Raw genomic sequence first — 128,965 nt, 5'->3', positions numbered from 1 at the left:
GCAGTTGTTCTCAGACTAGGATGGCAGAGCTTGGTGGGAGAGTGGATGTTGGAGGGATCTGAGGTAAAAATTACAAGTCAAGAAACAAAGAAGCCTGAGGAAACTCACTCCTTGAGTTAAAAAACTTCATCAAGATATTCCTCCAGGCAGGTAAAATTTTATCCTCTTATTTAAATGAGTTAAGAGTTCAGAGGGGCAGAGTGGACTACCTAAAGGAACAGTGCAGTTTTATTTTTCCATTTTTCTTCTGGGGACGACACTCAGGAGACTATAGAGAAAGTGGAGGACCACAAGCCTTCCTCGACATTTTAAAGCCAAATGAACTGCATGCAAAATACTGTTCAAAGACAGAAGCTCACATAATCGCGTGCTGATCCCCTTCTCTCAGTTACTACTGAGAGTAGCTGGATGTCGCACTGTCCCACAGGCTCCGCTGGACTATTGTAACTTTTCTAACTAGCCTCTCAATTCCAGACTCCCTATCCCCACGACCCCATCTTCTCCATTAACGCCAGATCGTCCTTGTAAAATTCCTTTACACCTGCTCAGAAATGTCTAATGGCTCCCCAGTGCCTACCGATTAAAGTGCAAATTGTAAATCTGGAATTCAAGGCCTTCCAAAATCTTGTCCAGCTTCATAAGACTGTATGAAAGCTGCTCCAGCTAAAATTAGAGCTTATTCACTGCCTCCAAGACATTTTCCTTTCCAGTTGGTCAGGTCTGACTCCTCCTCCAAGGTCCATTTCAGGTCTATGAAGCTTTCTTGGACCAGCCCAGTCCTGAGTAACCCCATCCTTCTTGGAGCTTTAACACAACTGCCTGCATGATACGTACCCATCCACTGATAGGTACACACTTATTTTGAGTTTGAGTCTTGTCTTCCAAGATTGAGTCCTTGCATCACCAACTCAACGGACATGAGTTTGAGCAAACTATGGAAGATAGTGAAGGGCAGGGAAGACTGGCGTGCTTAGAGTCCAAGGGATTGCAAAGAGTTGGACATGACTTAATGACTGATCAACAATAATTTGTCTTCCAACTTCTCTGTAAGCCTTCAAAAGTGGGAACTGTGCATGCTTAGGATACAGCATGGCATCCATTTAGCACTCAGTGCCATTGGTACCATTTGAGGACCAAGGCAGCACCAGGGCGAACATCCCCAGAACTCTGTGTAGTTCTTTAGCGAGGACAATTCTGTACCAGTAGCCTCAGGGGAATGTCTCTGTGAAGGTCCAGACCACAGATATGGACACTTACCACCCCTTCTTTCTCTACGGGAGACCAAGACAGGAGCACCCAGAGTGTAGAAGTTTGGCTGAGGCAGGAGGGAGGTGACCAGGGTCCCTGCACGTGAAGTCTCTCTCTCACTGGGGTGATCACCCTTGATATTAGGCTGAATCACTTTCAGGATTTTGTCATGAAAACTGGTGGCAGCCCCATGATTCTCTCCTTAAAGTTTGGCCCTCTGGAGAGATGGACGCAATTGCTTCAATGAACCAGAGCCTTGAAGTGTTTATTATGTGGGAACAAGGTGAGAAATAAAACACAGAGCCTACCATTTAGGAGAAAAAAATATTCCACCAAAAAAGAAAGCTAACACTTTAAAGGTCGAGCTTCTAGTCCCAATAGTGAATTCCAGAGAAATTCGGAAAACAAAAAAAAAAAAGGGAAAAGACAGATCTTTTCTGCACCTCTCAATATTGTGCCCTCCTCTTCTCACTCCTCCTCTGTTCTTACACCTTGAAGGGGACGCAGGGGTGGGGAGGGGTGAGGTGGTCAGGAAAGCCCTGGGACTCTGCTTCCCTCTTCAGACTCTGCTTTCATTTTCATTTATTTTTTAGATTTTGCCTGCACTGGGTCTTCGCTGCAGTGCACGGGCTTCTCTAGTTACTGCGCAGTTGCCCTGCAGTTTTGTGGCATTTTAGTTCCCCAACTGGGGTCTAAAACTCTGTCCCCTGCTTTGGAAGGTGGATTCTTAATCTCTGGACCCCCAGGGAAGTCCCAGAGCAGTTCTTCTTCTAGACTACAGGGATGTCAGAATATACTAACTCCTGTACCCCCAGGACTTGCTTTCTTAGTTCCCGAAACCTGATGTCTATGTTATAATACAGCACCTGGGGTGCTTCAGTGTATAGGACTCTGTGCTCTCACTTCTCAGGGCCTGAGTTTGATCCCCATTTGGGGAACTGAGATCCCACAGGCTATGTGGCTTGGCCAAAGAATAATAATAATGCAGCATGTTTGAGCTTACAGTATACCATAAGCTAAGTCGCTCGCTCAGTCGTGTCCGACTCTTTGTGACCCCGTGGACTATAGCCCACCAGGCGTCTCCGTCCGTGGGATTCTCCAGGCAAGAATACTGGAATGGGTTGCCATTTCCTTCTCCAGGGATCTTCCTGACCCAGGGATCAAACCCAGGTCTCCCACATTGCAGGCAGATGCTTTAACCTCTGAGCCACCAGGGAAGCCCCATAGTATACCATACTTACTGATATTTCAACCAGTACGTGATGAAATCAGGACTAAAGCCAGATCTTGGCCTCTGGCTTCTTTCCATTGCACCCAGATAGTCCTGTCTCAGCCCAACCTTCCATAGTCCTTTACACCTATACAGACCTCCTTCTCCTCCTCACTTTTATTTTAGGAGCTTCCCTGCTAGTCACATGTTATTTCTTGGAGATACCTTGGTTGGAAATTCCAATGATAAATCCATGGGGAGTTCTGGGCCATCGCTAAGCCAGTGGCTTAGACAGAGACATAGAAGCCTGAGTTCCTTTGAGAGAATTCCCGAGAGAGAGCTGAACAGTGCAATCCCCAAGGGCCACGATCAACTTACATAAATCATCCGTACCCAAAGCTGTAGGTTTCTCTGATTCCATTTTGCACGTGGGAAATGGGCTCAGAAATGGTAAATAACTTACTCAAGGCAATAAAGGTAACCCTGTCTCAGATGGGACTCAAACTCAGGCTTGCTAACTTCAGACCCAATGCTTTTTTTTTCCCCTTTGCGTATATTGCTACCTTGGAAGTTCCTCTGGAGAAATATATTCACCCTGGAAACTGTGAGCTCATCCTCAGCACATCCGTAACTCACTCAGCCACATGATCCTTCTTCTCATCCTCTCCTCCCCACCCTCATCCGTGCCTCCTGGGCCACTCTTTGCTAAAGACATCTTTTTTCCTGTCCCTTCTTTCCAGGAGTCCATCTTTCACAAATCTCTTTTCTCCTTAAAAATTTTTTTTTTTAATGTGGACCATTTTTAAAGTCTTTTTTTTTTAATTTGTTACAATATTGCTTCTGTTTTTCGTTTTGTTTTTTTCGGCCTCAAGGCATGTGGGATCTTAGCTACCTAACCTGCATCCCTTGCATCAGAAGGCAAAGTCTTAACCACTGGATCACCAGAGAAGTCCCCATCTTTCACAAATATTTCTGCAGAGTTTGCTACTGCAGAGGCCCCTCCCAGGAGAAGGTGGAGACCCTCACCGAATGCTTCTTCTTGTCCACTTCTGATTTCTAATGCAGTTGAGCCCTTCTGTCTGGCTGGTAGAAAGAATCGTATGAGCCCAGTTCAAGCTCCAAGCCTTAGATCCACCGTCTGTGGTCCTAAATCATTCTGCACACTGGAATAGGAAACAGATGAATATTTACCATCCCTGTAGAAGAATTATGCAAGACTGCATCACTGAGTCAAGGGAACCTGAAGAAGAGGACACAGACATGTGGTAAAGGGTCAGAGCAAAGCTCATTGGCTGGGAAAGATTCCAGGCAGCTCACACACTGAGTGCTTGTGACTTCATCTTGAGTCGTGAACGCAGCCCTCAAAAGCAAGGTGTGACCCAGACCAGAGCTACACGCTTTGAGGCTTGTTTGGCATCGATGGCTGGGCCTGGCTCCCCTTTCTGGCGCTGTGATTGCCTCCAAATGATTACAGGCGCTCCTCCAGCAGTCTGCGCCCCGGGGAAGAGGATTCCCCAGCAAGTCAACAGACAATTATCCAAGTTGAAAAACTGACTTTGACTCATGGGGTTTTCACCTGAGGGATGCCAGTTATTTCCCTCCACTTGGGTCTGCGTGGTTGCTGGGAAACTGAAGAGGAGAGAAAGGGTGAACGGTAGTCTTGGTTGCTGGTCAGCTGATGCGGAAACAGAAGCTAAATCAGCGCCTGCTGAAGCTCCACCCCGTCTCTCTGATGCCAAACACAGTGGAAAGACACTGTTTCACCTTCTCTGTGAAGATGGTCTCTCCTGTCTGTGACCTCCTATTTGCTGACAGACAACAGCCAGGCTTTGCACTGAACATGAGGGAGACAGCCCACAGCTCAGAGTACACGTGTGGTGTCTAGAGAGCACATGGCTAGCCGTGGCTCCAGACACACGCAGGCTCACTCAGTCGTGTCCAACTCTTTGCGACCCCACGGACTGTAGCCCACCAGGGTTCTCTGTCCATGGGATTTTCCAGGCAAGAATATTGGAGTGGGTTGCCATTTCCTCCTCCAGGGGATCTTTCCCACCCAGAAATTGAACCTGTATCTCCTCCATCGGCAGGCAGATTCTTTACCACTAGAGCCATCTGGGAAGTCCCCACGTGCCTCTGAACAAGCTCTCAATCCCCCTTTCCTCCCCTTGGGACACATCCCACAGACTTGGTCCCCATGTGCACAAACACACGGGTGAATGAACAATCCTTGAGGGGCTACACAAATGTCAGCTTGCTCTCATGCCTGAGCTCTCTGGCACGACCTCCTGCAGCACTGAGGGTGTTCTCAGCATTTGCTGAATAAGTAGTAGGTCTCCAGGCCTCTGAGCAAAGTTGGATTTCCTGCTCTTATTCTTTTATCTTGGAAAGATAAACTCTTCCATGTGCATCTCCCACTCCGGACCTCACACTTCTCCCCAACAGGGCTTGTCGGGGACCATGTCTGTCTTATGGTCTGTCATCTGGACTGCTTCTGAAGCATCCCGCCTAGAAGTCATTCAGTAAACACTATAATCACAGAAAATATTCTTACTTCCTGTTCATGGAGGCTGCTGTCATTCAGTTGCTAAGTAGTCTTCAAACTGTAACACGCCAGGCTTCACAGTCCTTCTCTATCTCCCTGAGTCTGCTCAAACTCACGTCCATTGAGTCAATGATGCCATCCAACCATCTCATCCTCTGTCTCCCTTTTCTCTTCTGGCCCTCAGTCTTTCCCAGCATCAGGGTCTTTTCCAGTGAGTCAGTTCTTTGCATCAGGTGGCCAAAGTTTTGGAGCTTCAGCTTCAGCATCAGCCCTTCCAATGAATATTCAGGGTTGATTTCCTTTAGGATTGACTGGTTTGATCACCTTGCTGTCCAAGGGACTCTCAGCACCAAGAAGACCAAGAGTCTTCTCCAGCACCACAATTTGAAAGCATCAGTTCTTCAGTGCTCAGCCTTCTTTATGGCCCAACACACATCTGTACATAACTACCAGAAAAAACATAGCTTTGACTATACAGACCTTTGTGCCTCCTCCAAAGTCCATTTGTGTAAGGAAGACTGGTTCCAAATAGGAATAGGAGTATCTCAAGGCTGTATATTGTCACCCTGCTTATTTAACTTATATGCAGAGTACATCATGAGAAACGCTGGGCTGGAAGAAACACAAGCTGGAATCAAGATTGCTGGGAGAAATATCAATAACCTCACATATGCAGATGACACCACCCTTATGGCAGAAAGTGAAGAGGAACTCAAAAGTTTCTTGATGAAAGTGAAAGAAGAGAGTGGAAAAGCTGGCTTAAAGCTCAACATTCAGAAAATGAAGATCATGGCATCCAGTCCCATCACTTCATGGGAGATAGATGGGGAAACAGTGGAAACAGTGTCAGACTTTATTTTTGGGGGCTCCAAAATCACTGCAGATGGTGACTGCAGCCATGAAATTAAAAGACACTTACTCCTTGGAAGAAAAGTTATGACCAACCTAGACAGCATAGTCAAAAGCAGAGACATTACTTTGCCAACAAAGGTCCATCTAGTCAAGGCTATGGTTTTTCCAGTGGTCATGTGTGGATGTGAGAGTTGGACTGTGAAGAAAGCTGAGCGCTGAAGAATTAATGCTTTTGAACTATGGTGTTGGAAAAGACTCTTGAGAGTCCCTTGGACTGCAAGGAGATCCAACCAGTCCATTCTGAAGGCGATCAACCCTGGGATTTCTTTGGAAGGAGTGATGCTAAAGCTGAAGCTCCAGTACTTTGGACACCTCATGCGAAGAGCTGACTCATTGGAAAAGACCCTGATGCTGGGAGGGATTGGGGGCAGGAGGAGAAGGGGATGACAGAGGATGAGATGGCTGGATGGCATCACTGACTCGATGGACGTGAATCTGAGTGAACTCTGGGAGTTGGTGATGGACAGGGAGGCCTGGCATGCTGTGATTCATGGGGTCGCAAAGAGTCGGACACGACTGAGCAACTGAACTGAACTGACCTGAACTTCCCTCCTCTCATGAAGCAAAAACGGGAGTGTGGATGTTCCTCCTCTTGCCTCAAGTACCACTGAATCTGCTCCTCTGCTGGGGATGCTGCGGGCTGCCCAGGCAAGTGCTCAGCTTGGCCGTGTTAACCTACCTTATGGCTTTGCTGGGGAAGAACAATGATGCCAAAGCCTGGGACATGTGCAGAGTGCCACCAAACAGCTCAAGTGCTCAAGCCCCAGACAGACTTTCTGAAAACCTTCTTTGTGTAAGTTCACAGGTCCCGGCTACGAACCCTGAAGCGAGAACCCCAGCCATGCTGCTTGGCGTTCAATCACAGCCACATCTCAGAGGCCCGGCTCGGGTTCCAGACAGCGATGCTGGCCTCTGATGGGAGGCAGGCGAGCTGTGGGTTTCACGTTTCTCAGCTGTGTTATCTAAGGACCGGCTGCTCAGGGTTTGATCAGGGCTGGCTTGGGAGAGAGGCAGACGCCGCCTTTTCCCCAGAACAGACTGCTCTTTGAGCTCTGCCGCCGCCCAGACTGGGGATGGAAGAAAGAAAACACAAATCCCCACTGTATGTGGCTCTCCGGAATTTAGCTTGGCCCTGGAGAGGGAGAGCTAAGAGCAACACCGCTCCCCTCTCCGCGCCCTCTGCAGGCAGCAAACTCCGTTAGCTGAGACTTGTTGGGACTGGGAAGGGTTAGGGTGGGGTGGAGAACCACGTCTGACCCTCAGTAGTTGCAGAGGCTCCCATCTCCTTCCAGAGACTGATTTAAAGTCCATTTTCAAGGACTGACTGACACAGAACATTGTCCTCTGGCCAAGCTCTGGAGAAAGGAGACCAGCCCAGTTTAGGAACCTGGAACAAGACAGCGAGACAAGTCTGGGGGTGTGGTTTGGGTTCTGTTTTCCTGGCCTCTCATGTTCTCCCCACATTCATCCCTCAGATGAAGGTGATGGAGGGCCGTCAGGGAGGGTGTTCAGTGTAAGGACCCGTCTTTGGAGAAAGTGACAGCCTTTAGAGCTGATGAAAAACTCTTCTGCCTTGACAAAGATTCTGTTCTTTATCCAGGCATCTTACTCTCCAGGGCTTCCCTTGTGGCTCTGTGGTAAAGAATCTGCCTGCCAAGGCAGGAGACACAGGTTCAATCTCTGGGTTGGAAAGATCCCCTGGAGAAGGAAATGGCAACCTGCTTCAGTATTCTTGCCTGGGAAATCCCATGGACAGAGGAGCCTGGCAGGCTACAGCCCATGGAGTTGCAAAGGGTTGGATACAACTGATCGACTGAGCACACCAGCAGGGAATATATAAGGAAAGAAGAGTTTTATAAGGTTATTTCTAGGGGGATAGAGTTCGTTGTTTTGACATGAAGCAAGAGAGAGAACAGAGCTCTTTGCCCAAGGGAGTAGAGCTATTTTCTGCAGAAGCTTATCAGGTGCTAGCTGGGGCTGGGGAGTGACAGGAGAGGCAGGGCTGTGGTGAGGAATCGCTCGAAATAAAAGAACCCTGAACAGACCAGTTCAACCTTGACTTACCACTGAGCTTGGTGCCCAAGGAAATCTTTTAACAGTCTGTAAGACAGCGCTATTACAGCACCCAGGTTCTGGATCCCTCTAATATTAAGTTTTTATTGGAGTATAGTTGATTAACAATGTTGTGTTAGATTCTGCTGTACTGTAAAGCTATACGTATACATATATCCACTCTTAAAAAAATTTTTTTTCCGATATAGGTCATTTAATATTTAATTATCACTTTACACATGTCAAGATGAGGTGGTCAGTTAAGAGACTCTGGAGCAGTCAACATGGCAGTATCAAAATTGTGCTCATTTAAAATTAGCATGAACATTGCTAGATACTAAGGTGCTCAGTGGATATGAGACAACTGGGAGCTGAAAGGAGAGGAAAATGTCACAAAGCCAATGCAAGGCTCAACATTGTGGTCTAATTTGGAGTTACTGGGATGCAAAAACTGCAGGCTAACCATGTCCAAATGGAGTGGCTGATTGAGGGGAGACCAGGAAAAATGCACACAGGATCACTCTGCTCTTTCTTACAATCACATGTGAATCCAGAATTATCTAAAATGTTTAGAGAGATAATTCAAAATATTTTTAAAAGTGGATAGATAGGTAAGTAGGTAGGTAGGTAGACAGAGGTAAGCTGAGAGTATCAAGCATATTATTTTATAATAAATATTTGTCCAAAATAAAACTATACTTATTTCAGACAAATACTTAGCTTGTCAACTTGAAATGCCTCTGTAACTCAAATTCCAGTGTTAATTGGCTCTGTTTCTCAACCTTATATTCTTCACCACTGACTGGTCAGTTTCTGTGTCAATATAACACACAGTTAATTTTTTTAAAAAATGAGTGGCTGCTTTAATAAAGAGGCCACGCAGCCCAGGAAGCAAAGACATGCCAAGATGTGCAAACAGAGGCACTGACAGCCGCCCTTGAGGTCACTTGCCCAGAGGGCTGTAAGGGACCATCTTACTCCACACAGCACACACCACTTCAGACATGAGTTTTATCGTCTGGTAGCTCCAAAACAAAGGGGCGTCAAGTCCTAAATGAGGGATTGTCTCTAGACTATGACGTGGGTAAACCGCATAGTTACCTTGGGAGGTGAGTAATTCTCCAGGTGAGTAATTCTCCAGCAGTCCAGGCAGGGTTCACACCAGTCTTTTATAGGGCTAACTAGGCCACCAGCCAGTGCAGGAGGGGGAGACTCCACAGCTCAGAACCATGAAACCATGTTTTCATAGAGAGACTTAAAAAAAAAAAAATCTCTTAGAGGAAAACATAGGCAGAACACTCGATGACATAAATCAAAGCAAGATCCTCTATGACCCACCTCCTAGAGTAACGGAAATAAAAACAAAAGTAAACAAGCGGGACCTAATTAAACTTAAAAGCTTTTTCACAGTAAACGAAACTATAAGCAAGGTGAAAAGACAACCCTTAGAATGGGAGAAAATAATAACAAATGAAACAACCGACAAAGGATTAATTTCCAAAATATGCAAGCAGCTCAGACTACTCAACACCAGAAAAACAAACAACCCAACCAAAAAGTGGAGAAAAGGCCTAAATAGACATTTCTACAAAGAAGACATATAGATGGCTAACAAACACATGGAAAGATGCTCAACATTGCTCATTATTAGAGAAATGCAAATCAAAACTACAATGAGATATCACCTCACACCAGTCAGAATGGCCCTCATCAAAAAGTCTACAAACAATAAATGCTGGAGAGGGTGTGGAGAAAAGGGAATGCTCTTGCACTGTTGGTGGGAATGTAAATTCATAAAACCACGCTGGAAGATGGTATAGAGATTCCTCAAAAAACTAGGAATAAAACCATCATATGACCTAGCAATCCCACTCCTAGGCATATACCCTGAGGAAACCAAAATTGAGAAAGACACATGTATCCCATTGTTCACTGCAGCACTATTTACAATAGCTAGAACATGGAAGCAACCTAGATGCCCACTGACAGATGAATGGATAAAGACACTGTGGTACATATACACAATGGAATATTCCTCATCCATAGAAAGAAACGCATTTGAGTCAGTTCTAATGAGGTGGATGAACCTACAACCTATTGTACAGAGTGAAGTAAGTCAGAAAGAGAAAGATAAATATCATGTTCTAATGTATATATATGGAATCTAGAAAAATGGTACTGAAGGACTTATTTACAGGGCAGCAATGGAGAAACAGACATAGAGATTTATGGACTTAGGTGAGATGTATGGAAACTTATATTACCATATGTAAAACAGCCAACGGGAATTTGCTGTATGGCTCAGGAAACTCAAACAGGGGCTCTGTATCAACCTAGAGGGGTGGGGTGGGGAGGAAGACAGGCTGCTGCTCCAATGCATGAAAGTGAAAAGTGAAAGGGAAGTTGCTCAGTCGTGTCTGACTCTTCGCGACCCCACAGACTGCAGCCGACCAGGCTCCTCTGTCCATGGGATTTTCCAGGCAGGAGTACTGGAGTGGGGTGCCATCACCTTCTCCGAGGAAGACAGGAGGGAGGTTCAAAAGGGAGGGGATATATGTGTACCTATGGCTGATACATGTTGAGGTTTGACAGAAAACAACAAAATCTATATAAATAATTTTTTTTAAAAAGAGGTTAAAAACCCCCACCAGTTTCCCAAACACTTTCTTTGCTGTGTCTCTCCCTTTGCTTGGCAGCCAAGCCCTCCCTGTAGCTCCATCTCCTCACCTGCCTTCCGTTCTGCTTGTCTGCCTAGTCTGATCCTCTGGGGGCTCTGCACCCTTATCCTTGGGAAGCTGGACATGGGTGAGGGTGGGGCGGCATGAAGGGGAGAGGGAAGCTGACTGACTTGCTGTCATCTGAGGCATTTTCCTATTGGCTGTCGACTCAGCTCAACAGCCTTCACCAAGACCTACTTCTGGGCACTTGCCTGGTGGTCCAATGACTAAGATTTCTCCTTCCAATGCAGGGTGTGTAAGTTTGATCCCTGGTCTGGGAGCTAAGACCCCACACACCTTGCAGACAAAAACCAAAATTTAAAACAGCAGCAATACTGCCACAAATTCAGTGAAGACTTTTAAAATGGTCCACATCAAGAAAAGAAAAATCTTTAAAAGAAAAAAAAAAAAAAAGACCTACCCCTAACAATTCTATCGCTCACCCCCCTCCCTCCTTCTTGTTTTCCCAAGTAGTCTCACACTTCTTAGGCTCCCTGTCACATCCATGCCCCTTCTCACTCTCGGTGGAGGGCTTTGATTTTATTTCCTATATGAGAATTAGGCAGCCACAACCTAACAGTCCACCCACTTCTCTGCTCTGATTGCCTCCATCAGCACCAGCTCCTACCCTCCAGCAGTGCCTTCCTCCACAAACACCCTCTCGACCTCCATCCCTCTATCTTCAACACCATCCTCCAGCTTGTTCCTTTCAGCTTCTACACGTGGGCACATCGTCCCCAACCTGAAACCATCACACTCCATTCCTTGATTTTCTCATCTCTAAAGCTGCTTCACAGCTTCCTCGTTGTCTCACTCCTGAGCTGAATATGGGTCGACTCCTGTCTCCACTTCATTGGGATGGCTTTATTTATTTAATTTGGTTGTGCTAGGTCTTAGTCACAGCATGCGGGATCTTTAGTTGTGGCATGTGGGATCTAGTTCCCTGACTAGGGATCGAACCCACGTCCCCTGCATTGGCAGCTCAGAGTCTTAGCCATTGGACCACCGCAGAAGTGCCCTGGAATTGCTTTAAATCCCCCTGCTACTAACTTGCCAAATCCAATATCTCAATTCTAATTCACCTTATTTTTCTGCAGCCTTTGACAATCCTGCCAACCTCTCACTTCTAGAAGTTCTCATTTCCCTAGGTTTCTGGAACACTATTTTCTTGTTATTCAGACCATTCCTTTTCTACCAGCTATCTCCTCTAACCATTAAGTTTTCCCCTCTTTGGCCTCCTTCTCTTATTCTCTATGCTTCCCACCTCTGATATCATCTGCATCCATGATTTAGATACAAGACTTCAGTAATTTTCTATATGCTAATAATTCTCCATCCCTATCTTTAATCCTAACTTCTCTTTGAACCTCCATATCCCTTTTCTCAAGTTTACTGGAAAACTGCTATTTTTCATATGTGCTGCTGCTGCTGCTAAGTCGCTTCAGTCGTGTCCGACTCTTCGCGACCCCATGGGCTGCAGCCCACCAGGCTCCTCCGTCCATGGGATTTTCCAGGCAAGAGTACTGGAGTGGGGTGCCATTGCCTTCTCCGTCTCATATGTGCTAAATCTCACTTAATAGTGTCACATATACATGGTGCCCCAAGCCAGAAACTTTGGAGTTAGAGAACTACTCTCCAGACTCCCTGGCAGTCCAGTGGTTAGGACTCTGTGCTTCCACTGCAGGGTGCCTGGGTTTGATCCCTGGTTAGGGAACTAAGATCTCGCATGCAGCTAGACAAACAAAAAAAAGAACTACCCTTAACTCTTTTCTAACACTCACATCTTCTCCATCACAAAGAAACGATGTCCTTTCTACTCCTGAATGGTCCTCAGACCTGCCCCTTCCTCTCCAGTCCTAATGTTTCCCTTGAAACCCGGCCTTGAATTCCTCTCCTGGATCAGGGCTACAGCCATCGATTTCCTTCTGTTCTTGTGTGCAGTGAGTGGTGACAGGACCGTCTGCTATGTTGTAAATATTAAGGGTGAATCTTGGTAGCCAACCTACTGTGGTGTGTGGAGAACAGTGGGAATCATAAAACTGAACCAAAAATAACATAGCCAGAGCTATTTTCTGTTGGGCAAAATCACATAAATTTCATGGATAAAAAGTGATTTATGGAGAGGGAAATGGCAACCCACTCCAGTATTCATGCCAGAAGAACTCCATGGTATGAATGGCTGTAGCTGAGCAGGCTACAGTCCATGAGGTCGCAAAGAGATGGATATGACTTAGCAACTAAACAACTGTATGTATAGCACAGGGAACTATATTCAATATTCTGATAAACCACAAAGAATATTTAAAAAATAATATATGTATGTATGTGAATCACTTTGCTGCATGGTAGAAATTAACACATTATAAATCAACTGTATTTAAATAAATTTTTTAAAGTGATTTATGGAGGAGAGTGAAAAAGTTGGCTTAAAGCTCAACATTCAGAAAACTAAGATCATGGCATCTGGTCCCATCACTTCATGAGAAATAGATGGGAAAACAGTGGAAACAGTTTCAGACTTTATTTTTTTGGGCACCCAAAATCACTGCAGATGGTGATTGTAGCCATGAAATTAAAAGATGCTTACTCCTTGGAAGGAAAAGTTATGACCAACCTAGAGAGCATATTCAAGAGCAGAGACATTACTTTGCCAACAAAGGTCCGTCTAGTTAAGGCTATGGTTTTTCCAGTGGTCATGTATGGATGTGAGAGTTGGACTGTGAAGAAAGCTGAGCGCGGAAGAATTGATGCTTTTGAACTGTGATGTTGGAGAAGACTCTTGAGAGTCCCTTGGACTGCAAGGAGATCCAATCAGTCCATTCTAAAGGAGATCAGTCCTGGGTGTTCATTGGAAGGACTGATGGTGAAGCTGAAACTCCAATACTTTGGCCACCTCATGAGAAGAGTTGACTCATTGGAAAAGACCCTGATGCTGCGAGGGATTGGGGGCAAGAGGAGAAGGGGACAACAGAGGATGAGATGGCTGGATGGCATCACTGACTCGATGGACATGAGTCTGAGTGAACTCCGGGAGTTGGTGATGGACAGGGAGACCTGGCGTGCTGCGATTCATGGGGTCACAAAGAGTCGGACACAACCGAGTGACTGAACTGAATTGAACCCTAAATTAAAAGCTAAAAGAGAAACTTTAAAAGACAAAGCAGATAAGGCTTTTTTTCTGACGATCTAAAGACCATCCTTTGCTTGGTTGCTGTAGATACTGCAGTAAACCCTGATAGATTGTACCTTGCTTGCTTGCTTGTTAAGGTGCTTCAGTTGTGTCCGACTCTGTGTGACCCCATGGACAGCAGCCCACCAGGCTCCTCTGTCCACGGGATTCTCTAGGCAAGAACACTGGACTGTACCTTACCCTCAAAGATTTCCCAAGAAACAAATGTTTCATATATTTATTATTGCATCATACTTACTTCTTACTCCTAATTTTTAAGAAAGTGAGTTTGCTTTTCAAACTCTTTCTTCATGCATGAATTGGTATCACTGGGTTTCTGATTTTGGTTATTGGGTCTTTTTTCCCCCCATTTTTAAGCAAAACCAAATGTTTCCAATTATTGCAAAAGATTTTAAAATATGTAACAGATTTATATTATTGTATCAAATTAAATTCCATACTATGTCTTATGCCCTATGTTCTATGCCTGTCTCCACTTCCCCAAACTTTCTGTTCTCCCTGCCCTTGCTCTGGTTGTTTTCCCATCTGAAATACCCAGTTCTCTCCTCCAAAATCACTGCTGATTCGGCTCACACGTCACCTCATCTGAGCCCCTTTCTCCGCCTCCTGTCCTCTGCACCCACAGCGCTCACCTTCCCAACCTTTGGAGCATACTGTCTTTGTGTTCTTTACAAACCTAAGATCCGGCAGAATTTCTAGGACAAAGCACCTAAAAATGAAATGCTGAATGAAGGAATGAATGGTATTAAATACAACCTGCAATCTGCATGACAATGGTGAGAAATTCATAGGAAGTCAATTGAAGCCAGAAAAAAACAGAACAGTTGATTACAGTTGGACATGGGTTGCTTTTACTTTTTATCTACTATGAATAATGCTGCTTTGAACATTTCTGTACAATTTTTGTGGATGGGCACTTTATCTTGGGTGTATACCTAAGAAGTCAAAGAGCAGGATCACATAACTGTGTTTAACTTTCTTTTATTGAAGACAGTTGATTCACAATGTTAGTATCAGGTGGACGGCACAGACTCAGCTATATATATATATGAATATATATTCTTTTTCAAATTTTCTCATATAGTTTATTACAAGATATTGATTAGAGTTCTCTGTGCTATATAGTAGGTCCTTGTTGGTTATCTATTTTACATATGCTGCTGCTGCTAAGTCGCTTCAGTCGTGTCCGACTCTGTGCGATCCCACAGACAGCAGCCCACCAGGCTCCCCCGTCCCTGGGATTCTCCAGGCAAGAACATTGGAGTGGGTTACCATTTCCTTCTCCAGTGCATGAAAGTGAAAAGTGAAAGTGAAGTAGCTCAGTCATGTCTGACTCTTCGTGACCCCGTGGACTGCAGCCCACCAGGCTCCTCCATCCATGGGATTTTCCAGGCAAGAGTTGGAGTGGGGTGCCATTGCCTTCTCTGACTTTACATACAGTAGTGTGCATATGTTAATCCCAAACTCCTAATTTATCCCTCCTCTCCTGTTTCCTCCTTTGATAGGTGCTTAACTTTTGAGTAACTGTTAGACTGCCTTCCTAAGTGGCAGCACCGTTCTAGAATCCCACCAGCAATGCATGAAACCTGCATTTTCTCCACACCCTTGCCAGCACCTATCTCGCTGTTTGATTAACTGGAGTATTATTTACAATGTTGTGTTAGTTTCTGCTGTACAGCACAGTTAATCAGCTGTATGTACACATATACCCACAAAGATTCTTTTCCCATAAAGGCCATCACAGAGAACTGAGTAGAGTTCCCTGTGTTATACAGTAGGTCCTCATTAGTTATTTACCTTACTATCTTTGTTTATTATAGCCATCCTCTGGGTGTGGTATCTCCTTTTTGACTCTACTTCTCAGTAACCAGTGTCAAGCATCTTTCCATGTGCTTATTGGCCATCTGTTTATTTTCTTGGAGAAATGCCATTTCAGACCCTTTGGCCACTTTTTGTCTTTTTACTGATAGGTTGTACTAGATTTCCTCTTTCTTAATACTCATGATCACCCAGCTAAAGCAGGTAGCTTCACCTCGATTCTGTAGATGAAGGGACGAGAGCCTGGAGTTCCAGAGAGAGACATGGCAGAATCCATGACCGTGACTCTCTGTAGCCCGTGCTCTCCCCACCACACTATACTGCTTTTTCGTGGTGATGAGATTTAGAGTGGCAACATTAGTGTGTGGTTAATGTGAAGATGAACGTCACTGGAATTGAGGCTAGGGTGTTAGAAACATTACCGACTGGTTGCTCAAGTCAGTGGTGGCAGGCTTGATTTGCACATAAAATTAAAATGCTGGATCTCGACATGATCTGAGATTCCTTCTTACTCTGAAATTCTGTGATTTAATAAGTCTTTTTGTTTCGCCAGCATCAAAACAGCAACAATCGCGGACGGCCAAGGCCTTGAGTGTCAGGACAAAAGGAGGTACCACTCACTGACCAACATCCCTTGAAAGCCCAGGACTGGTCCTTCTGGGAACCTGTCTCAGTTAGTGAAAGACACTTGATGTGCTACCATCAGCTTTAGAAAAAAAAAATAAAACGCAGCATCTCCTACTGACAGTTTTCCTTAACACAAATAGGAACACCTGAGTCCTTTCGTCTGTCGTGGGTACATTAGAATGATGCTATTCTAAGCCATCGTTGCTGTTCAGCCACTAAGTCGTGTCTGACTCTTTGTGACCCCAGGAACTGTAGCACGTCAGACTTCCCCGTCCTTCACAATCTCCCAGTTTGCTCAAAGTCATGTCCATTGAGTCAGTGATGCCATCCAACCATCCCATCCTCTGCTGCCCCCTTTTTCCCTCCTGCTCTCAATCTTTCCCAACATCAGGTCTTTTCCAATGAGTTGGCTTTTCGTATCAGGTACAGATACCTTTTCATATCAGGTACTGGAGCTCCAGCTTCAGCATCAGTCCTTCCAATGAATATTCTGGGCTGATTTCCTTTAGGATGGACTGGTTTGATCTCTGTGCTGTCCAAGAGTATTTTCCAGCACCACAATTCAAAAGCATCAATTCTTTGGCTCTCAGCCTTCTTTATGGTTTAACGCTCACATCTGTACATGACTACTGGAAAAACCATAGCTAAACCATACTAAGTCAAGACGCACTGAATTCTCAGAGGCTGTCTAAGGTATGTTCACAATTACTTTACCCCAGATGCAGTTATTTGCTGAAAAAATGACAGAGGTGAAAAAAACGGATATGGTTTTAGTGCCATCATCTTGTACTCTCTTTCCTACTACCTCGAAGACAATCTCAAGGGATGCATTTAGGAAACCTTTCATAAATGTATAGCACTGCGGAAACCATGGAAAGGTAAGTAAACAGTGTCATCAACAAGTATAAATGTGGTTTTAACAAGAAATTACAGGAAGCTCAAATAGAACATTTTCCATTATGTTTTATTGAAAAATAGCTAATTTAAAATATATACATTATTAAAAAAAAAAAACAACAACAACAACCAAAAACACATAGTTCTGGTACAATATTGAATTTTTCACTCACTCTTGCCAAAGTGGCATCTTTATGGTCCCAGATTATTTTGCTTAAGAGGAGGGTCTCTGGTGCCCTCTGGTGCCATTTCTTGAGGCTGCTGTCCAGAAAGGAACAAGGGCCCCTCAGCTTAGGGCTGAGAGAATTAAGGCCGGTTCCTGTCTGACTGGCCTGTGTCTTGTGGCCTTTGCCCCCTGCCCAGGAGAAAGGCAATCTTAGCGGGAGTCTTGACCTCCTGGGGGAAGTGTTCCTCCCTTAACACTCAGCCAAGCCAACAGCAAAAATAAACACTTTCCTTTTTGTCACTGTCTTAAAAACACACAAACAAACAAACAAACAAACAAAACCCCTATCACTATAAACTCCCAAATAATGTGGGAAAATCTCTAAGTAATTCAGGTTGTAATCCAGACCAAAAAAAAAAAAATTTAATTAATCAAAAAACCCGAGTATCAGTTAACAGGACAGCAAAACCCATACATCTTAGAATACAAAAAAAAAGTTGATTCTTCCCCTTGTCTTCATAACAACGGACACCACTACTCTGGACAACTCTGTGCCTATGGTTTCTGGGAGTGGATGACCTTCTCCTTGAATTTCAGGAAGCAGACCTAATCCGGACCTGTGCCATTCCTAAAATGTACTATCAGCATAGCCTAAGTTCGTTCTCTAGACCAAACACTTTGGACTTGAGGTTCCTTAGTTCTCCCTGTATCTTGTGTGCCAGTCGATTGCTGTCACGAACCTCACACAGAATGGCAAGATCCTGGTTTGCCTGGGCGTTGAGTGTGGCCTAGAGATTCAGAAAAAAGAAGTGATTATGGCAGATGCCAGAGGAGAGAAACCTGGCATGAAGCCCCAGCTGTGCCAGCTCCCTTCTCTGATACTCTTAGTTCACAGGGTAGATTCAATGCTTAGTCTGGAGACTCGCTGAGAGAAGGACAATGTAGAGTTAGGGCTGAAAAGGCTCTAGACCATCGCTTCCCCACACGACAGGAGAGGAGCCTGAGTCAGAGGACAACCAACAAGTAACAGTGAGTAAAGAGACCAATATAGACATTATTAGTAAATCTGCTAAAGCACGTAAGGCAGCATCTCTTTGTTTCTGTGTGAACCTGCCTGGCAGAGTGACTGCTCAGGGCGTGTGGATGGACAGTTACATCTCTTTAAGATGACACTGGAGGCACCTCAGATTCTATGTGAAGCTGTGTCTCATAGGGAAGAAGTACTTTCTAACCCAGTTACTCACTTTCCCCATTTGTAAAATAGACAGGTTTTTTTTCTTCTTTTGGCCAGGTCATATGGCTTGTGGGATCTTAGTTCCCCGACCAGGGACTGAACCCAGATTCTGGCAGTGAGAACGCCGAGTCCTAACCACAGGAACCCCAGTAACTCCCCACAGACACGGCTCTTTGAACCCACTCCTTGAGTTAGGAGGGATGAATATTTGTGCTGAGCTGAGTTCAGGTGGAAATACTCTGACATCGTCCTCAGTTGCTTCAGTCTGTCCTGTCTTCCTCTGGCATGCACTGTTTACACTGATTTCAGCGAGATCAGGAGGATGGTGATGCAGCCCAGCCTCCCTCAGAGGGGCCCTTGTGCCCTGCCTGCTCACCCACACCTCCTCTCCCTCCTGGTAATTCAGGATCAATTACCTTATAAAGTATCTGCTCCACGTCTTTTAGTTTTTGCCGGAGAATCTTAATGTCTGTCTTAAAGCCTTCTACCTCTAAGACACGCCGGGTCTCCAAGGCCTCATAGCGCTTAGTCATGGCCTGTAGGCGTCTCCCCATCTTGCTGGTGCGGTCCTATACCCGGGGTACAGGAAGGCCTCTGTGAGCAGAAGGGGCACCCCTAGCCAGCTGCCCAGCCCCCTCCCCGACAGGCAGAGAACCCCACACCTTAAAGATCTCTCTCCTTGCTCCTTCCTCCTCACGAATCCGGGCCAGCTCTTCTTCCAGGGAAATGCACTGCTCTTGGTACATGCTGGACAGCCTTCTCTCTTGTATGAGCTTATCCTTTAGGGACTGTGGGTCAGAAGGAGAGAAAAATTCATCTTTGTTCTTTAATTTGGGTAATTCAAATAGCACTGAGGGAAAGAAAGAAAGGATTTCTAGAAGAGCTAAGTCAGTGAAGGAACAAGACATCACAGAGAACACCTGAAAGCCTACTTCTGGAGGATTCTCTAGCTTTTTTCTTGATGTGTACAGAGTAGGAAATTTGTTTTTTTTCCCTTTATTTTTTAGAAAAATTTTAAAACGAAACAAATATTTTTGGCTCTTGGAAGAGTCAGATTTAATAGAGTTTGGAATTGTACCAAATAAGACATTACAACCTATTTGGGGATACACTTAAGTTTTTCTTTAAAAAGAAAGACACATCAACAGCATTTAAAACACATATTCCACTGAGCAACCAGGATGATCTTGAAAAAGCCCAACCTGGATGTCACTTCCTTCACAGAATCCTTCAAAGACACGACAACGCTCGGAGCTGCGCATCCTCGGCAGGAGCGTGATGGCTGCCCTCCCTCCAGCCCGCGTGCCCACCCCTCACTGCCACGTGCTCCCTCACACCTGCTCTCCCCTGCCTGATGCTCTTCCCAGAGGTCTGCCTGGCAAGCTCCATTCTCCAGGTCTCAGCAAAAATGCCAGACTCCAGACAGTGTCCCAGTGCTTCTCAACAAAAGTAGACCTCCAATAGCAACATACAATCTTTACAGAATCCTTCTAACTCCATAACACCACTGTTTTTCCCCTCCCTAAATTTAATGTATTTTGGCTGCACCAACTGGCTTGTGGGATCTCAGCTCCCTGACCAGGGAATGAACCTGGGTCACGTAGTGAGAGCCCCAAATCTTAACCACTAGGCTACCAGGGAACTCCCAGGACCACTTTCCTATAACCCATACTTGGTTATTTGTTAATGTTTCTGGTCTCTCTCACCTGTTAGAATGTAAATGGCATGAAGACAGACCTGTCTGCTGCCGTACACTGAGAGCCCCGCCCACCACAGGACTTCAACAAATATCTGTTGAATGAATCTATCGATCAGTCAACACTTTAATGTTCTAAATCCCCAAACACAGTAACAAAGAGATACTCTTTGAGACCTATTTCTTGAGATCGTTGCTACAACAGCTTCCTGGACTGGATCTTATATGACAATGATTAGGTTCTTTGAAATTCTCCAAGTTCTTTCAATAACTCCAGAATAAAAAAAAAAATTCTGTAAGATAGAGGAAACTACCTTAATATATTCATTTTGGTTGTGATGACTCTCATGAACTAGCCACATTTTCCCCATTTTCTCTTCTTTCTTCTTACACTGCACCCTGTATTCCTTAATCTTTGACATCAAGTGATCCTTTTCAAGCATCCAGGACTTCTCCTTATTTTGGTTTTCAAATCTGAGTTGCAGAAAGTCTTTGGTGCTCTCGTAGAGCAGCTCCTGGGTGTGGTGGAGACTAGGGAAGAAAGTACAGACGTGGACATGAAGATGCTTCCTTGGTACATGTGACAGTCACTTCAAACACAGCCCCTTTAACAACTGTGTAACATGTAGATTCTGTAAATACCACCAGCGTTTTAAAAACACGCTTCATCTGATCGCCGGCAGTCTTACATGTTTTACTGAACGAAGTATAATGCATCTACATTGGTTCATAGACCAGCCTTTATAGGTATTTTTCTGGGTGCTAATTTCAGGTTATATAGAAGGACTACAGAAATACTAACACACAGCCTAGGCATGGACTTTTCCAAGGCACCAGACTTTACAGTAAACTAAGTCATGGGGTTCTGACTGAAGGTTAACGCAAGTTCTAAACCATCAGCACAGCTTTGCTTCTGCCTGGGCTGAGCTCCCCCGTGAGCTGCCGGGCCAAGCTGCCCCACAGCAGATCCTGTCCTTTTTCTGAGATGGCTTCCTTGGTGGAGGCGCCTCGACGGCCTCAGCCCACGTGGCCCCTCCACTCCCTGAAACTCCCTGAGTGCTTTCACTCTATGCCCTGCGCTGTAGTGCGACACTTCTTAGGCATCATTTATTTTTGCCGGATGCCACAAGGACCCTCAAGGACAGTATCAGCTTCTAGACATACACAGGTACTAGATAGAGTCCTGCTGAGATTTGGGAATAGACAAACGACGTTTCTGTCTTCAAAAAAAAAAAAAATTTCTGAAGAGTTAGCAACTCATCAGTTTAACATCAGCAGCTAGAAATATACTGTATCAAATGATCACACAGCTTGCAAAGGGCATTAAATACCATACTGCAGTTTTCCACTGAACACATACGGTGAGATCCACTTAGTTCTTCTCCTGAGTGAGAGAGTAGACAGAGAAGGGGACAATGACTACATAATGTCAGAGGAGAAACCGTCATCTGATGAATATATTCAGGTACGTGTGTGTCTGTATAAACAGGGAGAGATTGAGTCAGTTCCCACAAGGACTGCTCTTGCTTCCAGCAGGTTATTTTATTCTCTCTGGTGTTATGGCTCAGTTACAAACAGGGGAAGCATGCTCTTGCAAATGTAAAAATGGTCTCAAAGTGACACCTAACAGGCAGCCATTAATGGCCTTGGACTTCCTGCCATTCAACACCCTCAGGATGCCGATCTACTGGAAGGAGCCGATCAAGTGCTCAGATCTGCAGAAGACGCTGAACTAGGAAGGTTATTAATAATCTGACATGTAAAATCATACTTTACTCTGACAATTTAAAAATATTGTTCCCTTAAAAAGAATTCAAATCCAATAGAAACTGGAGATGCTATGCTTAAGCACAAAACAGCAAAAATAATGATGTTGGAAGCAGCAGGGCCTGCCAAGGGCCAGGGGCACCTTCTACCTGCACTGGTCAGTGAGTTCAACCTGAGTATCATGTCTAGTTTAGTGACCACGCTTTAGAATGGAGGAAGACACACTAAAAAAAGTTTGTGAAGCAATAAAAAACCCAACAGGATGAAGATTCCAAGGTGAGAAAGAATATATATACATACTCCAGGAGATCTTCCCAACCCAGGGATTGAAATTGAACGCAGGTCTCCCACATTAGAGGCAGATTCTTTACCATCTGAGCCACCAGGGAAGCCCATATATACACATACACGTGTGTGTGTACATATATATACACATTTTTTTTTTTGGCCACACCACATGGCTTATGGAATCCTAGTTCCCCACCCAGGGATTGAAGCTGGGCCCTTGGCAGGGAAAGCTCTGAGTCCTAACCACTGGACCACCAGGGAATTCCTGTGAAAAAATATTTTAAAATGTAGGATATTTAATGCAGGATAGAGAAAGAAAGATAAAGGTCATCAAGTGTTCAAGAATTATTTATTATGCTCCTGTTCTGCACACAGGAAAAGACCCTGGGGAAGAGACATCATTAAAATGGAAGGTAAAAAGGCCCATCACTGAGTCACGCTGGTCATCACGGGCAATGTGGGGAGACGTGTAAGGAAAAGTGCACCCCTCCCTGGGAAGGTCAGAGAAGGGGTGACTGCACAGCGAGGGGCTGCTGCACCCTGAATGCTGCATGAACCACAGCCTCAGGAGTCCGGCTGAAGAACGAGGTGAGTACAGCCAGAGGAGCAGAGACTGAGGGCCGAGGCTCCCAAGGGCCAAGGCAGCAGGGGACACTCACAGGGAGGAAGCCTGCGGGGCACAAGGGGACCGGCGACAGGAAACCCAGCTTGGTGACAGCAATGATTAAACCAGAACACAGCGTGAGCTGGGAATGAGAGCGCTGAGAATGGACAGGAGAGGCTCCCGGATTCACCGACGATGGGGTTTGGAATCAGAAACTGGAGAGTGAGGAGGTGAAAACGACCCTGAGTGTCCGAACTTGAGAAACTACACGGATGTGATGGCACTGGGCTAAATGGGAAAGAATGGAGCAGCAGGTCTGAGATGGGGAGGGGTGCTTGTCGGGAAAGAGAAAGTTGAGTTTCGGTCGTGGTGAGTTTGAGGTTTTCAAACATACTTTATTGAAGATGTCTCTACAGCCCAGCTCTGGTCACTGCAAGTGGACCAACAGCTGAGGGGGGTGAAATGGGGAGAACCAAGAAAGACAGGTGCTGCGGGAACCAAGGGAGATGGATTTCAAAGAGGGAGTGGTCAGAGGCCCAGACACACAGAAAGACATGAATGAACTCAGTGATGACTTTAGACAGGGCATGCTAAACAAAATAGGGAACAAGAGCAGACTGCAGAAAGCGGGGGACAGGCAGGCAGGAATCGGGTAAAAACAGGAGTACACATAGTTTCCATTTTCTGGTGCAGGTATGTAAAGTCAAACAAGAGAAAAGGACTGTTACGCTGACTTAGATAACCCATCAGTGGAGAGAAGGATATTCCAGGATGGTAAGATCAGACTACAACCCTCAGAGGGGTTGAGGGGAGAGTGTAGAGCCCCCAGTCCTGTAGGAAAAGCATCAGATGAGCACACCAGGGAACTGGGAGAGAGGCGGGGGGTGGGGGGAGATGGGGGTCTGCTGAGACAGTTCCTTCAGCGCCGGGACTCTTGCTGCTACTGGACAGGACTGCCAGCTTGTGGAATCTTAGCTCCCTCACCAGGGATCGAACCTGTGACCTTGGCAGTGAGTGTGACAGTCCTGACCCCTGGACCTTCTAAACCACCTGGGAGACACCTGAAACCTGTCCAGAGTGGCTCGTGAGTACCCACCTTCTGGTGAGCTCTGTGATTCTGTCCCGGCTTCTCTGCTGATGAACCTGCACTTCCTCGACGTGGATCCGCCTCTCCTCCATGAGCCCTGCCACCTGCTCCCGTGAGAGCCGGGTCTGCTCCTCCAGCTGCGCCTGCAGCGCCTCCACCTGGACAGGCCGGAGGGGCGAGGCGTCCACTCCCACTCTACTCCTGCTCGCTTCTCGCCTCTAACAGCGAGCCTCTCTCCAAGAAAACAAAAACCCCACAAACAAAAAAAAACAGACGTGCAGCAGCAAAACAAACAGGAGAAAAACCTCGACTGGACTCCTCTTTACAGCTTACACGTGGTCTCAGGCCACACGAGAGCAGACTCTGTCCACACCAAGCAGAGCACCCACGTCACACCAGAAAGGCTGGACAAGCCCGTCTCCCCTCTCCGAGATGCTCACCTTCTCACCATCTCTCTCTCTGGGCTTTTGGGACTGTCTCCCTTTGGGGACTTCCCAGTTGTGTAGAGAAAGACTCGTGTCTTCATTTTTAAATTTAGAAAGTGCAGCAAAACAAGTATAATGTGATTTCCTTGTCTGAGTCAGGCTGTCTTGACCCCACATGGCGACACTGGCCAAAGGTAGAAACTCCGTTTACATCAACATGCCCTCTGATAAGGACAGGAACTTGAGTGCCGTTACACGAAAAATCAGGGTTGTAGGTGACATATGATGACCAGATGGTGAGAGGGTGACTCATTACTTTCTTAGACTTTGGAATACATGCACCAGACAAATGGATGTACCCCCAAGGTCACCGTTTTGGGACAGACAGCTGCAGCTCTGCGTGTCCCAGGCCAGCTGCACAGGGAGTTCTGACTGTGACGACTCTGGTGGGAGGGCTCGGCCTATGCGCTGAATGAACTGCAGGTTCACACCAGCACTTCTAGAATGGTGCAGTACAGAGTAACGGTTGTAAAGACAGAGCTCTGGGAAATCAGGAAGAACCTCAAATTCCCAATCCCAAGATGCCCAGAGGAAACCTGTGTGCCAGGAGGCATGTGGCACATGCTAATGGGGGCACAGGGCCCGCTCCAGGCCCGTGTGCGGAGCGGCCACGGTCGTACCTGGAGGGCGAGGGTCTGGACGTCTCTCTGATGCAGCCCAGGGCTCACCTCCTTTTCTCTCCCTGCTGATTTCCTCCTGCTGCCTTTAGAATCTAAAACAGAAAACAGTCAAGACCTTCACTTAGCTTTTCTTTGGGCTTTTCAAGCAGCAACATTATCTTTGCAGAGAAGTTTGGTTTTCTTCACATGGAAGAGAAGAAAAAGGACAATGTACAATAGCTACAATGCTCAATTGTGCAAATAGGAATGTTTTAACAGAACTCTGTTAGGATGTCACCTGGCTCTTTCTGAAGAATAAACTACTAAATTTCCCTTTGGAGTTGTATCGAATTTCTTTGTAAAACCTTACTGAATGAAAAAGGGTAATGAATTACAAAAACTAAATCTAAACATTTTAGTTATGATGTATAACCCAATTTTCAATGGACAAAATGATTTTAAAAACAAGCGACACTAAAACTGCACTAAACATAACCTGATGATTTAGGTGACTCAAGAAGCTTATTTATTCTTTTTATTGAGGTATGGTAATTTATAATATTTGTTTCATGTGTACAACAGCAATTCAAAAATTTTATAGATTATACTCTGTCAATACTTATTATAAAGTACTGGCTATATTCCCTGTCCTGTACGATGTATCTTTGTAGCTTATTTATTTTATACATAGTAGTTTGTTCCTCTAAATCCTTTACCCTTATTCTGCCCCTTCTCTTCCTTCACCCTGCTGGTAACCACTAGTATGTTCTCTGCATCTGCGAGTCTGTTTTTGTTCTATGCTCACTAGTTTATTTTTTAAATTCCACATATAAGTGATATCATACAATATTTTTCTGACTTATTTCTTAGCATTATGCCCTCTAAATCCATCCATGTTGCTGCAAATGGCAAGACTTCATTTTTTTTTAATGCCTGAGTAGTATTCCATTCATCTTTTTTAACCATTCATCTCTTGATGAATACTTGGGCTGCTTCCATATCTTGACTATTATAAATAATATTGCTGTGAATACTGGGGTGCATGTTATTTCGAGTTAGAATTTTTGTTTCCTTTCTAAGAGCAGACCTCAAAACTGCTTATCTCCACATGCGTAGTGATGCATTAGCTAGACTTATTGTAGTGAATATTTTGTAGTATATACAAATATCAATTTACTATTTTGCACACTTAAAACTAACGTTATAAAAAAACTAACATTATATGTCAATTATATCTCAATTTTTAAAAATTGCAATTTCCATTAATAAAAGAGAAAAGGATAAGGAGACTGAGGGTGAGAGAATAATTAATAGGCTGTGATTCCACATGTTATCCAAATATATTTTATGACATCACCATAAGCATATTAATTAGATATATTTTTATTCTATTTTATTAAAACATCACAGAAAGGTTTACAAAAAAAAAGCTCAGTAAGATCTGAGACCATCAGCAGCATGATTATGAATATTTATTATCACTGTAGAGTAGGAAAAAATGTCTAATTATTTGCACCATGCTTTTTAATTCTGCATTAATAAGGATTTCTAAAAATACAGTTAGTACCTGCTCTGAGAGCTGAAGACTCATTCTTTTCACGTACTTCTACAGGCTGGACAGTCTTCTGGAGAATGCTGACCTGAAGAAGCAAAAAAAAAAAAAAGTACAGAAATAGTCTTCCTATAAATACAGTATTTCATTTTTTAGCTTTAGTTCTATAGATCAAACATCATTCACAAATTAAACTGGTCAAAACTCATACAATCGTATAAGGATGCCATGCATACGGGAGACCAGAGAAGACAAACTGGATAAAACCCACTAATAAACTGAATACACACTGACTAAAACCAGTGCTGGTGATTTAAATGGAAAAATAAAATTTCAGGGTTATTTGGCAATATCTACCAAAAAAAAAAGAGAAAGTGGTCTTTGACAAGGTCCTTTAGGAAAGTGACAAACACTGAAGCATGCATATATAGATATGTATAAAGATGTTCACTGAAGCACTGTCTATAGAGTGAAAAGTAGAAATCTCAATTATACACATGAATATTTCTATATGAGTAGGGAAAAAGCTTTATCTCTAGGGTACAGAATTATGGGACACTGTCACTTTTCTATTAGATTCCTGAAATCTGTGTTTGTTTTTAATGACCACGCATTACTTTTATAATCGGTGTAAACGAAGACCTAAAAAGAACCTAGTATTGAAACTTGCTCCCACACTAAGTCTGTTCCTGCTGCGCTCTCTAATCTCATCCAAGACACCTCCTCCTCTAAGCTTAAGGTTTCCAAATGGCAGAATGGGGTAAACAATGCTACTTTCCAAAGCTTTTGAAGAAAAAGAATAAAATCACAAACCTGTTTGTAATTGCAGAAAATGCTCTGAAAAAAGCAAACTGAGACCATGGTAGCTAATTCTCCTTTGAGCTTCTTATAGCAAGGATCAAAGTTGTCTGATTATGGACCCCAGCCTGCATTTTGTAAAAGCCTTGTCTACCTTGCTATATAGAGGAGGACTTACTTTGTTGGGAGGCTCCTTATAAAAATAGGTCACTTCTCCAGTGTCTGTTCCCACAAGAGCCAAGAGATTCTGAATCTTCTTCTTGTCTTCTAGCTCCCTGCAGTTCTCATAGAGAATAAGCATACATTGTGTCCAGAGTAAGTAAATGTTTGTTTAAAGGATCTTCCTTCTGACGCATTTATTTTTAAAGCAATGATAACCTCAAGTTAAAATTAAATTGGATTACCCTCCTACACTGTTGGTGGGAATGTAAACTGGTGAAGCCACTATGGAGAGCATTATGGAGGTTCCTTAAAGAAACTAAAAATAAAGCTACCATATGACCCTGCAATCCCACTCCTGTGCATATATTCGGAAAAGATGAAAACTATCTAATGCAAAATGATACATGCACCCCAATGTTCACAGAAACACTATTTATAATAGTCAAAACATGGAAGCAACCTAAGTGTTCACCAGCGGGTGAATGGATAAAGAAGATGTACTATACACACAGGGCTTCCCTGATAGCTCAGTTGGTGAAGAATCCACCTGCAATGTAGGAGACCCCAGTTCGATTCTTGGGTTGGGAAGACCTGCTGGAGAAGGAATAGACTACCCACTCCAGTACTCTTGGGTTTCCCTTGTGGCTCAGCTGGCAAAGATTCTGCCTGCAATGCAGGAGATCTGGGTTTGATCCCTGGGTTGGCAAGATCGCCCGGAGAAGGGAATACTCCAGTAATATACTCCAGAATACTCCAGTATTCTGGCCTGGAGAATTCCATGGACTGTAGGCCATGGGGTCACAAAGAGTCAGACCTGACTGAGCGACTTTCACTTCACTTTACTTCACTACACACACACAATGGGATGTTACTGTCATAAAGAAAGAATGAAATAATGCTATTTGTGGCAACATGGATCGACCTAGAGATTATTACACTAAGTAAAGTCACACAAAGACAAATATCATGGTATCACTCGTGTAGAATCTAAAAAAATGTTATAAATAAACTTGTTTACAAAACAGAAACAGACTAATAGATGTAGAAAAAAACTTATGGTTACCAAAGGGGAAGGGGAGGGATAAACTGGGAGTTTGGATTAACATGTACACACCACTAGATATAAAGTAGATGGTCCTATTGTATGTACAGGAAACTCTACTCAATATCCTGTAATAACTTACCTGGGGAAAAAAATCTGAAAAGTAAATATATTTGTATACATATATGTATATTTATAGGTATATACACATACCTATGCATAACTGAATCACTTTGCTGTACGCCTGAAACATTGAAAATCAAAAATGTCAACAGAGAGGAGAGAGCATCAGCAATAGGCTCCAAAAAATTAACTAAACTAAATTAAATTAAATAGGATTTATCTAGACTTCAGCTCTAATTTTAAGAGCATCAGGTATTTAGATTCAGGAATTCAGAGAACCCAGCAGGAAATAACCTCAATCAGTTGGTTGACGAGCGTGAAGGCAGACACCACGGTGTACTGTTCAAATCTGCCTCTTCAGCTACGTGGGAGCTGACAGTTCACAGCTGGATCTCTCTCCAGGCCCGCTCTGAGTCCAGGCAGCCTGTCTCACCAACTGTCTGCTCAAGGAGCAGCCTGTACCCGGGGCCTGGCTACTGAGGGGTGCGAAGCCCAGTCCTCTCACCTCGCTTCAGGATCTGAGGACCATCCTAGAAGGGCACCCGGTGGCAGGGGCTGAGGCCTGCTGTCACTGAATCACCACTTAGCCTCTGCCCACTCAGACTCTCCCGAGTGCCCCCTAGTGGTTTACTCCTGAGCACACTCCCCGCAAACCTCCTGCAAGCAAATCTCCATTGCGGAGTTCATTTTCCAGGAAACTAACCCCAGACAGTTGATACCACAAATGGACCAAGGAAGCAAACTTTAAGAGAGATGTCAGGGACTTCCCTGCTGGTCCAGTGGTTAAGACTTTGCCTTCCAATGCAAGGGGACCAGGTTTGATCCCTGGTCAGGGAGCTAAATCCCACATACTTTGCAGCCAAAACACTAAAACATAAAGCAGAAGAAATATTGTAACATGTTATAAATTCAATAAAGGCTTTATTAAAAGATCTTTAAAAAACACAGTGAGATTTCAGAGCCTGGAAGTGCAGACCTGTTAAAGGGTTCTTAGGAGCAAGACAGGTGAGTGGTCAACAGGGGAGAGCCCAAACAATCAAATAAAAGTAAAGGCAGGAGGAGGGTTGGGCTGCATTCTATACAAACTCACAATCTCTGCCCCATTTCCCACACCCCAGCCAGCTGTCAAGACTACTAAATAAGAAGCTGACTCTCCGAGAGGTAAGACTTGGTGAGGCCTCAGCCAGGGTCCATGGTCACGATCACTCAGCCCTTCCTCCAAGGGCCCGCGGCCATTTATTCCAGTAACTGTGCACCGTGGGGAAGCGCTGCTGGACAATCTGAGCTGACTTTGACACCTAGTGAAATCAAGCATTATCTGGGGCATACAGGGACCAGGTAATAAACAGAATTTTGGTTCCGGTCCAGCTCAAAGTGGGTCCACTGGATCCAAACCCAGTCAGGGGTCATTTCCCCATCTGCAGATGTATAACTGAAATGAACATAATTGGCAATTGGCAAAATCTCCAAATTGTTTTCTTGGTTTCTGTGTTAAAGCAAGTGGAAGCCTCTGAAACTGCCTCTCTGCACCCCAGCTACAATGGTACGGGTGAGGGTCCCATCAAATCCCCATTAATTCACAAGTATGATCCTGCAAAACCAGACAGGCAACAACGCACTGCTACCAAGTAGGTGCAAGTCCGTGACTGTGCCAGCTGCAGTAGCGTTTTTGCTAGAGCAGAGAGCCTGGTCTGAGGTACACAGCATGTGGCTATGGTTAAGCAAATGTGCTCGCTTCCACGAGCAACAGGACCGAGCAGTTCTCGTTCAGGTGACGTGAACAAGAGGATACTTCTACAGGCTTTCTGAGGACCGTTAGCTCTTCTGTTCAATATCAAGTTTGTCCAAAGGGACCTGGATCTGTTCACTACTGAGCTGTCAAGTTCAACCATATGGGACAAACAAGAAGTTCAAGTGAGTTAGAACCCTTAAGTGTACTCCAAAGGGTTGGAGGTAAACCCTACATAGCTGTCAGCGAAGTTTCAGGGGTCTGATCGAGGCATGTCAGGCCACTCCCTTCAAAATGAAGGACAGATTATTGTACCTCATGCCTACCACCACCAAGGACTCATAATGCCAGAGAAATTGCTCAGTGTCTGAAGGCAACATGTCCTTTCTCTGGGACACTGCGCTGACCCATGTAACAGGTGTCATGGAAGGTGACACGGGACATTGCGCTGATGCTTGTAACAGGTGACATGGAAGGTGACACGGGACACTGCGCTGATGCTTGTAACAGGTGACATGGAAGGTGACAAGGAACACTGCACTGATCCGTGGAACAGGTGCCGTGGAAGGTGACACGGGACACTGCACTGATGCTTGTAACAGGTGACATGGAAGGTGACAAGGAACACTGAACTGACCCGTGGAACAGGTGCCGTGGAAGGTGACACGGGACACTGCGCTGACCCATGTAACAGGTGTCATGGAAGGTGACATGGGACACTGCACTGACCCGTGGAGCAGGTGCCATGGGAGGTGACACGGGACACTGCGCTGACCCGTGCAGCAGGTGATGTGGAAGGTGACAAGGAACACTGCACTGACCCGTGGAACAGGTGCCGTGGAAGGTGACACGGGACACTGCGCTGACCTGTGTAACAGGTGCCGTGGAAGGTGACACGGGACACTGCGCTGACCCGTGTAACAGGTGCCGTGGAAGGTGACACGGGACACTGCAATGACCCGTGGAGCAGGTGTTGTGGAAGGTGACCTTTCCTCATGGCCCAGAACTGAAAGGAAGTGCTGCATTAGGTCAAGGCTGAAACTATTAAGGAGATTGACCCAGGAATCAAAAACCTCCCAACAAAGAAACACCCTGGACCTGATGGCTTCCGTGGTGAATTCCACTGAACACTTAAAGCAGGACTAACAGCAATCGTCCTCAAACTTTTCCAAAAACTGAAGAGGAAGCAACAGTAATTTTCACTTTCTATGAGGCCAGCACTCCCGTGACACAAAAGCTGGACAGACACTACACGAAAACCACTACAGACCTTACAGACATCGATACAAAAATCCTCCACAGAACATTAAAAAACCTGCATTCAGCAGCATATTAAAAGGATACACCACAATTAAGCGGAATTTATTCCTGGAATACAAGCAAGGTTCAACATATGAAAGCTGATCAAAGTAATACATCACACTGACATAATGAAGGAGGAAAACACGCGATCATCATCTGATACAGAAAAAGCATCTGACAACATTCAACACCTTTTTTAGATAAAAACACTCAACAAATTAAGAAGAGCAGGAAACAACCTCTGCACAATAAAAGCCACAAATGAAAAACCCACGGCTAAAGTCACACTCAATGGTGAAAACCTGCAAATTCTCTACTAAGATCAAGAACAAGACAAGGCTGCCCATTGTGCAACTTCTAGTTAACTTAGTACTGAAGTCCTAGCCAGACCAAGTAGGCAAGAAAAAGAAAAGACACTCAAGTTGGAAAGCAAGAAATAAAATAATCCTTATTCACAGATGACATGATCTTATACTCCGAAAACCCTGAGGGTGCCACAAAATTTTTTTTTTAATTTGAAAAATTGTTAGAACTAGTAAAGGAGCATAACAGAAATCCAACATGCATTTCTGTACACTGACTGAAAAATCTGAAAAGAAAATTAGGAAAAGAATTTGATGCTCAACAGCATCAAAAAGAAGTTTCAGGAATTAACCAAGGAAAGGAAAGACTTGTATACTGAAAACACTCCTGAAAGAAATTAAAGATGAAATAAACAAATGGAAAGATATCCTGTGTCCATGGATTGGAACACATAATATTAAGATGTCAACATTGCTCAGAGCAATCTACAGATTTCATGCAAGTCCTATAAAAATCCTCTGTGTGGGATGATGAGAACGTTCTGGAGATGGACAGTGGTGTGGCTTGCATGATGACATGCGTGCACGTCACGATACTGAACTATACACTTAAAAATGATTAAAAGAGTAAATTTTAGGTTAAGTGTATTTTACCGGAATTAAAAAGAACTGCACTGTAGTGGGTGTCCCGGCACACTGCTCAGATGCCCGTCACCCAGGGGCTCGGTCCTTCTCCAGCAACTGCCCTGGGCTGAAGGGGGCTGCCTCTCCCAAGTTTATATCCCTCCCTGGTGGGAGCTGCGTCCAATGGCGGATCGCTCCCTGTGGGGCTGACTAAGACCTCTGTCCCTTGGTGGACTCTGGTGGTGGTGGTTTAGTCACTTAGTTGTGTCAACTCTTGCAAACCCATGGACTGTAGCCCACCATGCTCCACTGTTCATGGCATTTCCCAGGCAAGAATACTGGAGTGGGTTGCCGTTTTCTTCTCCAGGGGATCTTCCCAACCCAGGGATCAAAACTGTGTCTCCTGCACTAGGTGGATGCTTTACCACTGAACCACCAGGAAGTCCTTGGTCGACTCCATCGTAATTCAAATTCTCCCTCAACCCAAATCTGCTCAGAGCTGCTCCCCTTAAGAGTCTCCCTACTGACCATTGTGCAGGCAAACCCCTATCTCAGAGCCTGCTCCCTGGGAACGCGGCCAAGAGGAGGACCATGAAGAAATGCATCTCGTTCCCTGCAGTTTAGAAACATGCCCCTGGCGTCTCCTTCCCCCCGTTAGTACCTGATTCTTAGGCGGTCATTTTCTGAGTAGAGGCGTAGGACGTGCTCTCGCTCCTGGAAGAGGCAGACCTGCATGTCACTCAGAGCTTTCTGCAGCTCAGCAATCTCTTCCTCCCGCTGCTGCAAATCCCATTCCAGTTTATGCTGGTGGGGAAAAAAAAGGCAGCTGACAAGACTTGGGGCTTCAGAGGAGCAGCTCTTATTGCATGCAGTGGTGTCAGTTCATGTAGAAATATTACAAAGTGGACAGTTTCAGCAATGCAGGCTCCAAACGACCACAGGCTGCGTACAGATGAGTTTAAACCCACAAGGTGAATGACATCAGAGCTCTCCCATCACCTCCTCTTATAGACGAGAGAACCCAGGACACCACATGATCCACCTGCTCTAGCCACTCATTTTTTTGGCTACAACGTGCAGCTTGCAGGATCTCAGCTTGCTGACCAGGGATCGAACCAGTGCCCCCTGCAGTGGAAGCTCGAAGTTCTAACCAGTGGAACACCAGGGAATTTCCAAGTCACACTCTAACGCTTTTTATGTAATACTCATTATAAAACTCTGGAAAACAAAGATGAAAGGTGTGACTCCTGCTTACAGAGCAGGAGGAACTGTGTGGGGAGACAGACATGCAAATAATTAAAATGAAAGAATGACTGAATGGAGCACACATGGGGGAAGGGTAAGCTGGCACAGGAAGAATCTCTGAGAGCTGCTGGGGGATCAGAGACCACCAGAGAGCTGAAGCTTGAGAGGAAGACAGGGGGAGGAAGGCAGTGCTCTCGGGAAAGAGCTGGAAATGCAAGGACCTCAGTATCACTGATGGCTCAAACAGTAAAGAACCTGCCTGTAATACAGGAGACCCAGGTTTGATCTCTACGTTGGGAAAATCCCCTGGAGAAGGGAACAGCTACCTACTCCATTATTCTTAAAAACAGGCTTCCCTGGTCGTTCATATGGTACAGAATCTGACTCCAATGCGGGAGATCTAGGTTTGATCCCTGGGTCAGGAAGATCCCCTGGAGAAGGGAATGGCAACCCACTCCAGTATTCTTGCCTGGAGAATCCCATGGACAGAGGAGCCTGGTGGGCTACAGTGCATGGAGTCGCAGAGTCAGACACGACTGAGGGACTAACACACAGCATCACTGGAGCGGAAAGTGAGAGGTCGATGGAGCAGTGTGACCCGAGGGGCTGGATCCTAGGAACTGTTCAGGATGAACAGGAGTTTGAGAGTGTGGCATGAGAGTCTGGGATGAAACAGGAGCTTGGACAGTGTGGCAGCAACGATGACGAGGTGGCTGGAAGGGACTGAGCAATGTCTGGGAGGCAGGATTAGTGGGTGTCAGCAAGTGACTGGAGGGAGGCTGGGCAGAACCACAGGCACTGGCACCATCACGAAGAAGAAAGAAGCATTAAGAGACAGGAGTGTTCAGATATGGACACAGCACCATGGAGCTCAGCAGGAGGAGGAGTCAGCCCTAGTTACCTCGGTGTCATTGTCCCACTGAAAGAGGAAACAGACAGAACAGGCTCCATCCTGAAAGCAGGACTCCATCTGGGGCTGGACTGTGGACTTTGAGCTATATGCCCAGTATCTATGGAAACAACATACCAACTGGAAAACCAGACCCCCCAGATGGAAAAGCCCCAGGGCTTTTACAGCTAGTACCTAGACTCTTCGTGGCCTAAAAGAATACTCTAATTATCTGTGTAACCAAATAGAATCATAAATTCTATTATGCTTATTGGGGTATGACCACAGGCCTATTGATAATTGTCCACGGTTAACTACCTAGGCTTAAGGCATATGAATCACAGGTTAACTTTGATTATATCTTTCTTTTCTTTTGTTCAGACTAGCTTCAGAGAATTTGGGGAGGGGCATTTGAGCACAGACACTTAGGGTATATAAGGTTTCCACAAAAACTGGTTGGGGTCCTTGGCTAAGAGGAGACTCTGCCTTGGGCCCGCCGGTGTAATAAACTGCACTCGACTCTCTGCATTGTCCTTCTGAGCGAGTTTGTTTCCCAGAACTCATGGCTACAACACTATAGGCAGGAGGACAGCACGTGGACAAAATGAGATCACTTACGGTAGAATCAAAAGAACTTTGACATTTAAGGCTAAGGAAGGAGAGGCCATTCTTGCCTTCTGAGTGGCCCATACTCATCTGTGGAGTTTCCCTCTAAATAAATCTACCTCTTGAGTCTCATTTTGTCCCTCACTGAATTTGTCTGCAATGAGACACCAAGAACCTGAGTTTTTCTAAGCCCTGAGACCAGAGACCAAAATCCCCTGCAGGTGGGAGAAGTTAGCAGTTAATGTATTGTATGCTAACAGTATGCGGCCCACAAGTACACAGACCCCAGACAGGTTGGAACTAGCAGGGGGATGCTGCTGACTCCTGATGACCTCACTGCCAGCCAATCAGATGAATGTCCATGAGCTGGCCACGCCTTCTCTGAACCATTATGATATAACTTCTCACTACCTTCTCCACACGGACACAGTTTTGAGGGCACTTCCTCTCCCCCACCCCCCCCCCCGCCCCCGCCCACCACCACCTACAAAAAGAAAAGAATTAGGAAAGAACGTTGTTAATGAAGACTGAGAACTGGTAAGAGAGGCGAGCCAGACACTGGGAAAGAAAAATGACTCTGGAATCAAGACGGAAGCAGACCTCTCAGAGGAGGGCAACAGGGAACAAAGTGCAGAGGTCACAGAGAGGTCACTGAGGCAACAGGTTCTGGAGCCATGGGAGGAGCAGCTGAGGACCGGACCCAGCTGCAGTCAAGGAGTCACTGAGCAGGTGACCGAGTCAAACTATTCTGGAAGGCTGGCTGGGAAAGAAAGCCACCCCTGCCCCCAGAGAAGAGTTAGGGAAGCTTGGCTAGAGGGGGGCCTTTCTCTTTCACTGGGAAAGACATGAGTCTACCTGTATACTGAGGAGGAAAAGCCAATGTCAAGAAGAGGTTAAAGACAGAAGACAAAGGGGGAGGTCCCTGGTGGCCCAGTGGTTAGGATTTGGGGCTTTCACAGCCACGGCCTGGGTTTAATTCCTGGTTCCAAAACTGAGATCCTGCAAGCTGCGTGGCATGGCCAAAACATTAACAGAAACTGCTGGATCTGTTCAGCCTCACTGTGCTCCCTGGAGCAGTGAGGAGGAGGGGACGGATATGGGTGCAGGTGACTCAGCATGGTCAGGTGGAAAGTGAGGCTGCCAGAGGAGAGAGGGGCCTGTGGGCCAAAGGGGAGCAGGGAAGGCAGGGCCCGGGCCTGGAGGGGTGGGGGCCGGAACCGGAGTCTACCACCGGGGGGTAAAACTTCCATGTGGTGTCTGAGGACACCATGATTTGTTTCCTGTGAATTTATCCTGCAATGACTTTTCTAGGAAGGCGGTTCTCAACTGGGTGGTGGGGGAGGTGGGGTTTGCCTAAGCCCCCAGGAGAACTCTGGTGATGTCTGGTGGCATTGCTGACTATCACCATTTGGGAATGGGGGTGGGGGCTACTGGTATCCAGCGAGCAGAGGCCAGGGATGCTGGTACACGTCCTTTGTGCACAGGACATTCTATATGACAAGAATTGGCCAGCCCTCACCGTGGATAAGGCCATGGTCGAGAGGCCCTGATCCAGGACAAAGGTGGTGGACAGGGGTAAGCCACAGGGCGAGCTGCTGCCAGCAAGGGGCACAGACCAGCAGGGCCATATGCAGGCAGTGCAGCGACTCCTAGAGTGAGGCCAAGGGGGTGCCGTTTAGAGAGGGACAGGGCGGCCAGAAGCTGACACACAGCACTTAGTAAACTGAGAAGTCAGGGAGTTGTGGAGGTGACACTGGAGCAAAGTCAGGCGTGAGGGGGAGAAAGAACCAGAGGCACAAGAAGGCTGAGAGGAAGAGACAGAGCAGTCTGGGGCATCCTGGTCCAGCGAGGCACTCGGGAGGAGGGCAGCTCGGCAAGGTGGGCGGGACCTACAGGGAACACGGACGCGTGTGCTCGGACGCCAGCTGGCACTCGCGGGTGTTCCCAGCACTGGATGGGCTCGCCCAGACTCCAGGACGGCCACACCGGGTCCTCCTTACCTGCCCCTCGCACGCCTCCCTGTACAGCTCCAGCTTCTTCAACAACTCCTCGCTCTCTGCCTCACACTCAGACATCTTCTTCTGATAATACTCCAGAAGCTCCTGAGAGGGGCAGAGGACAGCCAGGCGATCCTCCACGGAAGGCAGGGGCGTCGACTGTACCGAATCGGAGAAGGACACACCCTTCCACCTGGTGGGGCTGCTGAAGCTGCCAGCAGCCTCATGCTTGTGGACAGCTGCAGGCCTGTGTGAGACGGGGAAGGACACATTCATAAAACTGTCTGAAAGTCTATGAGATGTTACAATTCCTCAAATTAAAAATAAGGCTTGCTGCTGCTGCTAAGTCGCTTCAGTCATGTCCGACTCTGTGCGACCCCATAAACCAGGCTCCCCCGTCCCTGGGATTCTCCAGGCAAGAACACTGGAGTGGGTTGCCATTTCCTTCTCCAATGCATGAAAGTGAAAAGTGAAAGTGAAGTCGCTCAGTCGTGTCCGACTCTTAGCGACCCCGAGGCCTGCAGCCTACCAGGCTCCTCCACCCATGGGATTTTCCAGGCGAGAGTACTGGAGTGGGGTGCCATTATGTGCTCATAATGAAGGTGCTCACAAACCTGAGAGTTTGTTTGATGTTACAGGTTTGTGAATAATCAATCTTATGAACTGCTCTCCAGGTAATAAAGGCTTAAAGCTGGATTCAAAATACAAGTCAGACAATAAAAAGAGTACATTTAAAAGAAAAAAAGGAATATCAACTAAGTAAGGCCAGAGAGTGACAGAAAATTTGATACTATTAAGAATACAGCAACAGGAACACTTATATGCTGTTGGTGGAGTGTAATCTGGTTAAACTACAGAAAGTAAATTGGTTAAATCTAGTAAAATGCAATTCTCTTGTCTACACATACATTACGGGCAGCACTTTTAATAGATGAGCATCACGAAAAAAATACTACTTTATAAATCATTAAAAGCTCTTGACAGAACTACTACTGAGTTTCATGTTTTAAAAAGCTGTTGCCTTCTGACACCTCTGGGAAATAGGTTAATGGATAAACTAACTAAAGGGTGTTTCTGAAGTTCTAAAAACTGGAGTGTGTTGATGACGGGGAGGGCAGTGAAGAGGAGGTGTCAGGCAGGCTGACCGAGAGCCAGAGTCCAGTCTCCTGTTTCTGTCTGTTTCTTGTTTCCCCTGTAATCGAGGCCCACTCAAACTGCCTGGATTCTGGTATTAACACTTACCACGTCCCAGTTTTTAACCTAAATTCCACATAACAAGAATAGAGAAGTGAGGTCTAACATAGTTCAAATCCAGAGTTGGGAAGTTCTCTTCCAAAACCCTTCTAGTTCCTCAGCCAGTGGGCACTGAGGTGCCAGAAGACTAGGTTCTTTATCTCAACAACTCAAAAATAAGCAAATGTCTTACTTTCTGCAGACAGGGGACTGCGACGGGGTAAAGTTCATGCTGTCCTTTCACACCTGTCAAATACACAAAAGATCCAGAACAAGGGATCAGGAACAGAAAAAACAGTACAGGATGTGCAAACCGGTCCACCCAACATGATCAGAATGTGATGGTTTAGAATGCAGTATTACTGGGGCAGTTCCAAATCATGGGATTTTATTCAGGCATTCTTCCTCATCATTGTTTTTAAATACAATCAGACTGACATTTAACATTTCAATGGCAAGCACACAAAAGAAGAGCCCTGGTATGAAAGTTTTCTGCGAAGAATTTACATGCAAAACAAACTGACAATTCTGTGAAATAATAGCAGAGGGAGATACAGAAAACTTTGTAATAACCAAGAGAAATTAAGTGGAAATTCAGGCAGAGGACTCAACATGCTAAATTTAAATACAAAGGCACTGATGTTATCTTTATTTGGCGTGCTGCATCTATTGTTTTATCTTTAAAAAGTTCATGCACAACTTCCATTTCAATTGATAATACCGATCAAACTTAATTGGATAATTACAATATTGGGATGGTTTCTGCCATACATCAACATGAACCAGCCATAGGTATACATGTGTCCCCCTAATCCTGAACCCCCCTCTCACCTCCCTCCCCACCCCGTCCCTCTAGGTTGTCCCAGAGCACCGGTTTTGGGTGCCCTGCTTCACGCACGGAACTCACACAGGTCATCTATTTTACATATGGTAATATATGTGTCTCAGTTATTCTCTCAAATCATCCCCCCCTCGCCTTCTCCCACGGAGCCCAAAAGTATATTCTTTATGTCTGTGTCTCCATTGCTGTCCTCCGTGTAGGACTGTCGGCACCATCTTTCTACACAGATTAATCTCGTCAGGAAGATAAACTCCACTGTCAAAGAGGGAATACCATGTTATGTGAAGGAGAGAGGGGGAAAGGGAAGATGGGGCATGGGAGGGGTTCTTCGTAAACTTGGCTTTGGGGAAAGCTTTCTAGTCAAGCCTGCTGTCACTCCACTGTGACTGTGAGCAGGCGAGAGGTGACGTAACAGTCTATCCCAGTGCTCTTCTGCTTGGTAAATGTCTGCCTACAATCTTCAGTCCCTTGGGAGGAATTCTGTGAAAAGGAGTGAAAGCACGCACCACTTTGGTTAATTCCAGGCGTCATTTTCCTGCTCACAACCCCGTGTTCTCCCCCTCCTCCCCCCACCTCCTTCAGCTTTCCTGCACTTGGCCTCCAGGACACCACGTGCTCCTCATTGCCCTCTCTCCTCACTGGCCACTGACCTTCAGTCCCTTCTAGTTCTCATCTCATCCTTACTGCCTTGGCGACCTCATGAAGCCTTGTGGCTTTAAACAGTAGGAACACACCAGCGGTTCTCAAATGCAGCCTCCATTCCTGAGCGCTCTCAAGACACTCATGCACCTCTGCCTGAGCAGGTCTCTCAAGCTTAACATGCCCCAAACTGAGCCCCCCAACACAGACCTCCCACCACCAAACTTGCCCCCTCAGGAGGTATGATCCACATTCCAAAGAATTCACTCATTTCAATGTACAGCTCAATGAGTTTAGTAGTCACAGACATGTGCAACCATCACCATCAGCAGCTTTAGAACATCTTCAGCACTTCAAGAAGAAACCCAGGTAACCTTCAGCTCTCCCCTACGTTCCACTCCACTGCAGCCCTAAGCAAGCACCAATCTACTTCCTGTCTCCACATAGCTTACTGTTGTGGACTTGCATGTCCGTGGAATCATATGGTATGTAGTCTTTCTGACTAGCTTCTTTTATTTCGCCTAATGTTTTTAAGGCTCCTCTATGTTGCAACACTCCATTCCTGTCTTATGTATCTGGGTGGCATCTGAAATGCCACTGTCCTCAAATCAGTGAAGAGCAAGTGGAGCTTTCTAAGAACTTCTAACAACTTGCAACCTCTCACCTCCCTCTCTTCCTTCCTCCTTTCTGACCTAGTGTACATCTACAAAAAGTTGTCTACACTCATGTCTCATTCAGCTTTATAACCTCGCCTCTGCTACGATATCCGAACTGAAGTGGCCCTTCTTCATCAGCAGACATCCTCATTCATAATAAGTCCAGCCGTTCTTTCGATCCGTCCTTCTCCATTCAGCAAGTGCCTTGACTGCGTGCCTGACGATGTTAACCTCCTTTTTAAAATATTGCTTTGTGGTGGAGAGCACAGGCTCTGAAATCTAGCAGACTTGGGTTTGAGCCAAAGTTCTGTCCCCTATTAGCTGTGTGGCCTTGAGGAAGTTTTTACTTAAACTCTTTAAACTTCAGTTACTCATTAGAAAATTGGGATAATGATAGCATGTATGTCACAGGCTGGTGTAAGGATTAAATGAATAAAAGAGCAGAGCACATGTCCAGCACATTAAAGCACTCAATAAATGCAGACAATTACTGTTTTCACTGAAAATTTTACTGCCTTCGTTCAAAAAGTTTTGTCTTCAACTTTCTTTACTACTTCCTCTCTCTATTTCTTTGGGAACATTATTCCCACTTCTTTTCTGATGATTACCTAACACGACCTGGAAAAGAGTAACTTACAATGACTTCTAGAATGAATAAATGAGATCTTTCAATTTCTTGACTTGAATTTCCAATTATGTAACATTTTCATCTATATATGTCCCACTGGAGCTTGAAATGTTTAACTTAGAAAAAGTCAGAATGAAGCAGCTCACTGCTGGGTCATGAACCCAGAAGTGTGGTCATAACTGACCAATGAAATTCCTTAATATTAAAAAAAAATCATTTAAGCCACATATTTCTTAGCATCTTAAAGCTAATGCTTCCCAAACCAAATACATCATCTTTGTCATCCAAACATGCTCCTTCTAACCTTCCTATTTCAGTTACCAATTCAACATCTTTCAAGCAACCTGGATTTGAAAATTTAATCATTTCATTACTCCTTCCCTTGACCCTCTTCTGATGACATGTGTTACTTAGGGATCCTCCATGTCTTCTTACCTAACCTACTACAATGACTTAACTGTTCTACCCAACCCCCAACCCGACTAAAAAGCCGTTAAGATTCATCGGTGTTTCTCATAGTCTAATGCTCTAAATCAAACTCTGCCTAGCCCTCAAGGCTTTTAAATGTACGGCCCAAACCTACCTCTCCCGCCTTGTTTTCCTCCACTCCCCTAATGTACTCCGGCGTCCATGTCTTTGTTCAGGAGCTTCCCTCCAGCTGGCCCACAGTTCCCTCCACTCATAATCTCACTTAATGAAATCAATCTGCACACGATAAACTCAAGTGCCGCCTCCTCCATCTCTTTCCTGAGTCAATCCATTCCAAAGGAACTAGCTGCAGAGGAAGCGCACTTGTCATTCTCTAGGAGGGGACGCAATAGAGTTCTCTGGGGCTCCCAACTCTCCCACGACCGTGTGTACTACCTGCAGATGGGAGTATCGTCCTGTCTCCTGAAAGAACTTGGCCCTTCCCTTGTTTATAACACAAATTACAGCGTTTCAGCCAGCTTCTACCCATTCCTATGATATCTTTATTTGGGTTTACAATTTCTATTGCTTGTCTACTTACAACTAAAATCTGTTTAGCACTTGGACATCTATTACTTTAACCCCACAACTCTGTGAAGGATCTTATCCCTCAACTTCACAAATGAGGAACGTGAGGCTGAGCCCGGCGGAGACGATGAGGGAACTCCAGGAGCTTACATTCCGTACTCCTTTCTTCACTTCGTCCTGTTTTGACCCCCCGGACACCAAAGCCCCCATCCTCCCGTGCTGTCTAACCTCCCCCTAAAGATGTTAACTGTCCGTTACGGCCCGGGCCTCCCGACGAGCCCTCTCAGGCTCCCACCCCTTCCCTCCGCACTGCTCACACAGTTAGTACCCCCGCCCCGGGCACAGTCCAGTCCCTCTTTTCTTCCCCAGACCCCTTTTCTGACCTCCCACTCCTGGAACCCGGAACTCTACTCACCCTGTCTGGTGCTGCAGACGCCAAGAGCCCAACAGAAAAACACTCAAACCGGGGGGCGGCGCGGCGGGCGGGAGCCCGCCCAATCGCCCACTGGCTTACACAGCCTCTGGATTGCGCACCATTAGGAAAGCTGTTCATACAAAGGCCCGCCCCCTTCCCGCCCTCCCTCTCGCTCCTTGCCTCGCAGAGGTTACTGGGAAATATAGTTTCATCTCTGCACACAGCACTCCTGGTGGAGGAAGTACCGGGGGTGTGATGTTTGGGGTCAGTCGTGCTAGACCTGGCGCAGTTTAGGTCTCCCAGTTTAGGCTTGTTTTCATGAATGCAGTAAATAATCACAGGATTATTATGAGTTGTGATATACGAATTTATCTCTAAGGAGGTGAAGAGTCTAAGATATTATAGTTTCTCCTTCAATGATCTAGTGGCTTAGAGCCAAGACAGCATTTGTTGGATCAGTTTGTACAGTCAGAAGAGGATGTATATGAATGCGCTTTTTATCAGGTAGCAGACACTACCTCCTTTTCCTAAGAGGTGTGAGAAACTTCATTAAATCATATAGTTAGTTCAAAAGCCAATTGTGGTTTCATCTTTGCAGAAGAGCAAGAAGTAGGGGGAAAGGCACTTTAGTCTCAGGGCTACAGCCTTGGGTATGGGCTGGGATGGGGGACCCTTTACTGCAATGCTTGCACCTTGATAAATGACTCCTCCAGCAACAGAATACAAAGAAACTATAAGGGAATAAAAATAACTGTGCATGTGGGGTTGTGGAAAATCATGAACAGTAAGAAACAAAAAGGCCAAAACCCACCTGCTGCTTGCACACAGAACCATTAATGTGGCAGACAGACCACCTAAGCCACCCCTTTGGCCCAGAGGCAAGCCAGGGCACCTGTTACTTGTTTTCACTCCTTCCTGCTACAGAATGAGTCCCAGTAAATCCTTGCCTGAATTTCTTACCTGGCCTCAATTTCTATTGATTAGAGTCCAAGGACCCTGGTTGGTAACACTACTGCTAAGGAAAAGCTGGGATTCTTCACTGGTCTGACACATAAGCATGACTAAAAGGAATGTGCCATTTTCTAAATCTGCTTTTCCACCTCTTTTTTGATTTTCTGATAGTTAGTCAAGATTTTCCCAGACACCTTAGCTCAGTATTTTTATCTCTCTTGGCACCTGGAGCTTCCCAGGTAGCTCAGCTGGTAAAGAATCCACTGGCAATGCAGGAGACCCCCACCCCCACCCCCGCCGCCCAGTTCAATTTCTGGGTGGGGAAGAACTGCTGAAGGGGGAGGCTACCCACTCCAGTATTCTTGGGCTTCTCTTGTGGCTCAGCTGGTAAAGAATTTGCCCGCTAATGTGGGAGACCTGGGTTCAATCCCTGGGTTAGGAAGATCCCCTGGAGAAGGGAATACTCCAGTAATATACTCCAGAATACTCCAGAAAGGAAAGGCTACCCATTCCAGTATTCTAGTCTGGAGAATTCCATGGACTGTAAAGGCCATGGGGTCACAAAGTCAGACACAACTGAGTGACTTTCACTTTGGCACCTGCATTAAAAAAAAAAAATCATGGTGATTTTGTCATACTACTGGCTCTCAGATTTATATCTTCCTATTTATTTCCACTCTGTGTTGCATTATGTTTAGCTTGGACTATTTCCATAGATTTCTAACTGGTATTTTTGCCTAAAGACTCCCCCCAACCCCTTTTACAATCTGTTCTATAAAAGGTGTGGTTTTTTTTTTTTTTCTTTAAGCCTACTCTGGACAGGTCATACTGTTACCTACATGAGTTCCTGGACCCTTTAATCAATAGAAATTGAAAAGGGTCTAGAAGAGAAATTTCAGCAAGGCTTTATTGGGGCTCAGGGAGTGAAAACAAGTAACAGTTTTCCTTGGCTCACTCTCAAAGCCACCCACTCAGCGGGTCCTTTAAATAGGGTGAGGGTAGGGGTGGATGGGCCAGAGGGGTGGCTCAGGTGGTCGCCCAACTCCTTGGTGGTGCTGTATCCAGGGATCACAGCAGTTGGGTTTTGGTCTTTTCGTATCTTATTCATAGTTTGCCCCAACTGCTGCATGCACCAGTTATTTTTAGTCTCTTGTGGTTTCTTCCTGTTCTGTTGCCCAGGAGACTTGTCAGGTGCAAACACTGCAGAAAAGGGACCCAGGGCCCAGGCTGCCTCAGTACTCATGCTCCTAACTTCTGGTGACTCCCCAGAGTAGAGGATGAAACCCAGATAGTAACAGGGCATTTAAACTTTGCCACAATCTGACCCCACCTAACTCTATTACAATAACCATTTTTTCCCTAAATGCAGCATGCACTTTGCAGCTTTGGCTCACTTAAAAAAAAATGTGAATTCACCCTTTCCATGAACCCTCACCCATAAAATTCTTACCGAGGCCAATGCAAATATCATCTCCTTAATTGGAAGTAACTCCTACCCTTTGATATTGAGGTAACAAGTTTTCATTATATATAACACAGCTTCTATTCAGATGTCATCAGTCTTGAGCTCTTCTCTGGTCACCCTATCCCCATTTAACACCCTTTCACACTCTCCCTTCACTACTTTTTAAGGCTTATGGCCACTGAGAATAGTATATTTATTTGCTAGTACTCATGATTTTGTTTCCCTCCGTCAGAATGTAAGTGCTCTGTGAGGGGACATACTTTGCTTTGTTGTTCATTGTCCATAGATTCAGCATTTAGAAGATCGCCCCAAGCAGATTCTCAGTAACTTGCTGAACGCAAGAACCCACGTGTAACATTTCTCTCCCCCGCCCCTGCCCCTGTGCGTGTCCCCTAGTTAAACAGTGCTCTGCTTCTTGCATTCTAGCTCTATCAATGCGTTACCACCAATTCACATGCCCCAGGGTCCTTCTCAATCCACCTCTCTCTCGCAAACTCCTCAACATCAGATTATGCGTAGTGAGGGAGGAGGAGTTAAGGATTATTTCTAGATTTCTGGCTCAGGTCAAATGAGTAGATGAATGAAGTCATCCATGGAAACTGGAAATACTGAAAAAAAAAAAAAAACAAAACAACCCAGTGGGGAACTATGAGTTCATGGTTTACCAGAGTGGAGTTGTCTGGTAGGTAGATAGATATATTGATTTGTGGCCTAGGAGAGGAATCCAGGCTGGAAGTACAGATTTGAGAGTCATAGCTGCTAATTTAGTTCGTGGGGGAAGTTGAGATTGCCCACGAGGAGCATGAGAACAAGCCCTGGGGGAAGTAAGTCTTCCTTCCAATAGATACAAGAACTGCCTTTTCACGGTTTCTTCTTTAGTCCTTCCTGCGTTACTCTCCACAACTTGCAGGAAGTGGAGATGGACTCTGGCAAAGAATGTTTGACAAGCAGGGCCGGAACAGCTGGTGTAGTTGTTACAGAAAACAGAGACAGGCTTACGGCGCATGGCTGCCAGAGAGCGACTGCTGTTGAGAAGCTGTGGGGGTTGTCAATGATTCGAAAAGTCAACAGCCGTTGCTTCTCTGTGGACGAAAATCAATTCCTGGATGGTGGCGAGGGCCGGCCGGTGAGAGATATGCTGGGATGGCTGAACCTGAAACTGTTGCCATGGAGATGGGGCGGATTAAAAGTGACCGAGTGGGATGAGAAAGGGACAGTAACAATGAAAGGACTAAAAAAACCAGACGCTGTTATCTAGAAACAGGTGGACACGGAAGTTGAAACAGGCAGCCGGGCGAAGACAGGCAGCTTGTGTTCCAGTCCGTACGTACACAAAGAAGGGCCCAGCTCAGCTTTCCGGAAGCAGAACCTCTGTCCCCGGCGCATTACGCGTCCTCCGCGCCGGAAGAGCGCCCCGTGAGGCCGGCCGCTCCCCTACCGCCCAGTAGGAGGGGCCGCAGGGCTGTGCCGCCGGGAGTCGTGGACAGCGCGGAACTTCGACACACAGGGAACTCAGGAGCGAGCCGAGCTACCGGGAGAGGGAAGGGGAAGGAAGGTCGCCCAGGAGAGCGTCGTTGCGGAGGAATCCTGTTTTCTGGCGGCGGAGGGATTTGGCCGCACGCTGACTTCCGGCGAGCGTCGACCGGAGAGGGGGGAGAAAATCCTGAAGGAAACAATAACAAACGCCAGAGGAAGCGGGGTCGGTCTGCGAGTGTGGAGCGGGTCTCTTCCTGAGAAGATGAGCTTCGGCCCCTGTCAGGGGACGTGAGCGCGACCGGTGGGGCCGCAGCCCAGCTCTTCTCCGCCCGCCCCGCGGACCCCGGTACCGCCATGGCGGGCGTGGGGCCGGGGGGCTACGCGGCGGAGTTCGTGCCGCCCCCAGAGTGCCCGGTGTTTGAGCCCAGCTGGGAGGAGTTCACAGATCCCCTCAGCTTCATCGGCCGCATCCGGCCCATGGCGGAGAAAACCGGCATCTGCAAAATCCGACCTCCCAAGGTACCGGAGTCCCGACCGCCTCAGCGCGGCCTTCCGGTCCGCTGTGCTTTCACGTTCGCTCGCCCTGGTCTGTCGACACCTGGACGCTGAGTTTATCTGTTTCCGTTTTGGTTTCTTTGGGGTTTTAATGTCGGCTGGTCCGAAGGCGAGAGAGGGATGTCCCCGGGGCCCCTCCGCCCAGAACTTGGGAACTGATACTCTCCTTCCCGTCTTGGGTTGTGGGCAAGGATAACAAAGGCTTTCGGCCTTTCGTTGGCCTGTAAGGTGATGGAAGCGTTGTGACGCGACAGCCCGACCCGCGGGTGTGTGTGTGTGTGTGTGTGTAGTGTACACTCGTTTCTGTACGACAGGAAAAGCTATGGTTCCGACGGCTGCTGCTTTCTCCTAGTCCTGTTGACGCTTAATTGATTAAGTGTTCGCGGGCCTCATCTCAGGCTAAGGTTTCTTTCCTCAGTGGTAATCTGAGTTCTTAGGCCCTTGGGATGGTATCACCAAACAAGAACCCCAGACTGATTACAGCTGGAATGAGAAGTCTTCCCGGGGAAAGAGAAGGCGCAGCGTTTATTGTAAAAATTCGGAGGTTTAGAAAGAATTGATCCATAACGGAGGTGGAAGAAAACGTTGAAATCTTAAAAGATATAAAGAGTCGCAACTATTGGCAGATAGCTGGGTTTGCCCATAGGTTGGTTACGATCCTCAGTCTTTCCGGTGAGGAAAGCTGATACTGTGCCTTGTTTTGTGGGGCTCAGTGCCCCAAGAGGTTGAGGATTTGGTCAAGGTCGGAAGGTTTCTTTTCCCTCTGCCCGTTAGGTCCAGTGCTTTCCAACGGGTGTTTCTAATCCACTTGCCCCAGGGGCACCCGAATGTTCGTTAAAATGCAGATCTCTAGGCCCCATTCCCAGTCTAGAACCAGTTTCTGGATATGGAAGTTCTAGAATTTGCATTTCTAGCAGGTACTCTCAGTGCTTGTGAATGTCTGTGAGCCATGCCCAAGTGCTTCTTAAAGTGATACCTTGCTTTACGTTTTGTCTCCTAGTAATTAAAATTTTGTCCTTTTACATGTTGTATTTTTAAAAGCTTCGGCTTTTACTACCACAGAAGCATGCAGCGCAGTGAATAAAAAGAGGTTACCTGAGAGGGAGGAGAAGGAGCAGCTACCATAGCACTTACAGATTTTTTTAATAGCCTTTGAAGCCCTCCTAAGTAAATAAGGTCTCATTTTACAGATGAGGCGAGTCTGGATAAGTTAAATAACTTATCAGATGTGTGATCTTGGGCAAAGTAAATTTTTCTATCTGGATCACTCAGTTTGATTCTAAAACCCAGACAAGCTACTTCTCTTGTGCTCAGTCAGTTTGGTTAAGATTATTGACCATCACTCAAGCAAAAGATTAACAAGTAACTGCTGTGATGAATGATGGTATGTGTATTGCCATCCTCCCAGAACTTCACTTTTATGAAAAATTTATTTTCACTTAATCCTTTGTTTTTCATGATTACCTCAATGACAAAACCTTAAGCACTGAAGCTTTTCCTGAACCATATTTACTCTGTTGTCTTCATGAATTAGAAATTCTATTCAAGGTTCCTTTTGGTTTAAAAAAAATTCACTACTTTTTGTTACTTAAAAAAAATTGAAATAGTATATCTTTGTGTCACATTATTATTATTGAAAATAAATGTTTAAAAGCAGAATTTAATTTCAGTATTGGTGGATTTCTTTAGTTTCCAAGATAAGATAATTTTTTCTTATTTATATAAGATAATTTTTTAAAAACTTCTTTTCACATTTTAAAGCAGATTTAGTGTTATTTAGACCAAGTCAAACTATGGTCTCTAGAACTCTACTTGAAATGTGCTATCTCATTTTAGTTATACCACGTCTCCAATCTGGAAATTGTCCTTGTTTTGTGGGTTTGCTTACTTTTTTTTAAATTTTCATTTTTTAAAAAAAATTTGGTTGCCCAGAAGCTGGGCTTTGAAGAGAACATTTACGTAACGTAGACTTTTAAAGTGCTGTGTCACATTCCACATGAATGAAAAAACACATTGTCCAATTACATAAGTACTTTTAAAACGTTATTTTTTGGTCTTCAATTTTACTCTTTTCATTTCTTTCAAATTCTGTTTTCTTTTTAATTTGATAAACTTGGATTATTCGATGCTGTATGGAGATGAGCTGATTGCATTCCAGTTGAGTAATTGGGGAAAGCATAATTTTGCAGTATAAATAATGGAAGTGGGAGATTTGAGGAGGAAATAGATAATTTTAGTATTAGAAAGTTCAAGGTAAGTAATTGGAGATAGTAATAAATTATCTAAAAAATGTTCTGTCTCTCACTAGTGAAGACTAGTAAGTTGGTGTGTTGTCATCATGATTTGTGGCAACTCATCCCATGTGTTAAGAGAATTAATTCCTTGCTGTTTAACCAATGTAGTGAAGAACTTTTTCCCCCCGCATTTAGGATTGGCAGCCTCCATTTGCATGTGAAGTCAAAAGCTTCCGTTTTACTCCCAGAGTCCAGCGCTTGAATGAGCTTGAGGTGAGTGTTGTCTTATCACTGTTTTGTCTCCCGATTTCTTCATGTCAGGACTTCAGGTGGAGACCTTTAAGAAACTCATGAACCGAGGCTCAGAGTTAATGTGAATTGTGACTGGAAGGAAGCTTCTGATTTTTAAAAAAGTTGTTTATAGTAGTTACAGTTTTTTCTACTTAACTGGGATTATGGGGAACTATCTGCTTTCTTCGGTGCTTATTATTCTGCTAAATTTTTTTGTTGTTAGTGTTGGAAGATTCTATATCCTATAGTCTTGGGAAATAGTTTTAAAAATTATTCTATTAAAACCTAGTTTCAGAGGGGTTTTTCCCCCCCTCTGACCGAACTTTTCTAGGACTCTTAATCTGATTTATTAAGATCTTGAAATACTACTGATCTGTCTTAACTTTCCAATTTGACATTTGTTTAAATAGTTGTTCCTTCCACCTGCTAGATTGTCAAAGGATGCTTCAATGTGGATAAAAACTGTTCTAGAATACAAAAGAGAGATCTTAAAGATCGTTAAGGCTTAATGTGTTATGCTGTTTGTTTTTTTCTATGATGCTCATAAAACATTGATTTTTTAAAAAATACCTGTTGTTTTCCTGTGAAAGTGAAGTCGCTCAGTCGTGTCGGACTCTGCGACCCCATGGACTGTAGCCTACCAGGCTCCTCCCTCCATGGGATTCTCCAGGCAAGAGTACTGGAGTGGGGTGCCATAAGATACTTGATGAAGAGTCTTAATGTCAGTGAGGTAAAGAGTTGGTGTCCCTTAAGTGTGCATATTATCTACAGATGAAATGTCAGGCATAGAATGCTTAGAAACAGAATAATTTGATTTATTAAATTTTCTGATTAGCTTAAAGTTAACTTTTACAAAAAATTGCTTTGTTTAGATAACCATTCACATAAATTAACTTTTTTGAGTTAGTAGAGTTTGCATTTTTTTTTTTTTTTACCTGTAAGGTTTACCTAAGCAGTGAAAAATCTGAATTTCTTTTGAGAGATGAGTACCTTTGTTAAGTAAAACTCATTTTTTCAACCATAACTTAGTTCCTATTTTTTACTTTTCTATTTTATTAATCTTAGGCGATGACCAGAGTGAGATTGGACTTCTTGGATCAACTAGCAAAATTTTGGGAACTTCAGGGATCTACTCTCAAGATCCCTGTGGTGGAGAGAAAAATCCTGGATCTGTATGCTTTGAGCAAGGTGAGGCTTGTAGTTTGTTAAGATACTAGAACAGAAGCTAGAAAATTTGTGAAATTAGAATTTCAGATATACTTGATGGAGAACATTGCTTTCTAGGTAGGATTTGATTGACCATAGAGGAGGGGCTCCTGCTTATGAAATACGTCTAAATTAGCAAATATCTTGTGATAAGTTTGATTGTCCTGGAGTTTATTGGAATTTCATCTTTAAGGTCCCATGGAAGTCTCTTCCCTCTTAACCTTTGAAAATGCTTATAAATATGAGATTTAAAGCTGAAAGGCAGACATTTTGATTTGTAGTTGTCTTGTTTGTACTTTATAATACTTTTCTTAAATATCATAGTGAGATTGCTGCTTCTCACCACATGAACTTTTTCCTTTAAATTGAGGCTTGAGGTAAAGTGTGATGCACAAGTCCTAAATGTCCAGCTGGGTTGATCTTTTCTAGATGAGTGTATACTCGTGTCAGCACCACCCCGATCAAGACAGCGAGTGTTCACAGCACTTCTGTAGCTCCTTCCTCTCCCTCCCAGTCAGTACTTCTCTCCAAAGGTGACCATTGCTCTGCCCTCTGCCCCTGGGTGAATGTCTCATTAACAAGATTTACTTTCTAGAAGAGGCACAGGCTGAAAACTGCGCAGAAGACTGAGAGTTCTGATAGTTTTAGGTTGTTCGGTATGCCCTTTACTTTGGGGAAAAAAATCATCTTTGGCTTACAGCTGATGAACATCTCTTGAATTTGTGTTTTTAGACATAATTTTAACACACTTTGATTCCCACTGTTTTTTAATGGGAAGCAGGTTTTCAGTCTCCCGAGTCGTTGTCAGTGTGATTGTTTCCTGTTTTGATTAAATCACTTTGTCTTTCTCACTGGTTGTTATTTTTGATTGTAAAAAGTGTTATTTGGAATGACTATAAATCAGTGGAATTTTACATAAACAATTACAGTTTATAATCAGTGCAGCACGGAACATTCTAGTCATTTTTAAGAGAAATTTTTGTTAAAGTAATACATTTTTAAAAAGGCTTAAAGTAAAAACTAACATTCTCACTTCTCCATCTCTCCACTCCTATTAGTGCTCCTTTGAGCTAATCACTTTCAGTTCTTTTAGCTGTTTCTGATCTTGATCTCCATATTTCCAAATAACATGATCATGCTGTTTCTTCATTGTTTTAGTTTTAAATATGCATACTGATTTTTTCTATTAGAGATGGGCAGTGGGTATAAAAATTAAATCCTTATGTACTTCAAGTGCCCTGGTCCTTTATAATGTAGTTAGATAATTTTAAAATTATTGCTGTGACTGCATAAATTTGTCGTTGTGCTTAATAGCATGCTATGATTGTTTGAACCAATTTTTGTTTTCCTTGGAGTTAATGGTCCCCTTGCCTTTTTTTATTTTGTAAGTGTTCTCTTTGAGTATCAAAGATTTGTTTTCAGATCTTTCCAGAAGTATAAAATCTCTTAGTATGGTTTCACCCAGCAGAAAACCTGTCAGTTTTATTTCCTTCTTGGAGTTACTCCTCTGGAGTTCTCTTTCCTACTCCAGTCCAGACTGGTGTTTTTTTTTAAGGTCAGCGGTCAGCTTAGAACTTTCACTATCATCATTCTGGGAATTCCATTTGCCTTTCTCCTTGTTTTAGGTCTTCTTGTTACTGTTTATTCCTGTTTTGGTGAAACATTTCTTCTGCTAGTTTGATGGCAAGAAACTAAATGAAATTAAATTTTTTGCTTGTCTAGAAATGTTCTACTTTTAAACTTCATTGGTAGTTTGGTGGGTTTAGCAGTCTAAATTGTCAATCATTTTACTTCAGAGTTGTATTTTGAAAGCTGTACTCCATAATCTGGCTTCTAGTGTTGTTATTGAGAAGAATGATGCCATGTTAATTCTTGCTCCTTCGTATGTGACTTTTTCTAAGATACAAGGTCTGATCTTTATTCCCAGTACTTTGAGAATTCACAGTGATATGCACTGGTACATGTTAATTTTCATTGCATACATTTATTGCACTTGATAATCTTTCTAATCTGAACTCCCATCCTTGAGTTTTTATAACTTTTATTGTGTTAATTCTTTGATAATTTCTTCCAAGTATCTTGTTTCTCTTTTTGAACTGCTATTAGTTGGTTTGAGACTGTTAGACTGATTGTCTGGTTTACTTACTGTTTCTTTCTTAGGTTCGAGTCCCTTCTTTCAGACTCTCCTGAGAGTAGATCTCTAGTCTTCTGCTGGGATTGAAGAGGGATGGCTGCCTGGCTGTGCTGACTGGGGGAGGCCTGACTGCTTTTATACAGGCTTTCAGTCAACACTGTTCTTTTTAATTTTAAAGATAGTGATGCTTCAATTTCTTAAGCCTTTCCAGGTTCTATGTTGCTGCTCTTTGGCTCTCTTCTGTTGCTTATTGTAGAGACCCTGGGAGCTTGGGTCTTTTTTGTTTGTTGTTTCTGCTTGCTGGAGTGTCACTCAGACATCTCCTTTTCCCTCGGTCTTCTTGCCCTCTTGGGAGCATGCTTTTTTGTCCCTCAGCGTTTTAGTGGAGCTTTGAGAGGGAGCTTTTAAGTTGAATACTGCTGCTGCTTTTTGTCTGTTAAAATTGTCCCCTGCTAACTGGACTTTGTTTTTCATTGGATTGAAATTTTGGCCTTGATTGACATTACTCTTTTGTTAAGTTTTCTTAAAAGTTTGTATTCTTTGTGTTCAATTTAAGTGCTTGCCGTGTATCTCTCTTTAGGGCATGGGGTCATGTGATGTTTTCTAATGACAGTGGTGTGATGCCTTGCATGGCAAATGTTTGGAGTAAATGAAATTATGCATGATAATCTCTGAATCTCTCAACTGCAGAAATGCAAGTATTAAGGTATTAGGCCTGCTTAGATTGTTGGAGTATTGCAAACATGAAGCCAGAGTCGTGGCTTTGATTTCTTTGTGAGTCAGTTCTGTCTTACCCTTGTCAACACCCTGATCATGCTGCTGTCAGAAATCGGCAGACCTGGGTTAGAAGCATGACTGGATCTGTGGAGCTCTATCGTTACTGATGGAAATTTAGCTGGAAGTGCTTAGAATACAGAGCAGATTGTTATGTAATGGTGGTAATTGTGTTGGGTAACACACATTACTGAGAAGGCTTCTCTTTCCTCTCTCTACTGCTTCTCCCCACTTGCTTCAGGCTCACTGGTTTCCTTATTGTTTCTCAGTATGCTCTGCAGGCTTCTCACTTGGGGCTTGACTCCTGCTGTTTCTAGTGCATCAGCTTGAGTCACTGCTTTCCCCTCCTCTGCTCACCTCTTACCTTTATGATGAGGCGTTTGTGACTGTTTAATGCTTCAATTTATCCTCATTCTCCTACTGGGGGCGCTTTTAAACTACTCTCAGGTTTTTTCCACAGGCTTTGTCATTTCAAAATTGACATTTAATCTCCCGCTAGGATATAAGCTCCAGCAGGGCAGAGGTCTTTATTTTATTCACAGCTGTAGCTCCAGCACCTGCAACAGAGCTGACAGTGTAGAGACCCTGGGAGCTGTGAATAAAAGACCTTATCACCCATTTGCTTCCAAACAGCCCTCTATCCATAGCACCCTTGGTGTGTCTTCCTCTACACTACAGAATTTGAGAAATCAAAGTTTTTTCTCTACTTAAATTTTTCCCTGGTTGACTCTTATTTACAGACAGAGCTTCTCTGAGGGTATGACTAAAAAAAAAAGCTAAAGAATTGGAGATGGGTTTTACTCTTGTGCACGTGAACTTCTTCATTACTTCCATACTTTCAGATACTTCACTAGGGAAGCATTTTGCCTGGGCTGTGGTTTCATCTTTGCTATAATAAAGTGCTAAGCATGAAAGCAGAGAATGCATCCTTACTTATAGTCTGTACACCTCTCCTCCACCCCCAATTTGCCACCTCACACAGACATTTGTAATACAGCCAGCACTGATACAGCTCTGACTTTATCTTGGTGCTTTTCATGTTTTATTTCATTTGTCTTCACAGCAGCTTCATAATGAGGTAGAGGTACTGCTATTATTACTATTTTAATAATAGATATCTGAGATGCAAATTATGTAATTTACCCAAGGTCATACAGCTGTTAGCAGAGCTGAGGTGTGAACTCAGGCAATCTGGATCCAGAGTCCATGCTCTTAGTCTTTGGGGGGGAAAAAAAAAAAGGTAAAATGCACGATTGTTTATAAGTGTACAATTTTATGGCATTATGTATTTTCAAAGTGTTGTACAGCCTATTGCTACTATGCATTTCCAGAACTTTCCCCACCCTTTGGCATCTGGTGAAACCTCTTTCTACAAATTTGATTGTGTATGGTTATCTCATTTAAATTGGATCACACAATATTCATCATCTTGTGTTTGTATAATGTTTTCAGAGTTCATCCATGTTGTCACATGTATCAGAGTTTCATTAATTTTTAAGGCTGAATAATATTCCATGCATGTCTTTACCACGTTTTGTTTGTCTGCTCAACTCTTGATGGGTATTTGGGTTGTTTCTACCTACTGTCTGTGTGTGAGTGATGCTCCTGTGAACACTGGTATGCGAGTACTGTTTGGGTGTACCACTAGATGTGTGTAATTGCTGGATCCTATGGTAATTGTTTTTCTCTTTTAGCTTTTTGGTGTAGCAGAATACGATAGTGTACACTCAGAGGAAAATTTTTTCAATTCAGAAAACTTCATCATGGCCTTCTTTATTCTTTCATCAATGAAACTGAAAACTGCTTACATTTTAGAAGTGTGAGAGATGTACAGTATCAGCTTCTGGAAGATGGAGTCCTTGGTACAGGTCTATTCTGTACTGCTCCTGGTTTGATGTGAAAGTCACTCAGTTGTGTCCGACTCTTTGCAACCCTGTGGACTATACAGTCCATGGAATTCTCTAGGCCAGAATATTGGAATGGGTAGCTGTTCCCTTCTCCAGGGGATCTTCCCAATCCAGGGATTGAAGCCAGGTCTCCTGCATTGCAGGCAGATTCCTTACTTGCTGAGCTGCCAGGGAAGCCCTGGTTTGATATGAGCATTCAGCAAAAATTGGCCAGTTTCTCCCATCACTTCCTACCTTAATACCTGTGCTGTGGTAAAGCTACTGCAGTTGAACTTTCTTTATCATTTCTTTATAATCTTTCTTGTAAAACTTCTCTTTTAAAAATGATGGCCTCTTTTTGAAAATATCCTCTGAATCCACTGTTTGCTTGACAGTTTAAAAAAATTCTCTTAAGTTGCTTTATTTTCTAATATCAGTATTTATGTTCATTTTGTATTATGTAACATTCTTATGACTATACTTGGTCTGTTCTTAACTTTTATTTGTACTTTGAATTCCCTATGGATATAGAGTACATACATGTGTTTAGAATTCCCATGGTGCATTATGTGAAATGTATAAATTCATTGCATGTTTTTGAATGCTTGGTTCATTGAAGGTAGGCACAATAATGAATAATAGTGTTTAAAACTTCCCAAAATCTTCGTCTCTCTTTCATATTTTAAATATCAGTGAGTTTCAATTTTGTCACATATTTCTTGAAAGCAAATCGAGGCCCAGAATAATTTTTCCATTTAGCAGACAAGATGTCGTGTCAAAATACATGAATCTTTCTCTTTCCCTAAATAATTTTTACTTTCGTTTCAGATTGTCGCCAGCAAAGGTGGTTTTGAAATGGTCACCAAAGAGAAGAAATGGTCTAAAGTGGGTAGCCGCTTGGGATATCTGCCAGGAAAAGGAACTGGATCCCTTTTGAAGTCACATTACGAAAGAATTCTCTACCCCTATGAGCTTTTCCAGTCAGGGGTCAGCCTTATGGTGAGATGCATCACTTTTCTTAGGCGTGAATAAATCCAATATAGAAACACACTTTAGACTGTTTATTCTAACAGGTTAGCTAGCAGTTGGTTCTGGTTTCTCCAGGTGGCAAAATTTGGGGGAGCAAGTTTAAAAAATCACAACTGTTTTTGATTGTTTATAAGATAAAGGCTAATGGGAGTGAAGAATGTCTTCTTACTTACATAAGATGTTTACACTTATGCAAGACTTAAGCTTTAAAAAAAAATTTCTCCACTTGGGTTCATGTGTTTTTTTTTTAACGGCTTGATTGAGGTAGGATTTACTTACTACAGAATTCACCCATTGTAGGTACACAGTAAGCTGTGATAAATTATAAATTTATGTAGCTGTCATCACCATCCGGTTTTAGGACACTTCCATTAGCCCAGAAGATTTCTTTGTGTTTGTTTATAGTTGGTTCTTGCTTCTACCCTCAAACCTGGACAACTCCTAATCTGCTTTCTGATTCTGTAGTTTTACCTTTTCTAGAAATTTCACATAGATGGAATCTTACAGGGTGATTTTGTGTATGGTTTCTTTCACTGAGCCTAATGATTCTTAAGGTTTATCTGTATTTTAGTATCAGTACTTCATTCATTTTTATGGTTGAATAATATTCTGTTGTATGGTTATACCACATTTGTTTATTCATTTATCAGTTGATGGACATTTCGATGTTTCCAGTTTATGGCTATTATGAATAATGCTATGAATATTCATGTACTAGTCTTTGTGTGGACATATGTTTTCATTTCTCTTGGGTAGATACCTAGGAGTGGAATTGCTGGGTTATATGGTAAGTTTGTGTTTAACTTTTTAAGAAACTGCCAAACTGTTTTCCAAAGTGGCTGAACCATCTTGCATTCCCACCAGTAATGTAGAGGCTTCCAGTTTCTCCACATCTTTGCCAACACTTGGTATTGTCAGTTTTTTTGCTTACAGCCATTCTAGTGGGTGTGTAGTGGTATCTCATTGTGGTTTTAATTTTATTTCCCTAATGACTAATGGTGTTGTGCATCTTTTCATGTGCGTATTAGCCATTTGTATATCTTGATGAAGTGTCTGCTCAAATCTTTTTTTTATTGGATTGTTTGCCATCTTATACTTGTTTTAAAATTTTGCTAAATATTCTGGATATAAGTCCTTTATCAGATGTATGATTTCATATAAGTATTTTCTTCTAGTCTGTGGTTCGATTTTCTGCCTCTTTTATGGATTGTGCTGTTATCATATCTAAGAAATCTTCTCTTAACCTAAGGCCAAAAGTTTGTTTTCATTTAGAAGTTTTATAATTTTAGTTTTTATGTTTAGGTCTGTGACCCATTTTGGATTATTTTTTGTGTATAGTCTTAGGTAAAGCTATAAGTTTGTTTTGGGGGCATTGAGGTATAGGAATATCCAGTAGTTGCAGTAGCATTTCTTTAAAACATGGCCTTTTTCCCATTTACCTTGCCAAGGTGATTTACCTTGCCCAGGTGATTAACCTTGGCACCTTTGTTGAAAATCAGTTGACTATAAATATATAGGTTTATTTCTAGTCCATTTTGTTCTTTGATCTGTATGTTTCATCCTAACAACAATACTGTGCTATCTTGAGTACTGTAGCTTTATAGTAAGTTTAGGTATCTGGTAGTATAAGTCCTCCAGCTTGGTTCTTTTTTCAAAATTTCCAAAATATTTGCACTTCCACATAAATTTTAGAATCTACTCCATTTCTGTGGCAAAAGCCTGCTAGGATTTTGATAAGGATTGTCTTGAATTTGTAGATCAGTTTGGCGGGAAAATTGTCATCTGGTTTCATGTGTTAATAGTTTTAGGGGTATATTAGAAATTTGTTATTTTTCTTCTGATTCTCAACCTGATTTCTTATCAGTGAATCTGCCCTCTTCCTGTGCTCTCAATTCTCTAGGGCGTACAAATGCCTAATTTAGACCTTAAGGAAAAAGTGGAGCCTGAGGTTCTTAGCGCTGACGTCCAAACTTCACCAGAACCAGGAACAAGAATGAACATTCTGCCGAAGAGAACAAGACGCGTCAAGTCTCAGGTGTCAATTTCTGTGGGCCATTTTGACAGGGATTTTACCTCCTTGACTGTGCAGAACACATGCCTGGTTTGGGGAGGTCATTCACATACTGTTCTTAAAAGACATTTTTTATTTACTTTTGAGATGAATAAGGAGGAAATTATAAAATTTGGTCTGATTTGATTTAGAGAGTTTTTTGTTAATATTAAACAACTTTGACAGAGATGACAAGTCAGAGTGACTCTGGGTACTGGGCCAATTTCATAGACACGCTGATGATTTCTAGTACATTTTATTTTCCTGGTTACTGTAAGTGAGAAGAGGAGGAAGAGAAGAAGAGTAGGAAGGAGAGACTTTATTTTTCACACATCCTTCCTTTAAAAACCAGAATATCATTTTCTTGTGTCTGAATCATTCCAATGTAATTTCTATAATGTTCTTGTGACCTAGAATAATTTTAAAGCCTAATGAAAGCATCAGGAAAAAAATGCACATAATTTCTTTTTGTCTGCTTCTCTCCCACTTTCGTATTCCCATTTCTTTGTGGTCGACTTCAAGTTGTGTTTTGTTTCTGTTTTGGGGGTAATCTTAGTTCCTGGATCAGGGATAAGGCAGCAAGCCTATTTAGAGAGAATTAAAAATTTCCTTTATTTTTAACTGGCTCTTAAAACTTTTCTTAGGTAAGAAAGTAAATTAATGCATCACAAAACTAGACTAATGTGACTTTTATTTATTTTTTTTAGTCAGAGTCTGGAGAAGTGAATAGAAATACGGAACTGAAGAAGCTTCGGATTTTTGGGGCTGGGCCTAAGGTTGTGGGCTTGGCAATGGGAGTAAAAGAAAAGGAAGGTAAATCTGTTACTTGGTCACGGAAAGTATTAAGGTGCAGTGGTGTGGTTATAACAAATGCAGATTGTGCTTGAATCGTAGTCTGCTGTGGGGTTTTCTAAGGATTGTATTGTAGACTTGCAGCATGATTTCCAGACAAATCACCCTTTTAATGGCAGATAATCTTAAGGTGTGAGAAGCCATAGTATGTTAAATTTTTATACTATTTTGGGAGAAAATTTCCTCCTCCATTTCCTCCTTCCACTTGACACAAAAATTATTGTTTTTAAAGGCTGATTTATAACAGAATGGTGAAATTAGTGATTCTTACCTGGTGATCTAAAGCTTGCTGTTTTTAAATTTAAAAAGAAATAGAGGAGTCTCTCTGACCTTTAGAATCAGAATATGCTAGGGAGAGCTAATAATTTAGATTCTAATTATAATATTTTCCTGTAATTGCCTTGATGTATATTACACCACTTCTTTTAAGTAATCTATTTGAAGAATGGCTGGTGCTCCCAGCTTAGCATGTTAGAATTAGCATGTGAGTAAAATTGCTAACCCAGAGATAAGTACATTTCAATTTTAAGACTCAAGTTGACGAAGATTGTGTTGGATGTGTTTTTACTGTATAAGAATTTAATGGAATACTGTAATCACAAGTCATACTGATTTTTATGCATTTTATGATATGACTTAGGTCATGATTCCAATTCTGGACTGAACTCTGGTTGATCAGATAATATTGTTCTATCACCAAATATTCAGTATGATCAGACTTGCTTGATATATTACAATGTTTACTATTACTCTTAAAAATTAAGCACCTTATCATTTTTATGTTTGTAATTGTATTGGCTGGCAGTAATCTTAATACTAGTCTCAAATTAGTTCCTGATAAGTTCTACATGTGGGCAATACAGAATTAGTACTTAAACTCTCTGCAGCTCAGTTGCCTGGACTAGAATCCCAAATCTGCTACTGACTCAACTTTGTGAGTTTGGGCAGGTTACCTAACTTCTCTGTTCTTCAGATTCTTTATCTTCACTGGGGGATAATAATTTATCTGCCTCATAGTGTTGTGAGATTTTAACTAATTTAAATAATTTAAAATAGTGTCTGGTCCATGGTAAGCTCTCAACATTAGTTTTTACTATTATTATATAATTATTTTTATTTCAAGATGAGGTCTCCCGAAGACGAAAAGTTACCAACAGGTCAGACGCATTTAACATGCAAATGAGACAACGGAAAGGAACTCTCTCTGTTAACTTTGTAAGTGTTCTGAGATGTGTTAGGAGGGAAAGGATTTCTTTTTATTTTAGTTTTGCTTTTTTTACCTTGCTGTGTCTGGTTTGTCATTAGTTAGTTCATTTAGTCAGAAGACTTAGTGCATCTGAAGCTTCAGCTTTGGTGTATATCACATTAACCTTGCTTTGTGGCATACACACAGACGGTTCCTGAGTCATACACCTAGTGAATGAGTGAGAGGATGACTCTGTCAACCCTTGGCTGTATTAGACAGTGCTCAGTCCTCAGCCCTCTACCAGTGAAGAGCATTTGTGTGTAGGAAGAGTGACATGGTTTATTTTATTAATAGAAATTGACATTCAAGTACCCTAGATTTGTAGTGGTCCTATACTCGGATACCTTGTTATACTTCTATTAACTTGCTTGTAGAAGCTCTGAGGAAATTCAGGAAGTTTTGCAAAGCTGTTTATATACTGTTATTTAAAATAAGCATTCAGGACTTCTGTTCATTTTTTAGTGTACAGTATTTTGTTTCAATTAAGGCATTCCTGGTAAAGATTTAATACTGCTTTTTAATAAACTTATTAATAAACTTTCATGTTACTTTATTTTGTTGTTAACAGGTTGATCTGTATGTTTGTATGTTTTGTGGTCGGGGAAACAATGAAGATAAGCTGCTGCTGTGTGACGGGTGTGATGACAGCTACCATACGTTCTGTTTAATTCCCCCACTGCCTGACGTGCCCAAGGGCGACTGGAGGTGTCCTAAGTGTGTGGCCGAGGTACACACCCAACCTTACCTTTTGAAAGGAAGAAAAACATGCATAGAGTGTACAGTCAGCACTTCCCATGAAGCTGCTTCTCCTCTGTCTTTGTTTTTCAGAGCTTGAAATTGCTAGGCTTTTTAAAAGAGTGACAGTGACTGGAAATGTAACAGCTCTGTTTTTTTAAGTGTCTTTTTCTGACTGTGGTTTGATAACTCTTTTGCTACAGAATGAGACTTTTGCTAGACTGTTCATATTCCGGGAAAACAATAAAAGTGGAGAAAATCCGTAGTTTATTTGTTTTTTTCTTTAATTAAAAAAAAAATTAAAAATCAGATATGAAGCTCTAGAACTTAGGATCTATGCATCCAGTTTTCATGCTGCCACATAAACTGTTAACTTGTTTAAATTGTGACTTGATTGTACTAAATTTGTTATTGAAAGATTATAGTAATGTCACTGTCATGAAATGCCTGGTGTTTATTTTAACAAAATATGATAGAATGTTGAAGGGAAAGAGTTGGCTGGGTATATTTAGATACATTGAAAGCATATGTTTATGATCTTTTAATTATTTTTTATTATTTTCAACATTAGGTGATTCAGAAGCAGTTCCATTCTAAGTCTTTGTGTTAAGAAATTGGTCATGATAGTAGGAAAAAAACCATTCTTCTCTCTGGGTGTCCTAGCAACCTGGTGACTGTCCCTTTCTCCATTACCTTTCCTCCCTCCCTGAACGTTTGTTTTTTTCCACCAAGGATGATAGACATCTCTGGGCTTGATTCCAGGTTGGTAGCCCTCCAGGTGTGTGTCTTGATGCCAGAGCTTAATGCCAGCTCCAAGCCTGAAGCTGTCCCATGACCACCTTCCTCTGGAAGGCATGAGAAAGCAATTGAGGTTTCAGAACATTATTTCCTGGTTCCACACTGAAAGTAATTAATACCTGTTTTGTGGTCTAGAGTTGACTGGATTTGTTTCACCTTGGAAATGATCAAAGAAGGTCATACCGAGAGCCTTATTCTTTCTTCAGTGTCAGTAAGTTAATCTTAGATATTTTTTTCTTCCCAGGAATGTAATAAACCTAGAGAAGCTTTTGGATTTGAACAAGCTGTACGAGAGTATACACTTCAGAGCTTTGGAGAGATGGCAGATAATTTTAAGTCTGACTATTTCAATATGCCAGTCCATGTGAGTATTTAGGTCACTTTGGGGAAGTATGAAGGATTTGTCTGAGTCCAAAGCTTTTGTTTTGCTTTTTAAAAGCTTCCATTATTTTGTGGAAAACAGAATCGGCATGAAAAAGATGATAGAACACCAGATCTGAGGATCAGGGGCCTGAGGTCGTCTTCTGTTTCTTCAACTTTCTCTTGTGGCAGTGTGTACTCTCCTGTTGAGAAATTGACTTCTGTCTTTCCCTTATTTGTGGACTCTCTGGGCACAGTCGTTTTCACACAAGCATGAAAGATGTGGCAGTTGCTGCTTTTATTTAGCTATTTGTGCTAGGAGGTTTGCTGCTTTTCCTGGGGCATCTTGGGCTTTAAAAAATCCCCATAAAATAATTTTCTAAAGCTATTAAAATTCAGCCTTGATTTTTGTATTTCCTTTTTCTTCATTGTGTCCTGGGTCATCTTTATCCTACTTAGTTGGAAAGCAGCTTGCAGAAGAAAGCAGTTGAAGTTCATCGTGTTTTTTTGTGTGGTGTTTTTTTTTTTGTTTGTTTTCATTGTGTTTTTCATCTAAGTTGTCTTTAGCTTTTCCCCATCCTCAATCAGAAAAGCTAAGACTGCATGCAGTCTTTTCAACTCTGAGAATTGAGAGGGCTTCTGTTTTTTCATTGGTTTTGTTCAGTTGACCTGTGTGTTATATTATAGTGGGTTATGATTGTATTGCGCTTGTAATCTGTTATCTCTGTTTTCCATGTGTAGATGGTCCCCACAGAACTAGTAGAAAAGGAATTCTGGCGGCTGGTGAGCAGCATTGAAGAAGACGTTATTGTAGAGTATGGAGCTGACATCTCCTCAAAAGACTTTGGGAGCGGATTTCCTGTGAAGGATGGCCGTAGAAAGATGCTGCCGGAAGAAGAGGTGCAGAGCATGCAGTAGTATCCAGACTTCTTACCTGTGGCCAACTCAGCCTTTGCTAGTAGAAAATGGCCTTTCTTTAATCCTAGGGACCACATTCATTTAAAACACTAAATATGTAGAATTTGGACATTACAAATAGTCTTCTGTTTTGAAAACAATAAATTCAGAGTAACTTTAAAAATCATTTAAGTTTTCATTTTAAAACAAGTTTAAGTAATTTAAAACTTAACTCCAGTTAAAAGATTTTGTGTAGCTCTATTTGGAAATGTAGATAATGACTTTAGGAAAAAAATACTACATTTCACCGGTAGGTCCACAATTAAGTTTCCTTCAATATCTGGGCAGGTAGGTTTTCAAATATGCATTTAAATTATAACAGATAGATGATCTTTAAAAGTAAAGCTGAAGTAAGATGATCATTTATTTCTTTTTCTTTTACTTTGGTCTTTTTCACTTTCTTTTCCATTATATTTGGCAACAGTTGAGAATTCTATTTCCTGTTTTCCTACACATGGTAAGAAAAAAAAGGTACATAGTGGAGAAGGATACATAGTTGAAAATATGGCCCCTCTAGGTCTCTTGTTACCATTGGCATGGTATATCTCTTTCCATTGTTTTACCTTGAAGCTGTTTGTATTTTGGAATCTGGCCTGTGTCTCTTATAGGCAGCATATGCTTGAATCTTGCTTTTTAAAAATCTAATGTGAAGGTTGACTTTAGTTGGAGTGTTCAGTCCATTTAAACTTAACATGGTTGGTTTATATCTGCCATCTTGCTGCTTTCTCTGTCTCCTGTGTTTTTGCTCCTCTCTCTCTGTTATCGCCTTCTTTTGGTGTTCAAGAGGTATTCATCATACCATTTTAATTGGCCTGAAATTTTTTTGGGGGAGATACATATTTTGAGTTATTTAGTGGTTTTCTAAGAATTATAGTATACAGCTTTAAAAAAAACCAGCTTCATCAACAGTGTCTGTCTTTAACTGATCACATTCTACTTCATTTCAATATTGACTTCTGGTAAATTAGAAACTTGGAAACTCTCTTTTCATTTGCTTTTCTCTTTTGCATATTGTGTGTTGTATCCGAATATTGTATAATACACCAACATGGCCGCATAGTATTGCTTTAAACCATCTTATGGTCTTTAAAACAATTCAGAAAAAAGAATTTGACAGTCTTTTTTACATCATTACGCATATACATCCTTTCTGGTACTCTGTCATTCCTGGGGGTCCAGGATACTTTTTATTTGAGCCTCCTGGACTGTTTCTATTTGTAGTAGGTCTGCTAGCAGTGAATTCTTGTCTTTGCTTATGTGAGAGTGTATTTAGCCTTCTTTTAGTTTCTTAAGACTAAATACTTCTCAATTTTTTTGGCTTTGATTGTGTTCTAGTTTCTTGAAATGATTGTTCTCATAATCTTGTTCAGTTCTATCCTTGTTTTCTGTAGAGGGAACTGCCCAACCTCCCCACATCACCATTTCCAAAAGTTCTTCATGATTAGAAGTCTGCTTCGTATCCAGGTCTCTAGTTAGACGGAAGACCCTGTTTCATCTTCTCTTGTTGTATCCTTCCCTATGTAGTATGTCTCTGTGAGCAGGTAAGCATCATGCCTACAGAATCATGTTCTGAAACAGGAACGTGAATGTGCGTGCTCACATCGTTCAAACCCTGGCTTGCCTTGTTTGAGTCCCGTCTTACCCTGACCAGTCCATTGTAACTCCCTACAGTATCACCGACCCAATTTATTCATGGTACAGTCTCATTCTTTATCATGCCAACGTCCAGTCAGAAATATCTGACTACTTAATATGTGCTGAGTGGGGTTTTCATTTTTTGTTTTATTTATGATCAAAAGTTGTATCTTTTGGCTGTCTCTTATTTTAGCCTTATTATTGATTTTTTCCCTCCTGTCATAGTAGAGCACAGGTTAAGATAATCACATTAGGGAAATGTTCAGATTATCTCATTCACCGATTCTCTCTTCAGCTTTGTCACTGGTTATTTAACCTTTTTACTTTGAGGGTTTTAATCTCTGTATTATAGAAACTTTCACATATTATGTTAAAAGTTAACATAATAATGAATTTCTCTCCCTTCCTCCCTGGCATCCAGGTTCAACCATTACCAGCCTTCTAATGGAAGGCAGTTGGATTCTCTTGTTTCTGCATTCAGACTTCTGCAGTATCACATCACATATCCTCTGGAAAATGCAACTACACTCCTGCAAGAATGACAGTGGAAAAAGACAGATAGAGTTGTTACGAAAGTAGTTCGATTTTGTGGGTCTCCTGGGTTCCTTATACTCCACTTGGGTTCCTTAGGCCCCTTTGAGAACTGTTTGCCGCAAGGATGATAGCATTTTAAGTCTCTACCACATATGGCTTCAAAAGTGGGTGTTTGAAGCTCATGTCCAGAGCTTATATCCAGTTAGAAACCTCTGAAAACTCAGCACCTTTCCTTTTTCATTCTGGCTGTGCTTTCTTTGTTTTTTGGAAATTGCAGTTTCTTTTTTCTCTTGAACTCTTTGGTGAAACAAAAAAATTTTTTGTTGTTGTTAATAGATGTGTCTGTAGTGTGATTATCCAGGATTCTTGCCTGTAAAATCCCATGGACAAAGGAGCCTGGTGGGCTACAGTCCACGGGGTCACAAAGAATTGGACATTACTGAGCACATAGTTGGGATTGGGGGTGCTGACTTTCTGCACCATCTTGGTCTTCACTATTGCCACAGATTCAGGATTCTATATCCTATTCCATTTTGTCCTCACAGTATCTTGGCACCATAAATATATCGATAAACATTTTGGTAAGTTATGCTACCAGGGATAAAGTAGAAATACAATATCAACCTATTAAAATGAATCTTAGTATTTTACTGGTAAGCTGTGGGGGTGGGTGGGGAGTAATAATAAGCCTTATATGGGTAGAGTAAGCCAGAGATAGCTGGATAATTAAAGGGAAATGTAAATATCACTTAAGAGATAGGCTTAAATATTTAGGAATATGAGTTACATGTAGAGAGCAAAGAGCACAGATTCTGTGGACTAGATGGTTGTGACTTAACACAGTTTTTTACTTTTGTTTTTAAAGACTCTCTTGAGAGATCTGTTGGGCTCTTGTCATTTCTGCTCTCATCTACACTGTTCTCCTTCTGTAGGAATATGCACTTTCTGGTTGGAACTTGAATAACATGCCTGTGCTCGAGCAGTCTGTTCTGGCACATATCAACGTGGACATCTCTGGCATGAAGGTGCCGTGGCTCTATGTGGGGATGTGCTTCTCCTCCTTTTGCTGGCACATTGAAGATCACTGGAGCTATTCCATCAACTACCTGCACTGGTATGCACAGTCTTTGTTAACAGCACGCACACTTCGTGACCTTTCTAAAGGTGTGATAATATTAGGTGATGTGTTGGGGAGAACTGACTTTAAAGTGTGTTCTACCCAAAGTAGGTATATAAGGTGGGGTCTCGGTACAGCGTCTCTGACACTTCCACTCTTAACATGTGTGCAGCCAAGCCCCGGATTTTAGACCAGATGATTCTTAGTATTTAGTGTACAGGGAACATTTATTTGATTTAACTTTTGATATACAAGGCAGGATATTTAAAGTTTATATAGTCAAGATCTGACTAACCTTCAGTATTTGAAATTAAATGCCTATGTTACATGTGTATTCATTAAGGTTTTTTGTTGGTTTTTGTTTGTATTTACTTACGCAGTTCCTTGTCCAGTATTCCGATCTTAACCAAATGGTATTTTTCTTTCCATTTGAAAGATACTGCTCAGGTCAGACTGTGCAAACTAATGGTGTTCTTTCTTTCATCCCTGTGCTTTGCAATATGATAACTTTTAGCCACGTGTGGTTTTTTAAAATTAAGTTTACTTCATCATTTGCATTAACCACATTTTAAGTGCTTAATTGTCACTTGTGACTGGTGACCCTGGTATTGGCCAGCATAGATACAGAACATTTTCAGTCATTGCTGTAAGTTTCTATTAGAGACAGCACTGTGAATTGCATTACGATTTAAGTTATTCTATAGATTGCATGACTAATTAAATCAATTTCCTTGAACTTCAATTAGCATTATAAGTAAACTCTAGTCCACTGAAGTCTGATGTATTGCCAATGCCAAGTGTTTGGTCCTTAAGATTCATAGATAGAACTCAGGATTTCAGCAATTTGTAAGATTCATAAGTATTATTCGGGATTTCAACAATGTCTCTCCTTGGCTTATTTCCTTGGATAGTAATGTTGAACTCCATGAAGTTGTACAGACATATTCTATAGGGCATTGACTTTTACTTTGATCATGGTGCGGATAATTGGAATGTCCAGTGGACCTGTGAATTAGGCAGTATGTCAGTATCCTTTGGTACAGTGCTTGCTTTTCCTATAGCATCTTTCCTGTTTGAAGACGCTGTTTACTGCTTGACCTTAAAGAGTTCATTCGACTTGCCTTTCCGTAGTGAAAACTACGTACCCACCTGTCCATATACTCTTGCCTTACCTCCTGTTGTGAATAGTAGCACAGATTTTTGAAATGGTTGGTAGGATTCAAGATCCATAATCTATGGCCACAGAGCAAGACAAAGTTAATTACAGTTTAGTGGATTTGAGTCTGAGGCCCTGGCCTCATGGGCACCGTGCTCTTCCTGGATAAACAGTTACTTCTTTGCTAGGGGAGAGCCAAAGACATGGTATGGCGTGCCATCTCATGCTGCAGAGCAGCTGGAGGAGGTGATGAGGGAGCTGGCCCCTGAGCTGTTTGAGTCCCAGCCTGACCTCCTGCATCAGTTAGTCACCATCATGAACCCCAATGTGTTGATGGAGCATGGGGTACCGGTGAGTCTTTTTTCATCTCCCTTCAGTATTTTAAAGTTAATGTATATCATAATGTATGCTTGGTTTTATAATGGGGAATAAAATCATGTCCTCTTTTAGCCAAATTAGAATTTATACTCTGAAGGGAACAACATTTATTTCATTAAGAATGGGTTGTTATGAAATGTGAAGCATACCTTATGTACAGCAGCCTGTCAGAATAACCTTGTTTTCAGTATATCTTGGTTTTAGTAAACATCTTATTTTCTTTATTATCCCCATTTAATCAAAGTAGCTGTGTCTTAAGTGGTAGTTCTAATAACTGATCCTTATCTTTGTGGAGATCATATTTCCATCTTTCATATAAAGATTTTATAGCCTTTTTTTGTATGAGATAAGTAAAAATACATAAGGAACACCTTTTCTACTTTTAAATTTAGTTTTGAAAATGATTATTACCTTTAAATTGTACTAATGTTTGATAAAGTATAAATTCAGTGTTTGCTGCGTGTAGTCAAATAGTTATCATAACCTTAATGAGAAAGGAGATTGGGCGATGGTAATGTTGCCTTGTCTTTAAAGAGTTAATTTGTACACAGTCTTGGACTTTTCAAAAGACATAGTATTATCATAAAACCAAGAGATTCAGGAAAACTGATTTGAGGATCTCTCCGTATGACATAGGAGCTAATCAGTTAGTTTCCCCCCCAAAAATCATGCAAAAACAGTGAAATTCATCCTTTCCCACTGTGTATATCATAGAAATAAAAGGAATAAAAGAAAATTTCTCATAATTGTAAAAATGTCATCAAGTTAGGAAACTAGTAGTAGCTCAGTGAGAGGAGTGTTTTCTCCTTGAAAATTTCCTTGGGCTGTGAATTCTTGTCATGAATTATTTTAATTTATCAGTGACATAATATTATAAGAGGTGAAACTGACAGCTTCTTCAACCCTGATGTTATTTTTTGGTATGTGTAGCTTAATAGTTTATTGTTGTCAAGTTTAAAAAGTTCTTCTGAAACTGGTGAAATGTCTCCCTTTTCTATTGTTTTCATTTTGTTTTCTTCTGCTTTCGTATCCTGTTTCTGATTTGCGTTTAGGTGTACAGGACCAATCAGTGTGCTGGCGAGTTTGTGGTGACGTTCCCTCGGGCCTATCACTCTGGGTTTAACCAAGGCTACAACTTCGCCGAGGCCGTGAACTTCTGCACTGCTGACTGGGTCTGTTCTATAGCAAGTGGCTGTTGTACGTCTACTAACACCCCTGGAGATGCATTGTAATTGCTGTGTTTGCTTAGCTGGGAGGGGAGGTTTATGAGTATTCAGTAGGGATTGTGATGTCTGCTGCAATTTAGAAAGTTCCAGGTAGTTTTTATTTGGAAGGTTTTATAGTTCTTTTCATTCGTTACTATCTTGTTCGGTTTGAATTTTAAATGAGCAGTTGATGTTTTCTGAGTCTTCTCTCAGTGAACGTAATTCCTTTAGTCTCTGGTTTCTTTGAGCATTTTTTGGATTTTATAAAGGTGACCAGATCTTTGGGAATTAATTGTACCATATCAAATAGCTAGTTCTGATTTTTATCTTAAAATATCCCTTTATTATTTTCCTTCTGATAGAAAATTAGTTGATTTTATTCTTGGCATTTTATGTTTTCTATATTCTTTTTAAAAAGATTATTTTAAAGGGTAGCCGTGATACTGAGATCTCTATGGGCTCCACTTTTGTGTAGATGATGTTGCCATTGATTGCCATTTTGCTTGTAAATGAAGTAGATATAAAAAAGTAATTAGTAGCTTTTACATCTTGTTGGGGACATAAAACTGCAAACTTGTAATACACTATTTGACTTTATTTTTCCTTTAGTGAGATTATTCTGTTTGTCACCTCTCCTGACATTTTGGGGATTTTTTTTTTTTTTTTTTTAGTAATATTGGATCTTACGTTTTCTATGGGCACCTTAGTTTGTTAAACTTCATAATTGGGCTTCCCTGGTGGCTTAGTAAAGAATCTGCCTGCAGTGGAGGAGACCCAGGTTCAGTCCCTGGGTTGGGAAGATACCATGGAGAAGGAAATGGCTACCCACTCCAGTTTGCTTGCCTGCAGAATCCCATGGACAGAGGAGCCTGGCGGGCTAATTAGTCATATTGTTTCCTTGGCTAATGAATGAAATTGAAAAATGAACAATCCTACTCGACCTAGTCATTCTAAACTTCTTACATATTAGAAAGTAGCAAGAGCAAAACAGAGCTTAAGACTTTGTCTTGGACTTGCACTATATTTTAGAAAACCCAGCTTACATTTATTAAGTGTTTGTGATTTACTTGTTCCTTGGCCAGGTAGATACAGTGTGGAAATGCAGGTGATTCAGAGATGAGTTGGAAATGATTCTATCTCTAACATGCTCATTATTACTGCTGTCTAATCTTGGGCAACTTTTAATTTCTCTGGTCCTAAATTCTTTTTTACCTGCTATGTAAAAATGCTGAGATACACTTAATGACCTCAGACAAGTGAGGTAATATATGTGAAAGTCCTTGATACTCCTTAGGAGAAGAGTGTGATATAATTGAAAAGTAAAAGCAGCTTTATATCTGGAATAAAGTGATGGTACAAATTTTTATAAGCTACAGTGGTCAATCAGTTCTATTTTATGTGGCTTCCTTACTTGTGATAATTAAAACTGCAAGTCCTATGGTTTTGTTTTTCTTCTTACTTTTGCTTTAAGGCTGAGAAATGTTTACATACCTGAGAATTTAAAAAGAATTGTATATTGTTGGTAGACAAGATAAATGCCGAACATAAGCTCAACGTGTTTTGTTTTTTTTTTGCTTCATAAGCTCAACATGTATTTTCTTGGGAAAGATTGTTTCTTTGGAAGAGTGGGGAAATAGTGCTGGATTCAGAGATAGTACTGTGCTCTGCCGCTCTGATTCCTGTGATTCCCCTCTGCTTCCTCAAAATGGAGGCCAACTCCAAAAGGTTCTCAGAGGTTGACTTTATTTTTTCTGTGATGTTACAGTTTTCAGATACAAACAAAAACTTCAGCCATCCAAGTTTTTCCACTTGAGTAAAGGAAAGAAGTTGGAGAGAGAGAAAGAGTTTGTGTAGTGTAGCTAGTATCAGTTTTATTTGAAGCGTGTTAGATTTTTTAGAAGTTATCTTAGAGAGTGTATCTGTTGGCTTATGAAAAGTGATCATTTAGTAATTTATTTCATGTAGGAAAATTAAAGTACATAATCTCATGATTGCACTTCGGATTTTTTCTAGGCCAGACTGGTAGTTTTAAAAATAATTTCTAGATGCTAACATCTAAATAGTCCTTATAAAAAAATAGTCCTTGTGAACTAGTGCTTTTTCCTTCCCTTCCCTTCCATTTTCCCTCCTTTGTAGTAGTGTCTGGTTTTTTTGTTTTGTTTTGTGGAAATATCAATGTTGAATATGTCCAATTATATCTTTATAGCTTGGTGATTTTCTTTCTTTTCCTGTAAGGTCAGTCCCATGTGACAGGTGTAAGAGTTCTGCTTCATTTATGTGTCAAGAAACTCATGCCTGAGGTGCATAACTGCGTAATGATTGGAAGTCAGCCACTTAGGCTGGAAGCTCAGCATCGGGGATTGGGGGGTTTTCTTTGGGAAGGCCTTTGTGAAATTCTTGCTGGGCGATAAAGTTTTAATATTTACAGTTACCTCTTACATTCAAATGGACGCTCTTGTTCTGTGTTGTTTATAAGAAAAAAAGAGGATCTGGGGTAAGCAGTGGTTCTGTTCTGGAATGTGTTATAAGCAAGTACTTTAATTTGAGAATCTTGTCTTGTTTTCAGTTGCCCATTGGACGTCAGTGTGTGAGTCACTACCGCCGGCTGAGGCGCCATTGTGTCTTCTCCCATGAGGAGCTCATCTTCAAGATGGCGGCAGATCCGGAATGCTTAGACGTGGGGTTGGCTGCCATGGTGTGCAAGGAGTTGACGCTCCTGACTGAGGAGGAGACACGGTTAAGAGAATCTGTGATGCAGATGGTGAGTTTGCTGATTACACTGCTCACGGAAAACACTAAAAATTGAACCTGTGGTGGAAAGAATCCATTTTCATCTTCAGTCCCTCTAGAAGTTGAACACAGAAATGGCTAGTTTGGAGATTTCATACCTTTGTTTCTGCCATTTTGGTTTAAGTTGAAGTTTTAGGAATCTTGATGTCAGCATCTCCAGATTTTTAAAAATGCAGTCCTGTCAGGTAGAATTTCTTAGGTATATATTTTAAAAATTTTCCTAGGTATAGTGTTTCTTTAGGTGAGAAAAATCAAGTTCTCTCAGCTTTGTAATTAAACAAAAGTTGTGTTTCTGGTGATTGTAGATTGTCCGAGTTAATCAATCTGTCTTTCCCGCCAATCTGAGTTTTTCGTGAGTATAAGAAGCACTGAATAACCCAGTGTTGGGATTTTGAATGCTTCAAATAAACTAAACATCATATTGAAATGGAAACTAAATATATGTTTTTAGCCTGTCTTAGCCCATTTTCCCTAACCCTCCCTACGTAGCTAGCCTCACTGGCTGTGTACCATGCTCCCTCTTTCTCTGTGTAGCCCACTTTATTTCCCATGATACACAATTCCTTGTGGAATCTTAGTTCCCGGACCAGGGATCGAATCTGTGTTCCTGTATTGGTAGGCAGATTCTTAACCACTAGATCACTATGGAGGTCCCTTAGTGGAATTCTTTACTATAAAACTTACTTGATCCTTTAATGTGCTGGTACTTGTTAATTTCCAGTTGGAAGAGGTATGATGCATAGCATTTATCTCCCCCTAAGTTTCCTTGTTTTTTTGTGGAATACTTTCTAGGGTTAGTGGTCCTTGGAGTATGCTTTGGGAAGAGGTGTAGAATTTCTTGAAGCAGCCAGGATTAGTCAGATGATGTATTAGCATTCCCTGTTTGCCAGCTGTTAACGTAAGAAACACCTGCAGTGCATTTTGGAACCATTTTTGTATTAAAGTAACTTTTAAAGAAAATACGAAGTGCTTCTATGAGAAAATGAAAAGATAGGAGAGTTCAGCCAGGAGAGATCTAGATAAGAAAATATTGAAAGAATTGGGTTGTGTCTGCCAGTGAATAAACTATTAGATCACTACCTTGTTTAAGTGGAGAAAAAAAAGAAGATTGCTGTCATAGTGGAATTGGTTTGTAAACACCATGCTCAGGTAAGTAGAAACTGTAAAGGGGACCCCCTTATTTATCAAATGGAAGCCTTTGTAAAGTGCACGCCAAGTGCCCTTTCTTAAAGTGGCATACCGAATTTGATAAGCTTTCTTTTTTTCCAGTTTTAATATTTTTTAAAATTAAAGTCAAGTTGATTTACAATGTTTTAATTTCTGCTGTACAGCAGAGTAATTCAGTCACATATACATTCTTAATGTTCTTTTCCATTATGGTTTATCATAAGATATTGAATATAGTTTTCTGTGATATATATAATAGGGCTTTGTTGTTTATATGCAAAAGGTTAGCTTCTTTTTGATGCCTTGTTGAAATAGATTATACTTTGATTTTCATAGTTTAAGTAATTTTATATCTCTTTATCTTTGCATGTGTTTGTACCTATCTGTTATTTTCAGACTATTAAATTTTTTAGTTCAAGAGTATATTGTCCCTGGGGACAGTGCTTTTTGATTTATCTTTTTCTTATGTTAAATAGAAAAAAAAACCACATAAAACATATAGAACTTCATGAATTATTCTATGGCAACCATTGTTGTCATCACCATATGGTCAAGAAATAGAACTTTATCAGCTAGCCAGTATTTTGTAATAACTATAGGGTATAACCTTTCAAAATTGTATATTAAAAAAGGTTTTTAGGGCAAAATATGTTAGAAAAATAATACTAGCAAATAAAAAAGTCTTGGCTTACTGTGCCCAAGAAAACCCTTATCAGCCATCTTCAAAGTACCTCCCAATTACTGTTTCCTGTCCTTTCTTCAACAAATGACTTTCAACCTCTGTAGTAAGCATTTCCTGCATTTTAAGATGTTTTTATCAGTCACATGTGCATTCTTAGATACTAAGGTTTAGTCTTGTTCATAAAAAACTAGCAATGTTTTTAGAAAATATTTTGAGGATGTGCCATCGTATCTCCCGTGTTTATGTTGTCAGAGTAGTAAAAAAAGTTAACAAGTTTAAGTTCTCTGATGCTTGAAAGACTGGAAAGACTTGATCAGGTGACATCAGTTGTATTTCAGGGTGTCCTGATGTCGGAGGAAGAGGTGTTTGAGCTTGTGCCTGATGATGAGCGGCAGTGTTCAGCCTGCAGGACCACCTGTTTCCTCTCTGCTCTCACATGCTCCTGTAATCCTGAACGGCTCGTGTGTCTCTACCATCCGACTGATCTGTGCCCCTGCCCCATGCAGAAAAAATGTCTTAGGTATCCACACGTTTCTCGTAAGGCTTCCATTACAGTCTTCTTAAAAATTGTTAATACTCTTGTTCGTAATGCCCTTCCTTGTGTTTGTTCTGGTTACCTCTTACCCGTCCGCCTCCTTTCTTGAGGGTCAGCCCATTAAAGTTGGCCCTGAACTTACTGAGTACAATGAGTTGCTTTATCAAGTTGATGGGACACATTCCTTGCCTCTCTCTGAATTAAAGCTCTTTGAGCTGCTTAGGCTCTTCTCTTTATGTGTACCTGGCCATGGTACTTCCCTTAAGGTGATTCTGTTTCAGCGTTAATTTATTTTCAAATTGTTGTTGGGTTTTGCAAGTTTTTATTTTTGTATGTGATCTTCTTTTTAGATATCGCTACCCATTGGAGGACCTCCCTTCTCTGCTCTATGGTGTGAAGGTCAGGGCACAGTCCTATGACACGTGGGTCAGTCGTGTTACAGAAGCATTATCTGCCAACTTCAGTCACAAGAAAGGTTAAGTTTCTTCCTTTTTTAAGCAGACACTGAAATGGTTTTCACTTTGAAAGAGATCTTGTTTTGTTTCATGTGTTTTTCCTCCATTAAGGAAAAGTCCTAGGCTTCGTAAGAGATTTGAGACCAATGAGTTGGTTGACTATAGACTTAATTTCCTGTTTGAGAATCTTTCGTTAAGTGATAAAGTTGATACAAAATGAGACAGATTGCTAACAGCAGATGTATCATATATTTTGGGGAACCGTTGTTACAAGTAGACTCACATTAATGGCTTACTGAGCAATTCTTTTTTCAAGAAAATTAGAGTTACCAAGGGAACATTTCATGCAAAGATGGGCACAATAAAGGACACAAATGGTATGGACCTAACAGAAGCAGAAAATATTAATAGGTGGCAAGAATACACAGAAGAAATATACAAAAAAGATTTTCACAACCCAGATAATCACAATGGTGTGATCACTCACCTGGAGCCAGACATCCTGGAATGCGAAATGAAGTAGGCCTTAGGAAGCATCACTACAAACAAAGCTAGTGGAGGTGATGGAATTCCAGTTGAGCTATTTCAAATCCTAAAAGATGATGCTGTTGAAAGTGCTGCACTCAGTATGCCAGCAAATTTGGAAAACTCAGCAGTGGCCACAGGTCTTGAAAAGGTCAGTTTTCATTCCAGTGCCAAAGAATGCTCAAACTACCACGCAATTGCACTCATCTCACACACTAGTAAAGAAATGCTCAATTTTCTCCAAGCCAGGCTTCAGCAGGATGTGAACTGAGAACTTCCAGATGTTCAAGCTGGATTTAGAAAAGGCAGAGGAACCAGAGATCAAATTGCCAACATCAACTGGGTCATCAAAAAAAGAGTTCCAGAAAAACATCTACTTCAGTTTCATTGACTGTGCCAAAACCTTTTACTGTGTGGATCACAACAAACTGTGGAAAATTCTTAGAGCTGGGAATACCAGACCACCTGACCTGCCTCCTGAGAAATCTGTGTACAGGTCAAGAAGCAACAGTTAAAACTGGATGTGGAACAACAGACTGGTTCCAAATCGGGAAAGGAGTACTTCAAAGCTGTATATTGTCACACTGCTTATTTAACTTATATGCAGAGTACATCATGAGAAACGCTGGACTAGATAAAGCACAAGTTAGAATCAAGATTGCTGGGAGAAACATTAATAACCGCAGATATGCAGATGACACCACACTTATGGCAAAAAGCAAAGAACTAAAGAGCCTTTTGATGAAAGTGAAAAGAGAATGAAAATGTTGGCTTAAAAACTAAGATCATGAAAACCAAGATCAGATCGTTCAGAAAACTAAGATCATGGCATCTGGTCCCCTCACTTCATGGCAAATAGATGGGGAAACAGTGGAAATAGTGACAGACTTTATGGTTTTAGGCTCCAAAATCAAATTGCAGATGGTGACTGCCGCCATGAAATTAAAAGACGCTTGCTCCTTGGAAGAAAAGCTATGACCAACCTAGACAGCATATTAAAAAGCAGAGACATTACCTTGCCAAAAAGGTCGTCTAGTCAAGGCTACGGTTTTTCCAGTAGTCGTGTATGGATGTGAAAGTTGGACTATAAAGAAAGAATTGATGCTTTTGAACTGTGGTGTTGGAGAAGACTCTTGAGAGTCCCTTGGACTACAAGGAGATCCAATCAGTGCATCCTAAAGGATATCAGTCTTGAATATTCATTTGAAGGACTGATGCTGAAGCTGAAACTCCAGTGCTTTGGCCACGTGATGCGAAGAGCTGACTCATTTGAAAAGACCTTGATGCTGGGAAAGATTGACGGCAGGAGAAGAAGGGGACGACAGAAGATGAGATGGTTGGATGGCATCACCGACTCAATGGACATGAGTTTGAGTAAACTCTGGGAGTTGGTGATGGACAGAGAGGCCTGGTGTGCTGCAGTCCATGAAGTCGCAAAGAGTCAGACACAACTGAGTGACTGAACTGAACTGAGAAATTCTCAGAATTAGGAACAAGCCACCTGGTATAAGCTTCAGTTGTATTGGCGGGATTTTAACAGCTGTAGTGTTTTTGCTAATTGGTTGGTGATTGGCTTTTTATTTTCTGTGGTGATAGTATATGGCTCTCTTTGTTTTTACAGATTTGATTGAGTTACGAGTAATGTTAGAGGATGCTGAGGATAGGAAATACCCAGAGAATGATCTCTTTCGAAAACTTAAGGATGCTGTAAAAGAAGCTGAGACGTGTGCTTCTGTGGCTCAGCTGCTTCTGAGCAAAAAGCAGAAACACAGGTAAGACTGAGAAGAATTTCTCTAGTGGTTTTCTGTTTTGTTTTGACCAGAGTAATGACAGAGTCTTAATTGTCTGTGAGGCTGTGTTACCCTTCCCAAGTAATGCCCAGCCTCGTCTCCTGCTGCACGCGCTTCTCTTGCTCTGCCTGCACTACCCGCCCTGTTCGTCATCATCACTGTGCTGCCCCTGCCCTTCCCCCTCCCTGTGCTCCCCCTGCCCTTGCCCCTCCCCGTTGCTCCCCCTACCCTTCCCCCTCACCGTGCTCCCCCTGCCCTTGCCCTTCCCCGTGCTCCCCTAGCCTTTCCCCCTCACCGTGCTCCCCCTGCCCTTCCCCCTCACTGTGTCCTCTGCTTAGGGCTTGCGTATTTGCTCCTGGCCCTCCTTGGGGCTATGTTCCCGGATACCCAGCTGGCTTAGACATCATATTCTTGGAGAGGCCTTCTCGGACAACCTTGTAAAATTGCAGCCTTTTTATTCTTCCTTCCTGCTTTGTTTTTCTCCTGGTGGACAAATCTACTTACTGCCTTATCTCCTCCTTATTTTCCTACCCCACTGGAAGATAATGCTAGAGTAGAATGTGGGATTTTCATCCTTTTCATTGCTGTGCTTTGAAGCATGCCTGGCACACAGTAGGTGTGTAATAGTGTCTGTAAATAGATGATACTGCAGGCTGAAGGCAGGTGGCAGCAGAGAGTGACCTGGGTGCAGGGGAGGCTGTTAAGGAGCATGGCAGTATATGCCTTGGATTTCACATAATTCACGTTTCATTTTCTGTGGCAGTGTTTCATTCTAACATATTCCTTGTGTCTGAATAGTTTTTTCTATAGCAGTTCACATTGGGTTTTTAATTACTTGGTACATTTTTTAATCTTTTGTTTTATGAGAGACCAATCATTAGTCAGGACTCCGCACCTGTCACTGGGTCTCTTACCCCCGCCTCCCCACCTTGGAGAATCTGGCCAAAGCTTAGAGACCCTTTTCTTAGAAAAGTGTATGTACAGACGTAATCTGGAGTCAGTTTCACAGGGTTTGTTATCTCCTAAGCTGGGTTAAAGGCCTTTGTTCTACATCTTAAGTTCCCTGAGATGGAGGATTTAGTTTTATCAGTGAACTTAACATTTTACTGTGAGAATTTATTAAATGTTTGAAATGTTTAATACTTCTAAGGTTGGAAGAACTATAATTTAGAGTGTTGAATCTTTGAGCCATTAACTGAAGAGCTAAGAATCTCATTTGAAAATGAAATCCTTCAGACACTTGTATTTTGGGGATTTCTTGGGTTAGAATTCTGAAGAGACTAGAAACCCCCTTAATGCTGTAGTGACTGAATTTTCTTACTTACGTCTCAACATTGACACCAGGCAGAGCCCAGACGGTGGGAGGACGCGGACCAAACTGACGGTTGAAGAGTTGAAGGCCTTTGTCCAGCAGCTCTTCAGTCTTCCGTGCGTCATCAGCCAAGCTCGACAAGTAAAGGTGGAGTATCACGTTCTTTTTGGGGTAAAAAGAATAGTGTGTCTTGATTCGTTTTTTTGTTCTCTATGTTTCTCTTCTCAAATAAGTGCTGCTGTTTAAGGTTTTTCAGTAGGTAGTAAGAACTCTCTTGGTTTCATTCTCAGTCTTTAATTCCTCCTTTAAAATTCTGGAACTAAGGCTAGTTTAGAAAATTTTTTTTCTCTGTTACTTTTAGGCCAGAACCTCCATTTAACATAGATGTAATTGAAATGGAAAAAAATTAGTTAAAGGAATCAATGTATCAGTGAATTACTAGCCCATGAACTTTTGAAAATGCAGGGCTCTGAAATTACCAGGGCCATCATGGCTTAATGAATATGTAAAATCTCAGAAGTGTCTCTCAGATACATTAATCTGCATAGTTAACTTTTGATAAGTTGTGGTGTCTTTTTGTGATTTGGCCAGGGCTGGGTAACTAAAATGATTTTTGTCAAGGTTATCAACAGTGAAATCAATGTCAGTTGTATTATCTGAACCCTGTGCTGTAGGAGTGTTCTGATTATTGACCATGCTTTCCTTCTTGAGAGATTTTCTTTTCTAAACATCTGACACCACACTGTGCTTATCTCAGATTCACGATTCACAGTTCCTTCCTCTTTAGGGAGGCTGTTTGTTTTCTCCTCAGCTTGGCTTCTGGGTTGGAGTACATTGGGAATCTTGGCCCTTTGTTCTCGAGGTCCTGATGTCTTCTTGGTGACATTAAATATCACCTGTATCCAGTTGATGCCCAGCTCTGACTGCCTTTCTTCTTAGCTACAGACTCGTCTATCCAGTTGTAGCCACTCTTATTTGCCTGTGGTGGGCTGAACGGCATTTTAGATGAGATGAATCAAAACCCTTAATTGCCTTATTCCCCTTATATACCACATTCAGTTTCAAAACTAGTGCTGCTGTTATATTGCCTCTAAAATTTCTTCCAGAGTCGACTGCTAGTCATCATCTCCATCACTTAAATTATGCCCTAAACTGTGGGACTCTGCCCCTTAGATTACTACAGCAGCTCCTTAACTGGTCTCTCTTCTTTCACTCTTGTTCCCGACAGTTCATTTTTCATGCAGTAACCAGAGTGATTATGTAAAATAGAAATCAAGTCATATCACTTCCCCATGGTTAAGATCCTCTCGTGGTTCCCCAAAGCCATCAGAATAAAATGCGAAGTGATTGTAATTAATCTACATGGCACTATGTAATCTGACCTCTGCTTATTCCTTAACCACTTTTCTTCCATATCCACTTTGCTATCCATCATCCACTTTGGACCAAGACACAAGCTCATTCCTCTTTAAAAGCTTTTGCAGTTATTATTTGCCCTTCCTGAACTAGTGTTCCTCCTGTACCTCCTCATTGTAGTTTTGGTTGTTATCATCGTTGTGAAGTAATATGCTCCCCCCTGCCACCTCATCACCTCTGATCACTTTTGTATTGAATTGCCCTGTTTTACTTTCATAGCACTGAAAACTAACTGAAGCATTATATTCATGTCTTCAGTATCTGGCCACTTACATTAAAACATGTGTTCCTTGAGGACAGGGATGTTGTATTTTTTGTTTAATGCTATGTGCCTAGACTAGTCCCTGTACCTAACTCAGCAGTCATGAAATATTTTTGAGTGACCAGTTCAGTTGCTCAGTCATGACTGACTCTTTATGACCCCATGGACAGCAGCACGCCAGGCCTCCCTCTCCATCATCAACTCCCAGAGTTTACTCAAATTCACGTCCATTGAGTCGGTGATGCCGTCCAACCATCTCATCCTCTCTCGTCCCCTTCTCCTCCTGCTTTCAGTCTTTCCCGGCATCAGGGTCTTTTCAGATGAGTCAGCTCTTCACGTCATGTGGCCAAAGTATTGGAGTTTCTGCTTCAGCATCAGTCCTTCCAATGAATATTCAGGACTGATTTCCTTAGGATGGGCTGGTTGGATCTCCTTGCAGTCCAAGGGACTCTCAAGAGTCTTCTCCAACATCATGGTTCAAAAGCATCAATTCTTTCTTCATGGTCCAACTCTCACATCTATACATGACTACTGGAAAAACCGTAGCCTTGACTAAACGGACCTTTGTTGGCAAAGTAATGTCTCTGCTGTTTAATGTACTCTCTAGGTTGGTCATAACTTTCCTTCCAAGGAGTAAGCGTTTTTCAGTTTCATGGCTGCAGGCACCGTCTGCAGTGATTTTGGAGCCCCCCAAAATAAAGTGACTTAATCAGATTGAAAAGGGGTGTGTAAATAATTACAGAGAAGCATATTTATGTCTTTATCATATGTCTGTTTGGTGCTATGATAGTGAGATTATTAGATAGTCTAGAATTTGGTAGTTTGCCAGAACCATATGTATTCCATACTCATTTTGTATCTTCTAAGTTTGTTCTTTATTCCTTTGACCTTTTCAGAATTTGCTTGATGACGTGGAGGAGTTTCATGAGCGTGCTCAGGAGGCCATGATGGACGAGACCCCAGACTCGTCCAAACTCCAGATGTTGATCGATATGGGCTCCAGTCTGTATGTGGAGCTCCCAGAGTTAGCTCGACTAAAGCAAGAGCTTCAGCAAGCTCGCTGGTTGGATGAAGTAAGACTGACACTGTCAGACCCTCAGCAGGTCACCTTGGATGTCATGAAAAAGTTGATAGACTCTGGGGTCGGCTTGGCACCCCACCATGCTGTGGAGAAAGCGATGGCCGAGCTTCAGGAGCTCCTCACAGTCTCTGAGCGATGGGAAGAGAAGGCCAAGGTCTGCCTACAGGCAAGGTGAACACATCTATTGGTGCCTGTCCCTTCTTTAAGATGTAGGTTAGAAAGGAGAGAGTGGGGAGGAACATAAAGGTCTGTTGAGCTGAATGTCTTGTGCCTTCCCCAAGTGGTCACTAGGTTATCACGTGGGTCTGTATATGGACAGTTTCAAATCTTGTGAGCACACTGTGTGCAGAGTCCTTTGTTAAGTACTTTGGTAAGTGATACAAAGTAGTGTTTTGTTTACAGCCTTACCATTACTGCTACTCTAGTTAGGAGCTAAGAAATACAAAGCTCTGCTACAGTATGTTGTTAACTGAGAGGAACAGAAAAATGCTAGAATCAGAGGGGGAAAGGTCAATGTAGCTTGGAGGATTAGAAGAGACTCTTGAGAGAAAGAGGAGAATGTAAGTCAAGCCTTGAAGAATGAGTGGGATTGAAATGGGAGGGGAGGTAAGAGACATGTCCTAAGATCAGCTTAAGGAATGTGTCAGTGTGTGCCCAGGTGACAGAAGCTGAGTGGTGTTTATTTTACCCCAGCAGGGGATTCACGCGGGGAAGTAGAGAGATGAGAGTCAGGCAGGAGAAGGGAGGCGTTAGCATCGGCACCCAGTAGACTTGTGAGATTGAAGTCAGGCGTCCGTCAGTTTGACTTAGATGTTCTGTATGAAAGTATTTTTTCACCAAAGATTAATATTAATATAATTTCCTTTGTGAGGATGAGGAAATTGGGATGCTTACAGAGATCATATAGTTGTTAAATAATACAGCTCAAATTTAAAGCTTTTTCTACTTCATTCCAAAGTTTTCATGTGCTTAATTACTTTGCCAGTCACTTATTTTGGATTCATTTGATAGGAAAGGCAGTTCTAAAATTGGCCAACAGTGAATGAAAAGTGAAAGTGCTAGTCATTCACTCCTGTCTGACTCTTTGAGATCCCAAGGACTGTATGTAGCCTGCCAGGCTTCTCTGCCCATGGGATTCTCCTGGCAAGCATACTGGAGTGGGTTGCCATTTCCTTCTCCAGGAGATCTTCCAGAGTTTCAGCAAATTAGTGTCATGAAGAAAATGAAGTTGGTAGAGAGGACTGAGGGAGTCAGTTTTCCAGCTCCTGTCAAAGCTCTTCTGAAATGCACCCTTAACATTCTGCATCCTAAGCGCTGGTTGGCTGCTGACTGCTCCTTTCCAGATATTCTCCTCCTGATTTTGGCCTCTCTGCCTCTTTTAGAGTGCTTTCCCTAGAATTCTGACCTAGGCCGCTTTTCTGCTCACTTTGTACCCTTTCTTGGAAATTTCATCTCACTTCTTGTCTCCATTTACCATCTTTGTGCAGACCAACTCCAAATCCTCATCTAGAACACAAGTTTGTTTTTTTACCTGTAGCTATCATCTGCTTGTTAAGTAATTCCAGAGGATGTCCTGTAGGTGCCTCAGACTCCCCGTATTCAAAATAACCTTCATCCACTGCTTCCCGTGTTCTCGTCCTTTGTTCCTGTTTTCTTTGAATTAAACCCTCTTTCACTCATTTGAACAAGCCAGAACGCTGGAAATTAGTGTTGGCCCTGCCCTCCCATTTCCTTCCCCTCAGACTCAGCTCCCGAGTCCTGCTGATGCTGTTTCTTTGGTGTTTTTCTCTTTGATTCTTTTTCTTTGGGCTGTTGTTACAGCTGACTTAGCACACAGCACCAGGTTCTGTCTATAATCTCAACCCTCTGTCATCCATTCTTCACAGTGAAATTAGTATCTTCCTAAAGTGCAGAAGTGACAGTTTGACTTCGCTGCTTAAAGCCCATCACCGTTTCCCAATCCCCTTAGGGTGAAGTTCAGACTTCGTCAACCTGACTTTTTGTAATCTAGGCCCTTGCTTAAATACCTACCATGACCCCTTGCCGTTCTTTTTCTTGTGTTCTGTGTTCCAGACATAATGACCCCTGCTCTCCACACCAACCCTGGGGAACACTTTTCCCCTCTGTCCACCTACGTTGGTGTACCTCCACCACCCGTCCCCTGGCCTGGTCCTGGCGTTCCTGACTAGTTCCTATTCAGAAAGGAGAAGCCAGCTTAGAAGTCACTTCTAGGAAGCCTTCCTTACTGCCAAGTCAACCAAGTCCCCCTACTGTATATTCTGACAGCATCTTCCTTTTCCTTTATTATTGTAATTATGGTGTATTGTAATGTTTTATTGATAATCACCTCCCCCATGATTAAAAGGTTTTATGAAGGCAAGGACTATGTCATCTTGTGCATTAATCATCCCAAGGACATAGCCCAGTGCTTGGCACATAGTAGGGATCATGGGTGCTCAAACTGTTCCCACTCTCAGTAATTTCCCGTTGCTCACATAGACCTTAATTCACAGCCCTGAAGACCTCTTAATCTGCATCTTTTCTGCCAGATTCCCCTCCTTGCTGTTACTCCCATCCCATCTCCCGTTCTCACTATCCCTCATCTTAAACTTGGTTTTAACATCTTCAAGTTTTCTCCACATCTTTGTTCATTAAATTCCTGATGTTTTTCCTTTAATCCTTTACACGACCAAATCACACTTATTTAAGGCCTAGTTCAGAACCCTTCTCAGCTCTCCCAGGTCAGATTAATCACTATTTCCCTAGTAGTGAACCCACAATCATTTGTTCTTAGTACAAGTATATTTCTTAGGATAAGGTCTGTATTTCGGTCATCTTTGTGTAGCAAGGTGTTTAGTGCTTATAGTTGAATTAAATGTCAACATCAGTGGATTTCTAGACCACTGCTTCCTACATTGCTGTCTCTTGGCATCTCTGACAGTTTCAGATCCTATGGAAACTGATATACAGGTAGTTTAGTGTGGGAAAGAGCACGGGATCTGACACTGATTCTGAGTCAGTGCTTCATGTGTGCCATTTACTGCATTAAATGACTTTGAGGAAGTAATTGATCCTGAGTTAAACTTACCTGTGAAATGGAAATGAAGGTAATAGCTGTTTGCCTCTCTCATAGGCTTATGGTGAGAATTAAGTGAAGTCACATATATGAAAGTTCTTTTATATGTTGTGTTATTTAAGTGTTGGTAGTTTGACTTATCCTCATGCGTCCTCCCTGTTTTTATGTTTATCAAGGCCTCGGCATAGTGTGGCGAGTTTAGAAAGCATCGTGAATGAAGCTAAGAGCATTCCAGCCTTTCTGCCCAATGTGTTGTCCCTGAAAGAAGCCTTACAGAAGGCCCGAGAATGGACAACTAAAGTGGAAGCTATTCAGGTAAAGAACCTCTTGAGCTGTCCACCGTTCAGGGAATGCTGTCTCACACCTGAATCCTTGAAGCCTTTAATTCTCTACTGAAATAATTGTGTACTTGAAATTCACTTGTTCTTTCATCTGATTTTTATTTTTAAACATGTATCACCTATTTAAACATTACTTGTTTCTGTTGACTTCTTGCTATGAGAGATGACAGAATTAGCCATTTAATGCTAATGCTTAGCAGTAGGGAGTTTATTTCCTGCTGTATTTGACTCTCTTGCCATGTACATGGGTTACTTTTTTAAATGGAAGTATAGTTAATTTACAGTGTTGTGCTTATTTTAAGTGTACAGCAAAGTGGTTCAGTTTTTTTGTATATATATAAAATATTTTTCAGATTCTTTTCTATTATAGGTTGCTACAAGATAGAGTATAGTTCCCTGTGCTATACAGTAGGCCCTTATTTACCTATTTTATATATATAGTGTGTACTTTTTAAAAAATTGTTAATTTTTTGCTGTCATGGGTCTTTGTTGCTTTGCACGGGCTTTCTCTAGTTGCAGCAAGCGGGGGCTGCTCTTTCTGCTGTGCTTGGGCTTTTCATTGCAGTGGCTTCTCTTGTTGCAGAGCAAGGACTCTAGGGTGTGTGGATTCAGCAGTTGTGGTGCACGGGCATGTGGAATCCTCCCAGACCAGGGACTGAACCTACGTCCCCTGCATTGGCAGACAGATTCTTAACCCACTGCACCACCAGGAAAGTACAGGAGTGGGTATATGTTAATCCCAAACTCCTAATTTAGCCCCCGCCCCACTGTCCTCTAATTACTTTTGAAACAAGTAGCAGGAAAAGAAAATGAAACTGACATTTACTGAACCCCACAATACTCTTGGGGACTCATCTGGATGTTTGGGAGTAGGAATGGGAGAGAAGGGTGTAAAGATACAACCTTGGACCTCAAAGTGGCATATTCTAGTTGAAAAGACATGTATTACACATACGTAACTCAAAACAGTGAACTAAGTGCTAGAGATGAAAGTATGCCTGAATACATAAGGTTCCTTCTGAATGGTCTGCAGAGACCATTCACTGCAGCGTTTACAGTGGTGAATATGTTGTAGGGCTGGCCTGAAAGAAAGGAAACCAGCTCTCCCACTAAACAGCTGCTGCCGTTAGAAAGAGGAGGTGTCATGGTCTAATGACTTCTGTTTTGCTTTCTTTTCAGTTGAGTTTTTCTGGGACCTGCTTAGTTGCTACTCTTTCTGTTCTGTGTTTTAAAATTACTTGTTTTTATCAGTACTCCCCTGTTTGTTTCATCTTTGACCAATTTCAGGCAGTTATCAGATGACTGATAGATAATCTTTAGTTGGCTGTTTATGATTGAAGATCTGAGCTGGCAAGTAGAGGTAGCTGCTGTGGTTTTCCGAGGACTGTTTCTTCCCTTTAGTGGGAGGATGGACTTGGGGGCTCTGAAATAGTGGACATTTTCTGCTGTCCTTCAGGGTACACAGGCTGGAGGAGGCTGTGTCCTGGCCTAGCCAGAAGGTGTTCTGTATGTCTGCTTGGAGAGTCATACCGTCTGAGGGATCACTCTGGATTGTCGTCTGTGGGCCGCCGACCTGATACTCTGATGTTCTTGCCAGGACCCTGGGATGGATTACTGACTAACTCTTCCATTTCCTGTAATGACTTAATTATTTAATGTCAGTAAATTTAAAGTACTCTTAAGTTTAAAAACTGATTATTTTCATTAAGTAGAAATACTGACACATTGTTAATTAGTAGAATATCCGCTCTTGTCTATAAATGAAGGAGGTTGTCAGAACTAAGATACTGCTCTATAGTAGTTGGAAAAATTTTGAAAGACTTTGAAACAGGCAGAAGAGACTACCGTGTCCTTTCAGTGGAGTAGTGGATGTTGTTTAGCAAACCACCCGGGTTTATTTGATTCTCTGAGTGTGTGCCTTAGACTTTCTTCTACCATGCTCATTACAACTCTCAGTTATTTAAAAGTAATGTGACTGAATTAGTCTGTAGGAAAACAGATTTCTAAGGAACAAATTATTCTCCACACTGTAGAAAAGGTGATTCCATTGACCTGGATGATATTAAATGCCTGTTTCCATCTATTAGCAAATTCCTTTCCGCATTTCTGACTTCCATGGTGGCTCAGATGGTAAAGTATCTGCCTACAATGCAGGATACCCAGGTTCGAACCCTGGGTCGGGAAGATCCCCTGGAGAAGGAAATGGTAACCCACTCCAGGATTCTTGCCTGGAAAATCTCATGGATGGGGGAGCCTGGTAGCCTGTATTCCATGGGGTCGCGAAGAGTTGGACACAACTGAGCGACTTCACTTTTACTTTTCCTCATTCCTGATTGCATTTGTATGTTTGTTTTTAGATTGTCCTTTGAACTAGTTTTTACATCTTACTGGGTCCCTTGTTAATTCATTTTAAAAAACCTTTGACCACATGAATTTATAAAAACATTTTTTTAAAGGACATTGGAAGACTGTTAAGAGATACAATTAGGTTTAAAGACTAATAGTTAATGGAAAAGGTTAGCACTAAACTCTTTATAAGATCTACTAATAGTGTATTGCCAGACTCCATGAGAGATGACAGATTATGTAAGGCTGTACTTCTCTTTCCCAGAGTGGCAGCAATTATGCTTACTTGGAGCAGCTGGAGAGCTTATCTGCTAAAGGCCGCCCTATCCCCGTGCGTCTTGATGCACTGCCCCAGGTGGAGTCTCAAGTGGCAGCAGCTCGGGCCTGGAGAGAACGGACAGGGAGGACCTTTCTCAAGAAGAATTCCAGCCACACGCTGCTACAGGTGAGGAGTGGTTTGTTTTCATGTGCGTGCCCTTCAGTGCCCTCCCCAGAAGTAGGTGACTCATTACCTAAGGTGAGGGTGGTTGTCAGTTTATCTGGTCGTGGTTATACAACTTCATTCCTACTGGGTGGTATCAAATGTTGGCTAGTAATCTGGAACCTTGAACACACTTCCAGTTCACCTTACACTGTGTCAGCCTGCATCTTATCCCTGTTGTTATCGTGGACTCTTATCACCAAAAGATCTTATTCTCAGAAGCACAAATTAAAAAATAATTTTTTACCTTGAAATACAGTTGATTTATAATGTTGTATTAGTTTCTCATGTACAGCAAAGTGGTTCAGTTGTACATATATATTTTCTTTTTCAGATTCTTTTCCATTATAGGTTATTACAAGGTATTGAATATAGTTCCCTGTGCTATACAGTAGGGCCTTATCTATTTTTTATCTAGGTATTGTATATCTGTTAACCACAAACTTCTAATTTATCCCTCTTCCCACCTTTTCCCTTTGGTAACCATGTTTGTTTTCTATGTCTGTGAAGCTGCTTCTGTTTTATTAATAAGTTCATATGTATTTCTTTTTTTAGATTCCACATGTAAGTGATATCATATGATATTTGTTGTCTGACTTACTTCACTTAGTATGATCATTTCTTGGTCCATCTATATTGCTGCAAATGGCATATTTCATTCTTTTTTTGTAGCTGAGTAGTATTGCATTGTATATATGCACCACATCTGTATCCATTCCTCTTGTCAGTGGACACTTAGGTTGCTTTCATGTCTTGGTAGTTGTAAATAGTGAGAAGCACAAATTTAAATGCTCATTACCCTTTTCACGTTGAACAGTTTGAACATACTTAAGAGCATAAACTTTGGAATAAGATTGTTTCATGTTTGACGATGGATTCCTGGTGTTAAGGCTGTGTCTGTGAGCAACTTGTTGCCTTTCTGAACCTGTTCCCCTTGTTTGTGGAGATAATACCACCTACTTCAGAGGCTTGTTGGGAAGGTTGAGTTCGATAATGCAGGTGAAGTTTCTAAGAATGTGTCTGGGACATGTGAGTGGTCAATAAATGGTTACTTTTATTTTCAATTTTGAGATTTTTTAAAACCAGAGCTCAATGTTTGGTTTTATTTTTGTAGGTGCTTAGTCCCCGGACTGACATTGGTATTTATGGGAGTGGAAAAAATAGAAGGAAAAAAGTAAAAGAACTGATAGAAAAAGAAAAAGAAAAGGATCTGGACCTTGAGCCTCTGAGTGACCTGGAGGAGGGACTGGAGGAAACCAGAGACGCAGCCACAGTGGTGAGAGTTAGAGTGCTTCTTGAATTTGCTTGGTGAATGCAGCATTCTGTGAAGCAGTCACTTTTTTATGTTCCTAACTTTTTATTTTTGTATAGTTCATCTTTGACCTCATGGTTGTACATATTTCACACCTTTTTAATATTTGGAGTCAAAGTGGATAAAAACTGTTCTCTCGCCCTAAAATTGCCCTTTCCATATCTCTCTTTATTGTTGTTTTAATAGTTGTCCAGTAGTCCATCAAATTGTCCATAATTTACTAAACACATTTCTGATACTGATCATTTTTGTTGTTACTCGGTGTTCAGTATTATGGATAATAGCAAAGTGGACTTAGCCTTTTCCTTTTTTCAGGCTGTTTTCCTACACTTGACTCATAGTAATGGGATTACCAGGCTAGGATTTTAGAGTGTTTAATGGTGCTTAATACTGTTGTGCTCTTCAAAGGAATGGTACCAGCTGACTGACTGCAGCTGCTGTTTGCAGTCCTTGCCTCTCTCGGTACATTCAGTAATATAGTGAGTATGCAAAAAAGTGTTTGTAGATAATTAAAATTATGGGTTTTATTGTAGAGTAGGAGGGATATGTTATGATTACAAGGAGCCTGAGGAAGTAGAAAATAAAAATGAGCTTGGGCAATATGTAATAGTGGGGAATCGCATTCACTAAGTGACTTCATATGGCTGTTCCTGCCTGCAAATGATCCTGTTTTGAGGCTGATGGAAATAATTTCTTGTTAGCCTGCCTAGTTGAGTCAGTCTTGCCAGACAAATAGCACTGGAAATTGCCTCAAAATTGTTTCAAAGCTAACAGAGTTTAAAAAAAAAAAAGCCCTGATAATATTCATGATAATTAAGTTTTATTTTTATATATTTTTTTGAAATGAGTTACATAAAACCTTACTGTAGTTAGTCATCAGCTTTTGTTACTCTTCTCCATAAGCTGGAAGTTCCAAGAAATAAATAAAATTAATTTGTGTTGAACTTCCCACAGAGAATGAATTAGAAGGAGGTAGGGAGTCAGAACCGATTAAATGTTTATCTTGTGCCAGGCGCCAAGTTAGGCACTGTCGCACGTTATCTTATTTAATCCTTAAAACAGCAAAGTGAAGTTACTAATATTCTCATTTTTTGGAAAACTGAGATTCAGAAAACCTGGATCAGGAGTCTTGTTAAGTACAAGAGCCAGGCCTGATACCAGGGTGGCTTGAACCCATCTTTCTCCTGCCCGTTATGAAAGAATTAACTACTCAACTGCTGGACATTGTCATATATGATGGCAGTTTGCTTATTTCACAGATGAGTATTTGCATAGAAACTGTCAGGCTGCCCCAAATTTTAGGAAACGATGGCTTTTTTTTTTTTTTTAAGGACAGTGCTTGGGACTTCCCTGGTGGTCCAGTGGTTAAGATACTGCGCTTCCAATGGAGGTGCTGTGGGTTCAATCCCTTGTTGAGGAACTAAGATCCCACATACTACAAGGTGTGGCCAAAAAAAGACAGTGCTTTGTCAACATGAGTCTGCAATGTGGAAATGGTCCCTACCCTTGAAGATTTGGTATTTTGAGAACATTTTGCAGTGACTCCCTTCAGTTACATGTTTGTCATACCCAGGTGGCGGTTTTCAAAGAGCGGGAGCAGAAGGAGCTGGAAGCCATGCATTCCCTCAGGGCAGCCAACCTCGCCAAGATGAGCATGGTGGACCGGATAGAGGACGTCAAGTTTTGCATTTGCCGCAAGACAGCGAGCGGGTTTATGCTCCAATGTGAGCTCTGCAAAGACTGGTTTCACAACAGCTGTGTTCCTCTTCCTAAATCGAGTTCCCAGAAGAAGGGGTCCAGCTGGCAGGCTAAGGAAGTAAAATTCCTTTGTCCTCTCTGCATGCGGTCTCGAAGGCCGCGGCTGGAGACGATTCTGTCCCTCCTGGTGTCCCTTCAGAAGTTGCCGGTGCGGCTGCCTGAGGGGGAGGCCCTTCAGTGTTTGACAGAACGTGCCATGAGCTGGCAGGACAGGGCCCGGCAAGCCCTGGCCACAGACGAGCTGTCTTCTGCCCTGGCCAAGCTGTCCGTGTTGAGCCAGCGGATGGTGGAGCAGGCAGCTCGGGAGAAAACCGAAAAGATCATCAGTGCAGAACTCCAGAAAGCTGCAGCCAACCCAGACTTGCAGGCAAGTTGAGAATTTTCTTTTTTCTTTTTCCCCCTATTTCATGGGGTAATATCTGTCAGTGTGTAAGCAGTAAATCAAATCTCTTACCAGTACTAGGAAAATAACAGTAAGTTGCTTCATTACAATTTGATGGACTCAGGCATGCATTAACACTCATGTGTATTTGGTGCCTCTCTTCATCTCCGGTTGCTCGTTGTTTAGGGACACTTGCCTAGTTTCCAGCAGTCTGCTTTCAATCGGGTGGCGAGCAGTGTGTCTTCCTCCCCTCGACAAACAGCGGACTATGACGATGAAGAGACAGATTCTGATGAAGACATTCGGGAGACCTATGGCTATGATATGAAGGTAATTACAGGGGTAGGCTGGGGGGGTTTGATCACTTGATCACTGGGTTTGTTTAAAAAGCTGTTGAACACTGATGTTTAAGGCCTGAAAGTGGAAGAGAAAGCTAATCGTTATATCTATCCTGAGTTTATGGTGATGGTATTTTTTCTGTACTCTAAAAAAACAGATTGGTAAAGCTATATTTTTTAATAAAGGATGGTATGTTTTTAAGAAGCCTGTATATATTTTCCAGAGAGGGGCTGGAAAAATTGTATGTTTAAGTTACTGAAAGGTTTCATGGCTGATTTCAGTGTTCTTTCTTTTGGATTGTTCAAGTCTGTATAGTTAGGTTTTAAGAATCCCGTTTTAGCTGTGCTTTGGGTCTTTTTCTCTGATCTCTCATCTGGTTGGTGCTGGATAGAACATCATATTCAGGGATGCATTATAGTTGGGCCCATGACTTGAATTTGTGGAGTTATCGTCACGTAACAAAGGATTTGCCCTCAGTATGATTGTTTTGATAGTGACAGCACACTAGGGTGAAGGGGAGGTTTTGGCAAGGTTCTATGTTGGGTTCTCTTCACCTTTTATTGTTGTTTTTTGTCAGGCCCAAGACGTTCATCTTTTGTCCAGTAATGTGATCTGGACAGAGACCCTGCCAGCCCACAGTGAATCCGTTGATGTGTTTTGTATTCTGCTTTGTGGAGATAATGTTCAGCATCTATGCCTATAACCAGGGAATTCATAGTCTGGTGTGAGAAAAAATCAGGGTGCATTCTTTTCCTTTGTCTTTTCAGCATGTATATCAGATAGGTAAACTCATTGTCAGAGTACAAATACCGTTGGCATTAGAACTCCCAGGATATAAAGGTAAACCGTCCATCATAGATGCCTGTAAATTACCTGCTGGAAAATATTTTTCTCAAGATAAAAATGGATCCAGGGGATGTTTTAATGAGGGAGTTTAAAAAAAAATTATATGAATTAAAGACTTGAGAAAAGTTGAAATTTGAATTTGCATTTAAAATGAGATTCGAAGCACATTGTTATCCTTGAAGTTAATGGCTATGTGAAGTTAATGACTGTATGTATGAAGCTGGTAAAATGACCAGAAGCAGCTGGAGGGGGATGCTGCCCACAGCACGTATAGGTTAGTTAGCTAATACTAAAATTGCCTGTTTGCAGTTTTGACTTAGAGACCTTCAGTACCTGGGTTATCTTTCTAGCACATTAGGTATCAACCAGTACTCTGGAATTGTCTAACATGATGGACTTTGCTTGGACGCAGATCAGTAACCTATGAAAACAAAACATCGCAAGTATTAAATGATTTCAGGGCTAGGGATCAGAACTGTGGTTTGATATGGTTGTATGGAGTAGTCCTTTGTTTGCAAAGTATATATGGGCTCTTAGCTTACACTCTCATAGAAGGGGGTGTTGGCAGGGTGGAAAATAAGATTATGGATGTTATAATGTTAGCGGTGTATTGACAACTTAGGAGAGCAGAAGAATGGTGGTAAGACTTGTGGTAATTCAAGGTCAGATTTACTTTGACATTGGTATCTTTGCACTAAAAAAATTTCAGTGCTCCAAAATTTTGTACTAAAAAAAATTTCAAGTGCTCTTGAGTGTTTTCCTATAGAGAAAGCACTTACTCTGTAATGAAAATCTTACTTGCCAACTTACTTGCAGTTGACTTGGTGATTTTTCACTTTGTATGATCTTCCCTGATTGTGACTGTGAATTTATCCTCAAAATAGCTTAATTTTAATATCTTCGCTAGATGAAGAACCCCTGCTGGTTTAGGAAGAAGAGTAGGTAATTAGAAAGAAAATGAAAATCAGTCATTTGATCTTAGTTAACATAGCATTTAAATGTTTAAAGCAGATGGTTTGTGCATTGTATTGCTTGATTACTTCATTTTGCATGTCATACCATGTGATCACCACAAAAATAATCTGAGCAGCAATTCCGAGATCTCATTAGTCAGGAAAATAATACATTTAATGAAACAAAGTCTGAGAGTCTGTTACAGGTTTGTATGATTGTGTCTGGGATAACATTATTTTCAGATGTTCATATGATTATTTCCTTTTAAACCATATTGTTTACCTTTACTAGACTGTTCATCCATAGTACAGTTTATATTTTCCAAATGCATACATGTGTAGAATCACACTTCAGAAAGGAGGGTATAAAATAGAAGTAGCTGTTATCTCCTAGGAAGTTTTTTTTTTAAAATCCCAGGAATTGCTTAATTTACAGAAAGGCAAGTTAAGCACTTGGATTCTTTGATTTTTCTTCTTTTCTACCCTTGTTAATACTTGAGTGGCTTCAGCTTTGGTGAAAATAGAGTCGATTTTGTCTGAGAATTTAGTCCTGCTGATACCAGATATGGTGGAGTGACAGATCTGTCATAAGACACATTGCTCACTGAGAAGCCATTCCTTCTTCCTGTGTATTTACCATTAGTGGGACTGACTGGTAATTTTCCCCTTAGCTTGCTGTTTATCAGTTGTTTTACCTCCAGCCTCCTGTGTCTTTCTATTTAAAAGGCATCTTTTGTAGACAGCACATGTGGTAGGGTTCTTCCTGGTATGTCAGTCTGCATATGTATCTATTTGTAAAATATATGGTTAAATCTGGGGTTTTAGGCAGTATTACAATCTTTCTTTTAATTGGGGGTGTTTATTTCTTTTATAGTTAATATAATTGTTGACATGGTTGGATTTAAATTGATCTTTTATGTATTATATTTCATATGTCATCCCAGGGAAGTAATTTTTTAAATGTATTTTTACCTGTCTTTCCTTTCAACCATTATTTTCTGATCAGTTTCATTTCTAGTTCAGAAGCTTAATAGAAAATTTCCTGCTTGAGTTTCAGTGAAATGAGTGGAGTCAAAGTCAGAAAAGACCCTTGCAGTCAGTGAGGTGAAGTACCTCGGGACAGCAGTAGGCAAGTACTAAAGTACTCTCTTGCCTGTGGCCTTTTAGGACTTAGATTCTCTGGAACAGGAAAGAAGACCTATGTGAACTGCTGTTCCTAAATTCTCAGTGAGTGTAACTGTCTTCCAGAGTCTCTTTGTGAAACCTTTTAAGTATCCTGTTTAATTAAGCACAGTCTCTGATGACAGTACATCTTCCTCTTATGCACCCTACAGTCAGCTCTTGCATTAGCCCTTAGCTGTTGTCTCTGGTCTTCTAAGCTCCCCCGTGTACTCTTCTTGGTGGTGCTGGGGCTGGGACTAGCCCAGGGCTTGGTAAACTTTCCCTGTAAAGTACCACATGTATAGTGATATTATATATGATGTAGAGTAGATTATTTTTAGGCTTTGCAAGCCATATGTGGTCTCTGTTATGTCTTCTTGTTTATTTTTACAGCTCTTTAAAAATTAAAAAATGTTCTTGGCTCACACTCCATACAAGAACCAGGCAGCAGCTGGGTTTGGCCCACAGGCTGTGGTCTGCCAACCCATGCCCTGCACGTTTATCCTTTGCCTGCAGCCTCCCTCCGCCAGCAGAGGGCATTAGAGAACATTAAAAGGCCGCGTAGTGAGAAGGGACTCGATGCTTACCGTTTTATTCTCCATTCCTGCCATCATTGAACTACAATTTTTCTGTTGTTGCTTTGTTTACTGTTTTCAGTTTTGTTTGGTTTGGAGTTTTGTTTTCGTTCTGTCTTTTCCCCTGGCAGTGGCAGCTGGCTCCAGTTCTAGTTGTTTCTTTGCCACCCAGAAGCCAGCCACATTGTGTTCTGTTAGAGATAGCAGGACACACACAGGCCAGTGCCTGCTCCCCACAGGTGTGGGCCCCAGCTCTGTAGGCCCCCAGCTTTCTGGCTGTGACCCCACTTCTTATCTCTGTTACCTCAAGCTCTAGTGATGGCAGCTCTTTCTTGTAGTTACCTTGGTGTTACTTTGATGTTTCTGTTTGCTTTTTCAAGCCTCCAGCGTACAATTTAGCCGGTTCACTTTATTAAATTCTCCTAGTTAAAATACCTGAGATTTCTGTATTCCTGATTGCACTGTGACCATTAAAGCTGTATATGTGGCTTGTGGAGCCTAACTTCAGGGGAGAGTCATCTGAGACCTGCTTGGAGTTGTCAAGATTTATAACTTAAACACTGTCAGTCAGGCTTTTTAAGTAAGGGCAGCTAGCTGATAAGTAAAAGCAGCAACTGGTAAGCATCTGGATTTGAAAACCTTTAGAGAAGATTGAATGAGCCGTGTCCTTAAGGTACCACATCTGAACCTTTATTCCCTTCCTAAGTCCATTTTATTTTTTCTTAAATGGTCAGAGTTTCTTAACTCATGGCTACAGGAGTCTTTCTGTGTTGTAGACTGTAGAAAGGTTATTCTTCAAATCGTAGCTTTCTTGTAGATCTATTATCTCTGTGGATTGCTCTCGAGCTTTACTTTTGGCTTGAAACTGGTGATCATTGTTTTTTCCCCAGTGGAAATTTTCTTTCCTAATTTAATACCAGATATTTAAGGTTTCCCACCCCCACCCCCACCCCCCCAAACTGTGTTGTATTAAAAGCCTGTGCTTAGATTATTGTCATGGGACAAGTTAAGTGTTCCTAATTCTCAGCACCCCCTTGGCTGCTTCTTCAGGACACAGCTAGCGTGAAGTCCTCCAGCAGCCTGGAGCCCAACCTCTTCTGTGATGAAGAGATCCCCATCAAGTCTGAGGAAGTAGTCACGCACATGTGGACGGCACCCTCCTTCTGTGCAGAGCACGCATACTCGTCTGCTTCTAAGAGCTGCTCTCAAGGTATTACCACACCAGGGAGCAGTGTGGGGAAGAGAAGTCTGACACCACACTGGAAGTCTCTCCTCAAGTATGAATCCTGACCATGAAATGCAGTAGAACTGGAAAAATGCAACTTTGGAAAATCCAGTCTCATAGCATTTTTCTGTGATTAGGTCATAATGATAGAAAATTTCTGTAGAATCGTTGACTCCCCCCTTCTGATCCCGCTTTTATCAAACCCCTGATCAGTCGTTATTTATCCTCTATTTGTTTATAATTAGTTGTTGAGGAACTTGCTACTTTTGAAGAATACTCATTCTGGTTTTGAAGAGCTTTATTAGTTCTTCATCTGTTGATAAATAATTTTTCTATTGTGTTCACTATCTAGCCTTTGTCCCCAGTGAAAATCAGTCAGACTGCTTTAGGTCACACCTCTGGGAAATGGAGAATATCTCTCTCTTCATAGTAAAATTCAGGATTTTATGGAACAGCATATTATTATTGTTAATTAGGCAGATAATGGGTTATATATATGTGGCAATTATATGTCTAATCTTTTGGTATCTTCTGCAATGGAGAGAGCATTCCCTTTCCCCTCCAGTCACAAGATAAACAATATGGAACCTGTGTTTTCACTCTAAACCAGTTTTTTAGAGTGTCATTAGAACTCTAGGCCTTTTTTGTTCTGTGTTTTTTTTAAATTTCACTTTCATGCTGATACAGTGAATCCAAACATCTAAATTAAGTGTTGGAGGAAGAGGGACCATTCCTCTAAATATTTATTTTGAAAGCAGTCCTTTTTTAGTAGTTTTCATGTTTTCTTCTGTCTTCTGTTTTGGGGGAAAGGGTCTAGCACCCCACGGAAACAGCCTCGGAAGAGCCCTTTGGTGCCCCGGAGCTTGGAGCCTCCAGTGCTGGAGTTGTCGCCAGGAGCTAAAGCTCAGCTGGAGGAGCTGATGATGGTGGGAGACCTCCTGGAGGTGTCCCTGGACGAGACTCAGCACATATGGCGGATTTTGCAGGCCACACACCCACCCTCTGAAGATAGATTCCTGCACATCATGGAGGTACAGATTGGAAGCTTATTGCACAATGGTTTAAAACCACTTAGAGTGTCCCAGCTCCTTTTAGGTTCCATAGGTCACCGCGAGGGGAGGACTGGTGGATAGTGCTCCGGTTGTCCTTCTCTGTCACCAAGCCAAAGTATTTCTGCTTTATGGTTTTCTTTATTGAGGTTTTACGTAGTTTATATATTTTTATACAATTTACCCATGTATTTTTTAATCTGTGATACTATAGTCCTGAGCAGGAGGGGAAAGGACAGACAAGGCAAGTGTTTAGCTCTTTCTCCCTATGAAGAAGGTAAGGGTCAGAGATGCAGAAACTCACCTGGAGTCACACTTGCAGTAAAAGCGGAGGGTCCCAGGCTCTAACTCGCATTTGATTCCTGTGTTCTGAATCATCTTTCTTTTCCTTGACTGTTTCTGTGAAGTGGAAGGTACAGTGTCGTATGCTGGCACACTGTAGTTTGTCTTTGGTTTGAAAGTCAGATCGAAGGTGCCTAATTTAGATAATGTTTTCCAGTTAGCTGAGCTTTTTCTTCATACCCACTGTCTTATTTGATTTTATATATAAGGAAACACAGAGTTTTGAAAAGTTACATGTCTTATTCAAGGTATGATAGGTTTAAGACACTTGTGACCCAGTATTCTTTATGATTCTGCAGATTCCATGCTCTGTCACTAAGTCGTGTCCGACTGTTTGTGAACTCATAGATTGCAGCACAGCAGGCTCCTCTGTCCTCCCTTGTCTCCTGGAGTTTGCTCAGATTCATGTCCATTGAGTCAGTGATGCTGTCTAATCATCTCATCCTCTACCTGCAGAATCTTAGGAAGTGTTATTTCTTAAGTAATTATCAAGCTTATGATTTTTAATGTTTGTTTTTTCTGCCGCACCCCTTGTTCAGAATTTCAATGCTGGTAAATACAGACCAAAAGAGTTACTGTGTAACTTAGTATACATTTAGTGTGTTGAGCTTTCTATGTTTTCATCTCAGTTACAGACAGGTGCTGCAGACTGTATAATATATGCTGACAATTTTTTGGCCTTTCCCCCCGCCCCTGATAAGCTAAAAATAAGTCAGATATTTTATTCAGGGCTTATCATTATTTTCTACTGTTACCTTCTTTGAATATTGTATTTGTCTTCTTAAAATATCAGAGTATTTATTGTATAATGTATACAATATAAAATTTATTAAATATACAATTCAGTTGTTTTAAAATCACATTTATAATATTGTACAACTGTTACCACTGTCCATTTCCAGAACTTTTAAATTATTCCAAAGAGAAACTCTGCTACTGCTGCTGTTGCTTCAGTCATGTCCGACTCTGTGTGGCCCCATAGACGGCAGCCCACCAGGCTCCCCCATCCCTGGGATTCTCCAGGCAAGAACACTGGAATGGGTTGCCATTTCCTTCTCTAGTGCATAAAAGTGAAAAGTGAAAGTGAAGTCGTGTCTGACTCCTAGCGACCCCATGGACTGCAGCCTACCAGGCTTCTCCGTCCATGGGATTTTCCAGGCAAGAGTACTGGAGTGGGTTGCCATTGCCTTCTCAGAAGAGAAACTCAGTACCTGTTAAATAATAAATCCCATTTCCTTCCTCCCAGCCTTGGTAATTCATATTCTTCCTGTCATTATGAAATTGTATATTCATGATACCTCATATAAGAGACTAAAGCTGTTTTTGAATATCTTGCTTTTAAATTGTTTCTCTTTTTATATTTTTGAAGGATGACAGCATGGAAGAGAAACCATTAAAAATAAAAGGAAAGGACTCTTCAGAGAAGAAACGGAAACGGAAGCTAGAAAAAGTAGAGCAGCTTTTTGGTGAAGGAAAGCAGAAGTCCAAGGAGCTGAAGAAAATGGATAAACCTAAAAAGAAGAAATTAAAATTAAGTGCAGAAAAATCAAAGGAGCTGAACAAACTGGCCAAGAAGCTAGCGAAAGAAGAAGAGAGGAAGAAAAAGAAGGAGAAGGCCGCTGCAGCCAAAGTTGAACTTGTGAAGGAGAGCACTGAGAAGAAGAGAGAGAAGAAGGTGCTGGACATTCCCTCCAAGTACGACTGGTCTGGAGCGGAGGAGTCGGATGATGAGAACGCCGTGTGCGCTGCACAGAACTGCCAGAGGCCCTGCAAGGACAAGGTGAGTCTCTCTGCGTCCCAGCGAGTGTTTGTGGGGACGTGGAGCAGCAGCCAGGCACACGAGGCTGTGACGTAGTGATGGTCTGTTTTGATCCCAGGATTTGGCCTTGCACCATCACATGTTTAATATAGTGTCTAGAACCTTTTTCAGTTATGAGATTTTAATAGAAGAATGTGTTTTAGAATTTGTGTACAGAGCGAAACATCCCAGATGAGCAGAGAGAAGCTGTGTGGTACCCAGGAGCAGTACACCCCATGTGTGGCCACAGTAGAGTTCAGAGCAGTCGTGTGCCCTCCCTATAGGGTGCCTCGAAGGACTGAGCACCTTGTCAGTCAGCCACAGTGGCCTAAAAGGTCCCAGGCCAGAGTTCTAAGACCCAGGAAGCAAGTTGCCTGGAGATTTGTGTGAAGACATAAAACTTGGGTTAAATCTTCCCTTTGGTCTGTGTCTTAGCTATACTCAGGCCTATGTATATGCTCCTAAATAGAACATGATTTTTAAAAATCTCTTGCAGAATATAATGAAGACCTTTAAAGGTACTATCTTTTTTTTTTTTAATGTCAGCCCTAAGCTTTAAATATTAGTAAGTACATGATGATCTTTCTTAAGGCAATATTGATGTTATAGACTTCTGAGAAAAATGGATGGACTTTATGAAAAATCCTAGTTCTTTAAGTGTCTGGAGGCATCTATTTTGGTGTTCCCATCAAGATTATTAGTAAGTTCATGGCTTTAACTTTGTCTCCTTACGCCACTTGACTTTTAGAATTTTAATAACCCCTCAGTTTGAATATATAAACAGAATAAATACAGTTGCATCACTATTCCCTCCTCAGCTAAATACTGTTAGAGCTTGAAGAGGTCATCTTCTCCAGCCTCTTCTACAAATGATGTAACCAGGACTGAGTGAGGATAAATGATGTAACCAAAGTCATAGAGCTAGTTAGTGGCAAAACCACAAGGAGAAGCCTGGCTCTCAGACCAGGTGCTCCACTAATATCCCCACCCCTCCGATAATTGAGATGCAAGTACAAAAACAGTCCAGAACTACATGACGTGTTTAAATTATTAAAGGTTTTCTCACTTTTGGAAAATGAGTATATAGTAAAATATATACCCCGTAGTCCAGCTCTCCGAGAATAACAACTGGGAATATTTTAGGGTTCTTCCTTCCAGTTCTTTTTCTGTATGGTTTGTTTCATATCGTGTCATAACTGTCCACTTTCGCATCTTTCTTTATTAACTTCATAAGCATTTTTCTATATTGTAAACATTTTTAAAGCATCTTAGTAGATACATTATGTGTGTGTGTATTATTTTTATCTTTCATTTGAATTTATTCTCATCTGAATTTTTTTATTAAAGAGGCTATGAAAGGTTACCTAGTTCTCTTTGGGTCCTGAAACATTAGTAGCTTAGTGTTGGCAGAACCTTCTCCCCTTTCTTTCTCCTTTAACTAATTTTCAGCAGTTGTAGGATTGGCAGCAAGACGTGTGTTTTGTTTTGTTTTGTTTTTAGCTTACTTACCGTCATCCTTTCTACAGTGTTTATATCCGTCATAACCTTCCTCTTTTTTTCCCCTCCTTTTCACTTAATACCCTCTCCCTTCTCCTCTGCTTAGCATTTAAAACACAGTTCAGTTCATCTATTGTCTCTGTTCTCTTTCTGTAGCATACAACACTGCAGAGAGTTTTCTCTCTTTTGCTGCAAAATTTATAATTAACATGTCCTGCTTTACTTATTTAAAATAATGTGATCAATATATAAGCCCTAAGACTTGCTCTTAACATTGTAAGTATTTTTTGAAAATCTAGAAAAGGGATTTCCCTGGTGGTCCAGTGGTTAGGACTCCACATTTCCATTGCAGGGGGCCTGGGTTCCATCCCTGGTTGGAGAACTAAGATCCTGCAAGCTGGGTGGCGTGGCCAAAATTAAAAAAAATCTGGAAAGTTATCCCCATTTTGATGGAGTAAAAGGAAATTTAGCCACATATTTAGAGAAAATGTCTATTGTTTAAAATATACAAAGATTTGTACAGATTACTACAGAAATTTGTGAAGATTAGTAGAGAAGATTGTTGAACACACAGGTGAGCAAGTGTGCCTCACCCTGTCAGTAGCTACATGAAAGAAACTTACAAATGATGTATTTCTATAATGTGTTTAATTTCAAGTGGGAATTATTTCAGATTATAAACATTTTGCCCATCACTGCTGTTCTGCAGTTTTTGTAGTCCTCCAAGTTTGTTTCTGACACAGTGTTACTACCTGTGTATTTCTTTAAAAATTTTGTAAATAATTTTACAACTTCCTCAATTTGAAGTGTAGTGTTTCTTTAAGGAAAACAAATTAATGCATGATATACATCTTCACTACAAAAGGATACCAAGAAAAGAATGTTTTTGAAAGAAGTCTGTTCTTTAAATACTATGTAGCAAAAAAACACACACAACTTCTAGGGTTCATTCGTATTTAGGTAAATGTACATTTTTTTCTAACAAGTAATTACTGTTACTTTTACCTAAAAATGTGCAGATTGAGAAAACTTTGAAGGATTACTTAAATGTATCTAGCCTCTATTTCAAAGATGTTTTAGAAAGAAAAAAGAAAAATATTATCAGAATAAAGTAAAAGGTTTTAAAAGCCCAAAACTCTCTCTTCCATCATTATCAAATTGACTTTAAGTTGAAATTAATTTTTAAAAAAAATAATGAACTATTTTCAAAGGATTAGTTTTCAGGTTCAGATTCTTTTTCTCCCTAAACTCTGCCACATTACTATCTCCCTAAGATGTCCAATACAGTAAATAAAGAGAGATTATAAACTTCTATCTCACACTTCAAGTGTTTGTTTCCCACTCTGAATTTTAAAAGATTTTTGTGGAGAATCATATAGGCAAAAGTATTTGCATTATCAGTTCCTTTATCATTCTTATCTCCTTTTAGCATAAACAAAGGTTGGATTACCTAAATGAGTGAGTCTCACACACACAAACTATGGTGATGTTATGATAAGGTGACCAGCTGTCACTTTCAGTACCGAAATTCCTGTGTCTTGGGAAACCAGTTAATTTCGGGCAGACTGAAAAAGTTGGTTACTTATTGAAGAGAGCACCAAAAAACATACATGGGGATTCTAAGCATATGTTGTACTTGATTAAGTAAATTGTTTTAATTTTCATATCTGGCTTTTGCAAGAAAGTTTGGTACAAAAGAGATTGAATGCCAAAAATACAAAGAGTTCAGTTGGGTAAGTAAGCTAAGAGTATCACTAAATCACCAGCTTTCTTTTTTCCCAGTGTAATAATATGCACTAAGAATTGAAGAAAATACAACATGAAAAATATTTTTTCTTAAGCGTAAATATGAAACTGTTTAGCAAAACAAGAAATGCGAAACCAACATAATTTTCTCTGTTTAGTATATTTCTCTTTTAAACACACATTTAACTGATAATCTCTTTATCGGTTAATATTTGAACAGCTCATAGCTGTGAAGTTTTTCAGGAACTCCTTTTTTTGATTTGACACATATGCTTCCTAGAAATAATGAAAGGGGAAATGACTGTTAGGACTTACTATGCAATTAACCAGATTCTTTGTTCTCGAGTGTTCAGGCTGCCACAGTCTGTTCACAATCCTCTGGATTCAGTTAGCATTCCAGACAAAAGTATAATTTTGACTGTTAGTCAAGGAACATGATCAAAAGATACTCACAGGGGCATTTTTTCCCTGCTAATTATTAGGCCAAATTGTTTTCTGACCTATGGGCTGGGATCAAGTCTCAGGAAAAGTTACTATGCTTTTTTGGGATGGTGGGGAAGCTGGGCTTAGGAATGGACCTCTAGCCAAACTCTCAAAAGGGGAAATGCTGTCTTCCTTATTTGAAAGAGAGCAGATTTGATTTTGGGAAACCAGAAACCAGTGAGCCGGGTGCAAAATGTGATTTTAAAAGAAACTTTCCTTGGCAGCAAATCATGATAAATTATAACTTTTTTACCTTGTGGAGACTGGACTGGTTAGACACCTCCAGTCTGAGCAGCCCAGAGGACCACAGCTCTTCCTCCCAGTTCCCTTGGCCAGCGTCACACAGCCAGACACTCACTCTGTGTTCACCCGCTGTCAGGTTATAAATCTTCACCTGCTTGTGCTATCTTTATTTTTTATCTGTTGCACCGGAGTCGTCATCTCCGTTTTCTGTACCTTCAGTGCAGTTTGCCACAGTAGGAACTCTTTGGCTGATTAAGACTTCAGAAGCTAAATATCACACAAACAATTACAGAACAAAAACAAAATCCATTTGAGGAAGCAAGTCACTCTGAACTGCAGAAAGCAGTGTAACACAGTGAAAGTGATGGTCAAGTTTAGAATATATGAGAATGATCTGGGAGCTGGTCACAATACAGGCTTCCGGGTGATTCTGAGTCTGTGGGTTTGGGCTAGGTCTCAGCTACACACAGTAGGTGATTCTGGCATGAGCCATGCTGCAGGCAGTTATTTGCAGAATATTTCATGTGAAGAAGGATGAGTGGAGCCGGGAGGCTACAATTTTAGAAATGCCTCCAGTGTCCCAGCCTGGGGACCAGGTGCCTTGCCAAACATTATTTCATTTGATCCTCTAAATCAGTGGTCCCCAGCCTTTTTGGCACCAGGCACCGATTTCATGGAAGGCAGTTTTTCCACAGCCTGGAGTCATTGGATGGTTTCAGGGTGATTCAAGCACATTACATTTATTGTACACTTCATTTCTGTTGTTATTACAGCAGCTCCACCTCCAGTCATCAGACATTAGATCCTGGAGGTTGAGGACCCCTTGCTGTAAATAATCCTGTGAGTAAGACTTGGTTTCCGTTTTACAGAGGGAGACGTGGAGCCTTAGGGAGATTGAATGACTTGCCTCAGCTCATACATCAGAACTCTGGACTTCGAAGTGAATTCAGTAATCTTTATGCCACACAGTGCCCCTTGAGAGCTAGAACTCTTAAGAACAACTAAAGCAAAAAGATAATTTTGACAAATGATTTCTCCCACCCTTTATTAAAAACCCAGAAACTACTAACATGACTGTCACGCTTTTGATGAGTTTTATAGTCTGTGGACACTGATTTTGAGAACTGCCCACTTTCCCTAAAACTCATTTCCTAGCCCACTCCTCCTTCCTTCTGTCCTTTCTCACAAGCTGTGCTAAAGTACTTCGTGGATCCCTTCATTCTCCTCACTTTGCTCTGGTTTCTAGAAAAGTTCATTGTTGTGCATGGCTTCTGCCATTGTTAGTGAGATGGTCCACTTTTATCTTGCATAGAGGAGAGTAAGAAGCCCTTTTATCTTAAAGGTTCTAATGTGCCATGGCATAGCCATAAAAACCACCCCAATTACCTGCCAAATAACAAAGCCAGGATCTCCTCACCATTAAGTGTCTACCCCAGGCTTAGTGCCACCAAACCACAGTCCCTTTCTGGCCTCCTATAGTCACCATCCTCTCTGAAGGGTCACAGCTTGTCAGGCCTCTGCCACTGACCTGTCAGTTACTCAGACTTTAAACCCCAGAGTGATCTGTTGACCTGTGTCTTTGACTGTTTTAATTGGTTAATTTGTAAGATTTGACCTCTGATATTTGCTAACTTTTTATAGGGAGTTGTATTTGTAACGGAAGAAGAGAAGAATAAAAAATATTAGTTTTAAAAGTGGCCTATGTGACTGCTTTTCTAAAAAGGTATTTAATGCTCTTAGTACTTTGGCTTATCTCTTTGAAATAAAGCTAATACACAGGATTGCCTTCACATTGTTGTACTCTGCCTTTCCTGATTGATAATTGCATTGTCTTAGAGCCTAGACGTTGTTAATATTAGCTAAAACTACTTGGCTGCTCTATTAGAAGTTCCTTTTTTTTGTCAAATTTTCTCAAACATGTTTCTGCCTTGCAAGGAGCCCCAGGTATTTATGAGGTGATGGAGTACCTAAGAGGCCTTATTTTGTGGACACATTACGGAAAAAAACATAATTCGGGGGGATTAACTTCCCAGCTTCTTTATTTAAATAATAACTCCATAAGAAGTCATTGTCTATCTCTGGGCATTCCCGTTATTTGCTATCATTTAAGCCAAGGCAGCTCTTTGGTTTGCTTATATCCCAGGCTTCCTGCATGTGTAACCTAAATATCCCCAATCTTGTCTCCAACAGGTGGACTGGGTGCAGTGTGATGGTGGCTGCGATGAGTGGTTTCACCAAGTTTGTGTGGGGGTCTCTCCAGAAATGGCGGAAAGTGAAGATTACATCTGTACAAACTGTGCAAAGAAGCAGGGGCCAGACAGCCCAGGGCCAGCGCCGCCCCCTTCCTTCATAATGAGCTACAAACTACCAGTGGAGGATCTTAAAGAGACCAGTTAGCAGACGCTGGGTTGGTTTGGGACACGGGGGAAAACGGACCACACTGAGACCGTAGTCATCAAGTAGAGTGGTTTAGGTCCACTCGGAATGTTGCTTCCAAAGATGAACGGCCTTCTGGGAAAGTCCTCTCAGCCGACTTCTCTGCGCATGGATGTGGGACCCGCGTTCTCTGTCTGCACTCGTGTGCTATAAGGGTGTCTGCCTTGGTCTAGCAGCTGGGGTTTCAGTACATGTCTCCTCTGAGGTCCTTTGTCACATTAAGGCCAGACACTGGAGCTCCAGGGTGGCAGGTTGGCATCATTGCGTTGGTGTGCTCGCAGGGCTTGTAAGAGTGTTTTAGGGCCAGTTGATACTAGTTAGAGGTTCGCGGCCAGCACTGTTGGGAGGTACTGACTGCTTGGATCTCCTTAGTTAGGGCAGTGGGAGGAGTCAGAGGACCAGCTTCCTTCCACTCTGACCTGCTTTTGATGCCTGGCAGGTCCAGCTCGGAGAGGACCAGGACGAACATAGTCCTGTTAGAGGCTGTGGGAAGGGGGCCTGGCCTGTAGACCTCCGCTCCGTGTGCTTGTGTGTACCAAGAGGAAAACCCCAAGTGAGGGGCGGATCACCCCATCTTCCTAAGGGGAGGAGAGTAGCATCCAGTTCAGAAATCTGACTAGATTGGATTCTGGGAAGAAGAATCTTGCCAAAGGCAAGCAGCCTTTTTTGGCTTTGAGAAGTCTTGTTACCTTGGGTCTGCATTTAGAGAAGAGCAGGTACGTGGATCCAGGCTTCTGCAGCAGCAGAGACAGTGAGTCAGAATGTTTCACTGAGCTAGCGGTGCATGCTTTTCGGGGAAACCTTCATTGACAAGTGTACCAGGTGCCACCAGGCTTCAGGCATGGCCACCAGCAAAACCAGCAAAACAGCTTTTTGCCTTGCAGCCCTGCCCCACTGTCTGGTTCCAGGACTGGCAGTTGCTGACAGAGGCCGGCTGCGGGCGCTATCCCGTAGCCCCATGGCTTCCTCCGAGGAGTTGGGCATAGAGTACCTCTGGTGACGAAGTTGTTTTAGTAATCCATTTTTAAAAAAAGAAAAAAGGACTTGTTTTTACTTTTTTCTAAATGTCTCTGACTACTGACTGTTCTATAAATAGATTATTTTTCCTTTTTTAATATACATATATGAATATATAAATATATATATATTTACCATTACCAGCAGCTTGTGACGGAGTCTCAGCATCAGAAATCCATTTGGGGGCTTGCTTTCTCTCCTTGCTTTTTATAAAGGAGTCCCACGCCTTCCTTGTAGTACATGGAGTTAGCACTTCCTTCTCCAGCCTCGCGTGACCAGATCGTCCATCTTGTTTTGTCCAGATAGATAATTCTGTTTCCTTTGTGTGTTGGGGCTCGTCCCTGTGTGTGGGGACCCTGATCGTGCTGTATCTGCAGTGGTGGTTCTGTTTGGTTCTGCTCCGTTCTGTTTGTGAAAGTTTGAAACAACGGTGCTGTGTTGTCCTCCTTCCTGTTGTGTTCTGTCCTCGTGGAGGTGTTAGGGACGCTCTTATTAGAAGGGGACTCTCTTTTTTCTTTAAGGACAAGAAAGACCCACCAAACAAGCTGAAAATGGTGTTTCATCTTCACTATCCTGTGTCCCTTTATTTTGGGTTGAAAATATGTGGTTTGGCTTATAAATCCATCAGTTTTCCTTTTAAAGGGGGGAGCAAGATGGGCCCAGAGAACAGCTAATACTCTCGTCCTCCCTTTTTAAAGAAATGTCTTCTAGTAACTAGAAGCGAAATGTACTGTCGAGTCACAGTTTGAGTGGGTATGAGATTTAACTCAAAAGACCTTCCTAAAAAAAAACCTTTCCTGTAAAATCCAGTTTCTGGACATGCTTTCTCTAGTTCCTATTACCAATCTTTTCGTCCCTCTTCCCCTGGTATCATAAAATCTTGAGTGTTAAGTTCATCAGTGTTGACGTGCATGGATCTTAACGTTTCATCTCAAGTGTATGTATGATTTAAGATTTCATTGGAAATTACAAGGTAACTATTTCCATAACTTTTCGTTTTGATAATGTACATAAAGATACTACTTAGTTAAGAATTTCATCTGGTTATAGAAGAAAGCACAATTTTTTTTTTCCTTTTGGTCTTCTCTGTAAAAGCCTTCAGACACTTGTAGGTTAAAAATTGATTGCAGTCTTCAGTGATGGCTGCCTGGAACATGCTTTATAAAACACCTTATTTTCCCTTCAGCTGTCAGCAGAGGGACATATGAGGATGCTGAGAAAGATGGCTCAGGGGCTCTGCTTCTTGGAGAGTGGGAGATAGGGAGAGAGGGCTGTTTAGGAAATGATTTATGTCCACAATACGGCATTTGCCTGCATGTTTGACCTGAGAAAGTTGCAAGGCAATCTCCCAACCATGAATAGCTTCCTGTTCATGTTCAGACATTTTGAAACCTAAATATATCCTTTAATTGATACTGTGGGATTTTCTGTATTAATTTGAAAGTCATAGGAATTTGCTCTGACTTTTGACCATTTAGACTGAGGCTGAGAACAGATGAGTGAAATTAGTTTGAAGAAGAAGAAAAATACATAAAATGTGTAATTTTGCAGTTAGTGGATTAAGATTCATCTGTTTAAAGAAATGCTGATACTCTAGTATAAAACTTTTCACTTCGAGGAAGATACATATTTACAGCTTAAACCCATTCTGCAGGGGTGTAGCATGTCAAGTTAAAATTTGATTTAAAATGTTTCTTCACCCTTCCTGTCTCCTCCAAGTCACAGTTCTTCTCCGTTGATACTTTTAACTTTCTTGTTGTAATAATTCTTTCAAAGGCATTTCTCACTATGTTCACTATAAAGCATTTTGGCGAAGATTATAGAAGGGAAGATGAAAATCGGTAGCCCAAGAGTAGATCCTCGGCCCCTTGCACGTGGGACCACAGCTCTCCCGTGGTCCCTCTGGGTGGTGTTGGCCTCACTGCCTGTAGTGACCACAGCAGAGCCCCGTGGGGGCCTTGCCGGACGGCCAGTCCCCAGCTCTCTGTGACTCGGACCTGGGCTTCGTGGAGTGACAGCTGCTGCATGTCTTCCTTTGGATAATTGAAATGTCAAACGTGAAACCTGTGGTTGCCTGTGATGTACTTTAATGATCAAAATGCCAGTGAGGGCTGACCCATGAGCCAAGAACGGTTTCACCTGTGCTTTTCTTCTTTACCTTTATCTTCAACATGTGTCTGAGAAATATGTTTGTTTCTCTTAATCTTTAAATTCTGATGCAATTCCGTGGCTGTAGGAGAAACTCCCTACTGGTCGATACCTCGATTCTGTAGTACATTTATGTGAGAACCAGCCAGTGCTTTTACGTGGGGGGATGAGGGAAAACTGCGAAAGCGCTGCTTTCAAAGGGTGGATGAACCACTCTAAAGAGAAAGTGGAAAGTTGAAATGGAACTTGAAAATTGTGGAAAAACGAAGGTGAAGTCCCACACATAGCCGGGTTCAGTAAAGGTTTATATATGAACTAGCTTTTCATATGTGTGTAAAAAGTTACTTTTGCAGTAATATAAATTTTTAAAAACCAGCATTTGGTTTTCTTTTTTCCTTTTGAAATCCCCCCCCCTTTTTTTTCAAATTATCAAAGCTTATCTTTACTTTGGATATGGGTGTGCCGTGGCAGTTAGCATTTACCGCAGGAGAAGGAAAGAATGGATATTAATGTATCTGGGGTTGGCGTCTTCTCTCGGTCTAGACCGTATCCAGTCACCACTATGCAACGACCGTACGACGTGCACTGGAAAAGGATGTGACAGGTGTTCACAGCTACACCCTGCTCAGTCTTACTCTTGCAATACTCCAAGATGTCCAAACAGGAATGTCTTTTGTAAACCTCAAGACCTATTGACTATACCCTTACATATTTATTTACCCGTTAGTGAGACACTTAAATATAATATGGACTCTTTTACCAGGGTTTTTGGTGGTGCCTTATGAAAAGTACAACTTGATTTCTTGTTTTTTGAGCATGTTTTGCATTTATTTTTGTTTTCTGGAAAAAAAAATACATATGGTTATTTGCATTACATCTAAAAAAATAAAAGCTTTGTGTGTGAACTCAGGCCCCTTGCTCTGTCATTCACATTGGTGGCAACTCTCAAGGGTAACCAAGCCAAGCTAAATTGTGGTTATTGTATTGATGACCTGAGAGCCACTCTTAACCTGTGCATTTGCTGTCTCTAAAGAACTGGCCTCAAATAACTTCACCAGTGGTGTGATTAACCTGATAGTTGTCTTCAGAAAGTGTGAAGTAGAAGTGATTCCTGCAGATTTCAACTTTGTTTCCAGTGATGACCAGCAGACATTTCCCCACCGCTGATTCTCGAGCCGGGTACCCCTTTGCAGTCAGCCAATCATAGCAGGGAAAATGAAGATAGGCCCTTTTCCCTTTGGTCTCCTTGTACTTAAAACTAGTTCAAACTGCAAAGTTACTTCAGAGAATAGTGCTCGATTTCTCTTTGCCAAGGTTACCAGGTCACGTAGGTGCAAGGGGCTGATCATTGATGAAAAAGGCTCTGCTTGCAGTGAAATTGGACTTGAAGTATGTGACTATATATGTGTTGGGGAGTAGAATTAGTGGCAAGAAGGCAAGTCTAGTTATATCAACTTGGAAAAGAATTTTGCCAAGAAAGACAACAGACACATGAATCTTTGTAAGTCTGACATTTAAAAAGAGATGTGGAGTCCTCCCAGTTCAGACCGCGTTTTTCGTGGGGCCTTGGCATTGTGGTTGATAACAGTGTGCTGAAGATCCAGAACCTCTTCACGGGGTACTTAATCTTTAACTGGGAAGTCTCACGTGATACAGGGACCAAAGGGCACAGGAGAACCCATGCAAGGACTGCATTCTGTGACTAAGTGATTTCAGGATTTCTCAACTCTTCTTGCCTATTTGCTTTTTAAAGTGTGTTTTTACTCTGGGCTTTTAGTAGGGAGGAAGATTTCCTATTTCCATACAATGAAGTCCCATGAAAATTCTTTACTAGGTGAGGATTTTCTCTCATAGCATCCCTGGAGCCAGGATGTATGATCTTGTTAATGCAAATGGGGTTAATAAGAAAGGCACCACAGGAAGCCTGAAAGATGTGTTGGGGTTCCAGCTTGTAGTAAGGAACTCTGGTGAGTTGCCAGGAACATAGGGATGGACTCAGAGTCTTCTGTAGTTTAAACAACAACCCTCTTCCACTCTCCTGCCCCCCACAACCAAAACCAACAAGCAAAAACTTCAAAAGCCCAGATGAGGGCTTTAGCATTACATAAGAGAGAGTGTCAGATTTAGGAATGTACTAATTTGAGTGTTAGCGCTTTGGGCTGCCTTCTCTTAGTTACTTGGCTTTTCCGAGTCCATTTCCTACTATGTATGGGTTAGTTCAGTTGGATACAAAGATGGGAGTTACCTCGCCCCTTGAGGGAGGTAAGATCGATTTTTAAGGATTTTTTTTTTTTTTACAAAACTTAAAGGAATTTTGGACATGTCTAACTTCACACTGACTGATAGAAATATCTATTCAGGTATAGAAATATCTATTCCTGAGGGAGAATATCCTGTGTTTAGAGAATGTAAGTCTTGATCCCTACATCCATATTAGAGCGCAGCCAGTTTTCACTTCATTTGGGTCTAAAGTTTGCAGAGATGGTCACCCACTTCTAATTATTCCCTAAGGCTGATAACCTGCTGTGCCAATCGGAAAGATGAGAGCATCAAACACATTTCAACAGACCTAACCCCAACCCCTCCCTCCTGAGTTGGTACCTGTGCTGTACTGAGTCGTGTGCAACTCTTCGTGACCCCATGGACTGTAGCCCACCAGGCTCTGTCCATGGGACTTCCCAGGCAAGAATACTGGAGTGGGTTGCCATTCCTTCTCCAGGGCATCTTCCCGACCCAGGGATCAAACCCAAGTCTCCTGCGTTGGCAGGCAGGTTCTTTACTTCCAGAGCCACCTGGAAGCCCCCTGAAAGGGTACCTGGCCTTAGTGAGAAATCCACCCCCTCTCCCCAAAGCATGGGCCCAGCCCTCTCCATACTGGGCAGCTCCCTGCTGAGGCAGCAGGCCACCCAGGCCCTGGCAGTATCCAGTCTGCTGGCCGAACCATGCCATCCTTTCTACCTGGCATTAAGCTTTATGGTCTGTTTTTTCTCCATCTCTGGCCCTCCAGGGCCTCATCCTGGCTCAGTTCAGCCAGCTGATGTCATCTCTGCTGAATACTGCTGAGCACATGCCGTTGATCGGTCGCCCGCTGACACAGAGCAGGGCAGCAGCCCCTTCTGCTCTTTAAGACACTGCAGCCCTTGGTCTCTCATCCAGTCCACACCCCACCCCCCTCTCCCCATGGCAGAGGCCATCCTATAACGCAGAGAAAGCTGATGCCAACGGGAGAGCTCTCAGCTCCCATCACTTGTCCATCCAGCAGCATCTGTCTTGGGACAGGTGTCTGTCCTCAGGCAACAAGACTGTGTAGGCAAACGAGCCAGTCGGTGAGACCCATCCCACCTTCCTCCTTAGAGACCTCACTCCATCAGTTACCCCCTCCTCCTCCAGCACGTGAACTCAGAGGTCTCCCTTGAACCTCCCTTCCTCCTCCGCTCTCTTCATCCTTCCTTTGCAGCCAAGCCCCATCTGTTTCCTCTGCTTCATTTTCAAATCCCTCCTCCGTCGATTGCAGTCTGGACCTTACTCTCCACATTCCACTGAGGATACTCACTGAAGCATTAGTGACTGTGCGTCGCCAAGTGCAGCGGACACGTCACTCCATACCCGACACTGAACACCTGTGCGTTCCCTTTTAACAAGTCCTCCGTCAGCTTCTTGGCCACTGCTTTCTCCTGGTTTTTCTCTGCAGCTGCTCTCTATCAGTCTTTTCTGTTTACCTTTCCGACGGTGTCATCAGAGGCTCTTCCTGTATCTCCTTCTTGGATGCCCTCGTTTCTCCCCCTGCCTCCCACCTCCCACCAATTAATGCTTAATTCAGTTGTTTCAATATCAGTCTCACCTGCCCTGGCTTGTTTTACTCTTTAATCAGACTGGTAAGATTTCACTTGTGTTTGTTTTAATCACTTCAGACTCCTTGTGCCAAAACCTGAACTTACCACCTTCCCATCGCCAAGCCGGTTTCTCTATTCCCTTCCCAGAAGAACAGCCAGAATTCTGTGTGCCATCCTAAATCCTTGCTGACCGCTTGCTTCCGTGTCCGATGAGACGGTCACTGAACCCTTCAGACTCGTCTCCATCTCCTCTGTTCCCCTCGGGTAGCATCACTTGAAGCTCTCACCGCTTGACTTGGATTCCCATGCTGGTCATTAGGCTGATCTCTAGTTCATTTTCCAAATTTCTACTAGAATAACCACTTGCCTGGTGGCTCAGATGGTAAAGAATCTGCCCGCAAGGCAGGAGACCCTGGTTTGACCCCCAGGTTGGGAAGATCCCCTGGAGAAGGGAATGGTAACCCATTCCAGTATTCTTGCTTGGAGAATCCCCATGGACAGAGGAGCCTGGCAGGCTACAGTCCACAGAGCCACAAAGAGTCGGACATGACTGAGCAACTAACGCTTTTTACTTTTCAAACTGTCTGTAAAGAGCCGATACATTGACCGCACTGTCCTAAGGAACCTGCTGGTGTTTATCAAATGCGTCTGCCTCCATGCACCCTCAGTCCCTGCGCTTCTCACACGTGGACGTTCATCTCCTTCAACATGTTGGGCTCCTGTCTCTGCCTTGCTGTCCCAGCTCTCATTTCTGAGATGTGAGCGTAGGTGCTGCCTTTTCAGAGGCCCCACGTTGTGCTGCTTCCTCGTGGGGCTTTGTAGCATGCAACAAGATCGTTCATAAATTCTGCCAGGGCAAGGACTTTGTTCCCTGGGACCAAGAATGGCATCCTGTGTAGAGTAAATGTCTGATAAATAACTTGAGCAGATGCAGTTTCATGCCTCTGTTCCTCCCTGGATGTGTGTGCGTGCTCAGTCGCTTCAGCCGTGTCCAACTTCTTTGTGACCCCAAGGACTGTAGCCCGCCAGGCTCCTCTGTCCATAGGATTTCCCAGGCAAGAATGCTGGAGTGGGTTGCCATTTCCTTCTCTAGGGGATCTTCCAGGCCCAGGAATCAAACTCATGTCTCCTGCATCTCCTGCATTAGCAGGCGGCTTCTTTACCACTAGCGTCATCTGGAAAGCTGGACAGTCACCCTCAATATTGTCCCCTGTGTCTGGGCTGCCCTGTCCTCATCAACCCTTTCTCCTTCACACCTCCTCTTTCTTCAACATCTAGCACACCCAGAATCTCTGCTGAGAAGTCTTTTGGGTCACTCCTCTCCTACTGATCTGACTCAGATGTCCTTTCCCGGAGCTCTGGTGACATTTAGACATACAGCTTCCCAAAGTGTGGTTCCCAGATCCGCAGCATCAGTATTACCTGGGACTTTGTTAGAAAGGCAGATCCTTGGACCTCATCCTGGACCTTTGGAGTCAGAAACTTGGAGCAGGGCTGACGACCTGCGTTTGGACGAGCCTCCAGGGGGTTGGATGTCTGCTGGCGGTGGAGAACCGTTAGACTGTTTCATCATCAGGGCCTCTGTATGTCCAGGATGAACGCAATGCCTGGAGTGGGATTATTGTAAAGACCTTCCCTACAGAGAACTGAGATCCATCTCCTATGATCTTCTACAGCAATCCTGACTTTTTTGAGGGTATGAAGCTGGTTCCACTGCCTTTTCATGGTAGCCCTTCAACAGTTAAGGACTGCCGTCATTTCTACTTCCCGACCTTCACCCTCCGTCTTCTGATGTAGTATTAATTCTTTCCCACGTGCTGTGACTTTGCCTTCAAATTCAAACTCACTGGATATAATTGAACAAACTCCAACGTACTTCACACCCATCTTTAGTGCCTATATTCAGAGCATGAATAAGCTAATTCATGAATAAGCATGAATTAGCTTTCAACCTACCATTCTAAAAGTGGAACCGAGTGTATAGTCACCCCAACAAGGTGGAGTTCACGGTGACTGTGCCAAGGTTCTATTGTAGAGCTAGAGATGGACAGTGGAAACCAAGGGTGGCCCAAATACACTCTCCATCTCAAAGAACCTGAGAGCAATTCTGTGAAGTGGCTCCATCTAATTGAATTGGTGTTTCTCAGCCATGGTGACACATTCGAATCATCTGGAGAGCTCACTCCAGACCAGTTGGATCAGAGTATCCCAGAGTAGGGGCTTTCCAGATGGCTCAGTGGGTAAAGAATCCACCTGCCAGTTTAGGAGCCATGGCTTTGATCTCCCAGTCGGGAAAACTGGGTTTGTTCAGATTTGCATTTTCTAGACCCAAGCATTAGGACTTTTTGAAAAAAAAGCTCCCAGGAGATTTTTAATAATGCAGCCAGGGTTGAATATCACAGTTCTAAATGCATGAAAAGAAACCAGTGGTTTTTAGAACTGTGTATAATAAGGATATTTTACATACTTTCATAGTTGTGAAATGTGCCCACACCAGCACACGTAACCATCACTGATGTCATTAACTTGATAATGAAAATTGATGGACCATCCTATTATTTTCCCTTTATACCTTGTAGCGGGCTTCCCTGGTAGCTCATATGGTAAAGTATCCGCCTGCAGTACGAGAGATCTGGTTTCGATCCCTGGATTGAGAAAATCCTCTGGAAGAGGTCATGGCAACCCATTCCAGTATTCTTGCCTGCAGAATCCCCATGGAGAGAGGAGCCTGGTGGGCTACAGTCCATGGGGTCGCAAAGAGCAGGACACAACTGAATGACTAAGCACATGCCTTGTAGTATCAAATTCAAAATTGCCTCCATTCTCTCCCCAGGCTATTTAAAAGTATCTCTATTCTGCTTTTCCTCTTGTAGTTCATGAATTAACAGCAACAGAACCTCTCTCAGAGCTTCCTACCTGAGATGGTGTCTCCAGAAGTGATGACAGAGCATTGGTGTCCATCCCATAGACAAAGCTATTTTCCTCTGAGAATCTTTCACGCTGGTGTTTCTTCACCTATGTTTTGCCGTCTAATTCTCTGCCAAATACAGATTTTTCTTCATAAACAGGCTAATATTTACAAAAATTGGGGGAGAAAAACATCTTTGTTTTTTTAAATAATACATGCCAATTTGTCTTAAGAACTACTAGAAGGAAGAAATAAAAATCATCTTCAATGCCCAAATGACCACATTAAGATTTCATCCAAAAGAAAAAAATAGACTTCAGTAAATTTACTTTCAGACAGCTCTCTGTATCTATTTAGGTATGCTATCTATAGATATGTGCTCCTTTACATAAATGAGGTCATACTCCACATAGTGCTTTTTGACTTGCTTCTTTTACTTAATATCAACATTTATATATGACAATAAATGTAGATTTGCATTGTTTTTAATGGCTATGTAGTTTTGCATTCAATGAAATCTTAATGATTTTAATAAGAGTCATGTATATCGAGGATGTTATTTCTTTGTCTTACATTGCAAAATTTTGACCACTTATCATTGGTCTTTTGACCTTATTTATATTTTTCTTTATAGACACTGTTAAATCTCATGCCATAAATGTAACCTCTTTAATTTTATAATTCCTGATTTTCCTGACATGCCTGGAATGACTCTCCTCAACAAGATAATAAAAATACCTCCACGATTTTGCTTTGTGCTTTTATAGCTTTATTCTCTATACTAAATTCTTGTTCCTTCTTGAAGTACTTGGTGGGAGGAGTGCCAAGTTTCTTTAGATTATTCCTCTCTTGGCTACATTTCTTAGCCAAGAAATGTCTTACAGAGCCCACATTCACTCTTGAAAGTATTGAAGCATCTACCCTGCGTGTCTTCGTGTGTGTAAATGTGGTCATCTCAAACCTCTACTGCCGTGTGTGTGTGTGTGTGTGTGTACATGTAATGCACCCACTGCACTGGCGCTCTATTGCTGGGTAGCAGTATTATGACAAACTTCGCAGGGTAGAGCAGCACCTCTATGACCTGACAGTTTAGGTGGGGAGAGTCAGGGCCAGGCTCTGCTTGGGGATCTCACTGACTGTCGTCAAGATGCCGTTAGAGGCTGGCTGGAGAAGGATCACTTCCAAGCACACGTGGCTGTTGTGTTTAATTCCTGTGGGCTGTCAGACTGAGGGCTAAGTGTCCTCCTGTTGGCTGCATCCTCAGCTCCTGGGCTCACACGGTTCCCAACGGGGCCACTTGTTTCCTCAAAGGCAGCAAAAGAGGGAGATCACAGAGACCGTGATCCCCAGGAGGCAGGGGTCGCCAGGCTCTGTCTGTCCCCCTCATAGTCCCTGTGAGTCAAATCCTGATCAAATTCACATGGTAGTGCCCGAGGAGGGAAGCTTGACGAACTCACTCTATTCACGTCAGATTTGGAAAGAGAAGGATAGTGGCTTTTTTTTCAAATATTCATGAAAAGAAAACCAGTAACCTTTTTCCCTTGGACTAAATGTTTCTTAGACCTCCTCAATTTGAGGCATTCAGTAGAACAAACTTTCCTGCGTCTTAGAGAAACAGAAATCTCCGAATCTCATCAAGTCTGTTTCTACTGTTCTGAGTTCCTCGACCCTACTGGTAGTTCTCTGCTGAACACGCTCCAAATGGTTCGTATCCTTTTTAATGTCTATGCAGAGCATTCTTTCGATCTTTAAATCACAATTCTGGATGAAGAAATCTCACCTCCTAGTATTTTTTAATTCATAAGATTCACAGTACACGTAATGAAGAGTCTTTGCAAATTTGTTTCCTCTCTGTACATCTTTTTCACTTCTGTAGCCTCATGCTTCTGGAGACTGTCAGCAAAAATTCCTATTATTTCCCATTCCCGAGCTCCATTCAGAGATATGGAAATGAGAGGATTCTCTCATCTTGGAAATTACTCTCCTTTTATCTTTCCCTTTCATCCGGAGAGTTTCTATTTAGTTCCTAGGAATGGTAAGCTTAGTAAATTGATTTCTTGATATGAGAAAGGATAAGGTCAGAAAGGAGACTGGAAGCAGAATTCAGAGTTTTAAAGCATCTCATCCCAGATTTGTAAATGAATAAATAATAATTCCTTTCTAAGGTGGTAAGGTCTCTGATACTGAAAGGCAGTCCCTTCCTATACCTCCACTTGCCCGTGGTGGGTTCACCCCTCAGCGGATCAGGGCTAGCTGCATGTTGTGTTGCCTTTCTTTCCTGGAAAATGTTTAATATCCTCCTGCACTAGGCTCTATGGCTATCCACCTACTCTATCTATCTATGTACTATCTAAGTACATTTTTGTTGTTCAGTTGCTAAGTTGTGTCCGACTCTTTGCAACCCCATGGACTGCAGCATGCCAGGCTCCCCTGTCCTTCACTATCTCCTGGAGTTTGCTCAGATTCATGTCCATTGCATCGGTAATACTATCTAACCATCTCATCCTATGTCACCCCCCTTCTCCCTTTGCTCTCAACCTTTCCCAGCATTAGGGCGTTTTCCAGCGAGTCAGCTCTTCACACCAGGTGGCCAAAAATATATACATAGATATCTAGATAAATAGATAGAAACTAGGTATCTCTATATAGATAGGTCTCCTAACTCGTGTTTTAGAGATACGTAGTCCTAGGATTTCCAGGCCTCCTGATATCAGCTTTTCAATGCTTCTGCTCCCAATAGATGGTATCTAAACCATTCCTCAAAGATAGCTCATCTTTGCGTGAAAATTGTATCTGGGAGATACTATGTGTCAATAGCCAAGTTCCATCTTTTTCATTCTAATATTACGAATTAAGCTACCTTTGTATAATAAATAAGTGTTTACTAAGCAAAGATTTTTCCACTTTGTGAGATTGCTGCAGTTGTGCAGGAGGTGTCAAGGCTTTGGGGAATGGTGAGTGGGCGGGGGTGGGGGTAGGAGGGGAAACATGATGGTCTGAGTCCACACAAAATCCCCAGTTTCCAAGGTATTTCTTTGCTAAGCTGTATTTTTCCAGAGTTGTCTCTGCTCTCTCTTTGGTTTGCAGAGAGGGGAGGAAAGAGGGAACATTGATTTCAACCTAAAGAAGGAGAGCGACCTGGTAACTAAGGTCTATATGAAGGAAGGAACAGTAGATAAGAAGTAGTGTTAGGATATTTTGATGGGCTTAGAGAAGAAGCTGGACTGAAACGTGAAAAATTCTGGACCCATCTTACAGACACTGAGGTATAAAATGTGCTCTCTGTTTAGCCTCTCTTTTCAAGTCATTCCTTACAATGGGCTCAACAGACACTGCCTTGAAGGTGATAAAAGCAGCTGAGGTCCAATCCCCAGCATCCACAGGCTCTGGTCCAGAGAGCAGGCTGTGAACCCGAAGACCAGAGGAACAGGGCTGGGTCCTCAGCCGGGATCTCGGGCAGAATGAAGGCTGGCTGTGAGAACCAGAGTGGAGCTCCTACAGGCTGAAACCCCCTCGACCAGCCTGCCTGAGGGAGACAGAAAGGAAACCTGTCATGCGGGAAGAACCCCACGGGTACAAAGAAAAATGAGTACCATGAATGAGTAGTGAGCAATCTGCGTTCAAGTGGCACAAGGGAAAGCCACATCCTGTTGTTTCCTTAAAGCACCAGCATCATTCACAGAGTAGAAAGCCAGCACAGCTTTAAAATGCCCTCAGACTGAAATGGGGCTTCACTGGTTGCGCTGGTGGTAAATAACCAACCTGCCAATGCAGGAGATGTGGGTTCAATCCCTGGGTTGGGAAGAAACCCTGCAGAAGGAAATGGCAACCCACTCCAGTATTCTTGTCTGAAGAATCCCATGGACAGAGGAGCCTGGCGGGCTACAGTCCATGGGGTCACATAGAGTCGGACACGACTGAGCGACTTCATCGGAAGGGAGGGGCTGTAAAACTTCAGCTTTGTCAGCTTCATTAACTTTTACTAACGGTGTATGTGCCCCTGCTGAATAAAGCTCAGGTCTCAGGGGGAGACATGAGCTTAGACCCTAACTGTATATCTTAGTGGGTTTGGCATCTTTGGGACTCCTCTCGGAAGCTTGGTTTCTTACCTATAAATCAGGGATGAGGCTGGTCTTCCTGGTGGTCAGTTAGGGCTAACGAAGAAATATGTTAAATTTCCCAGCATGAGGCCATTGCTGCCAACACGGATGGTTTTCTGTGGGGCTGAGAAAAATATCTGTAACTCATTCAAGTATTCCAAGTGTCTGCTGAGTGGCCCAAGTACTCTGAGAGTCTTCTGTGTTCAGGAGAGGGCCGCGCACTGCCTTAATTTCATTCCAGTGGTGCTAGGTCTGGACTTTACTCCCTGCCCCTCAGAACTGGGAGGATGGTCACTCTCGGAAAGGCTGGTGTTGCTGGGAGACAGACTCTGGGTAGGTCAGGTAGATGGGGAAGGAGCAGGCAATCTCTCTTCTCTACCGAGATCAGCTGTGGAAGAGTCAGAGCTGAAGGAAACCAAGAGATGACCCAGTCTTATCCTCTTATTTCACATATGAGAAACAGGGGCCAGAGAGATGGACTAGATGGCCAAGGTCATCAGATTGAGGACTGAATGTTCCTGCTCTGTCTCAGGGTATCCATTGTTTTTATCACACCAAAATGTGCTCTTGCCTCATTTTCTTCTTATTTTTTATCATTAAAAAAAATATGTATTTATTTAGCCACACCAGGTCTTAGTTGCAGTGTGTGGAATCTTTAGTCGAAGCATGTGGGATCTAGTTCCCTGTCCAGGGATTGAACCTGGGCACCTTGCATTGCGTGCTCAGAGTCTTAGCCTCTGGACCACCCAGGAAGTCCCTCATTTTCCATTTATGCCCTTCCTTTCTGCCTTTTCCCCCACACTGATCGCCTTGCAGGCCTCAATGCCCTGTTCCAACAGTCACTTCTTCAGGCTCCTGCCTGCTAGTCTTCAGGCGCGAACATAGAACTCCTCAACTGTTAAAATCTTCATCGATGGAAACCGAGAGCTGAGTCAGCAGCTCAGAGCCACGGCTGGAGCAAACACAACCTCGCTGGTCAGCAGGGCTCGGAGTTGGGGGAGTCAGGAGGTCATTCCGGATGCTCTGGCCTGACGGGGCTGTTGAGTGCCTGGAGGGCGTCCAGAAAGGAAACAGTGGGTGGGGTCAGAAGTGAGGATGCCGAGGAAAGATGAAAGGGTTTGTGCTTATTGCTCTTGGAGAGGAAAGAGCTGAGCATGGCTTTCAGATAGAGTTTCGAATGTAAGACCAGCTGTAACACCTCCTCCCTGAGGACAGAACAAGCAATAAGGTAACAGCAGCCTGAGGTTTTAGGCTACAGAGGTTTCTGGCTTTGGCTGCCCAGGAGAGTTACTCAGGGGGAGCTCTAAAACCCTCAGTGTCCAAGATATCCCAGGACAATTCAGCTGAATCCTCGGGTTGGGCCTTGGGCCTTGGTGACTTTTTAACATTTCCCGGGTAGTTTTCGTGGCCATCCCATGGCCGAGGACATACGCTAAGGGTGAAGGTAAATCTTAAGTGCTAAGGGTTGTTTGATTTAGGAGAGGACCCGTTTGTTGTTATTTTTCGGCCCCTAAGTCATGTCTGACTCTTTCCGACCCTATGAAGTGCAGCACCCCAGGCTTCCCTATCTAGCACCATCTCCCAGAGCTTGCTCAATCTTGTGTCCATTGAGTCAGTGATGCTGTGTGATCTGAACTTCCTCCCTGGAAATGATGTCAGCAGGTAACAGACTCTCAGCTCTGTGGATGTTTAGGACAGAGCCTGAGTTAGACTCAGGTTTCAAGGTTGGAGTTCCTTAGGCTGGGCCCAGACTGTAAGTTTATATGTATGCTAACAATGGAGTATTACTCAGCCATTAAAAAGAATACATTTGAATCAGTTCTAATGAGATGGATGAAACTGGACCCGATTTTACAGAGTGAAGTAAGCCAGAAAGAAAAACACCAATACAGTATACTAACGCATATATATGGAATTTAGAAAGAAGGTAATGATAACCCTTTATGCAAGACAGCAAAAGAGACACAGATGTATAGAACGACTTTTGGACTCTGAGGGAGAGGGAGAGGGTGGGATGATGTGGGAAAATGGCATTGAAACATGTAGACTATCATGTAAGAAACGAAATCACCAGTCTATGTTTGATACAGGATACAGGATGCTTGGGGCTGGTGCACGGGGATGATCCAGAGAGATGATATGGGGTGGGAGGTGGGAGGGGGGTTCAGGATTGGGAACTCATGTACACCTGTGGCGGATTCATGTCAATGTATGGCAAAACCAATACAGTATTGTAAAGTAAAATAAAGTAAAAATAAAAATTAAAAAAAAGATGTATTGAACATAGGTAGCCAGTAAGCTCTGGAGGAGGGCATGGCCACCCACTCCAGGATTCTTGCTGGGGAAATCCCATGGACAGGGAAGCCTGTAGGGCTGCAGTCTAGGGGTCGCAAAGAGTCATACATGACTGAGCAACTAAACAACAAACAGCAACAGCCCCTCTGTAATGATACGGCTCAACAGGTGATTCCACAGCAGTCAGCGCTGGCGTCGCTTTCCAGGGGAGGACACTGTGCTCCTGTGTTAGGTGTCTTCCCGTTGGCAGGCCCTCCACAAAAAGCACTGCACGTCTGACACTTTCCCTTTGCCCTGAAAGCGCCCAGAGCAGCATCATGCCTGGGGATCCTTACATTGGAGCTTCCCTGGTGGCTCAGATGGTCAAGAGTCTGCCTGCAAAGCAGGAGACCCGAGTTCCATCCCTGAATTGGTCGGGAAGATCCCCTGGAGAAGGGAATGGCTACCCACTCCAGTATTCTTGCCCGGAGAATCCCATGGACAGAGGAGCCTGGTGGGCTACAGTCCATGGGGCCACAAACAGTCAGACACGACAGAGTGACTAACGCTTTCACCTTTTTCTCCCATTGCTGCTGATGACCTGGCCCTACCTACCCCAGTTCGCTCTCTAGTAAAACTCTTTGTCCACGTCTCCTAAAGACATCTTGCTTGCTGCGGTCTCATGGGCTTTCCTTTCTGTGCCCCCTGCCCGCCTGGCCCCTCAAGACCTCACTCCCACCCCACCGCCTCCACACAGCTCTCAGCTGCCCTCCCTCTCGGTTGACCTTCTGTGATTTGATTCAGCCCATAGTCCTGCCTGTGTTGTTCTCTAACTGCTTCCGATACGGGAGTTTGTGTCTCCTTAAGGGGAAAAACCTTTGTGTTCTCTGTTCCCATGAATATCATAATGCGGGACACACACCAAGGGGCCCCCACAGCCCCTCACAGACAATTGTGGGGGGTGATCTCCCTCCCACCATGACCAGTGAACCACACACGTGCTCCTGGTGGGCGCTGGCTGGCCAGTGCTGACATAGCATGTCTATTTTTCTCTTGTTTGGAGAAACCAGGATGGGGGGAGAGAGCAAATCATAATCTTTTTTAAAAGTTTTATTTTAAATTAATTTCAGACTCATAGAAATGTTGCAAAAATAATACAGAGTCTGCATATGCCCATCACCAGGCTTCCCCTCATGTTCACAAATCACGTAACCATGGTGTCGTTTCTCAGGAAGTTACCGTTGGTAGAACATGATTGAACTAAACTCAAGGCCTTTTTACATCAATGTCCCTCTTCTGTCCTCATCCCACCCAGGACCCCACCCATCACCCATGCTGCACTGAATCGTTATCTCCCCTTAATCCCCTGTCCAGGATACTTTTGAAAAGTGAGTGGCCACTTATTTGGCCCAATGTCCCTCACTTTGGATTTGTCTTACATTTTCTCATGAGTGAAGAACAATTTTGGCAAGAAAACCACAGAACTATTGTGTCCTTCTTAGTAACTGCCTCACGCAGTTCAGGATGTGAATATTGATGTCTTATACTACCTTGGTAGCTCCCACTAATTTACTGGGGGATCTTGTCTACAAACTTCCCTGATAGCTCAGTTGGTAAAGAATCTGCCTGCAGTGCAGAAGACCCCAGTTCAATTCCTGGGTTGGGAAGATCCTCTGGAGAAGGGATAGGCTACCCACTCCAGTATTCTTGGGTGTCCCATGTGGCTCAGCTGGTAAAGAATCTGCCTGCAATTCAGGACACCTGGGTTCGATCCCTGGGTTGGGAAGATCCCCTGGAGAAGGGAAAGGCTACCCACTTCATGGACCATATAGTCCATGGGGTCACAAAGAGTCAGACATGACTGAGCAATTTTCACTTGTCTACAAAAATAATCTCACTGTGTAAAGCTGATTTTCTATTTCTCTCTTTCCTTCTGGATTTAATCATTGGAATTCCACTGTCTGGAAAAGCTGGCCTTCCTTCCCCATTTGTTTGTTTAGTGGACTATTTATTTCTGTTAGTATGAAATCATAACTATATTTTATTCTTTGGGTTATAATCCAGTACCATCGTTTTTCATTTTCTTGCTCAAATTGTTCCAGTTTTAGCAAACCATGATTTTTTTTCATTGATTCTGCTTGCTCCTTTCTTCCCTTTCAGTTTGATCTTTGAAAAGAGATCAAAAAGGTCAACAGGAATCAAAAAGTTCCCTCCCCCCTGCAGTAAACATGACTATGCCCATTAATTCACAGAGGAGAAGAACCCATCTCTTCCTTTGCCAACCCATTCCAATGTTGAAACTGATGCTGCTCAGAAATGTTCTTTCTGAAACAAATCATGCTCCTTTTAAAACTGATTTGCTCTTCTTTCATTCCAAGGAGAGACCAAAAAAAAAAAACTAAAAAAATTTGGGGGGAAACTAGCTCACGGCATGTTGGTGTTTAAAAAGACCAGAGTCGGTTTGATGGAGACCCAGGCCTCCAGGGTGCTCCTCCAGAGTGTGCTTTGTTTCATAGACTCTGTTCTGGAGGCTTGGTCATTTGTTAGGGGACTTACTGGATGGGAATTTGTGAAGACAGGTCTTTTTGCATGAGCTTGCAGCCTCCCTGGGAGGACCTTGTGGCTACTGCTTACACACTTGAGTCAGATGGATGGATAGGCTGGGAGAGGAAAGAGGCAGGAGAAACATAAGAATAGTCATCTCTGAGAGGCTCACTGGAGTTTTTATGATGCGCTTCCAAGGCCTCGAGGCGGCTGGGGGATGAGAGGAATAGGCACTACCTCATCATCTCTGATTTATGCTTGTTTCCGGCATGGCTGTACAATCCCACCCCTTGCATCCCTCACCCCCCCTGATTTATCCCTTCTGTCCAGCAGGAGTTGACTTTGCTCAGGGATCTTTCAGCCCCATCCCCTTCAGGGCATGTCCCTGCTGACCTTGAACACTTCCTTAAGGGTAAATAAGGGCTGGCTGTGTGTTATAGGCCCTTTACATGTACTCAGATCTCCTAGAATCTCCCACAACCTTGCAAGGTAACGAATATTCTCCTCTTTAAAAAAAAATGTATTTTTATTGAAGTATAGTTGCTTTACAGTGTTTAAAGTGTACAGCAAAGTGATTCAGTTATACATCAGTTCAGTTCAGTTCACTTCAGTCGCTCAGTCATGTCCGACTCTTTGCGACCCCATGAATCGCAGCACGCCAGGCCTCCCTGTCCATCACCATCTCCCAGAGTTCACTCAGACTCATGTCCATCGAGTCAGTGATGCCATCCAGCCATCTCGTCCTCGGTCATCCCCTTCTTCTCCTGCCCCTAATCCCTCCCAGCATCAAAGTCTTTTCCAATGAGTCAACTGTTCGCATGAGGTGGCCAAAGTACTGGAGTTTCAGCTTTAGTATCATTCCTTCCAAAGAAATCCCAGGGTTGATCTCCTTTAGAATGGACTGGTTGGATCTCCTTGCAGTCCAAGGGACTCTCAAGAGTCTTATCCAACACCACAGTTCAAAAGCATCAGTTCTTCGGCGCTCAGTCTTCTTCACAGTCCAACTCTCACATCCATACATGACCACTGGAAAAACCATAGCCTTGACTAGGCTGACCTTAGTTGGCAGAGTAATGTCTCTGCTCTTGAATATGCCGTCTAGGTTGGTCATAACTTTTCTTCCAAGGAGTAAGCGTCTTTTAATTTCATGGCTGCAGTCACCATCTGCAGTGATTTTGGAGCCCCAAAATATAAAGTCTGACACTGTTTCCACTGTTTCTCCATCTATTTCCCATGAAGTGATAGGACTGGATGCCATGATCTTCGTTTTGTGAATGTTGAGCTTTAAGCCAACTTTTTCACTCTCCTCTTGCATTTTCATCAAGAGGCTTTTTAGTTCCTCTTCACTTTCTGCCATAAGGGTGGTGTCATCCGCGTATCTGAGGTTATTGATATTTCTCCTGGAAATCTTGATTCCAGCTTGTGTTTCTTCCAGTCCAGAGTTTCTCATGATGTACTCTGCATAAAAGTTAAATAAGCAGGGTGACAATATACAGCCTTGACATACTCCTTTTCCTATTTGGAACCAGTCTGTTGTTCCATGTCCAGTTCTAACTGTTGCTTCCTGACCTGCATACAGATTCCTCAAGAGGCAGGTCAGGTGGTCTGGTATTCCCATCTCTTTCAGAATTTTCCACAGTTTATTGTGATCCACACAGTCAAAGGCTTTGGCATAATCAATAAAGCAGAAATAGATGTTTTTCTGGAACTCTCTTGCTTTTTCCATGATCCAGCAGATGTTGACATTTTGATCTCTGTTTCCTCTGCCTTTTCTAAAACCAGCTTGAACATCTGGAAGTTCACGGTTCACGTATTGCTGAAGTCTGGCTTGGAGAATTTTGAGCATTACTTTACTAGCATGTGAAATGAGTGCAATTATGCGGTAGTTTGAGCATTCCTTGGCATTGCCTTTCTTTGGGATTGGAATAAAACTGATCTTTTCCAGTCCTGTGGCCATTGCTGAGTTTTCCAAATTTGCTGGCATATTGAGTGCAGCACTTTCACAACATCATCTTTCAGGATTTGAAACAGCTCAACTGGAATTCCATCACCTCCACTAGCTTTGTTCGTAGTGATGCTTTCCAAGGCCCACTTGACTTCACATTCTAGGATGTCTGGCTCTAGATGAGTGATCACACCATCGTGATTATCCAGGTTGTGAAGATCCTTTTTGTACAGTTCTTCTGTGTATTCTTGCCACCTCTTCTTAATATCTTCTGCTTCTGTTAGGTCCAGACCATTTCTGTCCTTTATCGAGCCCATCTTTGCATGAAAATGTTCCCTTGGTATCTCTAATTTTCTTGAAGAGATCTCTAGTCTTTCCCATTCTGTTGTTTTCCTTTATTTCTTTGCATTGATTGCTGAGGAAGGCTTTCTTATCTCTTCTTGCATTCTTTGGAACTCTGCATTCAGATGCTTATATCTTTCCTTTTCTCCTTGGCTTTTCACCTGTCTTCTTTTCACAGCTATTTGTAAGGCCTCCCCAGACAGTCATTTTGCTTTTTTGCATTTCTTTTCCATGGGGATGGTCTTGATCCCTGTCTCCTGTACAATGTCACGAACCTCATTCCATAGTTCATCAGGCACTCTATCTATCAGATCTAGGCCCTTAAATCTATTTCTCACTTCCACTGTATAATCATAAGGGATTTGATTTAGGTCATACCTGAATGGTCTAGCAGTTTTCCCTGTTTTCTTCAATTTCAGTCTGAATTTGGTAAGGAGTTCATGATCTGAGCCACAGTCAGCTCCTGGTCATATTTTTGTTGACTGTATAGAGCTTCTCCATCTTTTGCTACAGAGAATATAATCAATCTGATTTCGGTGTTGACCATCTGGTGATGTCCATGTGTAGAGTCTTCTCTTGTGTTGTTGGAAGAGGGTGTTTGCTATGACCAGTGCATTTTCTTGGCAAAACTCTATTAGTCTTTGCCCTGCTTCATTCCGTATTCCAAGGCCAAATTTGCCTGTTACTCCAGGTGTTTCTTGACTTCCTACTTTTGCATTCCAGTCCCCTATAATGAAAAGGACATCTTTTTGGGGTGTTAGTTTTAAAAGGTCTTGTAGGTCTTCATAGAACCATTCAGCTTCAGCTTCTTCAGCATTACTGGTTGGGGCATAGACTTGGATTATTGCGATATTGAATGGTTTGTCTTGGAAATGAACAGAGATCATTCTATCGTTATTGAGATTGCATCCAAGTACTGCATTTCGGACTCTTCTGTTGACCATGATGGCTACTCCATTTCTTCTAAGGTATTCCTGCCCGCAGTAGTAGATATAATGGTCATCTGAGTTAAATTCACCCATTCCAGTCCATTTTAGTTCGCTGATTCCTAGAATGTGGACATTCACTCTTGCCATCTCCTGTTTGACCACTTCCAATCTGCCTTGATTCATGGACCTGACATTCCAGGTTCCTATGCAATATAGCTCTTTACAGCATCGGACCTTGCTTCTTTCACCAGTCACATCCGCAACTGGGTATGTTTTTGCTTTGGCTCCAGCCCTTCATTCTTTCTGGAGTTATTTCTCCACTGACCTCCAGTAGCATATTGGGCACCTACTGACCTGGGGAGTACCTCTTTCAGTGTCCTATCATTTTGCCTTTTCATACTGTTCATGGGGTTCTCAAGGCAAGAATACTGAAGTGGTTTGCCATTCCCTTCTCCAGTGGACCACAATCTGTCAGACCTCTCCACCATGACCCACCCATCTTGGATTGCCCCACGGGCATGGCTTAATTTCATTGAGTTAGTTTCATTCAGATATACATAGGTATACATATATATATAT

The 128,965-nt window shown here is 42.6% G+C and overlaps 2 protein-coding genes across 5 annotated transcripts; one reads left to right on the top strand and one right to left on the bottom strand.

The window, feature by feature from the left end:
- Nucleotides 1–17,259: 17,259 nt before the first annotated feature.
- Nucleotides 17,260–42,963, bottom strand: CCDC77 (coiled-coil domain containing 77). 3 transcript variants are annotated; one of them, XM_060414264.1, is made up of 13 exons: nucleotides 42,887–42,963; nucleotides 42,091–42,282; nucleotides 38,937–38,989; nucleotides 37,514–37,757; nucleotides 33,435–33,577; nucleotides 27,668–27,764; nucleotides 26,707–26,779; nucleotides 25,161–25,252; nucleotides 24,065–24,213; nucleotides 20,624–20,840; nucleotides 19,276–19,401; nucleotides 19,030–19,182; nucleotides 17,260–18,167 (listed from the first exon to the last, which is right to left on the bottom strand). In XM_060414264.1, the coding sequence occupies exons 3-13, from the start codon at nucleotides 38,972–38,974 to the stop codon at nucleotides 18,021–18,023; spliced, it is 1,479 nt and encodes a 492-aa protein (XP_060270247.1). In that variant the 5' UTR covers nucleotides 38,975–38,989; nucleotides 42,091–42,282; nucleotides 42,887–42,963; the 3' UTR covers nucleotides 17,260–18,020. The 3 variants fall into 3 exon arrangements, with proteins under 3 accessions (XP_060270247.1, XP_042103606.1, XP_012030967.1); XM_042247672.2 differs by having other exon boundaries at nucleotides 42,919–42,963; XM_012175577.4 differs by lacking the exon at nucleotides 42,091–42,282 and having other exon boundaries at nucleotides 42,919–42,963.
- A 3,814-nt stretch (nucleotides 42,964–46,777) lies between these two features.
- KDM5A (lysine demethylase 5A) lies at nucleotides 46,778–110,416 on the top strand. 2 transcript variants are annotated; one of them, XM_015094999.4, is made up of 28 exons: nucleotides 46,778–47,329; nucleotides 49,795–49,872; nucleotides 50,956–51,078; nucleotides 56,719–56,889; nucleotides 58,820–58,954; nucleotides 59,677–59,782; nucleotides 60,945–61,036; nucleotides 61,636–61,794; nucleotides 62,845–62,964; nucleotides 63,702–63,860; nucleotides 67,019–67,200; nucleotides 68,548–68,710; nucleotides 69,790–69,909; nucleotides 72,509–72,703; nucleotides 74,920–75,101; nucleotides 75,467–75,591; nucleotides 77,718–77,868; nucleotides 79,231–79,345; nucleotides 81,773–82,128; nucleotides 85,210–85,348; nucleotides 87,986–88,165; nucleotides 89,316–89,477; nucleotides 91,087–91,638; nucleotides 91,840–91,983; nucleotides 96,578–96,737; nucleotides 97,563–97,783; nucleotides 99,513–99,923; nucleotides 106,101–110,416. In XM_015094999.4, exons 1-28 carry the CDS (start codon nucleotides 47,165–47,167, stop codon nucleotides 106,305–106,307), a joined length of 5,073 nt encoding a protein of 1,690 aa, XP_014950485.2. In that variant the 5' UTR covers nucleotides 46,778–47,164; the 3' UTR covers nucleotides 106,308–110,416. The 2 variants fall into 2 exon arrangements, with proteins under 2 accessions (XP_014950485.2, XP_060270246.1); XM_060414263.1 differs by lacking the exons at nucleotides 96,578–96,737; nucleotides 97,563–97,783; nucleotides 99,513–99,923; nucleotides 106,101–110,416 and adding an exon at nucleotides 92,570–96,482.
- The last annotated feature ends 18,549 nt before the right edge of the window (nucleotides 110,417–128,965 follow it).

The sequence above is a fragment of the Ovis aries genome, chromosome 3, assembly GCF_016772045.2.
Source record: "Ovis aries strain OAR_USU_Benz2616 breed Rambouillet chromosome 3, ARS-UI_Ramb_v3.0, whole genome shotgun sequence".
Classification (NCBI taxonomy): domain Eukaryota; kingdom Metazoa; phylum Chordata; class Mammalia; order Artiodactyla; family Bovidae; genus Ovis; species Ovis aries.
Note: the sequence above shows the minus strand (reverse complement) of the source record. Positions and strands in the feature narration are given on the sequence as shown.

Coding starts and splice junctions, on each gene's coding strand:
- CCDC77 (XM_060414264.1), bottom strand. CDS start 38,974: ATGAACTTTACCCCGTCGCAGTCCCCTGTCTGCAGAAA. Junction 27,765..33,434: donor AATGACCGCCTAAGAATCAG/GTACTAACGGGG, acceptor TGAGAACTGCAG/GGAGCTAGAAGACAAGAAGA. Junction 25,253..26,706: donor GTCTTCAGCTCTCAGAGCAG/GTACTAACTGTA, acceptor TTTCTGTTTTAG/ATTCTAAAGGCAGCAGGAGG.
- KDM5A (XM_015094999.4), top strand. CDS start 47,165: ATGGCGGGCGTGGGGCCGGGGGGCTACGCGGCGGAGTTCGTGCCGCCC. Junction 59,783..60,944: donor GGGAGTAAAAGAAAAGGAAG/GTAAATCTGTTA, acceptor TTTTATTTCAAG/ATGAGGTCTCCCGAAGACGA. Junction 61,037..61,635: donor GAACTCTCTCTGTTAACTTT/GTAAGTGTTCTG, acceptor TGTTGTTAACAG/GTTGATCTGTATGTTTGTAT.